Raw genomic sequence first — 144,179 nt, 5'->3', positions numbered from 1 at the left:
TCCTTTTCCCATTTTGGAATTGGGTTGTTTATCTTTTTGCTACTGAGTTGCAAATGTCCTTAATCTATTCTGGATACTAGACCCTTATTAGATACATGATTTGCAAACATTTTCTCACATTTTGTTGATTTTTTTCTCTTTCTTAATAGTGTCCTTGAATGCTCAAACATTTTTAATTTTTATGATGCCCAATTTATCTATTTTCTCTTTTGTTACTTGTACTTTGGTATCATATCTAAAACTCTATTGCCAAATCCAAGGTCATAAATCATTACTCCCATGTTCTCTTCTAAGAGTTTTATAATTTTAGCTCTTATATTTAGCTCTTATATTTGATCTGTCTCAAGTTAATATTTGTATACGGTGTGGGGTAGGGGTTCAACTTCATTCTTTTGCATATGGCCATCCAGTAGTCCCAGCACTGTTTGTTGAAAAGATTATTTGTTCCCCTTTGAATGGTTTGGCATCACTCAATTGACTATAAATTTAATGAGTTTATTTCTAGACATGCAGTTCTATTTCATTGATTATGTATATATTCATATGCCAGTATGACATTGTTTTGATTACTGTAGCTTTGTAGTAATATCATTACTGTGCTACCATATTGGAAAGCACAGGAGTAGATGATTTTTTGTTAATTTATACAGTTCTGTAACCACCAACACAATCAAAATTTAGAACACTTCCATCATAGGATTGTTTTTAATTTTTAATTTCTGTTAATTCTTCTTTGACTCTCATGATTTTTAATTTTACTGCAATTAAGTTTAACCATTATCAATAAATACATAAATAAATAAATAGATAGATAGAAAGTTTAACCATTACACAGCCTTTATGTATATGTATAATATTTGAATTATTATCAAAATTTATCACATTTTAGATTAATTTATTGTTTGCTTTTTCCTTTGTTAATTAATGAATTTCTTTGTAAATTAAGAAATATTAATTTTTGTGACTGCTAGCTGAGATCAGGGCAAAAATAAAGAGAATTTTGCTTGAGAATGGAGGTCAGGTGGAAAGAAAGGAAATTTGGAAGTATTAGTGTATATCCTGAGAAAGGTGACAGAGGGGGACATCAGGAGTCAATAGACACAACCAAGACTACATTTCCAGGGTCAGGTCGAGAAAGGTGCAGGTCCGTAAGGCCAAACCTATCCTAGCCAGAGCTTTTTTGGTAAATGTTCAGTCCTTTAGGGATGAAATCTTCAATATTTCAGAATTCTTTTCCCTTTTTCTATTCTCTTCTAAGATGATGAATGGGAATGCAGAGGAGGAGTATCACTTACATGGCCACATGGCACTGGAGGCATTACTGGAATCCATACAATGTCTTCCAGCTTCTCATTGGTCTTGGTTGTAGAGTGACTGGACCAGACATTTTCCTGGGCTGAAGGCAGCTGAGGGAAAGCTAATTCTGTCTATTATGATTGATATGCTGACATCCATAACTAGAGCCCTAGGTTCCACCTATGTGCTGTTGGTTCTAATGTTCCTCCCTATTGGGCCTCTCTTTATTCTATGCCCCATTCTTCATCAAGTCCACTGAAGCTGTCAACCTTTCCTCGTCTTCTTCACCTCCCAACATGCTGGCACTGATGTTTTCTGGGTCCCCCCCACCCCCATGGCAGCAAGTTTTGGGTAGAGGTATACTCTGTATTATGAAAAAAATAGTATGGTCTGAGTACTTCAGGCTTAGGCATTGATGTGTAAAGTAATTTAGAAAGTCTTTTCTTGCTAGAGATAAAAAAGCTGAGTAATGACTCTTTTTTTTTTTTTTTTAAAGGAAGTATCTATCCTTCTCCTGAAGCTCTGAAACCTACTGCTTCTGTGGGTGGGAAGTCCCATGGCAGCAAGCTGTAGAGAATATAGAAATACACATGACAATATTTTTAAAAATATCTACTCTGTTACACTATCTCCTCGTATGTTATGTAAAGAAAGGCCTTGCACAGCTTGTTTACTGCTGCACTCTAGCTCCTAGAATAGTGAATGGCACATGGGAAGGGCATACATGTTTTCCAAACAGGTGAATGGATAGGTTTAAACCTCATCCTGTATTAGTTCATAGTGATTTTAGGAAGATAATTATGCTACTACTAAAAAATTATAAAAGTAAGTAGGAATGAGTTTCAAACCACTTAATTCTTATTTGCTCATGCCACTATTTTTTCTGAGTCCTGAATTAACTCTTTCATCTGGTCATTAATGAATATTATGTAAGGCTCATTCCAATTCTTTAGTCTCTCCCCTCACCTAAAGGAGCTGCTGCACAAATTATTCAGAATATCAGATAAATTTGTACCTGATATGCATATTTTTTTAGATTGAGGAATTTCTGGCCCTAAGGTTAATCCTAGCCAATTAGATTTGGTCTTGCACATTACATGCTTTCATTAATGCTGCTACTGCCTACAGAAAAAGTTCCCCCTACTGAGTTGCTATGAGTATTTCATAATTTTTTGATTCTGAAAGTAAGATGAACATATTGTAAAAAAACTTGAAAATTGCATGTGATAAGAATTTCTGTTTGTTTTGAATGTATGCATATTTGCAGAAATGAATTGTTTTGCATAAGAAAGGAAGAGAGATTTAAGGCCTGGGATGGGGAAGATCTGGATTTAAGGTTACCAGAAACTAGCCTGTCCAAGTGATACCCAGAGAAAAACAACAAAGAGGAAAACTTGTTTGACTTGTAGCTGGAAAAAAATTGGGAGATGAGGTATATAGTCTCCATGGGTTCTCCAGGAAAATAGAATCAGTAGGAGATATACAACCTTGTATAACATTAATCAATAACCAGATGAAACAGTTAATTCTGGCCTCCAATATATATAAAAAGATTTATTATGAGGAATTGGCTCATACCATTATGGAGGCTGACAAGTCCTACAATCTGGCGTCTGCAAGCTGGAAACCCATGAAAGCTGGTGATGTAGTTACAGTCTGAGTCCAAAGGCCTAAGAACTAGGAGAACCGATCATGTAAGTTCTAGTCCAAAGGTCTGAGAATCAGAGAGCCAATATGGTAAGTTCCAGTCTGAAGGCAGAAGACCAATATCTCAGCTCAAATAGGCAAAGAGAAAATTCTCCCTTCCTCCACCTTTTTATTCTATTCAGGCCCTCAGTGAATTATATGATACCTACCCACATTAAGGAGGGCAATCTGCTTTATTCAGTCTGCCAATTCAAATGCTAGCCTCTTATCAAGACACCCTCACAGACACACTTAGAAATAATGTCAACTAGATATCTCGGCATCCCACAGCCCAGACAAGTTAACAAATAAATTAACCATCGTAAGTCACCTGTGAGGGGAATATATGACGTGCTGTGAACTGTACAATGTAAAATTCTCCTCTATCTTTCCTACAAAATTTTCAGTAAAAATCAACATTTGGTCCTAATAGAATCTTCCTGGGTAACAAAAGAGGTACTACGTCTTATTTTGTGATAGATTCAAGGTTATAACAAAGACTAACATGGAAAAATGTAAAAAGAAGATGTAAATATGCTAATTCTGTGTCACAGAAATGACCAGTTGGCCTTGCAGTATGTTTTCTTCCTTGATTTATGTATATATGTATGTATACATATATAGACACATATATGTATGTATGAGTGCATATATAATGAAATTGGGACTATGCTGTATAAATAATTTTCTATTTTGCATTTTTCACCCAGTATTAAATCTCAACTAATAAATCACAAATGGATATTTTCAAAGTTTTCCAAAGTAGTTATACCAATTTACATGAGAGTTACAGTTGCTTCCCCTCCTTGTCAACATTTGGTGTTGTCAGTCTGTTTAATTTTAGCCATTCTGGTGAGTGTGTGACACTATTTCATTGTGGTTTTAATTTGAATTTTCCTAATACTATTGAGCTCTTTTTTGTTTATTGACGTGTCTGTTTAGACCCTTGATTTTTTCTATCCAGTAAGTTGGATATATGTGTGCAAATATGTTTTCCTACTGTGTGTGTTTCCTTTTCACTCTCTAAATGATATAATCGGACGAACAGAAGCTTTTAATTTTAATATGATTAGTTAATCGATTATTTCTCATTAATGGTTAATGCTTTTTGTGATTATTTAAATAATCTTTGCCCACTCCAAAATCATGAAGATATTCTATGTTTTCCACTAAAATTTTGTTTTATCTTTCCTATTTAGATGTAATCCATTTGGAATTGATTTTTGTTTATGGTGTGAAATGGAGGTCCCAAGACATTTTATCCCAGCAGTCAATTCACCCAGCACCATTTAAGAGAAAGGCTAGTTTTTACCCTCTGCCTTACAATATTTATTGCCCCTCTCATTAATCAGGTGACTGTATATATGTGGTTCTTTTTCTCCAATCTGTCCCATTGATACGTTGGTTGGTTTGTTTATTCTTGCACCAATATCACAATGTCTAGTTACTATATCGAATAGTGTAACTCCTTCAGCTTTTTCTTCAAGAATGTATTTTTTGCCCTTTTTTTTTATAATGGGGTATTAGGGATTTTTTTCTTATTGCTATGTAAGAATTCCTTATCAGTAAAACATATTAATCCTTGCCTGTTACATATGTTATAGCTTCCTTTTTGTCGTTTGACTGGTGGTTTTATTTATAGTTTCTCTTGCCATAGAGGAGTATTGAATCCTTAAAAAGTGAAGTCTATTGTTATTTTGTGATTTCCCCCATGCACATTTTTATGCTTTGAAAGTTTTCCCCCAAGGCCCATTAAGTTTAAATGTAATATTTATATTCACAATATGGAGGGTGTGTGACTACAGGAAAATAAATATCTTTTTCTATTAAAATAATCAATAATTCTCCTCACTTTATACAGTAGGAAGTTGAGGTTTAAAGAGGGCAAGGGGTGAATCGGTCTTGCTTAAAATTAGGAAAATGAGAATTATGAGAAAGTGTTTGCTTACTTCTCTGAATCCCATAAGGATGGAATGTAGAAAAAAATGTCCCTCCTATTTCATATGATTTCTCTGGGCAGGTGGTTGACTCAATCAACAGAGTGGATTATTATGTTAATGTTAGAAGGAGTTAGCGAGCCTGGGTTTCAAGGACAGGCACTGAGACTGACAGCCATCTAAGGATCCCCCTGCTCCACAAGTGCTTAGCACTCAGGTAATCAACACCTGTTGGGACAAGGCAATATCCTGGGCTTCAGAAGGACTGTCTCGACCCTGTTTCACAGGAGGCTGCCTGGGAGCTACTGACCAAATCAGTGAGGTTTATAAATACGTCTGACAATAACAAAAATGGCATCTCAGCTCGCAGAATTAATTCCCTGTGTTTAATGTCTCTTCTGGAAGTACAGGGAAAAAGAAGGTAGTTCAGTTATTTGATTTCTTTTTGACAAAACCAAACCTTGTAGTGATTATTTAGAGTCAGAGTAGAAGCCCAACCGAGGCAGAAATGTGGTTTTCATTCTAACTTTATTTTGATCCTGTGCTCTTTTTCTTTGCAGGGGAAACAAGGGGAAGCCATAAAACCCCTCTTGGCACTATGTGTGTTGTGCTTAGTCCATGGCCAAAGAGAGTTTTATGGGAAAGTTTGCTCTGTGCCAGCGAAGCATTTTCTTTTTCATCATTTTAAAAACAAAAACAAAAACATTAACTAAAACTCTCATCTCCTCCTACCAAAAAAAAAAAAAAAAAAAGGAAAGAAAAGAAAAAGGAAAACCCATAGAGCCATAATACTTTTTGCCTTAATATGAAAGTTTTCATAAATTAGTCTTTCCCAAAAATTAAGGCATAGGACTGATTACAGTTATGAAACATTGAAAACTTTGGCTTTTCAGCCACTTAATGTCCTTCTGTTCAGATATCCTTGGAGGAAAGCCAAAGGAATTGAAATCTTCTTCTCAAAGACTAAAATATGATTATCTTCTTTGGCTCTACTGTTTGACTCTAAATTTCCAGCTTTTGAAAAAGGTAAAATAATCAGGTTTAGATGGCAAAAGTTTTTTTTCCTTCCTCTTAAAATTATGTTAAATAATGTTCGCATATTCACATACAATCTCATATTGGAGAGTGACTACAATTAATTATAGCCCTTGTAGGCTTATTTTAACAGTTCAGGGAATGCTCTACTGCCCTTAGATGAGTTCTCTATCTACCATCTAAAACCTGGAGTTTCACCTTTCAATGAGGTTTTCCTGTGAAAAAAAGTAAATATTCTTAAAGGTTAATACTAATCATTGTTACCTTAGCATGAATGACTTCACCTGGCCTTCTCTCCAGGGCTAGTTTTGACAAGAAGAAGTTACATGCTCTTCTGGGAGCCAGTTTCAACTGAGGAGGCTGAGAAAGAAGATAGAAGGAGCAGTGAGAAGGTCAAAAACTTGTGACACAACCACACAACAGGCATGATGCTGTCTAGTGTACACCCCTTCAAAATTACACCTTTGTTTTGTGCCTCCTTTCTCATTGCAGTAAGATAAGTAAACTTTTTCTTAGTAAAGATAAAGTTGGGAAAATAATTTAAAACCGTAGTTTAGAAAAGGAAAGATTAGGGAAATGGGAGACAAGGAGGCATCTCCTGGCAGTGACACACACACACTCTGGGTCCCTCAAGACTGCAAAGACATCTAACACTGCCTCTGCAGAGGGAGCCGAAGGCTTCCAAAGACTCACCCCCGCCCAGCCACTCAGCCGCTCAGCTCTTTCCCGGCTTTGTCAACTGTTCAGGCCTGGTTGTCCTCTAATCTAGGCAAAGGCTCAACCCATACCACTTCTACCACTGTGAGAGTTTTCATATATCTCTAACTCTCCCTCAACTTCTATGAAACAATTGATCTTTCATAAGGAACAACTAATTTCTAATCAGATCTTTCCTGGAAAACCAAGATTATAAGAATATTTATAAATGAGGATAAAGGTATTTAGTTAATCAGATCCTAAATAAGAGGACAATACATTTGGTCTTCTTCCAAAACCAAATAAATATTAATTAACTAAGAAACTTTTCAAGATTATCTTTCCAAAACACTGAAATCATGATTTTTTTAAAAGGTGAACTATGAACACACAATTAGTATAGCTTTGCATCTAGGTTCAAAATTTATTTGAGCCCATATAAAATACTTAGGTGAACACAACGCTATTTGTCCATAGTAGGTATTCAGTCACCATTGATCAATTAACCACATTTATTGACTCCATTTCCTCCTTCTCTTAAGTAATATGAGACTATTACCAAGAGTTCAGTTACACTCAGCTTTTTCAGAGACGCAAATTCCCAAAAGAGTCAAATCAAACTAAAGAATAGAAAAAGGAGTACATAAACGTCTGGTGTTTTGGTTTTTGACGTCTATTATTTTGTGACCACTGCCTTATATCCTTTGGGCTCAGCCTGATTCATTTGGGGGCTAGGAATTATGTCCATTTTTTAAAGAAATGGGGATAAAATTAATTAACTCTTTTTTAAAATACAAAAATGCCTAAAGCACTTACTGGTTCTAAAGAAGCAAAATCAAAACTAAGGCCCAAATATTTTTTGAAGCACCCAGATGCTATATAAAGTAAAGCTGACCTAAGAATCCCACTCAGGTTGGCAGAGAAAACATCTCCTCCCTCCACCTTCCCTGAAAACACTTCTCTGTCCCCTGCCTTGATCCAACATTGCGAAGTAAAGGCTGACACCAGGATAGAACACTAGAGAGCAAGGAGAAAACAGAAAGTGATCACGCTAGTGCATCTCATTATATACTCGAATGTCATGGGTCCATATGTGGCTTTTTATTTCTGAAAATTTGATTTTAAAACTCATCAAGGACCCCCATCCTCAACACCCTCATCTTGGGATTGGGAGGGAAGTTTTTTCCTTTCCAAGTAGATCCCTAGCAACTTGTGCTGAGAAGTTTGGCAAAGCACAACTCCTTTCTTGACTATAAAGAACTGGTTGAAAATGTTAATATCTTGGTACAAAGCAGAGCTGTTTAGTTTAGACCACATTTCAATAAAGCTGAAGTAGGATTCCGTCTTCGTGTAGGCCAGGAGTTACCACACTTGTTGTGGAAAGGGCCAGTCCATCTCCACTAATGAACTCTGCCTTCGTAGTGTGAAAGCAGCCATAGACAATACATAAATGAATGGGCATGGCCGTATCCCAGTAAAATTTTATTTACAAAGATTATAAAGATGGAAAGGCCTCCATTTGGCCTAAAGGCCATAGTTCATTGACCCTTGATTTAACAATAATAATAATGGTAAATATAATAGCAGTATAATAATAATGAGTACTTACCTAATTTTCTTATCACAACTCCCATAAGGTAAATAACTCTTAACAAAAGATGATATTGAAAATAACTAACAATTGATATGGCCAACCAATCATAACAGACAAAACATATGTATATACTGGTTGAAATTAGCCAGCGATCACTTCCACATTACAGATTTGGGAACTTGGGCTTGAGATAGGGTGGTAAATTGTCCTAGATTATACAAACAGTCCACACTGTAGAGCTGGAGTTTTCATACATGTGACCTAACTCCAGAGCCCACACTTGATATATGCTTCTGTAGGCCAGAAGGATTTTGTTTCCATTGCAAACTTGAATTCCCACCAGTTTCTTAGTCACAAGCATGTCTGAGCAAGAGAAATCCATTCATATCACTTCCAAAAATATTCAAAACACAGGTGAGCCATAGTTTCTTAGAAATATTTCGATATGTTAATAGTTAGATTGAAAATAACTTAAATCAAAAAAGATGTGAATTCCTTTGGCTTCCCTCTAACTTGATCCTTTACCCTTCTCTATCCCTTTGACTTATTCTCACATTTCTTTCTCTACTCAGGTCTCTCTGTTCAAATGTTGCCTTACTGTGCAACCTTCCTGACCAACAATAGATTAATATCAGCTCCTGCCCTGTATTTCCTATCTCTCTTGACTTGCTTTATTTTTCTTTGTACCACTGAACACCATCTGATATACTGTTTTGAAATTATTTGTTTTTTGTCTTTCCCAATATAAAGCCCCACAAAGTTAGGGGCTTTATATTGTTGAATATATCCTCGACACCTAGAACAACACTTCTTAAATGACTGAATGAATACTGTTTACAGTAGAGAGGCCACATGGTATAATAAACTGTGTCAGATACTACAAATGGGTCAAGTAAGATGAGGATGAAAAAAATAATCAAATATAGCAAAATATAGATCACCATTTTCCTTGACAACTCCTCTTGGGGTGGATTAAAGAGAGATTTTTATACCGATAGGCCCAATCATATTTAATTATATTAAAAATAATGCCTGGTAGTTAAAACTAGCACCTTTTGACATTAGAGCCCTTTAGAAGTTTTCAATCCTGCTAAGTCTTACTCATGCATTACCCATAACTCAATAGTCAGGACAAGGTCAGTTAGGGATTTGGTCCCAGTTTGACTCTCCTGTAGATGATACGACACTGCATATTCTTCTCTGAGTTAGAACAAAGATGGAATCTTTCAACTTGATTACCAAGGAGATGAGATAATAGCCACTCCTAGGACCCACACCATAGTAAGGCAGAAGAGGACTACATAATAATAGGACGAACCAATGCAGTTGCTAAGAAAACAGAGCTCTTCTTCCTTTTTCCATGTGAGAAAATACCCTCATCTCTTCCCTGCAACACCACCAAACAAATGCTTAATTTATACCATGCTTTATAGGTTGAGCAATTTGAGCTTTGCCAGACCTAAAACAAAGGGAATTTAAAGACTTGAGCTGCTCATTGAGAAAGATCTGCTGCTCAGGTTCAAGTTCATGTCTTCCAGATGTTTCCTCCTGTTCTCCAGAGTCACTTCCTACTTACTGACCCTGAATCTGTGCTTAATTTATTCATGAATCTTGTTGGAGGCATCCACTGTTTAACAAGAGCCTTTCTCCCATGCTAAGGGACTAATGCTTTTCCCTACCTTATTCCACTTCCAAAGAGCAGAATCCCTGATGATGAGCCAGGATGAAATCAAAGATACATGTAAGACATAATGTGGGAACCATATAAGGTGGTGATGTCAAAATTCTCATGTTTCTTATTATTCACTTTTCTTTATCTCATCTGGATGGGTATCTTGAATAGGTACCTAGGGGTACCTCTTGCCCCTAGATTAGTATTTAGAAGATATATATAGGCTTCTATAGAGGGCTAAGAGGTCTTTAAAGGCTATGTTATCCCACCCAGTTCATTGGAACAGGAAACAAGATTGGGACCTGGAGCTAAAATCCTGCTAGGGAATAAAGAGTGGAATTTTCCTAGGGCAGATGTTCTCAATGTGGAGGCTATCTCTGCAGTGCAGACTAAATACTTGTGTTCAAAATTCAATCCTTAGTGTGATAGTATTTGGAGGTGGGGCCTTTGGTAGGTAATTAGAGTTGGCTTAGGTGATGAGAATAGAGCCTTCATGAAGGGATTAGTTTCCTTGTTAGAAAAGACACAAAAGAACTCTCTCCACCCAACAAAGAAAATAGAAAGATTGTGGCCATCTGCAAACTAGGAAAAGGGCCCTCACCAGGCACCAAATCTGCTGACATCTTGATCTTAGACTTTGCAGCCTCCAGAACTGTGAGAAATAAATGTTTGCTGTTGAAGTCACCCAGTCTATGATATTTTGTGATAGCAGCCCAAGTTGACTAAGATACTGTGGATACCTTCAGAAACTATAAATAACATTTTTCAGAAAAGGGCCCATAGCTCTCAAAGAACTAGCTTCAAAGGACTAAATCTGTGACCCCCAAAAGATTAAAGACCATTGAGTTGGAGAGACTCATGTGTTCTTATGCTGTAGGAATACAAGAAACTTCAGAACTGGGGATCTCAGTCTTGGCCTTTACTCCAACTTGAAGACACGTACTCTAGGAATACTAACAAATATGATCAAATAAGAAAGATTCAAGAGGATATGCACATTCTCTTTATCCAATATTATTAGTGTCCACTCAAGAACGTTTATTTTATACAATAAAATATAAAGTCCAATCTATTTATAATCATTAGCATGCACTTGGGCTACTTTCCTTATAACCTTTTAATAATATCAACCTTAGAATCCAAAAAAACTAAGTCATTGAGTCTAACTCTATCTCTGCGTTTTCTCCTACTCCACTGCCACATTATAATGTATTCCAAAGATGAATATGATTTTTTGGTGGTTAACTGTGATTAATTTTCTATTCCACTGAGCCTATAGAACAGTTAATACAACTTTGGAACAAGAGGAAGTGTGACTTTTTTGGGTTGTATGAACTGTACAACAAAGGTCAAGGGAACAGTATATGCTTTATTGCAGCACTAAGAAGGTGAGCAAGAACAATATGACTCATCATGAATGAACCTTAAAAACATTATGATAAGTGAAAGAAACCAAATACAAAGGCCACATTTTGTATGATTCTACTTACATGAAATGTCAAGAATAGGCAAATCTATAGAAACAGAAAGTAGGTTAGTGGTTGCCAGAGACTGAGGGAAGGGCAAATGGAAGTGACTGCTAATGGATGTGGAGTTTCTTTTTGGGCTGATGAAAATGTTTTGAAATTAGTGGTGTAGTTGTACAATTTGTGAATATACTAAAAACCACTGAGTTGTATGCTTTAAAAGGGTGGATTTTATGATGTATGAATCATATCTCAATTTTAAAAAGAAGAAATAAGAAAAGATGTGACTCATAAAGGATTCATCACAGTTAAGGTTAAATCACTTATTTGGCAATTAATTTGGGGCATAGTCTTGAGACATTTTTTATACATATAGTTCCATACTGTCTAACCTCTCCCCAATAGACATCTTTGTATTGGATTTTTCACTTACAAATATAATATATATGCACTTTTTTTAAATTCCGAAAATGTAAGATGACATAAAGAATAGAAGAATAGAATAACTTTAAAAACCACCACCGAAGAGAGTCACTATTAACATTTTGGTGCATATTTTTCCAGATTATTTTTCTATACATATGCAACAGGGCAAAAATTAGAATTATATTAATGTGTTGCACCTCCTCGCACATCACCACCCCTTACTCTATACAAGGCATCCTTTTTTCCATAAATCATTAGGATACTTACGGCAGGAATACAAAGAGAGGAAAGAATCAATGTTTAGTTTTTGACTTCTAAAATAAGATTTTTTGATCAGATATTAAAATATTTGAAAGCCCAACTTTGAGAACAAAGGAAAATATTTTAAAATAGTTTTATTTCTCTTTAACATAAAGAGAGCCAAAGCCAGTCAACAAAATCGGTTTTACTAAAAACCAGGAGTAGAGAAATCTCAGGATGAGGCAAGTATACTCGAGGGTGGGGGCGAGGTATGGGGGAACTTTGGCTCAGATTATGGGGAAAAAAGGAAATAGGGAAAGAGGAAGTAGACAGTCAGACAGGTGTATTCTGAACAGCTACTTTTTGGACTTAATTCCCCAACAGGAAAGCATATTGGACAGTTTGAGGGGTAAGCCAAAGGCAAAGGAGCCTTTGCCCTACTCCTCAAAATAAACCTAGGAGGAAACTGCAGCTCAGGGAGATCCCATGCTAGTATGTGGCTGGAGGTGAGCAATAGCAGAACAACCAAGAGCCCGGACTAGATAGACTAGGCAAAATAGCAATCCCAAACTGGTCTCAGCTCCCCTGTGACACAGAAGAAAACCCTCCCAGGGAAATCCAAAAAGTACATGAGCATTAATTACTTGGAGAGCAGCTAGTGTACATAGACCAGACCAGCTGCCTTGAATGGAAACCAGCCCCTATCCAATGCCATGAAGAGGGTGAGTACGCCCGTGCCCAAAACATTGCCTGGGGAAGGAGGAGGGAGAGGAGAGGAACAGCCTTGTTAGGGAATTTAAATTTGATTTAATGAAAATGAACCTGGAGGAGACTGAAATAACTTTGGTTGGAAAGGTGGGAGTGTGGGAGAAGATTAGATCAGTTAAGAAAGTAAAGAAGACACATGCTCTTGCTTCTGAGTGCCCTGTCCTCACTCTAGACCTTATATTTTTAGCAAAATGAAATGAATGAAATTCTATAAAATGTATAAATATTTTAGCATACACACTATTGAAACCTGTTTTTCACTTTATAATATTGTTTAATTTTATTGGTTTACATTTTCTCTCCCTCGGCTAGACTAAATATCTTGAGGACAAGGACAATATTTTCTATCCCTATTCTACTTCAGAACTGAGCACAAAGCAGACGCTCCATGTCACTGCCACCTAAAACATTTCTAGTTTTCTTCATATACACTTGCAATTAAAAAAAAATCTTGAAGCAAGCAGGTAGTTTGGAAAAAGGGCCCGAGGAAACAGCATTGACTAGGTACATAAATTCTGGTCCTGATCAGTCACTGACTTTAGGTGAGTTATTTCACCCCTTAGTTTCTCCGCCAGTAAATTGTAAATCAAAGATTATGCTTTAACTACCTTACCTGCACATGTGAGACTCAAAAGGAAATTAACAGGAAAAAAACTCCAAGTTGCTCTAAATTAAATTACAATGGCAGGAGAGTAAGAAAAAGAGACAGAACAGTTACTCTGTTAGTAGCCGTGGACTAGCTCTGATAAAAGACTGCTCACATTCCTGTGTATCTGTTGAAATTTAGGATTAAATTCCAAATGTCTTTCTGTAATTATCCAAAAGAGAAAATAGCCAGGCGCCATCAAACCCCAGAAGCCCCTGCCATCCTGTCCACAGGAGCCTCCACTTCTTATTTACACATGAACTTTCCAATCTGCTGCACACAGTTCATCCACAGGAAAAGACACTTTTTCCTTGCATACTCTGCGCCTATCCCAGAGCTGGCCCTACTTTAGCTTCTCCCACCCGCTTTGTCAATAGCTAATGCAAATTCTTTCAGAATGACTTATATCACCCAATTTGATGTATAAAAATGCTCAACAACTCTAGAACTGTGGACATGTTGTCTTTTCACCTAGCCATACTGCTAGTGGTTCAGACTGCATGCCTCAGAACATGGTCTTTTCATTCTAAAAATGGCCTAATAATCCCTTTCTAGTGCTTGCCTTGGCAGTGCATATACTATACCTATTTGTTTGTTTGTTTGTTCGTTTTTCAGTTACAGTTAACATACAATATTATATTAGTTTCAGGTGTACTAGGACTACAGTAGTGAACAAAACATGAAAATCCCTGCCCTCATGAACTTACATTTTTGTATAGACTAAATAATGAAGACAAGTAAATACATAACTTATTTATCTAAATAGTGAAGAGTGCTGTGCTAAGGAAGAAAAATGAAAACACATAGCAAATTTGAAATTGTAGATAAGAAGGCAAAGAGGAAGGTCTCACTGAGAAAGTGACTCTTAATATCCAAAGAAAGTGTGAGAACTAGCCCTGGGGATACCATGGGACAATAAGGCAGAGGGCACAGCAAGCACAGAGGCCCTCAAGTAGACAAGTCCCTGGAGCATTTGAGGAAGAGTAAGGGCAATGTTCCCAAAGTATGAGTGAGGGGAAGAGTAGTGAGAAATGAGATTGGAGAGGCAACTGATGAGGAGGGCAGACTTTGGACAGGAAGTCACTGGAAATTTCTGAGCAAGGAAGGAGTGACATTATCTGAGAAGATGACACTGCATAATAATGCTCACAGGAGAATGAGCAGGCAAGACCTTTGGGAGGTCATTGCAGAAGTCCAGATGTAAGATGGTTGTTTTGGACCAAGATGGTGAGAAATGATCAAATTCTGGATATATTTTGAAGGTAGACCCAGCATAATTTGCTGACAGATTGGATGTAAAATGGGAGACAAACAAAGGAATCAGAAAAGCACCAAAGTTTTTTTGGCTTGACCAACTACAAGAGTAGAGTCGCCATTAACTGAAATGGGGCAGACTGGAAGGAATTGGTTTAGGGGGATAGAATTAGAGTTCATTGAACGTATTAGGTTTGAGATGTTGGTGATATCTAATTAGAGATATAAAACACACAGTTGTATATTTAGGTCTGGAGTTAAGGGCAGAGTTTGGATATGGAGACAGAAATTTGGGCACCATCAGCAAATAGATCGAATTTAACACCATGAGTTCGGATAAAATCACCTAGAGAGAATGAGGGTATAAAAGTAAGTAAAGAGAAATAAAGGAAGAAGAGAAAAACATTCCAGACAGAGGGGAAAATATATGCAATGACAAGAGAGTAAGGACAGAAATTACTTTAGTTAAGCTAGAACAGGAGTTGGCAAACTTTTCTGTGAAGAGCCAGATTAATGTTTGAGACTTTGTGGGTCTTACCGTCTGTGTTGCAACTACTCAACTCTGCCATCATAGCATGAAAGCAGCCATAGACAACATTTAAATGAATGAGAGTGACTGTTCGAATGAAATATTTATGGACACTGGAAGTTGGATTTATCACAGTTTTCACATATCACAAATTATCACTCATCTCTTAATCTTTTTCACCCATTTAAATATGCAAAATCATTCTTAGCTCACAGACCATACAAAAACAAGCAGGAGACCAGATTTAGTCCACAGGCTATCGTTTTCCAAATTCTGAGCTAGAATATAGGGTACAGTCAGGGAGCAGTGGAAAATCAAATTGCAGAAGTAGTCAGACTTTACATCATGGAAGAGAGAAACTAGGTTTAAAGTGACTGATACATGGTATGCACTAGGTTTAAAGTGACCGATACATGGTATGTACTCAATAAATGGTAGATATCATTATTGATTTGGTGAGTCTTTTAAAGGGAACTAGCAGACAACTTTAAGGAAGTGAGATTTATAATCAAAACTGAGACCTACAATCACAGGATTTAGGAATAGCTAAACCAAGTGAAGGAAGAGGATAAATGAGGCCTTAACTGAAATAAGATTGAGGATGACTTGAGGGGTTCCCAAGGTACTAGCAAGACATCCTTGATATTGTTGTGACAGAGGAAAAGAATACATTGTTTCTGTAGGTACTGTAGAAATGCACACATGGATGATGAGATATAATGATAATTAAATTTTACAAAACATACATAGAAATTCATTGTGGCTGCTGGCATGATTTATTTGCATTCCATGAATTAAGATCTTAAATCATTAATATGAAAGTTGCTTCAGACCAAATGAACCATATTTCTGTGATATAGGAGCTTCTTTAATTCTATGCAAGTTTATCAAACTAGAAATAAACATGGTGTACCAATGCTTGAGATTAAAGTGCTCCCATCCCTCTCAGAATCACCAGGCAGAATATAGGCTGTGGGGTAAAATGAGCTAGTAATCCTCTCCATTAAACCACCTCCCTACTAGCAGTGCAGAAGGCCGGGTTCACTTGTTTTTCTGATGCTTTATTGGGCCTCACTCTTCTCATCTATAAAATAGAACTAATAATATATTTACCCATTTGAAAGCTGGCAAACAAAACTTTTGGTTCCTTTCAGTTAATTTTAATCAAAAAGAACTGCCCAGTGACCTGGCCTACAAGATTCTCTAATTATCATTATTTTAAAATAAATGTTATTTTTGCATTATAGATGTAAGATATGCTCATTGTAGAAAATATGGAAAATACTGAAAAGGAGAAATATGGTCACATGAGATACATAAATCCCAAGAATATCACTATTAAGATTTTGAAATTATTTTGCCTTTCTATAATTATTACTATATTTTAAATTTCCAAACTTTTCGCCACCACAAAATTTCAACTCTCAGCCTGCCATAAAAATAACCTGAAAACACTAGACTACATTAATATTATGTAAGAGACATTCTTCTTCTTCTTCAGTACACAAAAGAAAACATAATCTACCAACAATATATGATTAAGATTCTTGAGGATGTGCTTCAGGACTGTTTGTTGAATACTTAAAAATAAAAATCAGCATTCCATTTTTAAAAAACAGCTGGCTGTGACTCCTCTGCAGTTTTGGATTTATGGTCCCTTCTGATTCTTAGCTGTAATTAACTTACTGGAAAGATTTTACGGGACTGAATTAACAATGCAAACATACAGTTGTATGATAAAAGTCTGTTTTGTTATTCCTCATGTCTCTATATTTTTTAAAATCATAACTATTTTTCAAAGAGGCTATTAGATACGGATGAAATTATATTACATGGCAACTATAAAGCTCGTTTTTAATCAGAGTAAAAATATTCTCAAGACTTATCTTACAGCCTACAAATGAACTTTAAGGAATATTTGACAAAATAAAAACTGCTGTCTAATAAGGTATTGTCCCTTATAAATTTTTTAGAAAGGAACTAGAGCTATGATAATAAATTAACACATAGCTATTGAGCATTTCCTGGCTGTTACTTGAGTCCTCATATTCCTGTCTTGCCCTTCACAATATTATTGTTATGTTGGGGGAAAGGTACACGTTGTTAATGATTTCTGTGCCTGTTGTCTTGCGTACATTCTCCAGATAGCCCTTCCAAGACTGTCCTCTGGAATGAGGCTTAACATGGGCATTCCAAGTGAAAGTTCGACATTTGCCAGTGAATTCAATGTCAGTATCAATTGTCAGGGTCCAGGAGCCCTTCTGTGTAAAGCAGTTTGGTATAGAAGAAAGAACACTAAGGTTCTGGGTCCTAATTCTGACCCTACCACTTAGTTTTGTGTGTCTTGACTATTTACTTCAAACAAATGAGCTTTCATTTCCTTATCTGTAAAATGAAGATAATAATAACTGCCCTGCCTATCTCTTAGGGTTGTTCTGAAGAACAAATATAATACTGCAAACAAAAGTGCTTTTAAAATAGTGCTAAGTAAATTTCAATTTTTTAAAAATTGTGGTAAAATATACATATAAAATTTACTACTTTAACCATTCCGGTGTGCCATTCAGTTGCATTAAGTACATTTACACTGTTGTGCAATCATCACTACCATCTATCACCAGAACGTCTCCATCTTCCCAAACTGAAACTCTTAACTGTTAAACAGTAACTCCCGATTCCTCCTTCTCTCCAACCTCTGGCAACAACCATTCTATTTTCTGTCTCTAAATTTGACTACTCTAAGTACCACGCATATGTAAATCATACAATATTTGTCCTTTTATGTCTGGCTCATTTCACTTCACATAACATTTTCAAGGTTCATCCATGTCGTAGTAGGTATCAGAATTTCCTTCCTTTTTAAGACAATATTCTATTGTATATATAAACCATATCTTGTTTATCTATTCATCTGTTAGTGGACATTCGGGTTGTTTTCCCCTTTTGGTTTTTGCGAAATGCTGCTATGAACATTGGTGTACAAATTTCTGTTTGAATCCATGCTTTCAATGTTTTTGTATATACACCGAGTCATGGAATTCCTGGATTGTATGGTAATTTAATGTTTAATTTTTTAGGAACTTCCATACTGTTTTTCACAAAAGCTATATCATTTTACATTCCTACCAACAGTGCGCAAGGATTCTAATTTCTCCCACATCCTCACCAACATTTGTTATTTTTATTTATTTATTTATTTACTTACTACTTATTTTATTATTTTCTTTTGCCTTTTTTTTTTATTATTTTTCACCCCTCCCTCTGGTAACCACTAATCCATTGTTTATGTTCATGAGTCTCTTTTTGTCCTGTTCATTTGTTGCTTTTAGGTTTATATCCCACATATAAGTGATATCGTGATTTTCAAACTTTTCTGTCTGGTTCGTTTTGCTTAACATGGTTATTTCAAGGTCCATCCATGTTGTAACATTTGTTATTTTTATATAAAAATATAAAGCCATTCTAATAGATATAAAATGGTATCTCATCGTAGTTTTGGTTTGCCTTTTCCTAATTATTAGTGATGCTGAGCATCTTTTCATGTGCCTATTAGCCATCTGTTTTCTTCTTTGGAGAAATGTCTGTTCAAGTCTTTGCTCATTTTTTAATTGAGTTGTTTGGTTTTTTAGTTGTTATTGAGTTGTAGGTGTTCTTTATATATCCTGAATGTGAATCCTTTGTCAGATATATGATTTGCCAATATTTTTCCTCATTCCATGAGTTACCAAATATTTTTATTTTATTCATGTACCAAATCCTATAAAAAATATGCTCAATTTTTTAACCATGGAGCTTTAGGAGCTGAGAACACTCTCCCAAACAGACTTCTTCTATATCAACATGGTACCACAGTTTAAAGACCACATTTTAACTGGCAGGTTTTTTTCTTCTGATTTAAGTAATAAGAAAAAAATATTTCAAACTCCCCCTACTCACAACCTGTCTCAGTAAGATATTTAATTTAGTAGAAGTTGAAAAGTGAATTTCTTTACTTGTGTACACAATAATCTGGTAGAATAACAGATCTGACAACAGAAAGCCTAAAGCTTTATGTGCTTGAGGGGAGAGTATAGAAACACTTTTTTAAAATAACACTTCCTGCTTATGCCTTGTCATTCACTATCCACAAATATGAACAAGCCATATTTTAGCAGAGAATAATCATCCACTCCAGAGGCAAACTGTTAAATTGTGTAAGTGGAAATAACATTAAAAAAAATTTAATACCTACAGGTCTTTCATTTGGTCACTTACTTGACAAACTTGATAGACTTGGCTTTGTGTTAGGTGCTAGAGACACAAAAATGAATGGATACTGTTCCTGCCCTCAAGGAGTTCTCCCAACTGGTGGGGGAAAAAAAAATGACCAAGTAAATGAACAATTACAATACAATACTGTGAGTACAAGGGATCTCTAAGGAGTTTCCATTGTGGATCATTCACAGCTAACTGCTGTGAAAAGTATCTCTGAAGTATCAAGCCTATTGCTAACATGCATAAATATAAAACCTTTTGAAATGTTAATTACTGTTATTACATTGTAGTTATTTTTTAAGTAATAAGAGATAGGGTGTATAACCACGTAGGATATTGTGTCAAAAAAAATTTTAAGATTTGTTTTCATTGAAAAATAATGTATTCTTATTATAGATAGTGCAAGAAATGCAGAACTCAGCAGAAGTAACTGTCATTAACAGTTCACTATGTTCTATTTCATCTAAAATGCCATGACTGTAAGATCCATCCTAAAATCAAAGGTGCTAAAAAGTGGAGAGAAAAAAAGGATTTTAGTAAGCACTTGAAGTCTTGAGTCTATGTGAGCAGAGGACAGAGGCACCAAAGCAGTCCTGAGAAAACTGTCCAGGAGAATCAGCAAAAAATTTGGCTTGCATGATTAGAAGAGGATTATATTCATTTTTATACTGATGTTTTGTACTTCTAGGTGCTATATACTGCACTAAGAAGTAAGCATTACAAAAATCCTTGATCTTAGAAGATACTCCTAAAGTTTATGTTCCCAGACTTATACTAAGTACCTCATGAATAGGTTAAGGAATATGATCCTCACCCTTCCAAAGATTTATTCTGTATTACTCAAGTGAAACTTTGCCTGGAAGGAGATAAATCTCTAGTTTCTGAAACATTGGTCAATAAATATATATTGGTCCCACACGGACTTAACAGGTATGAAAGAGCACATAACTTTTTTTATTCATTGTCCTATATTTATTTTCTCTTGTAAAATCCAAAGGGTTTTAAAGAATGAAAAATGTTGAGATTCAGCCTGTCCAACTGTCAGGTCTTTTGTTTTAGAAACATTAAGGAAGCAGCATGGTATAATTGAATGCAACAGGAAGACCTGTGTATGGAGACCTAGGTGCTACTCTTAGATCTACCACTAATTAGATGTATAATTTTAGATAAATCACTTAACCTCTCTAGACCTCTCTCATCTCTAATTGCTCTATCTAGTCTGTAGGTTATTGTGAAGATCAAAAGAAATCGTAAATGTGGAAGCACTTCAAAAAATGTAGCACATGCATATTATAAAGTATTATTAATACATACATTTATTATTGGTCTGCAATGCCATTCTTAGACTCAGGCAAGGGGAGCCAATGCCCTGAGCTCTGTACTTTAGTGGGCCCTGTGTATCACAAACACAAATGCATACGAATAATTAAATATATATTAACACATTCCTAGAAGACATTCTTTCAATTCTGACAGTAGCAATGATACTCTTTGGAATGATTCAAAGATTATATACAATATTTTCTGGATTTGACCCAGATTAAACACATCAAATGTGTTTGACCTCACAGCAACTCTGGGTGAACAATAGAGTTGCCATTTAAATAATGTTAGAGAAGTTAGATTTAATTTAGACAAGAAAGCAAACTGTACCAGGATAGTTAATTGAAGCAACAGAAGATTCTCAAATAAATAAGGAATTACAGTCTATTGTGGAAAGCATTTTTTATTTGGTGCTACAAATATTTTAGAAAAATATTGTATAATTTTTCAATACATAGCAAATAGGGCTCAGATATCTCTGAACATTTTACCCAAGGTAGGAATCACATGTTTTCATGGTTGTGTTGACACCCTGCCCTGTCCACAGACCAATGACAAAAACGACCATCATCTTTTAGCAAGAATAGATGAGATCAAGTTGCAATCCTTTCAGAGACGACTTTGGGGGTGGTTTGAGATTACTGGTCATCCATATCAAGGATGTTCTATAGAGAATTGTGTTTATAACCCTAGCCTTTTGTTTAATACAAATATTAGGCTTTAGGATAATTTGTATAGAGAGAAAGATTAAGATCCCCTATCTTTTATATGATAAAGACATTTAGCTTTATATTTCCTTTACATCCAGTCTCCAAACTAGAAAATGTAAAGGAGTGAGGGGTTTAAGATAATTATCTGGACAACAGTCCAGATAACCAACTAAAAATTTGTTTTGTCTAAACTATTCATATTTTCCTACCCCAAAGTCCTTTTTCTGTTTGAATTAACTGTGATAGCTCAAATCTCCACATGCAACATTTTCTGACTCAAAAAAACGTATCTCCAGTAAAGTACATTCAGACCACAAATCTTAAATTTTGAGACACTTTTGATTATAGGATTAACTAAAAATATAGTAACCACATTTTTAGGAGAAAAAATAAAGACCGTAAAATTAATTCTAACTTCAGCACTGAAGTGGGGGGAGGGAGTATGCCTTAGAATTAGGAAAACACTAAAATAGGATTTTTTAAAAAGTGTACTTCAGACTTAAGAACGTTATTATAATTCTTATGGACGGCCATGGGAAGTGGCGGAGTCAAAAAAAAGGAGTACATATGGGTCATTATGTAGGGACATCATGGTGGCCCTCAGCTCTGGTCATAAAAGCATAGCATGAGAGATGAGAACCTAGCAGAAAGGACACCAAGATCAAGGAGAAGGGGGCCTGAAAGCAGTCAAGGGTCTTGCAGTGGTGGGGCATAAAGACACACAACATCAGGAAACGTGCCTATAGCCAGCTCTGCCTCCAGATAATCCTAAATAACTAGAAACCTGTTAAGGTGAGCCGTCACTTGCAACTTCTTCCCTTAGCTTATTGTCAAAAACTAATGACCATGCAAAGCACAAGACCTTTCAGTTAGCCTTCATGAGAAACAGGGCTGAGTGTTGTACCTCCTGGAACATTTAAAATTATATTTAATCTCATTTTAGTGTAATGTTAAAATATTTTTAGTTTTATTGTGAAGAAATGCAAAATGTTTTAAGACTAAATACCAGAGGGTAGTGTCATTAGGTGTTACTGTGTTTATGCAATAATTGGCTCCTTTCCTATAATGGATGAATCTCTGTTTCGGAATGGAAAAATAAATTAAACAGAAAACAAATTCCCTACATAAAGGTCATATGAGCTCTTTGTAACTAAGAATGAGGTATCACAGTAACTTTAGTGAACACATGGTATTTAGTTCAGGTAATTTGCTTCACTCCGTAAATGCCAATAACTAGCATTTGTAAGTCTGAACTATTATAATGGTCACTTGCAAGTAATAATCGCATCCTGATTCTCTGACTGGAAAAAACAACATAAAAACTGTGAACACTATGTGACTAAATAGGTGAAATAAATATAAATATCCTTTAACAGTTTGGGAATAGGAACAGTGTTTGAAGATGGAGAATAGAAAAGGAAAAGAGGCATTCAGGGCCTTCTTGGCAGTTTTGATGCTGTTCGGCACTTCCAAAGTCTACATGGGTACAAACTGCTACAAAACATCTTTAATATGTCTCTGTATTCCTTATTCCCAATTCCTTTTTTCTAGGTAAGAACAGTTTGGTTTTTGTGTTGTTCCATTTCCTAAGCCTGGGTGAGAATATCAGATGGTAACCAATGAATAGGAATTAGCCAGATGAAGTGCAGCAAAGGAATTTGGACAAGCCTTTTTGGCAGAAGAGACAGAAATGAAATTGGCAGAAATTGGTGAGTCATTAGATAGGGGCTGGGTCAGAAAGAGAAAGAGGAATATCATAGATGAATAGATAGAAGCTGCAAAGGCACAGGCAGAGAAGTCAAAATCGGATTTTAATCAGATCTTTGTTCTGTCAACTCTGCTTTGGGGAATGTGTCTTCCCCTTGTTAATTGGTCCCTTTGTCCTGCCTCAGGTCATGGCTTCTAACTTGGCTCCAGTAAAAAACAGGCCAATAACTAACCTCACCCTTCTGGGTTTGGCACTTAAGCAAGTCATCATCTAGCTTCCTCTTTGCTCTCCACCTCTGACATTCATTCCTATTAAACCTCTTCATTCAGTGCATTTTGCTGCTTGTTTGACTGTTGTTCCAGATGCCTAACATGCAGTTAAATTAAACTTAGTTGTATACTTATTGATCTTTCTGTGCTAGAAAGAATACCTTTACTCAAAATAGGAACTTAGTTTTTGTTTTTTTAATGATTTCCAAATAATCAAGAGTCAAGGGCTAAGAGCCAAGAAAGCCAATGATAATGATAATAGCTACAAAAATGGACTTTTGTTGTTTGCCTCTTCATTGTCTGAGCCCTGCCTTATCTCCTCCACAGCACCTTGATTTTCCTTTGAGAAATCCACTCTGCCCCATGAAGCCCATGTGCCTGTAGAGAAACTGACCCACTGCCTGGTTAGTTAAAGCCAACCATCATATTCCATCTTCCCATACACGGTTTGATTCCAGGGCAGGCATGTGATTTAAGCAAGTAAATATCAGAATATTTGCTGGACTGCTGGGACCAAATCACTCTCTCTAGATATGGAACATGTACTTTTTTGGGAGCTGTTGATAGCCATCTTGCATTTGTGATCATTATAAAAGGCAGAGTAGAAAGATGGAAAGAAACTGAACTCTTAGTGACTGAAGACTTAGAAAGATAATCCTTAGTGACATAAACCAACCTAAACGCCTGCCGTAACTCAGGCTTGGACTTTACATTGTCATGAACCAGTGTATTCTCTTATTGTTTAAACCAGTTTTGAGTTGTGCTTTTTCATTACTTGCAACATAAAATATTTCATGCTATACAGCTACTATTTATTGAGAGCCTACTCTGTACCAGGCATTTTAATGGATATTCTACAAAGACTAATTTTCACAACCACGTTTTTCTTTTTTTAAATTGTGCTAAAATATACATAATATAAAATTTCCCATTTTAACCTTTTTTAAAGGTATAATTCAGTGACAAAATGTTATGCAACCGTTACCACTCTCTATTTCCAATCACAATGATATTTTGAAGTGGGTATTAATATCTTCATTTTAACAAAATAGAAATTGATTCTCAGAGAGGTGCATTACTCAAATCGGACCACCAGTTAATGGGATAGTCAGGATTTAAACCCAAGTATATCTGACTGCAAAGCTCATGTTTTTTCTACTTCATTATAGTGCCAAATTAAATTATCAAGCAAGAAAACAAGAAATCTTTGTCAAATTACCAACCTAGAGTCCATAAGACTCTTGGGAGGTGCAGATCCAGCAAACAGGAAACAAGACAAGGAACAAAAACTGATCAGAATCCAAGTGATCAAAGGTAGGACACTAGAGTTTTGAGTCAAGGGAGATAGGAGAAACCATTTAGGTTCAAGAAGTAGGGTTTGAAAGGGGCTCATCAGTAGAGACTTCAAGAATATCTGGTTGTGTTTGTTCACCCTACCCTGGTTTATAGGTAAATAGTCCTTGCCCTGCCCACTTAATTCCACAAAGAACTCTGACCCAAAGACTAATAACAAACTATATTTTAAAACAAAAATACTCCCAATTTTATGTTAAACATTCATTAAAATAAGTCACATAATAAAGTTGATCCATATCAAGAGGGAGACACATCCCGTGGTGGGGCCTGGTCCTTTAAATGAGGTCTGTAATGACTGGAAAGCTCTCCTACCTTCTTGTTAGGACAAGATGGATTCCACACAGTGTTCCCTAAAAAAAAAAAAAAAAAATTGCAAGCTTCTATGTTAAAAGCTATCCACCTTTGATGAGTATCTCTTAATTGTTTACTTTCTAACTAAGGGTTTTTAACTAGGGCTATTAGAACACTAGAGGGTGTTTAATCCGTTGATCTGTTTATTTTAAAAAGTCTGACTCCTTTCATTTGTGATCCTAGGTAAGTAGTAGCTTGAAGGGTTCTACTTATACAAAAAGATCAGTTCCATAATTTTCAATTTCCATTAGTGAATTTCTACAGTATCAGAGGCTGTCTTGAAGTTAGGGAAAGGACGTTACTGAGAATAGATTGGGTAAGATTGCCCAGTGTTTTCACATCCCCAAATCTGGACCTCGACATCAAAGCCCCTTTTCCAGTATTTCCAGTTAGAAAATACTAACATTTTCTCAACAATTATTTTATATATAAACCTAAGTGTTGATCTTAATGATTCATTTCACACTGAATGGAAATATGACAGACAGGAGCTCCATAGAGCCAATGTCGTTTGACACATTTGACACATATATGCAGCTTATCGCCCTTCTCCCTCTAAGGCAGTATTTGGGGAGTGAATGTCCATCATATGTGAGAATAGTCTGTTTGGCAATACAATTTTTTTGAAAAGTAAAATACATAGAAAACTGAATTTTTCTTCCTCTTTAAAAGTTTGTTCTCTGTGTGTGCATTTTAATAGACTATTTCTTCAGAGCAGTTTTAGGTTTATAGCAAAACTGAGCAGAAAGTGCAGATATTTCCTGTATAACTTCTGTGTCCACACATGCATAGCCTTCCCCGTTATCAGCATCTCTCAACAGAGTGGTACATTTGTTACAACTGATGAACCTACACTGACACATTATAAACACAGAGTCCGCAGTTTATATTAGAGTTCACTCTTGGTGTTGTATATTATATAGGTTTGAACAAATGTATAACGATATGAATCCATCATTATAGTATCATACAGAGTGGTTTCACTGCCCTAAAAATCCTCAGTGCTCTGCCTATGTATCCATGTTTCCTCCTAGCCCCTGGTAACAACTGATCCTTTTACTGTCATCACAGTTTTGCCTTTTCCAGAATGTCATGTAGTTGGAGCCTTTTCAGATTTGCTTTTTTTACTTAGTATTATGCATTTAAGGTTTCTCCATGTCTTTTCATGCATTGATAGCTCGTTTCTTTTTAGCACTGAATATTATTCCATTGATTTGATGTGCCACATTTTATTTATTCATTTACCTACTAAAAGACATCTTGGTTGCTTCCAAGTTTTGGCAATTATGAATAAATCTGCTATGAACATCTTTGTGTAGATTTTTGCATAGACATATGTTTTTGACTCTTTACCAAGGAATGTGATTGCTGGATTGTATGGTAAGAGGATGTTTAGTTTTGTAAGATACTTTGTCTTCCAAAGTGGTTGTACCATTTTGCATGCCTACAGCAATGAATGTGAGTTCCCACTGCTCCACATCCTCACCAGTATTTGGTGTTGCTGGCGTTCTAAATTTTGGCCATTCAAATGGTGTGTAGTGGGTCTCCATATCTTTTCAGTTTTTCCCTTTGTCTTCCTTTCCAACCCAACCACTCCTGGCAATAGCCTATCTTTTCAGTAAGAGCCATACAATTCGAGGGCTATGCAGGAGGTGGCACAAACTAAGCAACACTAGATAACGAGAGTGAAAGACTAAGAAAGGATTGGCTCAAGTCATGTGGGAGCCCTGGGAAAAGGAGTAATCTGGCACCCCTTCAAACCAATATTCTTTAAATAGCTGAGGGCAGAGAGAAATTCATTTTCTATTAATATAAAATGTATAGCTCTTCATGGTTAAAATAAAGAATTTATTACAAGCATTGAACATAATAATATTTCTACTTATTTGGAATTATCTTTTATTTCATGTTTTTCTCATTACTTATAACTTGAACAGCAAATAGTCAACAAGCATAGAAGTAAATTCCAGTTACAAAATCTTATTCAAAATATTTTTACAAATTCTTTTTTTTCTAGTTATATGTCACAAAAACAGTTTTAACTTTTCTTAAGTTTTTGTTCTTTCTTCATCTTTCTTTTGGGACTATCTGAGCTAGGGAACCTCTTGTGAGACATGTTCATGGCTTTAAAGTATAGAAAATAAACATCTGTCCACAAAAAAAAAAGAAAAGAAAAAAGAAAAGAAAAACAAATAAATAAAAAAACAGTGTTAGAAACCCAAATCCTACCCCAATCTCTTCTCCTGATTGGCTTACCTGGGGGAACATGCACATCTGTATCTATACTCCAATGATAACTCCAGTACTGTTTTATTAGTAAGTAGGCAAATGCCCAAAACTTGAAATGAAGCTTCAGTCACGGCTGAGTGGAGGCCAGGTCTAAGTAAGGCCTCTTGCTTTTCCAACTCCATATCTAAACCCTGTAATGCCTTCAAGCATGCCAAAAGAGAGTACAGTACAAGTGAGGGTAAGAACAAGACTCACATAGAAAGGTATTAATAACTGAGCATAAGTCCACCTACCTGACCAAATGCCAGGATGAGGTTGGCCTTCCAGACCCACGAAGTGAGGAACTGAGAGAGGAGGAAGATAAGACCTCCTGACCAGAGGTAGCCCACCCCCATTCCTACAACCACCCACATCTTGATTTGCTTACCACATGGAGAGAATATGTACAAAACAAACTGCTGCTCTTAGGGGTAGGAAATGAAAAAATAGGCATTATGGCCAGTAAGAAATGAAAGTGAGTGTCTTTCAGTGTCATGATCTCTCTCTAGTGAAGTATCCCCAGAGTCTCTGGCCAGACTATCACTTATTCCATGTGGCAGATCTAATAGGAGGGTAAATAGAGGCAGAAGCTAAAATGGATGGTTCCTTCTTCATGAGCTATGGTAGAAATGCAGAGAGAGAAGCTGAACCACTCCCCCAACACACACACACCCCTCATTATTTATTTTTTCTTTAACAACTGGGCTTAACATAAAAACTTTGTTCAGCTATGGTTGTCCAACTAGGGGAGATTAGCAGCTTCCTTAGTTAATACCCCTGCTCCTCAGTGTAACTTCCTTGGATCACTGAAATGCACAGTTGAGCTCGTCCTCCTAAGAGTTTCTGTAATTGGTTATAACAGGTAATTAATCAATTTAATTTCAAGGCCATACTGTACCCTAGGCCAAAAAGTCATTCGCTAGTTTATTTCCTATCTGAAATCATGCCTAGTCTTATTGTCCAAAATTGGTCAACAGAGGGGATTACTCTTAAAAATCCAAATAAAACAAAGAATGGCTGAAAATGAAACAAAGTGAAACTCTTCCCGTTATTAAATTATGAGAGAAATTCAAGTCTAAAATGAATTTCTCTTCCTACTGTAGATTGAACTCCAAAGACCTTAAAGTCCAATTACTCTTTCCCTACTTTCCTGACCTTTCCTGTTCCTGTCAGAGGATTCTCTCTCAATGCCTTAGGGTTTGGGTTCCTGCAGTAGCCACTACATTTTGAGCTTTCTTCCATTACAATGGGTGCAGCACCTTCAATACTTTCAAAATTGAAGCAATCCACCCAAATCTCTCATGTACCATAAATGTAGACACAAATATGACTCCTACAAAACAGTATTCAAAATGATGTTCCTAGAACCCAGTATATGGCCCCTTGTTGCTGTTTTCCATCAGAGACTGGAGTAGACTTCGTGTTTTCTGGGGGAAGAGGAATAATGCACAGGGGACAAAAGATGAAGAGAGAACATTGTTTTTGCTTCCACTTTGCCAGGATGCCTATCAGAACATGTTTTCCAACTACTACATGTGAATTTTTTATTTAGTTGGGATAAATTTCTCAACAAAGGTTAACTGTGACATAGGACATAGTAGCTTTTAATAAAGACATAGTTGACTTCCTATCCATTTTCCACCTTCTCCAACCCCAAAACTAATTTTCTCTAGAGACCTCGATTTCCTCCCCCCAGCTGACCACATCTAAAGCTATAGAGGCAAGTCTGATTGGTCTAAGAGGGATCTCTTCACTCTTGCCAGAGATTAATTCAAAAATGGGCATAAAGCCCAATTTGGTACAAAGAGAAATGAGGTTTTCAGTGGTTGTATCTCCAACATCTAGATCACACCCAGATCTTCCTTATTTCTCTTGATATTCTTCCAATGTTTTCAACACTTCTATTTCCATTTCTCTTTTAATTCCAGTGTTTCTGGCCTGTAATCTCAATGTTAAATAAGCCTGGTCTCTGTCAAGTAACATATTTTCCTTTTCCATGTCTGAACACAGCATCCCATATTTATAATAAGCAACTCTGCAGTCCATGTTTATGGCCTTGCAGCTGATCTTTTTTGGATATTTGTCCATCTCTAGCGGGATCCCACTCTGCTGCCACTCTTTCCTGCTCTAAAACTCCTTAGGTCTATTAACCTTGCATCCAAGATCCTCTTTCCTGAAATGTATCTTAGCTGGATTATATTTCTCAACAGATTCATTCAGATTCCTGAATCTGAAGCTTGTACTGTTTCCAAAGGCCATCATCTTGGGATCATGGAGGGGTTTAGCATATCCTTTGACATGTGTTCCTCCACTAAAATTCCACTTCCTTTAGCTTTCAGATTCTGGAGTCCTTGAGTAACTTGTGCTACTTTATGTATTACTTTCTGCCATTTCTTTCTCTGCTCCTGATCTACTTCCTTCTGTCATTTCTACATCTTTCAAGGAGGCCCAAGTGGGTTTTAAATTTTGACCTGCTACTTAAATGCATCTAATTCTGCAACTAACACAGATAAACCTCCAACTATGTCTTTGTCTTTGGCTCTCCCTCCCTCCCTCCCTCTGTCTCTGTCTCCGTGTCTCTCTCTTCCCCCCACCTTTCCCTTTCTTGCTCTGCCTATGCATTTGTTTCCTGACCTACTCCTTAGACTCTCCCTTGAGAGGCTCTCATAGTGAAAAATTATCAGAGTATTCTGCACCTGCCACAAGAGCCTCAGTTCAAATATTGCTTGAGTGGAGAAATCCTGCTCAGGAGACCTTCCATCAGTTTCAACCCATGCCTTATCTCTACCTATTGTTTTTCTAGTTGACTCCTTCCTTTGGTGTTGTCTTCCCTGTGCCTTTTAAAAATTTCATCTAATATTATTCATTTTCTGGGCATATTTCCTTATAAGAAGAGCCATACCTGTTTCCTACATTTAATGTCTCTATAATCTTGAAAATCACCGAATAAGGCCTGAAATAACACCAATACCCGTGACAACAACTATTGCTAACAGTATACTGAGCCCCTACTATGTAAGCATTTTATAAGTATTAAGTTACTTAATCTTCATAACAATCTCATTAAGTTAGAACTATTATTTTATAAATGCAGAAACTAAAGCACAGAGAGATTAATTTGCCCAAGGTCAGACAGTAAGTGGCAAAGCTCCCTCTTGGTTTTCCATGCTGATATCTGCCCACATTTCAGTCACTTATCAGTTTTTTTCATAATGTAATACACTGTTTTTGTTTGGCCCAGTCTTCACAAAATGCTAGGAAATTGGGTTCTGCTTTTAAAGATTTACAACTATTACAGCCTATCCTATATCTTAAACATAATTTCTTTTACTAGTGCTATGTCTCTACTATTCCACAGGAAAAGGTATTAAAGTTTGATTTTATAATTCTTTAACGATAACCTCTATTATGAGTATCATTGGATTGTGAGCTTACCAGGTTTTCCCACATATACATTAAATTTAAATCCTTAGTTCCAAGTTAATTTTCACTGCCTGATAAAATATTATCTGAGCATGTACTAAAGAATGAATTTTTGCAGCTTAGTGAGATAAGTCATTCATACTCTAACAAGGATATTTTAAACAGAGCTGGTTATTCCTTCAGGAAAACCACATTCAGATCAAACTAATTTCTTAAATGACATAAAAGGAGTGAGTAGCTTTGAGGTGTCTTATGTAACTGACTGAGTGCTGACAGCTTGAGACGAGATGACCGAATGACAGGAAAGGGAAGCTGAATCTTTGAAATAGTAAAAATTATCATCTAAAAATCACAGTGAATATCATCTGCCAGGTATTAAAATGATTAAAGGGCTTATTTTTTCCACACTCCTATTGTGATAGGTTTTATAAACAAATAATTTTAAGTATACTAACCTGTTAAGTACCAGTAATTAGTTGAGAAAAACAAACACAAATGTTCTTGAAGAGAGAGCAAACCCTGAGGGAATTTACTCCTCTGAAATTATGCTAAGTGTATACTGAAATCATTCTGTGGGACTCCTACCCCAAATAGAAATCCCCTTTAAGTTTTCTACTGTTGTCTCTCACACATAAGTGCTATGACAAATAACTGACAGGATTATTTGCTAACACAGGTGGACCTGGTGATGGATAAAACCATCTGGAATATTTTGAGTTTTCACTGGAAAATTTAAAGAGTGTATAATACTTGTGAATAGAAAGGGCACTGGACTGGAAGGCAGTAACTTTGCTACAAAGTAGCTATGGGATTTAGTTTTGTCACCTCACCTCTTTGAACTTGTTTCCCAGTCTGTTAAATACAGAAATGAAAATTAAATGATCTCCAAAGCCTGTTTTAACAACTCTCAAGTTCCAAAATTTTAAGTTAAGATGGCTTTGAACATTTTTGCACAAAGAAGACTCTAACATCTAATCCCATAAAATAAACTAAAATTATGTAGGAGCCAGTTATATGGAGATAGGGTATTATTTTTTAAGATCTCCCAATAGCTTTTCCATTATTGTTAAACTACTCTCTTGACAATTCCATCAAGCCATCACGACTCAAAGAAAGGGAGCAGAGCAGGCACCATCACAAGAATGAAGAGAACATGGCACATAAGGAAAGATCTTGACATACAAGGAAAAAAATCCATTTCTTGCAGCCCTGAGGGATGACAGAAAAAAGAAGGAAGACTTATCAGACCCAGTGTGTTTACTCTGTTCTTTCTAGAATTGGAGGTATATAGTTGAAGTTTTCACATAGATATGGGTAAATCCAAGAAAGCTAGAGATAGTGGTTTGCTTCCCAGAGTATGCCTGTGAGAGGCTGAGACCTCCAGGAACTCTGCTATCAGCTTGGTGGTATGTTCAATATGATGCAGGGAGAATAATGCAACATGCAGGAGGAAGGTGACTCAATAGAAGAGTCTAAAGCAAAGCTCATGGTTCACCAAGGCCTACACATGATGTTCAGGGAATCCAGAAGTTCCCTTACACCTCAGTAGAGAGAGTGGCACCATTACAATCAATGGACTTGTAGAGACCTGGGGTCAGTACAGAGGTTACAGTGTATAGAGCAAATGACTCAGGTATGGACTTCAGCAAAAGAACTAGTGTGACATCTGTAAAGGGCAGAAATGATCAGTTTTACCTCTGGGGCTAGCAGGCCGGCTTTTAGGCCATACCTGACACTCCATACCATTGGACAACACAGGGATTGGCGAGCATGGCTCAGGGCCCTTCCCTGAAGCCATGTAAACCATCCCATCCCTCAGAGCTGCCACCATCCCTCAGGGGTGCTACCAACCCACTAGTGGCTGGGTGAATTAGAAAAAAAGCACTCCCTTTCTCAAGAGACTTTATGTCCATCTTTCGGAAAATTGTCTTAATATGCTGTTTTTGTTAAAACAAGGCATCTTAGTACCACATGCCAGAGAGCTACCATAATAAAATAAGAATTATAAAGTGCTGAAGATGTGAAAGACACTACACCTATACCTTATATAGCAATGCTTGACCTCCATACATATCTTAGAATAAGAGGGACGTGAGGAAATAAAATCCGAAAGACTCAGCATTTGTTAAAAAAATTAGCTAATGTGGGAACTCGAGGTTAAAAATTATAGAAAATAAACAAGCTACATTTTCTTAATACACCTTAATTAACATAAGTAAATCTCCAATTCTGTCATACCAAAATACAAACTATTTATGACCAAGATTTTGCCTTTTATTTTTGGTGTTTCCCATAGCACCTTACATAGTAATGTATACACAGAAGAAACCAGTGCTTGTTGAATAAAAAAGCTCATTTTATTAATCCACTTATATGTATAATAGCATGCAATTTTCCTTTTCTCTCCTACATTTATTTGAACCAAATCTAAAATTGTACTCCTTTGCACCTAGCTAACCACCATAAAATCCAGAGTTCACTTGTTTTGTAACAGCTTCCCTCCTCAAATATTTTTTGAGAAACTTAGATCTAAGTGGTCTGAGAGATCACCTCAATATTACAGAATTTTTAAAAATTTAAAACAAGATTTTATACAGTCCAACATAGGTTCTTATTAAAAGGTGGGGGGCTGATATCTAGAAAGGTAAAGTAATTTGACTAGAGTCAGACATCAAATCAGGGACTCGAACACCCTACACAATACTGGCTCACCTCTCCTTCCTCCCTAACGACATACTTTTCTCCCTCTCAGCCTTACTTTACCATACTTTGTAACCACTTAATTATCTACATCAGACCTAGACAGCAGCTGATCCTATTCAAATAAGAGAAATCACCCAATGATCTGAAAACCAGGGAATCAAGTAAACTGGCAGTTTTACCACATCCATAAAATGGTAAACAAGAGAGAGCAGAGAGAATTGAGAAAGAGAACTTTTTCAGTCATCACAACAGCAGCTAGGGAATAATGCGTTTTCCTTGGGGAGGATTATGCTGAGGGGACCCGATACAGATACAAAAGATAATTCCTCTTGAGGTTTTTTCTTTTCCTTTGAGTTTGTGGCATCGAAAAAAAATATTTTTATCACATAAACAATCATAACCTCTCACCTTTTCTCACATATTATTTTCCAGACCATGACAGAGATCACGTCTCCAAAAAGAAAGGTGACCAAAGGTATATTGCCTATTAACCAGAACCTTTTCAAGACACAGATGAGTCCTCCACAACTACAATTAGGAACCGTCTCCAAACTTCGGTTACCAAACTCAAACTGGATCTCCAAGGTTTGCTAATACCCTCAGCTTGGCTAAAGGGCACAGAATCTCTAGCGCTCCCTACAGCTCAGACTTTGAACCTACCTACTACAGAAAATCCAAGTTACCAAAGATCTGCTCCCTCGCTCCACTTAAAAAATCGGGTGAAGGTGGGGGACTGGGGGGTGCGGGGGGTGGGGGGGTTGGGGAAAAGCTGAAACAGCGAACCAAAGGATTAATCACTTCTTCCCATTACATCAGCAGCCCCCGCCCTTTCCTCCGAGAACCTCCTCTCCTAGAATCGTCGCTACGCACTAGCGCTCTCTTCGCCCACCCCCCGCTCTATTATATGCCCCGATACCTCCCCATTATCACCCGCCCCACCACACTCCCTCTTTCCTCCTTCCCCCTCCTTGGCGGGGGAGGTAGGAAACCCGAGAGAGGAAACAGGGCGTTGAAGGGACTTCGCGATAAGAGCGGAGGTCCCATTGGTCGGATGTTTGTACCGGCACCTTCCATTGGCTACTGGGTCGGAATCCCCGCCCCTCTTCCTCCCCGCCCATTCACCCCTCCCCCTGCCGCCCCGCGGCCCTCCCCCGCGCCCCTGGCCAGCCCCGCGGCGGGGAGGGACCGACTGGGCGAGTGGAGGCTCCGGCGGTGTCAATGGCTCCTCCTGCCACGGAGCAGCAGCAGAAGCAGCGGCGACGGGGCTGAGGAGGAGGAGGAAAGGTTCCTTTAAGGAGGAGGAACGACGACGCCTCTTTTTCCCCCTATCTCCTCCTTTCACACTCATTTCCCCTTCGCTAAGGAGAGAAGGGGGGGAGGAGAGAGAAGAGGCCGAAGAAAGAAAAAATTCCTCTCAGAAATCTCTTTCAGGGGGTGTGGGGGGGAGGAAGAGGGAAAAAAAGAAGCCGGGCGCCCCCTGCTCCCTCCCTCCCTTCTCTCCCTCTCTTCTCCTCCTTCTCTCTTCCTCACCCGCCCGCCCACTACCCCCGCCGCCGGAGACGCCGCTCGGGAGTCGGCGGGACCGGGGACTATCTCCTCAGCCGCCGACGCCGCGCTTCGCCTCGGAAACCTCAGGCGGGCGGACGCCCTTTCTTTCTTTCTCTCGCTCTGCCCGTCTTTCTGTCTCCTTCCCTCGCGGCCGCCCCGCCCGGCGGCCTCGGCCTTCCCCGTGCGTCAGGCCCGCCCGCCCGGCCTCTCTCAGTCTCTGTCTGTCTGCACGGGCCTTTTTCTGGACTCGGGGGCTCGCTCGCCCCCTCAGCCCTTACCGTCTCCCTTTCCCCTCGCCCCTTTTCCTTCCTCCCCCTCTCCCCACCCCCTTCTGCCCGAGAGCTCGCTGTGCGTGTGCGTGTGTGTGTCCCTCCGCCAACGCCGCCACCTCAGCCCGGCAAATGAACTCCGTCCGAGCCGCCAACCGGAGACCCAGGCGAGTGTCGCGGCCGCGCCCGGTGCAGCAACAGCAGCAGCAGCCCCCGCAGCAGCCGCCGCCGCAGCCGCCTCAGCAGCAGCAGCAACAGCAGCAGCAGCCTCCGCCGCCGCCGCAGCAGCAGCAGCAGCCTCCGCCGCCACCACCGCCGCCTCCACCGCTGCCCCAGGAGCGGAACAACGCCGGCGAGCGGGGTAAGGCCGCGCTGCCTCCCCGCCGCCCGTCGGCTCGGGCGCTGGGCCGCTTCGGACCCGCGGGGAGGGAGGCTGGGGCGGGCGGGGGCGGCCTGGGCGCCCCGGGGGTGGGAGAAGGAGGCTGAGTGGAGGTGGGTCCCCCGGTGCCGCAGTGTCAGCCCGGCTGGCAAGAAAAGCCGCGGCTTCCCTACTCGCCTGGGCTCTCGGTCAGGCCGCGCTTTGTTTGGTTTCGGGGCTCCGCACCCTCTACCCCCACCCATCCCTCTGGCTTGTCGGCTCCCTCACGGATCCCGCAGGAATCTGTTGGTAACTGGAGGGAAGGCAAAGGGTGAGATTTCCCCCTTTTCTGCCGTCTTCCCCTGTTTAGTCGCCCCCTTTCTAATAGGAGGTGGGGGGAACGACTGGGAGTGATCGGGCGGTGGGGTTGGCTGGGGAACTTGTTTTCCCCCTTTCCTCGGTTAGCCTCCCCCTTCCTGTGGAGGAGGGGAGAGGGGGAATCGGAGTGGTCCGTGGTGTTGGCCGAGGAACTTGTTTCCCCCGCCCCCCCTCTCTAGTCACGGGGTAGGGGGAGCAGCGACTCCTCTCCCAGCCCCACAGTGTTTGCTGCGCAGTTTGGCTTTAGTTACAGAACCCCTGGACAGGACCCGTTAAATCGAGAGCTTTAAATAAATAAATGTAGAATCCATCGGCCATTTCCAGCCCCCCTCCCTTGCGTGCAGTGCAGTTACCCTTCCGCTTTATCGACACCCCTCTCGCTTGTCCTCCCGTAGCGAACCCCCACGCCGCCGTGCTACCCTCCATCTCCTAGTGCGTTTGAACGCCCCTTAGAACCGGCTGTGTGTGTGTGTGTGTGTGTGTGTGTGTGTGTGTGTGTGTGTGGTGTCCAAGGCCTAGTGAAATGTGTCATTTGGACCCAACTGTGCAGCTCTGTCTGATAACCACCATTGTCTAAGGGCTGAGGCTCCCGGGGGTTGAATTCTCGCTTTACCAGAAATAATGTTCAGTTCTACTTTGACGATATGGTTATTTTGGGAGGTTTATGAGGTGAGGTGTTGCACCTTGGTCTCCAAACGTAACTATTCTCTGTTAATTAGCTGTTCTCAGTGGGAGTGGAGGTCAGTACCATATTTATGTGTACGGTTGTTGTTTTAAGAAGGAGGGGAATTGTTAGGAGACATTTTGCGTGTTTTCGTTGTTGGATTAAGGTTAATTTTACATGCGTTGGTTGTCACACCTCCTTTGATTAAGGGAATTGAGATTAAATGCCTTTTAAAATTTATACATTCTTTAAAAACTGTTTCATTGTTACACTTGATTAAAATACTTATGAAAGGGAGATGATAATCTGAAAAATAGTTTAAAGGATTTTCACTAGTCACTGTTACAGATAGTCCTTGAGAAAGCAATTTGGTATATGTTGTTTGAAAGAATATGATGTTTCAAGCCAGTTAGGTCTTGTGCAACATTATTGGTAAATGTGTTTTAATGATTTCTTAGATACATTTTTCCTTTTTTTAAATTAAAAATATTTGTAATTCAGTCTTTTCCTTTCACATTTGTATATCAATCAGGGTTCTCCTGTGTTCCATTCAAATAATATTCAGTTTTCCTTCCATAATTGGCACTATATATAATGGAATTGACAACATTTTTTGAGAAAACAATGGCACTGGTTTGAAATCCTAGCATAATAAAGACTGTTGCTAGATGTAAAGCTTTTTCAAGATGTACCGATTTGTTAACGTTAACACAGAATCAGATTCTTCAGCCAAACTTAATTTAGTCTCATTGTCTGTTTTTACATATTCTGCATCTCCTTTTCACTATTTCGTGTGTGATTTCATTGAGGTACTTTTATTTTGGATACTCTTCTTCATTTGTGTGAAATTATTGGCTGCTGAAGTCTTTACTTTTGAAGTTGACTTGGTTGTTGGCAGTCACATGCTGGAGTGTCAATTTTCTTGTCGATGTTCATAAACTGACTAAAATGTTCATGGATCAAAATTTCAGTATGTGCCTAACCAAATGGTAAATGAGATTCACTGTAGGATTGTTGCTTTGCTACAGCTAGTAGAAATTGTTCTGGAGATTCTATGTTGGCACAGAGGGGAAAAGAACTGGCTAATTAGTCTTCAGAGGAAATATTATAGATCTTTTAGAGGGCAAATAAATGGCCTCAAAATGAATAAATCATTAAGATGAATTAAAATACTAAAAATAATATTTTGCTAGCTTTATGTAAAAATGTCATTCTTTGAAAATTGGCGATTCGATTACATTTTTTAAAGGTACAAGTCACATAATGATCAGAAGTTAGCCAAGAAGAATACTTTTTATTGCAAAAGTTTTATTGAGCATGCAAAGTCACTATTTCTGGTTTGGATAGGAGAGGTTTTGTTGTTTAAGAATATTCTGTTTCATAATTTTGACAAGATAATTAAGGAACTACAGCTAACACTGTGTGTGTGTGTGTGTGTGTGTGTGTGTTACAGAACCATTACTAACTTAATGGTTCTGTAACCCTTGCATTGGAGTCTTTGATAGAGTTACATAATAGTGGATCAGACAATTTTCCAAATAGGGAATTGAAGAAGTGAGCCTCACTGTTTTAAAACGAGTTAATTTCATTTATATATAAATTCACTTATTAAATATAAAGGATGAACTTTTGGCTTTTTAGTGGTAATAAGATAGTTATAAGATAGCATTTTTTTTCCAAGCAAAAATGGTCAGAACTGGTTATTTACTTCTTTGCCCAGGGTTAATTGGTGTAAAACTTCCTTGACATATACTTGTGCGCGCGCGCGCGCGCACACACACACACACACACACACACACACTGGATATTGTTTGAAGAAGAATGAAATAACCTTACAGAGTGAAATCTTAGGACTTTTCAAGCCTTTCTTGGGAGAGAATTTCTTACACTGATAGTCCAACTAAACATTAGTCTTTTTAGTCTTTTAATTTAAATTCCTGAGTTTAGGATTTCACATACCACTTTAAACTCCACGTAGGGACACTTTGATAATACATTCCAGATTGAGTGACACTGAAAGCAGAATGGGATTGGATTTTTTATATTTTTCTTTTAAAATGCTAAAAAGAGTTTAGCTTTTGCAACTTGTTCGGCTAAATTTATTTTGATACCTATTTGGTTGTCTTTTACTAGAACTGTGAGGAAAGTTTACAAATCTGCAGAAGTGCTGAGGATTCTGAGCACTTTTAGTTTGTTAATGGATTTGTTCTTAAAATCCATTCATTTGAATTGGTAATAAATGCATGTGATTTAAAATTCAAAAGTCCCTTCCCTATACCTGTCATCAGCTACCAAATCTTTCTGCCTGGAATCAATCACTGTGTTTTTCATTTATTATGTTTTAATAAATGATGAAAGTTGATTTCTGAAAATCTTGATATGGAAGGTAGATGTTTTGGAAAATAGGTGTAATTTTTGTTCTAATTATTGGAAAAGTCATAAGATTGTTTTGAAGTGCTGAAATTTTAAATGATCATTTTATATCAAGAAATTTAATGAGTGCAATATATTAATGGATTTTGCTATTAATTTCTAGTCTGAAATAATTATAGAGTTCAAACCTTAGTCTCTTTAATTCTGTATTTGTGGGATAAAAGTATCACTGATGACCCTAGAATTAAAGGGTATTTTCTGAAATAATTAGTGTGTCATATTACATAAAATAGTACTGATGGAGCTACATATTTATAATGAAGAGTAGCCAGGAAACTCCTTAGTGTTCTATTATTCATGTTAATTATACTTTCTGTGGGATTATTCTAGCACATGATATTTTACCTTCCAGTTCTTTCTATTACTTGGAGAATAAGAAACTTCTGCAACCTCTCTAGATAGAAGAGTTCTTGTCAAGGAAAATGATTTTTCCTGTTTAGGAATTAAGTACCATGAAGTAATTCTCTCTCATCTGGTAGCTAAACCCTCAAAGTATTTACATCCCACAGGAGGAAAGATGTTACCCAACTCTGTGTGTGTGTGTGTAGCCTATTTTCTCAAAGCTTAGAAATTACTTGAGGAATAGAAATGGGATGACAATGCTGATGTTAAAGTTCTGCTGATTAGGCCTAAGAGTTGTCCTAGTATTGCTTTTCTCTTTCTTCACTCAAAATTCTGGCAAACCCAAGGAAAGGCCAGCCAGCTTGGAGACCTACCAGGTAAGGCAAGAACCACCAAGTAGATCCTGACCTGTTAGTGAGGACCCTTGGACTTAGATTTGGCAGAATTCAAGGCTAGTGAGTATTTTCTTAGTTTTTTTTTTTCTATTTGTCTTAAATTTGAAAATAATCTTTTAAAAAAGAAAAAAATCTAAAATAACGAGTTATTTCAACTTTTGTTCTCTTATTGTCCCCCTAATGAGGTACTTTTATTTTTCATTTATCTTGTCCCACTGGTCTCTGAAGGATTATTTTGGACCTTCTCTTTCACTGATTTATCAGCCCTTCAAATTTCATTCTTCCAGAGACTTCTGGTTAATATGTGAGATTGTTAGCAAGGTGCCCCCAAATTGCATTGTTACTCTCTAAAAATAAAACTATGAGGAAGCAAAATATAATGGATGAGACAGTTAGGTTGTTTGAGTTAGAGCTAGCTAGACCTGGGTTCCAGTCTTGCTATTCCAGTAAGGAGCTGTTTGACATGGGGCAAGCCATAACCTCTTAGAGCTTTACTTCATTGTCTTTAAAATGAGTACGATATCACTTGCTTTATGGAATAATTGTAAAGATAAGAGATAGTAAGGTATCCAGCATATGGTAGATTGATTCTTTCTCTCTGTCTCTCTCTCTGTCTCTGTCTGTCTCTGTCTGTCTCTGTCTGTCTCTGTCTGTCTCTGTCTGTCTCTGTCTGTCTCTCTGTCTCCGTCCCCACTCCTTCCCTCTCCCCTCCTTTCTTCCTTCCTTCCTTTTTACTTTCTTACGTCCACAGCACCTGGTATTCCAAGGTGTTCTCCCATCCAAGAACTAACCAGGCCCTACCCTACTTAGCTACCAAGGTCAGGCACGTTCAGGGTGGCATGGCTGTAGACTCTAGATATTTTCTTAAATATTATCTCATTTCACCCTCTTAATAGTTCTGTAAGATGGACATTACATAGCAGTGAATATGCATAGTAAGTAGCAGAGAAGAATTTCAAAATTGATTTATTTTACCTAGTCTCTCCATAAACAAGGGGAGATACCAAAATACATTTAGCAGACTATCTCCATCACTTTCAGGGGAGAGAATAAGTAACCTAGCCTGTATAGCATATCTGTCCCCTGTCTTGTTCCATCTATCTTATTGGAGACTGATATAGTCTGATGCCATTGATTGTTAAATCATCTGGTTTCACATTTTCTAAGTTAACCTTCTGATCATAATATTACCTCTCATGTAGATATATCTCCAGAAGAGATTGCACTGATTGGCCAGCATGTTTTTCCAGCTTGTTGATGAGATCACTAGCACTCATTGTACAAAGGAGGGTAGATTTCCCTTGAATTACTCATAAGTTATGAATAAAGGGTATTAGGTCATTTTAGCTCATGGTTCTATACTGAACTATTTCATATTTCAGGAAGGAAAAAGATATGAGTTAAATTAGACTTAAGTAGTAATTTTGACAGGTTTGTAGACTAGTTAATCCTTTCGTCACCATAGCTTGGTGTCTTTACATGCATAGGTTAGGGTTTTTGTATACATTTGCTTAATACAAGAAATGTGCTTAATCTTAATCCTTAGAAAATAGGGAAATGAAACTAACCTCCTTTTCATAATTTATTTTAGTTGAAGGCAAATGTTGAAAATATTTACTTTGAAAATGAATGCATTGTGTATTTTTTATTTTAAACCACCAAAAATGGCATATAGATTGTGTATATTAGTTTATGCCCCCAATTTCTAAAAACCCAGTTGTCAAATGTTCTGCCTTTCTACCAAATGGAAAATTGTGTAACTGTTTAAAAAGGAGAACAAGTTATTAAATGCTATTCTCTCAACTGGTGGGTAAACCTTAAAAATCATTAAGGAATACTTTCACATTTCATGAGAGAAGAGGTGTCTTTCATTTATTTTGTGAAAAGAGCCTACTTTTCTACTTTCTCATAGCTTAGAAATTGAGTGATAGAGTAACAATCTGTACATTAAAATATTTTCTGGTTACAGTGATAATCTTATTCTCACTGTTTTCCTTTAGTGTAATACACTCATGTTTCTGATGGGTGAGTGGGTTGTGTCAAAAATCTTTGTCAAAGTTTTTCTTTAGTGTGAAGTTAACTGGCTATTCTCAACGTTCAACCTTTAGCATTGATTTCTTTAGTACCATTTATTGATTGATAACTAACTTGAACCAGTTTAACCTTTGCTGGTTTGCTGACTACTTGGGTTTAGGTATAAGAATTCTTTTTTATATTCAACTGTGAGTTTGTATCTTGCATCCATAGTATATAAAAAAACAGGTGGCTTTATGAGAATCCAACACTGCAGAGGAAGGCAGTAGGAAGAGGAAGAGCATAACTGTTCTTTATTCACCTATTATATTTTGAGATGGACAAGGTTGATATACAGTATACATTATCACTAGTAATTGTGTCTTCCCACATAATTGATTATACTTTTTTGAAAAAAAGAAGGAAAAACAAGCTTTAATGAAAATTAGAAGTGAGTAAAATCTAACAAATGAAAAGTAGGAGTCAGTCCAGGTTTGTATCATGGCAGAAAAGAAGAATGAGAAACTTATTTGAAAGAAATTGGGATGGGTGACAACAGTGTATTTTGAAATCTCTCTCTTTTTGGGGGTGGGGGGCAGCAAAGTGATTGTATGGTAAAAGAAATTGTGGAATTGTTTTTCTTTACAGGGAAGTACAGAACTAATTCACAGTTATGTGCAAATAACTAATATATTCATAATCCTTTGAAATGGATTTGCATTTTTAAGAAGGTGGTTACTTAGTCAAGTTTTGGTATTTTGGGCCCAATAAAAGAGGTAGGAAAAATAAGTGATTTGGACAAAGACTTTAGGTGGGAGTGCTTCCTGGGAGGCAAAATGAGCACATCAGGGGAAGGAGAAGGAGTGAAGGTTCTTGCAAGAATCATTGACCTTACACATTTATTGTTTTCTCTAATCTTCTGACCCTAAAATTTTTCTTAAAGTTTCACTCTTTTTTTAAAAGACCAATTTTGAGTTGAGGATTGGAATGGAAAGAAAACGAATTAGAGCAAGTAGGAATGCCAGTATGTATGGGTCACTTAAATTAGTAGTGGTCATTTGAATTAGAAACAGTCTGTATATAATTGTTTCTATATCTATGTGTATGGGTACTATATGTATAAATATATAGTGATTTTAAGTATGGAAATAAATTTATTAGTCTGTTTTAAACTAAGGTTTTAATGAAAGTACAAGTACACAAATCATAGGCTGTCATAGCTTGATGACTTCACAGGTGATCACATCTGTGTAACCATTAATACCTAGATCAAGAAATATAACACTACCAGCATCCCAGAAGTAAGTACCACCACCCCCAAGTGCCTTCCCAGTCACTACTGACAATCCTATGTTTCTAACTGCTTGAATTATTTTTCCTTGTTTTTGAATTTCATGTAAATGTTAAGTGTGCCTATGTGTCAGACTTCTTTTGCTTAATATTGGTTTGTGAGTTTCATACATGTTGTTGCTTATAGTAATAGTTTGTTCATTCTTGTTGCTGTGTAATATTACATTGTATGAATATACTACATTTATCCATTCTACAGTTGATAGACATAGAATTGTTTTCCTATTTGGCTGTCAGGAATAGTGCTGCTGTGAGTATTTTGGTGAACACATGTATGCATTCCCTATAAATTTTATACCGCAACATATATCATTGCTTATCTTTTCCCAAAGACAAAACTTTCATTTACAAGAACACACTTATTTGCAGTTAAATATGATCTTAAATGTTATTTTAATTCAATCTCTTTAACTCAAGGGTTCCCAACCCCTGGGCCTGTTTCATTTACAAAACTTTCATTTATTTATAGAAAGATGAAACAGCTGTAAGACAGATATGAAATGGCCTCATAATTATGTTGCTAAAATGCTTAATGATTTTATTTCAAATATTAGTGTTTTTCATAAGTCTTTTGGTGTGTTTGCTCTTGCATCCTTTAACAGTCCACTGATAGGAAGTTTACCCATCAACTGAGTATACTTTAATTTTCCCGAAAGATCATAGATTGGATTACTTTGAGAAGGGGAAATCTCTTTTATACTTAGGAATTATTTTTGAATACTGTGATTTTAATATGTGATTCTGAGTCTTCATTCCAAAAACTTGCTTCTTTTTGCTACTGCTATAAATATTTTTGTTTTTTCATTTTAGTTTGGAACCCTGTTTTTTTTTTTTTTTAACTACTTTTAAGCTTACCCTTTTAACTCCTGTGAAAATATTTTGCTATTTGTGGTTGGTTATTTCATTTTCTTTTTCCTACATATCTTGATTATCCTTTATTATCTTACATTCAGTTAAATCGTAAGACCTTCACAGAAAAATCAGAGCATATTTTGCTCTCAGAGTTGCTTTTGTAGTCCTTAAGCAGATCCGTCAGTTCTGATGTATAGGAAGAAGGTGTAAGAGTGCCTCTGCCAGAGTCATGTTATTCTTCAAGTGGAAGTTAGTGGTTTATAAGCTTGCACCTCCTATGATACAAGTATCCCCAAGAATCACAGATGAGGCTCTGTTCTTAAGGAACTACTTTCTAGAAACCAGTGATAAAGTAGCTATAGATACCAAAAGAGTAAGATTTCATTGTTTTATGTCTACTCTTTCAGCACTTAACAGTCCAAGAACGGTTGTTACCTCTTGTCCATAACAAGCGGCGTAGTAGAGACCACCACCTTCCTTTGCATTTTCCTTTCCTTTCCTTCCCCCCTCCTCCCCTTCTTCTGTCTATCTCCTATTCTTCCCTTTCCTCTTGACATATAACCACATTCAGGAAATGTCGCTGTTAAGTTTGGGCATAAGGAGCCTGAGCTTTTTCAAAGTGGTATTTTCTTTTTTTCTAGGGTGTTTATCTTAAGCTCATTTCTAAATTAGGGGGTTTTGAATAAAGTGACTTTTGGAATGCTCTAAAACTTTCTGTATCATCTGAGTTACCAGTATACATTAGGTCTGAATTTCTTAGGTATTACTATATATTCTTGCCTTTATGGAACTTACAGTTGAGTTAGAGCAGCCGTCCTCAACCTTTCTGGCAGCAGGGACTGGTGCGCCTATGAAAATCTAAAACCTCATGATCTGAGGTGGTGCTGAAGCTCTGCTCACTTGCCCACCACTCAGCTCTTGCTGTGCAGCCTGGTTCCTAACAGACCCAGGGGTTCAGAACCCCTGAGTTAGAGACTGAATTTAAATCACATTTAAAATCAAGATGAATTGCAAATAAATGTGTTGATATTTTCATTGTCTCCTGATACATATATTTTTAACAATGGAAATACACACACATGCACACATACATCCATGTGTGCATGCATACACACATGGTTTTATTTGTACCTTTATCCTTAAACTGTCTGCAAGACCAGGATCTGTTTTCTGTGAAATGCTATTAAGATGGTTTGCTATAACCCCCTGCTGTCTATTGTATGTTCTACCCTTTAATCAGTCATTGAATTACTTTTGTGCCACACTTAGAAAGTTGTAGCCTCAAAATTAAGCTAAATTATAGTATGTTTATGTAAGTGATTAAGAAAGAAACATGTGCCCAGCGAAGGAAAGTACCTGCAGAGTTGGGGTCATCCATCTTGTTTTTATAGTATTGTCATCCTTTGTTATAGTCATTGTTTTGTCCTTGTATCCAGAAGCTGAAGGTAAGAGAACAGATTTAAGTTAGTTACATTATATGTTGCTAGAATTTATACTCCCCAATTGCAAAGATTCTTCATAGTATCTGTAATCCTACACACCAATTAGTTGTAATTCTCAGGCTGCCTTGATGGATAGTTTTGATTCTTGGTGTATCTGTTGCTGCATCTCATAGGGAACTTGTCCTCTATTTCTGAGTCATTTGTTTTGAGAACCTCTTAGCTGAAATCTTTACAGCTGAAAAACTGAGCTGGGAAATCTGAATGTAGTGAGCTTGTACAGGGTCTGTAAAGTTAAGTATAATTTTAGAGGGCTAGAAAAATGTCACTTACTAGTCATAGACATACATTGACAACACACAGTGAAACTGGGAATATGCGCTGTTTGTTGATTTAGTGAAGTGTCTAACAAATTTTGGTGAAGTGTTAGCAGTAGTGTGTTGGGATGGTGACGGCAAGGTGATTTTTATTACTATTTCTACACTTGTTTTGCAAATACTATACAGAATCTGGAAGGAGGTAGGTTTGTATTTTTTAAAAGAATTTAATAGTTCCGATTGTGATGTGAACTCATTTTGATAATATAGTCCTCACACAAGTCATTTTAAATTCGAATAAAAACTTGAAATGTTCCATTTTTCAAAGCTGTAAAGTGTGTTTTTAAATGCTTATTAATTTATGGACATTTTTAGTTTTTATATTCACAGTAACTTTAGGATAATTGGTACCATTATTTATAGGTAATGAGGCTAATTGATGATCAGAAAGTCAATTCAGAATTAAAAACAAAATTTGATATTCGAACTTTGAGCCAGTGAAGTCTGTCTTTCTAGGATAAGTTTGTGATTATAGACTATGGTAGTAAATACATACAAATAGTATTTTAATTACATGGTTGGCTGAATGATAGAAGGTGGAAATTTAGTGTGCAAACAATTGGATAATTAGAACAGAGAAATTTCTTTATAAGGTCACAACAGGTGGGTATTTCTTTTGTACCTTGGTGTGGTATGGACTCATGTCTATTTGATAATTTTATGTAGGGATATTTTCATAAAACTGGAGTTAACTCTAAAGAAATAAATGATGGTTGATTAAGTTGAAATAAATTGCTAAGGTAAATTGTTTTATCATTATCAGTAAAGAAAACACACACTCCCCTTTTTAAGATAGTATATTCTAAGATGCTTTAGATTGTGGGACCTAATGTGTTTGAGAATAAATAAGAACCTGGCAATGATTTTTAAGCTTTTGAAGCTTAAATTTAGTTATTAGATTTGCAGTTAACTCATCTCACACTCAACTAGTCTTCTGATCATCTTACAGACTCTTTATAAACCTAAACCAAGCAAGAACATTTCTTATTAGAAAATACACTACAAATCTCCATTGAAAGAGGTGAACTGTTTGTTTTTTTTTGTTTTTAAAATAGGGACTACTGATAGGGTTTAGGGCAGTTCAGTCATTATGTGTAGATTCTAGATAGTAATCAATATCGTTTTATGAAGAGCTGATTACAAACGTATTTAAATATTTTCCCAAAACAGTGGTTTTTGGTGGCTGAAGAGGGAACAAGAGCAGCTTAGCCAGATTTAAAGTTTTTATTCTTTTATGAAAGTTAATCATGTTGTGACAGTTGGCAGAAATGTTTTTAAGTTGTATTATATGGAGAGTACAATGTATAAAAATAGTGCTAATCATTTTGTCAAGTAAACATTTAGTAAATAATTGTTTCTACTTCCCTTCCACTTCCTTCTCTGGACCCAAATCTGTTCATATAATTACTAATTTAAGTTACTAAGCATATTAACTTCATAAATAATTTTTTCAAAATGGTATAAGGTTAAGTACCAGAAAAAAAAAACAAAACCAAGCAACAAAATCAAATTACTTTGAATGGTCTGTTTAAAAAAAAAAAAAAAAAAAAGCAAATGTGCTTTAATCTATAGAAATAATAGAAAAATAGTCACAGAAATGCATGTCAGAACTAAGTATAGCAGCAAGTGATGTGGACTATAGTAGAATGAATCATCCTAAAGCATGTGCGCCCATGTAAACATGATATTGTATCATAGCAATAAGACTTGTAAAATGTTGTAATTGTTGGAAAAATATGTCTATTACAAAAAAATTTAGGTGTTATTCTAACGAGAGAAAAGCTAAAGGATGACTAAACCTTTCACTTGGTTAAAAGTAATCTTAAAAGAAAAATGTTACTCAGTTATTTTTCATCTTGCTCAGAAATTAGAGAAAATGAATTTAAATTATTGCATTGGTGATTTAGATTGTGTAAAAATAGCTGGTAAACTCAAACAGGTCACTAAGAAAGATATACTTTTTGGTGGCAGCTATTAGTAGTAGGTGTTTTAATTATCTTAGAGATGGTAATGAGAAATTATGGAATGTTAGGAATAGAAAAAAATGTAGTCCCAATTCTTGAGGTTTGTTTACTTGTTTAAGGTGACAGTTGGAATTAGAACCCAGGTCTCCTGACTCCCAGTCAGTTATCTGTTCCTGTTTCAGAATTTTATTATCATTCTGTTTGTTTTACAGTATAGTGATTTGTTGAACCTATTGATCTGGTAAAGTTTTCAGTAATTCCTTAGTTGAACAGAAATTAATTTTTTAGTGTACTTGTCTTATTGAGTAATATGAATATGCAAGTACAATTATAGTTTTTTATTGCTTGACTTAATTTTTTCATTATTTTGTTTTAGCTGTGACTGGTTGAAAATGAGCCAATGATATTATTCAGTGTAAGGTGAACCATGTTGATGATAGATTCATGTGATAATTCCCCCTGTAACTGATTCCAGGTGCTCAAAAACTGGTTAATGCTTTTTTTTTTTAAATTGTTTATTGGGGTAACATTGGTTAATACAATTATGTAATTTTCAGGTGTAAATTATAATTTAACATCTGTATATTCTGTTGTGTTTACCACCCAAAGTCCAGTTTCCTTCAGCTACCATATATTTGACTCCCTTTACCCCATCTGCCTCTCCCTCTTTCCCTACCTCCTACCCTCTGGTAATCACTAGTCTATAGTCCATGTCCATGAAGGTTAATGCTTTTGAAGAGGTAAAGCAAAGTTCTTTTCCATTATGCATTCAGGAGTCTATTTATGGTAATAAGGTATTTCAGAGCAATAAGGAAACAATTTACTATTCAAAAAATGATATTGAGACCAATGGTTATCCATTCGCAGGAGCATTCAGTTAGTTTCCTATTTTGTTCAGTACCAAAAAAATACATCCCAAGTGATTAAAGAGCTCAACATTAAAAAAAATTTTTTAACATGAGATCTACCCTTGTAACAAAGTGTGCAGTACAGTATGGTAACTATGGGTGAGATGTTGTACATCAGATCTTGAGAATTTACTTAACTGAAACTCTAAATCCATTGATAGCAACATCCCATTTTCCCTTCCTCCACAGGCCCTGGTAACCACCACTCTGCTCTTTACTTCTATAAGTTTGACTATTTTAGATACCTCAAAGAAGTGGAATCATACCATATTTGTCTTTCTGTAACTGCTTATTTTATTTAGCGTAATATCTTCCAAGTAAGAGCTCAACAGATTTTTAAAATCATAAAAGAAGTAGAAGAAAGTACCTTTTCCTAACCAAGGCCAAAAAAAAATCCAAAAATCATTAAAGATCAAGAAATTGATTGCATAAAATAAATTGAAGGTTCTGTGCAATGAAAGGTGCTATTAAACAAAGTTAAGGCAAATGACAGACTGGAAGAAAAAACTTTGCACCTTATCTAACATACAAATGATTAATAGAGTTTTTATAGAAAAAAAATGTTGAGAGAAAATATTAATTATCAAGTTAAGCCTTAGTCTTTTTAAAAAGTACCTTCAATCCCATTCGCCTCCTTACTTTCACACTTCTCAGAAGCTAACCAGTGTCATGAATTAGATATGAACCTGTTCATTCCTTTTAAAAAATACTTTTACACGTGCGTGTGCATCTTGTAAATACTTATTTCTAAGTTGTTATGGTTGTTCCTGTGGGAAAGTAAGAACTTGCCTTCAAGATATTTATGGTTCACTGGGGGTAAAGAGGACCATAAAATACTCCCTCAAAAGATATTTAATGTGTAAGTGCCAAGTGAGTAGTATAAATCATGAGTACCTAGCATTCTAGAAATTTGTAAATAAGTGAATTAATACAAAAATATATCTACAGTTAAAAGGAAGGTCAGTTATTTTTCTTATGTGTGTGTTGTCCTCTGAATTTTTTAATGCATGTGTATATAAATACACATACTTTTTTTTCATTCAAAAGAAACCACACTGTATGTATTAATTTGTAAATATAGTTTTTTTACTTAAATATATCCTGGGCATTTTTCTATATTGATATAAATAGAAAGTTATCGCATTATTTTTTACAGTTGTAGAATAGGCCATTATATGACTATACCACAATTTGTATTAAATATATCTCTTGATTAATATTCAGGTTCTTAATTTCCACTACTATAGAACTGTAGTGAATGTCTTTGTACAGATTTGTCACAATTTTAGTAAATAATTTTATAAAAGTTTTGAGTCAAAGGGATATTTGCATTTTAGTTTGATAAGTATTTTTAAATAATACCAACAGTAACGTATGAGATTAAATGTTATCGAATACATGATATACTTAAGAGCAGAGGGTAAAGTAGTCAGTCCGAAGGCTGAAATGGTTTGGAAAGATTTCCCAGAGAAAGTAGATGCTTAAACTGGATCTTGAAGTATGAGTATATCACATGAATAGAGGAAAGAGGATGGGGTGGGAGAGATATTCTTAGTTAAAAGGAAATGGGCCAGACAAAGGGCATTGCAAGAGTTACTAGGACAAAATTTTTGCTCTGTCATCATATTCTGTTCATCTCTCAGTTTACTTTATGTTAAAAAGGACATTAAAGTGGAATTTGGGCGCTCTTCTGTCTTCAAGGCTTTGTTTTACCATTTGTGGAGTAATCCAAAGTATTTAGTCCAGAATTCAGTTTTCTATACTTTGGCTGCCTGTTTTTCTTTTATAATGATTCTTTTGACAGACTCATCTACATATTGTTCCTGAATGTACCATACACATTCCTACTATATATGTATAATTTTTTTGACACTGATGTAAAATTTTGAGCTCAACTAGTTGCTTGACTTCCGTATTTGGTCACTTCCTTTTGTGCCCTCATGCCTTCTTGGTACCTACTTATATCCCAGCCTGAGGTGCTTGCTGTCATTTACAGTTGTAGGTAGGTCTGTTTATGCTTAATGTGCCAAGAATTATCAATATTTGATAATAGTTAATATAGTAAACTTATTTTGTCTGTGTCTTGAATGTTTATTTATAATACTGTTTGGCACTGTAGTTTCTGAAAACTCAGAATGTATTTTCCTTGTAAACAGATATCTATTATCCATGCATGAACTTATAATACACAATAGAAATGATGTATGACTTATATGTTAAGCATAATAAGAAAATATTTTGAAGGCACTTAAGTATCAATTAAGTTATCTAGATATCCATGGGAAAGCAGGGCAAGAAATTTTTGTAATAATAATTATAATTACTGTTCAGTAGTTGTAATATTATTAGCCATCATTTATTGATCACTCTGTTCTAGATAGACACTAAATGCTCATTTTATTCTTATAAAAGCTCCCATTAAGTAGGTAATATACCCATATTACATATGAGGAAACAAGTTTAGGGAACTTAACTCCTCTAAAGAACTACTAAATGGCAACTGTAGGGTTAGAATCCATGTCTTTTCTGATTAAAAACAGCCTGAATAAAGTTAGAATTACTATATTATGCTATGTCAGTAATCATCTCCCTTGTATAAGTTTTTGAAAATACATATTTTTAGGAAATATTCGTCACATGAAAATGATCACTAATTGCACTGCAGTTACCTGGAAGGCAGGAGTAATGAATCATCAATTATGTGTTTCCCAAGAAAATTTTGAAAATTCAGAAAAGCATAAAAAGAAATTGAAAATTAGAAACAACCAGATTAGAGAAAACATTCATTTCTTTTATTTGCTTTAAATATAATATATGGAAACATATAAAATTATATAGACTATTTTCATTGTGATCATGTAATCAATATGTATGTATAGTTTTGTATTCTCCCTTATTTAGCATATTATCATTTCCCCACTATAAATTCATATGCATATGTGTATGTATTCTTTGAAAATAGTTTTCAGTGACTACATAATATAGTTTACATATGTTCTTGAGTTCATTTCGTATTTCTTTATTAGTTGACAAGCAGGTTACCTCTAATTTTTCTGTTATACATTACATTGTAAGGAGAAATCATCAGGATGGGTGCTGTGAGTTCCAGCATTGAGCTTCCCCACTTTTCCAAAGACAACAATGATAAATTAAACATGCACACACAATTAATAACCAGATTTTGGCATGAATATAGCTACATAAATCTGCATCTTTCCCCTTTAGAAGTCATGAAAAGGAAAAGGAAGAAAGAAAAGGCTAAGAAAAATACCTCAACTTCATTTTCAGTGAACTGAAAATAGTAATAGTAGACTCCAAATTATGTTTAAGGGCTATCAAAAACACCTTATGACAGAAGCAGTGAGCTTAAATATACTTACTGAAGGTGAGGGATTCACCTTGAAGTTCAAAAGCTAATTCTCTTGTTTGTAAGGGCTGGTGACAGAAATACCTGGTTTGAAAAGGTAGACACACACACACACACACACACAGAGCACCATATGTACAGGAACCAGCTTTTTCCCTATATAGCATCAAAGGAAGAGAGTCTTTGGACTATGAAACCTGTCCTTTCTTCACTCCATACCAGTAAATAGCTGGTTCAGGATGATCCAACTTATTTTATGATGAAAAATATAAAAGAAAGTGACATGACAGCAAAACTTCCAAAGGACTAAGGACTCTCATTAGAAAAATGTTGAGCAGATAAAATTGTGACCCAACATTTTACCATACATTTATTTAGGGTTGGGAAAAACTTTAAAGTTCTACCCCCAAAAAAAGAACACAAAGCAGAAATGCAGGAACTCAGCGAGAAGAGATCACAAGGTAACAGAAGATGAAATGTGAGATGAGAGAACTTAGAAATTAAAGAGCAAAGACTAACAAATGTAGATGAAATTGGAAGGAGCACAAGGAACAGATGAGAGCCAAGGAAAGCACAATAAAGGGTATAGGGTTAAAAATAAGAAAAATGGACAACATAAAATGGAAATAAAGATTTTTTTAAGTTTTAGAAAATGATTTTTTAAAAAAGGCAATAGATCCAATACACTTAAAATTGAAAGCCCTATAGTAGAAAACAAACAATACAAAAGAACGAATTGTTATAGATACAATTAAAATTAACTTAAATTTACATATCGAAATGGCACCTGTGCCAGAGAAAACTGACCAGAATGGTTATAAAGATAAAGATTCTTTTAAGCAGCCAACCACCCTCATCCCCTGAACAAAGTCATTTATAAGGAGTTGATATCAGGCTGGCCTCAGATTTCTGTACAACATTCAATACCAGAAGACGGTGGAGCAGTGTTTACAAGATAAGGAAGTAAAGTGGGAGCCAAAGATTTCATATCCACTCAAGCCCTTCTTTAAGCATAAAAGATACAAACAAAACTCAGGGAATATTGTTTACATCAGCCCTTCTCAAGGAAACTACTAAAGTATAAACTTTAGCCCCCGAGAGACATCTGAGGAAAGGATTGGTGTGTGTGTGTGTGTGTGTGTATAAAATAATCCTAAAGACTAAAACAAATATGGAGATCATGGTGACAGAACATAATACTATATGCCCTGGTGATGTAGGAATGATAGAACTAATGAAATTTGAAAAAAGATAGGTTATAGATTACTTTATTGTAATTACTGGTAGTCAACAAGATACATAAAGATCACAAATCAACTAATAGAAGTTTAAGCATATTTAACATGATAGAGGAATCCCTAAAGATAACATTGAATAAATCAGATGGGGAAGGAAGAAGAAACGTTAATTTTAACATTGTTCATATTAAGGAACTAATAGATATCTAAAGGTAGAAATCTAGGGGAATTCTGTTAAGTTGTCATTATGAGAGTAACCACTAGAACAGAAATATTTACCTTAGTAAATGTTGAAAAAACTACAAACCTACCAAAAGAAAACATACAGTGAAAGAATACTTACATACAGCCACACACATGTAACAAAACATGACAGTACTAAGACTAAAAACATATCTTTAATATAAAAATATAAATAGGTATAACTTAACCTTGAAAAAGATCTTCAGATTAGATTCAAGGCAAAACCAATTCTGTGGCTTTTACAAGGTATACACCTACAATAAAATGAACAGTTAACATTATAAAAGATGTGCAAAATTAACAGAATTTAGGGTGTCAAGATCTTAATGTACAAGGTGCTCACACTAAAAGCAGTAGGAAAAGAAATGCCTTTCTTTAAGAGAACACCAAAAGTTTAACAGCTGTATTTGTTTATCAACTAAAATAGCAACCCAAGTTAAGATGAAATTACAGAAAATATGAGGGAAAATTGAAACAGTCGGAACTATTTAATTGAAAGATACGGAAAAAAAGCCTTGAACAAATGAAAGGACATACCGTGTTTTCAGGATATGAAGACTACATTGTAACAGTTCTCACTGAGGTAATTTACAAATTAATTTTTAAAACTAGACATACTAAGTCCAAAGTTAAGAAGGAAAAATAAGAATAGCCAGGAAAACTGAAAAATAAAAGATAACTAGCTTCGTCAGATATTAAAACATAAAGACATAAAACAGTGCAGTACCAGCCAACATACTTAACATAGGTCAGTAGAATAATAAATAGAAAGTCTAGAAATAGTTTCAGATACATATAAAAATATAATAAAGGTGACAAATCAGTGGAGAAAAGATCAGCTATTTGATTTACTCTTGGGGGTCCCTGGATAGCCATACGAAAGAAATTGGATCTGTATTTCACACATATACCAAATGGATCAGTGAAAAATCAAGCTTGAAAGTAACAGAAGAAAACATTAAAGAAATTTGAAAAATAATTTGGTGTGGAGAAGACCTTTTAAACTGACTCCAGAATTTATAAATTAATGGATAAATTTTACTACATTAAAAGAACAGTCTCCGAATGGATAAAGAAAATATGATATATACATACAATAGTACTATTCAGCCTTTGAAAACAGAATGGTGGTTGCTCATGACTAGGGGGAGAAGGAAGAAGGGAGTTGTTGTTCAGTGGGTATAAAGTTTCAGTTTTGCAAGATAAAGTTCTAGAAATCTGTTGTACAATAATATGCTTATAGTTAATACTACTAAAGTGTTACTTAAAAATTAAGATGGCAAGTTATGTGTTTTACCAGAGTTTTAAAAAGCACTCAGTATTAAAAACCATCATCAGTAAAATCAAAATACATGTTGAAAACTAGCAAAACTTATCTGCAATTCATATCACAGAGGATATCCTGGAAACACAATTAAAAGATCCTGCAGCCTATTAAAAAGTGAGCAAAAATGTGAAAAGGTAATTCATAGAAAATTAAATGCAAATGGCTTGTAAGCATAGGAGAAGTTGCTAACCTCGTTCAAAGTAATAAAAATTCAAATCAAACTCATGATATAGTTCACCTGTTAGGTAAAAATGTAAAAGTTGGATAACATACTCATGGAGTAAAGGCTGTCTGATATTGCTGAGAATGCAACTCAAGATAACCCATGTGGAAGGCAATAAGGTGCTGTCTCCCAGAATAAAAATGTATTTACTCTTAAAAACAAAACAAAGATAAACTATCTTTGGATTTAAAAGAACAAAAACAATGTGGTAAGTAGGAACTTAAATACATGGGTTTACCGAATCTGCTTTAGAAGCAGACAGGTGCCCCTAGAGTTCATTTCCTTCAGGATAGAGACCAAAACTACCTTATATTGGTAGACAGATTGGGGAAGGGAAATACAGAACTTGTTTGTTACTACTCAAGAAACTAGGGGACTGAGATAGGAAGGAGATAAAAAGGGTTGTGTGATCACTGCTTAGGGATATGGCTTATATAAATATTCACAATGGTGTAAGGAAGCAGTGAAAGCCTTCTGGACAAGATCTGGGCTAACCTACCCATGAGTTATTGACTGGATCTCTAGAAAGAGAAATCTGCAGCAATGCTAAGCTTCATTCTGGGGTATGAGGTTTGGGTGAGAGGTGTAACAAATGAAAACTGTTAAGAGTTAGGTAAGCACATAAACATACCCAGCAATCTGTACTGCACCACACGCAACGTTGACCTAGATTTACGATGAACCAGCAAATGAAAATTCAAAAACACACAAATGAAGCTAACCCTAACAAAAAAGGTCAACACCTTCATTAAAAAGAATGGTAAAGAAAATGCTCTCTGTGTACTGATAAGGAAATATCTCCAAGATTTGTTGGTTAGTGGGAAAAAAGGATATCATAGTACAGTGTTTATAGCACATTTCCTTTGTGCAGTAATAGGGAGATAGATATTCTCATTCAAGTAAATCCGTAGTCTTTGACGAACAGTCTTAAAGTGACTAAGCATATTTAAGATCCTAAAGGAGATAGGACGGAATAATAACAATGAAAGAAAAGCAAAATTAAATAGATGTCAATTAACAAATGGCTATATAAAAAGAACTCTAGAAATCATTTAACTGAACTCAGTAAATGAGTTGTACTAGGCTGAACACCGTCAATAAAAGAATTAGTGAGTTGGAACATGATGTTGAGGAATTCACCCAGAATGTAGCAAGAGAAGTGAAAAATATGAAAGTAAATATTGAGGGTAGATTGAGAGATTCAAACTTATGTCCAAAAGAAACTTTAGGACAGATTAGAGTAGTACAGAAACAATATTTAATGAGAAAATGATTAAGTTTTTCAGAATTTAAGTAAAACCTATATGCCCTTATTGAAATTGTATGCTGAACAATTGCTTAGCAAGATAAATACCAAAAAAAAAAAAAAAAATCTCCTAAATGCTCAATAATGAAATTGCAGAATGTAAAAAATAGTTCATTAAAATGATAAAAGACCAGCGTGCCTACACCAAAATATCCATTATACTAAGAGTGTATTTGCTGAAACAGTAATTTCCAGAAGATAATGGGGTATTCTTTTCTCAAAATGTACAAGAAATATAACTGTTTATGTTGAATTCTATCCCTACTTAAACTGTCAGCAAGAATGAGGCACAAAATGAGGATACATACAAAAACTAAGAGCTTATCATTTACAAAAACTGATGCAAGAACCAAAAGATATACTTGAGCTGGAAGAATAATAAACCAGAGAGAGGGAGGAATTGGATAAAATAATAATTCATCATGATAAAAGAATTGGTAAAAATTGTTACTAAATAAGGTTTACTATTGTAAATATAATAGTTTTAAAGGTAGGACTAAAGTTTTGGAGAGTAACAAGAAAATTAGAAGAAAGGAATTACATTGAATCAAGAATGTTACTATTGTTCACAAGAACTGAGTACAGAGATACTAACTTGGGGGCATCTCACAAAAATAAGTATCTGTTTTTGTGACTAGGTACTTTGCAGTCAGACTACCTGGATAAAATCCTAGTTTATCCCTTACTAGCTGTGTGATACTAAGGTTATTTCACCTTCTTGTACCTAAATTTCCTTATCTGTAAATGGGGCTGACAATAATACCTCTTCATAGTGTTATGGGAAGATCAAGTGAAATACAGATAAAGCCATTAGAATACTACTCAGTACATATAAGTACTTAATACATGTTTGCTGATGCCGCTTTTATTTCTTTTTTTAACTTAAGTGTAACCACGAAAAGAAAAGAAATAAAATCTACCAATAAAATCCACAGCTTCCATGCCAGCAGAGCTAAAATTAGAGAATGAAGAAAGCTTAACCCTCAGTATACCATCAAGATCAGTTGGACTAATTTTAGTTTTTTATTTTCTCTTTTGAGCAGTGTTAACTATGTGTAAAGGTGAGTATTTTATTCTATCTTGCAATTACCATATGGGTCCATTAGACTCTTTCTAAATCTGAGGTGTGTATAGGGTTTTAGTGATCTTATTTTTCTTGTATCTTCAAATATTTCATACTATGCTAAAAAAAAAAAGAGAGAGAGAGAGAGAGACTAAACTATAATAAAGTAATAATGAAATCTGCAAGGAAAATGCAGTACTGAAATAGTCATTTTTCAATTTTTAAATTACATTTCTCAAGTATCACATCCTCCTTTGAAAAGGTATAAAAGATAATGAGAGACATATAGATCAAAAGATTAAATGCAAAGAGAGAATTAGCACTCTAGACCAGAGCTGTCCAATGTGGTAGGCACTTGCCACCTGTGACTATTTTGTATTTAAATTAATTAAATTGATAGAATTTTAAAACTTACTCAGTCACACTAACCATGAAGTGGTTTAGCAGAGGGAATATAACTATTAGCCTCATTTCACTGTGTATACCATATTGGAGATACAGAACATTTTCAAAATTGCAGGAAGTTCTCTTGGCTATCACTGCTCTAGACTCTAGACTCTAAATATAGTGAAATTGATCATATATGTGATAGCAAAATTGATCATCTACATGAAATCTCATAGTATGAGACCTGAGAGGATCAGATCCTGTATGAATTTTCTCACACTCAAGAATTGGTGAACACGCCATATATTTCTGGTGAATGCACAGTATATTTCTAAAGACAGTGAGAAACATGGAATTCTCTAATTAGTAAACTCAACAGAAATATTTTGCATCACAACCCTGGACCATCCCTTTTTGCTGAAAAAGGCCCTGTGACATGTTCTTTCATCTTCTACAATGTTTGTAAAAATTTACTTAGAACAAAGAGGTTTACTATGTTTAAATTCTTATTAAAATTTCTAATAAAACTGTCTTTCATTAATCCTTTAATCTTCTGTAAATAATTTGTAAAGCGACCTAAAAAAAAATTTAAAATAGTCTATTGGATCCAGCGCATAAATGGTATACTGTAGGTTAAAGTATGAGATGAGGACGGGAAAGGAGAGAATGGGAAGTAAAGAAAAAACAGAATAAATATAATAATAAAACAGAAAAGAAATATAATCACAATTAATGAATAAAATAAATGTTTAACAGTTATGTTTTTGAAAACAGTCAAGTTAACTGCTAGTTACTAAAGGTATACTCAAAGCAAAGGAACACAGATAAAGGTAAAGGGATGGAAATGTGGTGACTTGAACCCATATGTTTATCTGTGTTTCTTTTGAAACACCATAATGGTACAGCAAATAATTTTAAAAAGGCATAAACTTATAAAAATAAAGGGGGGGAGAAAAGAAAACATTTTGTCAACTGAAAAATGAATGGATGGGCGGTATCCAGTTTTGTATACCCACTAAAGTTGAGAGTAAGCCTGCAGGAACGGAAGCTACAGGAAACAAGCCAAATCATGCCCTAGAATCCCAAAAGATTTGGGAATTAATGTCACAAGTACCATGAAGACTGAGTGTAGGACAGGGCTAAAAAATTGACTTAAACAGAACAATTAGATTTCAGCTCCCTTCCTGCAACTTGTGTGACTAGTATTTGTCTCTTCACCATCAAAAAGCTAAAGATTTATTATGGAAGAAATTATATTTCAGGTACAAACAGGTGAAGGTGGACCTTCAAACCTACAATGTTGGTCAAATGGAAAGTCTACGTATGAAAAGTTGAAAATGAGAGTGCCTTAACCCTCTTTGCCTCCTTAATTTATAGATTTATGTCCTCTAGGGAAGAAGTTAAAAGAGTACTTTCTGAGAAAATTAACCTGTTTAAAACCATAGACTTAACCACTACTGACACTGAAATTTTTTGTGTTCCTACTTTATTGCTCTGTAGCAATGGTTCTTCATCTTTGTGATTTGAGAACCCCCCCCCCCAAGAGCTTTTAAAAATGTGGCTTATAGCTACTTACTATATTATAATGTAAAATAAAAATTTTAGATATTTCTTTGAAAGTAATAAACCCATTACACGCTTTTATGAACAATAACTATTTCCAAAACAAAAATAATAGAGCAGCATTGTCTTATTTTTTGCAAATCTAATGTCCAGCTTAATAAAAATTAGCTGGATTGTAGTATCTTCCTCTGTGTTTGGTCAGAAGTGATATCCCACCCTAATCCCCCTATCTCCAAAAGCTATCCCTTGATGATTCCCAAGGATTCCTAGACTGCACTTTAAAAATAGCCTCTCTGAAAGGAACCCTCATACACTGTTGGTGGAACTGCAAATTGGTACAGCCATTATGAAAAACAGTATGAAGGTTACTCAAAAAACTAAGAATTGATCTACTATATGATCCAGCAATCCCTCTGCTGGGTTTTTACCCCAAAGACTTAAAAACTCATATCCATAAAAATATTTGCACACCAGTGTTCATAGCGGCATTATTCATAGTGGCCCGGACTTAGAAGCAACGAAAGTATCCTACAATAGATGTTTGGATAAAGAAGCTGTGGTACATATATACAATGGAATATTACTTGGCCATAAAAAGAGATGAAGTACAGCCATTTGTGACGACATAAATGGAACTCAAGATAATCATGCTAAGCGAAATAAGCCAGACAGAAAAAAGTTGAAAATCACATTATCACTTATATGTGGGAAATAAATCTAAAAGCAACAAAGAAACAGGACAAACAGAGACTCATGGACATGGACTATAGACTAGTGGTTACCAGAGTGTAGGAGGAGAGTGGTAGATGGGGTAAAAGGGGTCAAGTACAGGGGAGTAGGGGCAGGGTGAAGTGGGTAAAGGGGTTCAAATATATGATACCTGAAGGAAACTGGACTTTGGGTGGTAAACACAACAGGAATATGCAGATGTTAAATTATAATGTACACCTGAAAATTACATAATTGTATTAACCAATGTTACCCCAATAAACTTAATTTTTAAAAAAGAAAATAGCCTCTCTGTACTAAACCCCACCAGTCACAATCCTACACAGAACTTCTAAACAGCATTTAGTGCCTTATTCCAGTATATGATTGCACAGCTGGAACTTACCCAACAATTGAGGAAAACCTATAACATGAAAGATGAAGCCAAAGCAGAAAGATGAAAACAAGTGACTTGGATGAAGCAGAAATGACAGAGAAGAAGAAAACTTGAAAGAAACTAATAGCCTTAGAAGGCCAAAAGAAACTATTATATTGTATTTGCAAAACCAGAACTAGAGATTATAAGGAGCATCATAGAGCAAAAATGAGCCCCAAATTTAAAATATAGAGCAGATATGAAATGTGAAAGTTATAACTGTAAAGTAATAGAAGGAAATGTTGACAGATTATGTTTGTAATATAAGAGTGGGAAAGGACTTTATATACCAAACTTTAAAAGTATATTGCGTGAGTCAAAAAGTGGAATGAAAGTGTTTACATCAGAATTAAGGAGTTCTGTGCATCGAAGGGACATCATGATAGAATGGGAGAACTTATTTGTAAAATAACAAGGGATTTAACATCTAGAAAAATGAAGGAACCCCTAAAAATCAAAAGGGAAAAGACATCCACCCTAATATAAAAATATGGAAATGTTCAAAGAGGCAATTAAGAGGAGGGACCCCAAAGCTAATAAGCCTATGAAGAGATGCTCAAAATAATTAGTTGTCAGAAAAACGTAAATTGAAACAACGAGGTATCACTTTATACTTATTACTTTGGACAAAAAAAAAGAAAACTGAATGCATTAGTTATCTATTCATAACAGGTTACCCCCAAAATTTAGCGTTTTAATACAACAAACATTTATCTCACAGACTCTGAACATTAAGAATCTGGTAGCAGTTTAGCTAGGTGGTTCTACCTCAAGGTCTTTCATGATGCTACAGTCAAACTGTCAGCCAGGGCTGCAGTCATTTGAAGGTTTGGGGCTGGAATACCTGCTTTTAAGATGAATCAAAAGATAGCTGTTGGTAGGAAGACTCAGTTTCTTGCTGGTTGTTAGCAGAAGGTCTAGTTTTCCACATCCACAGGGCTACTAGAGTAGATTCATAAGGCTGCCCCTCAAGACATGGTGTTATGGACTGAGTGTTGTGACCACCCTCCTCCCCAGAGTTTATCTGTTGAAAGTATATATTGAAATATAATCCCCATTGGGATAGTGTTTGGAGGTTGGGCCTTTGGAAGGTGTTCGGATCACAAGAGGGGAGCCCTCGTGAATGGGATTAGTGCTCCTATAAGAAGAGACCAAAGAGTTAGCTCACACTTTTTTTTTCATGTAAGGCTACAAGGAAAAGTCAGCCATTTACAACCTGGAAGAGGGCCCTTACCAGAACCCAACCATGCCAACGTTATGATCTGGGCATCTATAAAACTCTGAGAAATCAGTTTTTGTTGTTGAGAAACCACTTAGTTTATATTATTTTGTTCAAACAGCCTGAGCTAAGACACATGGCATCTAGTGATCTAGGAGGCAGCAAAGAGGAAGCCGCTGTGCCTTTTATGATCTCCTCTCCCAAATTGTATAATGTCACTTTCTGTTTATTAGATACAAGTCACTAAGTCCAGCTAATACTTAGTTGAAAGGGAATAGGATTCACTTATGAAGAGAGACAGTACTTTGGTTAAGAATGTGAATGCCCTATGACAGTAATTTTGTTTCTAGACATAGATATCAAGGTATTAGAGATTCATAGGGGATATGTGCATGGTGTTCATTGCAGTATTATTTGTAGCACCAGGAAGATGAAGGCAATCTAGGTGTCCCATATACCAGTCCGAGTGTAGATAAATATAATTTGTGAATTTTTTATTTATTTGTTAATTTTATTAGTTTCTATAACCAAGTACCACAAACTGGGTGGCTTAAAACAATGGAGTTATTCTCTCACAGTTCTAGAGGATAGGAGATCAAAATTAGGATCAGAGCAGGATCACGCTCCCTCGGAGATTCTGGGTAGAATCCTTCCTTGGCTATTCCTAGATTATGGTAGTGGCTGTTAATCCTTGGTATCTCTTGGTTTGCAGCTGTACCATCCCAATCTTTGCGTCCATTGTCACATGATATTGTCCTTGTGTGTCTTCACATGGTGTTTTTCTCTTCTTATAAGGACACCCAGTCATATTGGATTAGGGTCTACCCTAATGACCTCATCTTTACTTGATTACATATACAAAGACTATTTCCAAGTATGGTCACATTTATAGGTACCAGGGATTACAATTCCAACATATCTTTGAGGGACACAGTTCAGCCTGTACACACATGACTATTACGCAGCAATCGGAAGGACCCTGTTAGGTGTACACATGCACATCACGCATAGCAGAAATGTAAGCAGCAGAATGAGGAAGTAGGAATAATAACATTTATGTAAATGAAGAGAATATATGTGTATTAGTTGGCATTCTCCAGAGAGAGGAAAAAAACAGTAGGATGGAGATTCATATTTTCTCTCCCTCCCTCTCCTTTCCTCTCCCCCTTCTTCCATCCCTTCCTCTCCCTTCCCCCTTCTTCCATCCCTCCCTCCATCTCCCCCTTACTCCTTCCTCTTTTCCTCTCTCTCCTCTCTCTCTCTCCCCCACCCCTTCCTTCCACCCTCACCCGCCTACCTAGAGAGAATTGAGAGATTATAAGGAATTGACTAACATGATTATGGAAGCTGAGAAGTGAAAATCTACAGTGTGGGCTGGCAGAATGGAGACCCAGGAGAGCCAGCAGTACAGATAAAGTCCAAAGACAGTCTGCTGGAGAATTTCCTTACTTAGAGAGGCAGTTCTTTTCTGTTCTAATCAAACCTTCAATTGATTAGATGAGGCCCTGCCACAATATGGAGGGCAATCTGATTACACAGAGTTCATGGTTTTAAAGTTAATCTTGTCCAAAACGCCCTCCAAGTTGACACACAAAATTAACCACCAAAGTCTGTCTTTGTCAAACTGACACCATAAACATCTCCTTAAACCATGCTTAGTTTCCAAATAAAGACAATAGCAAGGTTGTACTTCCACGTAACATGATACAGCTATCCTATATACAACCAAAAACACATCCTTTCCCCCAAAAGGATGCGTAGTCCTTGCATACGTTTATTCTTTTTGATATCCCATAACTTAAATACTGTGGTGTTATTTTTGTATATAGTTCAAATGCCATATATAGTACATTTTGTTAAATGATAAGATAGAAGAAAGACATTTACTTTTTACAACACACACACAAACATTCATAACAAAATAAGGAAGAAATATTCATAACAATTACAGTCCTCATTTCTGTGACTGGTCACATGGGTCATACCTGGTATTGATAACTACTTTTATCCACTACTCATTCCACATTACCTTTGCCTTCTACAAGCAACTCGGGTAGCTGTGGTTTTTTACCTGGTGTAGTGACCCAAATTTCCATTCCTTGAAGAGCCTGGGTTATTAAGTAGTCCTGCCTGAATTGGGTTGCTGTAGTTTTTGAATGACTTTAATACAAGGGCATGGTAATACTAAGAGATGCCCTCAGGGATCTTCTGTATTTTAGACATACTATTCTTTACTTCCATTGTGGAGTAATAGTCCATTTTCCACTTGGTCCAGTCATGCCAGCAGCACTGTAAATCCCTTCTCTACCTGTTGATTCAGAGGCATGACAAGTCCAGAATGTCCGAGGGACAGGTTTAACTTCCAGTTCATTGGAATCATGGTTACGCCCCCTGATGGCAGCATTCTTTCCTTTGGAACTAAGACCTCTAGGCCAGTAGAGCATAATGTCATGGGGACAAGAAGCAAAAACTTTGCTAACGGATCACTAGACTTACAGTAGTGAGTGGTGCCACGTCCATTTCTACCTCTTGATTCCTGGATTTGTGAATCCTGGCTACAGGAGAAACAATACCATATATTGGATGTTGATTCAGAGCACATACAGTCTCCTGGACAGCTTCGCCCCAGCCCTATAAGGTCTTGCCAATTAGCTGATGCTTCACCTGAGTCCTCAGAAGGCTATTCCATAATTCTGTCAAGTGAGCTGCTTTAGGATGGTAGGGCACATGGTAAAACTAGTGAATTCTGTGAGCATGGGCCATTACTGCACTTCATTTTTGTAAAGTGAATTCCTTTGATCAGAGCAATGCTGGGTGAATACCATAGATAAAGCATTCTGTAAGTCCGTGCATGGTATTTTTGGCAAAAACAGTGCAAAAAAGGCAAATTCATAACCAGAGTAGGTGTATTCCAGTAAGAACAAATGCTGCCCTTCCATGATGAAAGCAGGTCCATCAGGCTGATCACCCCAGGGAAGGATGCTATATATAAGACTCAGTATTAGTCTCTGCTGCTAGCAGATTGGGCACTTAGCAATGGCTATAGCTAGGTTGACCTTGGTGAGCATAAGTCCATGTTACTGAGACCATGCCTAAATAAATAACTTCCATCCTTGTCACCATGACCACTCTGTTTAGGAGCCCATTGGGCCATGACAGAGGTGTCTGGGAAAAGTGGATGACTGCTATCCACAGAATGGATCATCCTATCCACTTGATTTTCAAATCCTCCTCTGCTGAGCTCACTATTAATATTTTTTACCCATTTAGAAAGGTCTATGCACATAACTTGTTTCCTAGACTTCCCATGTCACCAGTTTTCCAATCACGTGCCTCCTAAGACCCTGACCATCTAGACAAACTGTTGACCATGGCCCATGCATTGGTATTTAATTGCATGTATGGCAATTTCTCCTTCCAAGCAAAAAGAACAGCCTGGTGTACTGCTTGAAATTCTGCCCACAGGGAAGATTTTTCTTCACCACTGTCCTTCAGGGCTGTCCCAGGAAGAGGCTGTAGTGTCACAACTGTCCACTTTCAAGTAATGCCCTGCATATCATGCAGAACCCTCTGTAAACCAGGCCTGAGTTTTCACTTCTTCTCTCAGCTGATTGTAGGGCACTCCTCGAGAGCTGGTAGGTGCAGGGCTCGGAGAGAAAAAGTAGTGTGGCAGGGATAAGGACCATGGATATTTGGGCCACATCTTCACATTAACTTATTTGTACCTTCAGGACTTGTTCAGGACCAGTCTCATGTATACCACTTTCATTCGTTGATGGAGTGTTTCTGTACATGCCCAACTTATGCTTTGGTGGGCCAGATAACACACAATTCTTGATGAGCAGCTCAGGTCACATGGTAACTTGAACACCTATGGTTAATCATGTTCAGTCTCTATTAAGGCCCGGTAGCAAGCTAAGAGATATTTCTTAAAAGGAGAGTAGTTACCTGCAAAGGATGGAAGGCCTTCACTCCAAATGCCTTAAGGCCTGTGCTACAGTTCTCCAGAGGCCTGCCAAAGGTTCCAAATAGCATCCCTGTCTGCTACTTCAAGCACCATTGAATCTGCTAGGTCATATGGTCCCTGTCACACACCAGCTTGAACCTATTGCAGAGCCTTCTTGCGTTCTGGGCTCCACTAGCAGCTTCTGGTTACTCAATAAATGGGCCAGAGTAACACACCCAAATGAGGAATATATTGCCTCCAAAATCCAAGAGGCCCATAAGGTGTTGTCTCTCTAGGCATTGCATGTGTGTATTTTTAATTGTAGGAGGGGCCAGATGCAAAAACTTACCTTTCACTTTAGAAGGATATCTGAATTCCCTGTACCACTCACTAGACCCATAGTAATTTTACTGAAATTAAACACCCCTGAATTTTTGTCAGATTTGTTCCTGGCACATATATATCTTACGAATAAGCCTAGAGTAGTTGTTACTGCTTGCTCACTAGATCAAATCAGTGTAATTTACCAGCGTGATATCAGGTGAAAAGGAAAAGCGATCAAGATTCCTCATCCCACCATGTATACAAACCTAATGCTTGTTTTATGACAAAGATTTGTGTTAAATGTTTTATAATATTTGCCTTTGTTTAAGAAGAATGAAAGTCGAAAATAAATACAGCAAGAATTTATACAAATAAAATTGTTAGATAAAGTCGAAGTTTCCTAGAAACTAGAATCAGAAGACCAAAAATACGGAATATGGGTAAGAAAAGTAGAGAACTGTCTGTCTGGGAGGTCCAACTCTCAAATGCAAGGCGTTTCAGAAAAAGAAAATTGAGAGGAAGTAATCCAAACTAATATTTTGAAAAATTCCTCAAAAATAAAGGACGTGAATTTGCAAATTTTAAAGGCCCACCGAGCATTCATGACAGTGAATGAGAAAAGAGTTATATTGTGCTATATCACAGTGAAATTTCAGGACATCCAGGGATAAAGAGAAAAACTCAAAAAGTTCTAGAGAGAGGAGGAAAACGTCATGCCAGTAATCTGGAGTCAGCATATCATTGAACTTCTCAAAAACAAATCTGAAAGATACTTGAACAATGTTTTCACATTTATGAGGAAAAGTTATTTTTACCTTAGAGTTCATTTCTTAGGCACACTGTGATTGTGTGAAGTAGAATAAAATACAATACCTTTGAAATGTCTGATGAAAAATTTAAAGCCAAAAAGTACAGAAAATGGACAAGTCCACAGTCATAGTCATACCATACAAACTTAGTAAGAATATAGAAAATTTAACAATACAATTGACAGGCTTGATTTAAAAGATATAGAACTATATATATATATATATATATATATATATATGTGCACACACAAGTAGAGTATATATATTATTTTCAAGCCTACAAAATTCAAGTTAAAGAAGTTAAATTTGTGTTAGGTCACAGTAGAAATTTCATTAGATTTTATGGAATCAGTGTTATTTAGAGTATATTCTTGTACCTAAATTCAATTAAATGAGAAATCATCAACAATGAGTTTTTAAAATTACATATGAAAACTGTAGATAACTTATGAGATAAGAAAATCACATTAGAAATTACAAAATATTCAGAACCTTTGACACAGAAACACTACATGTCAGAACTTGTACGTTACAACTAATGTGAACAGGTGATACCTTTAAAATACTGATTTTTAAAATATTGACTAATAGAGTGATTAAGTCTTCAACTCTTGGAGCTAGAAAAACAAAAGAATAAAGACAAAAGCAACAAAAATAAATATAAAATAGAAATTAATGAAATACAAAATAATTTGATCAGTATGTACACTAAAAGATAAACTTCTAATGCGTGATTAAGGACAAAAGGTGTACAAATAAGCAATAGTAAGGCAGAAAGGAATATAACCACAGATGAATAAAAAGTTTAAGAATCCTAAGATAATTCCATGAATGCTTCATGCCAATAAATGTGAATCTTAGATGAAGTTTTTTAGAAAAATGTAATTTGACAAATTAACCTTAGAATTATATAACACCAATAAATTAATCACCAGTAAATGCTACATAGAAGTAAAAAATAAATTTCCTTGTACCAACCCCCTCACCAGAAGTATGCCAGACCCCCAAATTTTATAGTTAGAGAGCAGAGAAAAAAGTTGCCTATTTTACAAGATTAATCATCAAGCATTTTTAGAGTATTTATACTATATATATAAGTGAAATAATACAAAAATATTTGATACCCAAAGCAACCAATGATAGTACAAGAAAAGATATAGCTTAATCTTATAAACAGGGATGCAAAAATCTTAAAACATTAGCAAATTAAACCCAGCATATATTAACAAAAGAATCCATCACAGTCAAATGGTGTAAATTCTAGAATGCAAATTCGGTTCAAGACCAGAAAATCTGAATGTAACCTGTCACTTCCAACAAATTAAAGGAGAAAAAAATATTTAACATATTAATGAAGCAGATATGAGCATCCACCATCTACTAAGAAATAGGCATTAATGGTATAGCAGTGTACAAATAAGAGTCCTGTTTTCATGGAGTTTACAGTCTATTGTAAGACAAATAATGCTATGAAGAAACATAAATCAAGGGGCAGAGTAATAATTGCCAATAATCATTCATACATTAAATATAAACCCTCAGTCTCCCATTTCTTTCCATCTGTGTTTTACCTCAATCTCTTTGACATCTATTTACATTTCCCTAAGCACAATTTGAAGATTTATAATCTAATATCAGTTCTATAATTTAGATAAATGTCTGGAATAAATATAAATGTTTGGAAGTTATGTTTCTTAGTAAAGCATAAAATTCAAAGACTACCCATGTATAATTTATTTATTTATTTTTACTTAGGGCAATTTTACTTTCCTCTCTCATAAAAGGATTAAAGGAAAAAATAAGCTGTTTCACTCACTTTTAATTACATATAGTAGCACAATTTAGTTCTAAAGTTGTGATGATCATATGTCTGAGTTTTTAATTTGAACACAGTGTTATATGAAGCAAAAGTCATGTAAATTAATTTTGTAAAGTAAGACTATTTTTAATCCCAGATAAGCAATCTCTCAAATGCATTCCTATCAGTCATTATTAGGGTGAACTGTAGAATACCTATAGCTTTATCAAAAAAAATTGTATGTACTCTCCCCAAAAAAGCCCTAAGGCATTTCTAATAGAGTTTTATAGTGTAGCATTGTATTTGAAGAACAGCACTTTTTTCAGAAGAATCTGATTCTTTAAATGGATTTTGGGAGATCTTGGATTTAAATTCCTTTTGTGTAATCCCTGCAAAAGAACTGAACTCTCATGCTTTGACTTTTAAACTACTACTGTAACTATGAGCTCCTGCTAAAATGTTTCTTATAGTACTTTTTATATTAATGTATTTTAAATAACTTTAAAAGCAGAATTGTATAAAATATTTTAAGTCTGTTCTGTCAAACTCATAGTTTATCTCAGTATTTCCCCCTCAAAATAAGGGTTTATTTTTCTAATAGGCCTCTAAGACAACAGTAAACAATTAGGCAGCTTCCTAAAAGGTGTGTACACAAGAGATCTTTACTTTGCCTAGCCCAAAGATTTCAGATTTGTTCCTAAAAAATAAATTGTTGGTTTCCATCATTTTAAATGTGAGATTTTACATAATCTTGATTTTCAGTTTCCTTTAACATTTCAGATCATCTGATATCACTGGCTTGAATTTCTAACATGGCAGCAGTTGGCCAGGGTTTAGCACTGTGTAAGGATTGCATGAGCCATAAACTCTCCAGTTCTCTGGATCCCCCACCATTTCTTAATTTTTTAACTTCTCTGACTTTCTTTAGCTATGACCTTTGTGTGCATTTAAGTATGTGACCCTTGCTAACTTGTTCAGCGCATATGCAGAGCCTTTTAAAAATGTTTGTTTCTAATTGTGTCATGAGAAGCTAACACTAATTAGGATAAATTTAATTTTTTTTTAAACCTGAATTTGTGCTAGCCATTGCCATCTCTTTCCTTATCTGCACTGTGTCTTAAGAGAATATGTTTGTGTATGTATGTATATTTGTATAGATAGAGATATATAGACATGTATATCAACTGTTCATTGACTTACTCAAAGTATTTGATATGGATTCCCCTGAAGTCTGATAGTTTCTATAAGAAGAATGTCAGTGAATTCAGTGAAGTTCGTAAAATCTTGTTTTTAAGTGATGATAGAACTATTAGAATTAATAATTTATTAATCTGTATCACTAAAAAGCATTTATTTAACATATTTCTGGTCAGTAGGCTGGACACTTGGGGTACTCCTTTATACTGCTTACCAAATATTTTTGGCTCTCCTATATCTGGTACTTCCTGACCCCTCTGTCATTGGCCCTGTGAACAGTTCTGGTGAAATAGTTGTGAATGGATATTAGTGTGTCACTTCTAGGCCAATCATTTAATTGCCATTATGGGACCTTCTTCCAGAGCTCTCTTTTTCTTCTGCCACTAGCAGTGTTTCAGAGAGTGGCTGCTCCATAAGTCTGAGTTCCAGAGGATAACAATTATACAGAGTAGAGGTTGGTTTGAAGGCTTTACCATGACATTGAGGCCTGTTCTGTTTAATTACTCCACTATCCTCAAACAGATGACTTTTATTTTATGATTTGCTTAACTTCTAAGGACTTTTACTTATCTTGATAGAAGACCCTGCTGCTTATATATAACAATTTATTAAATCTAGGCACATACTTAATATTTATCCTATTTGTCTTTAATTATGAGTTATTCAAAGGTAGTTTCTATTTTTTTCACTACTTTTATATGCTTCGTATGAAATAGTATCAGTACTTAATAAATGTTTTTTTTAATATTTAATATTCGCCTAGGAACATTTATTTAAGACAGATTCTGTTAACCTTAGTTAAGGTAATGGACTCCTAAAAACTGAAGATCAGCACAGTCATATGCCTTTGTAAACATGACCAAATAGCAACTTTTAATTTAAATAAATGTAAAATTTGTAGCAAATATGCCAGTTAGTAAAAATGGCAAAACAAAAACATAAATTCACCTTTTAAAAAGTCAGCCAGTTCTTTTGAAAATTTTTATGCACAACCCCAAAATACTAGGTGAAATGAAAAAATGTGTGAAACTTTAAAATAGCATAACAAGTAATTCATGAATTAAGAGCTGTTTATAGACTCTTAGTAGTTGTTGTTTTATTTTTTTTCAGGCAAGGCAACCCTTGGTTGACCTCATAGGTTGCAAGGACCTTGTCAGTTTACAATCCCTTATTATTTTTTTTTATTTTTTAAACCTGCAGCACCTGGTCTTCCTAGGTGGTCTCCCATCCAAGTACTAACTAGGCCCGACCCTGCTTAGCTTCCAAGATCAGACAGGATTGGGCTTGTTCAGGGTAGCATGGCCATAAACTATAGACCCTTAGTTTTGAACAATTTATTAAATTAATACCCTTATTATTTGATTATAGGTTTCGCTTACATTTTATGTTACTGGATTATTTCAGAGCAGTGTAAATGGCTATTTAAGAACACTTATGGACATTAAAGTGTATTTTCATTTAATTCTGTGTTCTATTAGCTTTAAAGCAAAATACCTTCTGTAAGATCGACTAATGATAAAATGTATATGATAGAATTATCATTTAATAATTAGCCTATTAGCTTTCCTATGGTACCAGCAGATAATGCAGCATTTTAAACTTGAGACAATTTTATATTGAGCTACTTTAACAACAGTGTTTTGGTTTTATTTTCTATACTAAAGCAGGTTTGAAGGCAGGGGTGAAAACACTGTATTTGAAGCTAATATAAGTCTTTAAACGAATAGTTTTAAATTTTTTATAGTTGATAAACAGCGTTAGTATGCCTTATACAATGTTAATCGCTGTCTAAGAAGGAGCCAAAGAAAGAATCTGCATATTTTGAGATATGTGCTTACATTTTTGTGATTAAGAGTTTTGTCCTATAGATTAGGTTTTGGTTCTTACTCTTTTCTTTTGTTTTTCACATCACTCTGCTTTAATTCCTTTAGAATTTTAGATTATTTCTTCTCTAGTTCAGTGGCTTTCAATCCTGGTTGTGTATTGTGAACAGTGTAGCTTTTTCAAAATTCAAGATACTTTTGGGTGTTGAGTGCTTCAATCTTACTCATATTTGCTTTAACAGTGGGAAAATTTATCTCATATGACAAGATATTTTGTCTCAATTCCCCTCAAGCACCTAGGATGGCTGCCTTCCATAAATAATGCAACATTTATCCTTGTTTGTATCTACTAGGATAAAAAAAATCAGAAGGACCTCCCTCTCTTACCCAGAAACCAAAAAAGCAAGCCACTTCCTGTATCGTACTGTGCCAAATTGGCTTAGGCCTCTTCATCCTTAAGGGGTATGGAATTACCATAAATAGCCCAAACTATTCACATGTGGTGGAATGGATATTATGAAGTCAATCACAATGTCTACTTCATAGGAAGTAAAGTGGAGATATATGTGTTTTTACAAAGTCTGTAGGTGATTCAGTGCACAGCTAAGTTTGAGCACTGCTGCACTTCCTAGTTGAAAAAATAATATAGAAGGAAAAATCCAATTCCTCCTCCCTTTTCCAGTGGAACAAAGGAGAGTTTGGTTTAACTTGTCATCTTGATTTCTATTGAAGAAGGTGAAGATTTTGGTTAACCCTGGTTAAGGCTCCAGGGTAAAATGTTGTTTAAGCATAAGGATTGGAAATGTATTCATAATTGTCATTTAGATTTATTAACCAATCATGTGAAATATAGCTGATTTCTAATGGAGCAGCTGCTGTTGGAGATCTTTTAGTTGTATGCTGTCTGGCAAATGAGTTAACTACTCGGAGCATAATGATAAAAAAAAAAATAATAAGGTAACTATTTGGAATAAAGCTGTCCAGTAGTCTCATTTATCTTAGCCCTAAGAAACAGAAGCAATAAAGAATTCTGAGAAGCATGACATAGTTCTAAAACTCATGTGCTTAATTCTTGGAAAAGTCTCCTAAGCTCCTATTTTTTGCCTATTTACCCTTTTAAAACAAATATATCTGGCATGCTATTTCTTGGTTTATCAGAAAAAAGAGTCTGTAGTTGGTCTCATGGACAGCTAAAAGTGACAGTGAACAACATGACAGCAAGAAGGGAGAAAAAAATTTATCAATTACAAGATCAACACAAGAAAACCAGCAGTTTGGGACAAGTTATTCTAGAAAATAGCTTTGTACTGATAAATTAATCCTCAGTCTCATCACATTACAAAACATTAGATTGATTTCATGATCCTAATGATTATCTTATAATAATCAAGAAAGTGTTACATTATTTAAGGATTTTCTTTTAAAGGCTAAGTAAGATAATTTACTTTAGAAATGTTTTCAGTTAGAATAATTAAAATTGTGTTTGGTTCTTAAGGGTATAAAATTCTCAGCTATCCTGAAAAAGTAGCTGTGAAAAATACTTTGAGGGCTACAGATAAGAAAGGCAAAGTAAAACTCTAGCTATTTGTACATAAGGAATTCTATCCGGAATCTTTCTTGAGGTCTCATTTATGAATTTATGAAAATGTACTAATTTTTCTCTATATAAACCATATTTTAAGTCTTGACAAGTTTTTCTTCCTCTCTCTGACCCAGTCAGTGCAAATTAGTTTAATCTTGACCTAACCCAGACATAAAAGTGAACAATTGATGTTAATACAAGATGCTCCCCAAACTCTCAATTTATTTTTATTTTTAATTTTAATATTTTGAACTCTGGATAATCAGCCGGGTGTATTTTATTGTGTTAGTGTTCCCCCTTCAACATCTTAGAATCAAGATGGGAAATAATATTTCTGAGAAGGGTAACTTTAAATTATCCATATTGTTAATCAATATTGTTATTGCCATTGATTGTTTATTATGTAAACACTGATATGAATCCCTTTAATTTTGTAGATATTAATACCTTTTCTAGACTAGTAACTTTTGTAGGAAGTATAAATTTTTAGTAAAACCTGAAGTATTTCCACTTTGTTCAGTTTTTTGCATTTGATGCAACCTCGTATTTTTCATTAAGTATTCATGCTCTATAACATTGTTATTGACGTCAATCTGTGGGTATAGCACATGAAAACCTGGATAATTCGTGTGGGTTTTTTTTATACTCCAGTTCTAATATGAAGAGTTTTTCCTTTTGGTTTTAGTTAATCATTTATATGACCCAAGGCAATAGTGGAAAAAAGTATTTTAGCGCCATCTGCTGTTCTTTAATATGATACTTCATTTACTTTAGTAAAACTTGTAGGTAAATTCAAATATGTGTGTATTTTTTCTTTACCCATATAAAGCCTAGAAATAATGGAGATTTTAAAAAATATCTGCTAAAGCTGTCTTATATTTCCTGTATTTCCAACTTCGAAGGCTATCTCCTTGTAATTTTGGTGATAAGAAATTGACTTGTCTAAAAATTATTTCTGGATCCTTCTGGATCCTGTCTCCGCTACTTTTGCACATTCATTCAGTGCCTCTGAGTTCTGGAAGACTTCCTTCTCTAGCTTTCTATGTCTTCCTGTGAAAGCTACTAAGACAGGTTCACTGGATTCCCTACTTACCGTTCCCTGTGTTTTTATGTCCCTTGCCCTTTCTGAAAACCTTGTTTTTCATCTTTCATAGTCTGCTCATATCTTCAGGCCCCACTTCTGTCCATTCTGTGAACTCTTCCTCTGTGATTCTGAACTACATTTACTTTTATTTTTATTCCTTTTTTATAGTTTCTTTTATATAAGAAATTTACACTATGGAGGTAGCATTTTATATTCACAGTCTCTAATTGTCTCACATGATCTGGTACTTTAGTATAGCAAGAGATGGACAGACACACAGACAGAGATATATACTGTTTTGCTCATTCATTGCCACATATGTCTTTTCTTGCCAAACAAATGGCATGTTCTTGGGGCAATTTATATACTGATTTTATAAACTTAAGATAACAAATCTGCATGTACAATTAGGTTTGAAGACTTGGAAATCTGATGCCCTAATTAAAATAATTGTGTGCAGAGTAAAGATAAGTGAATCTTGACTGGTTGAACTTTAAGTGGATGAATTTTTGTACATAAATAGCATGATGTTTATTTTGGCTACCCAAAGCTTATCCTACTGTTTCTCTGTCAGATTTAAACATTGTCTCGATTTCTGTTGTTATGGTTTACTTATGATATTCCCTTCACCCACCTCATCCCAATATATATAACTTTAAATCACATACTTAAAGCTTGATTTTATATCTTCTCAACTGTGAATAATATCTACAGACTCCCTTCTTTGTAAGATGACGATACTCATGTTCTTGCCTTTTACCACTAAGCTGTTTTAGTTCTGCATTTTCATTATCAAGGTTAATAACATTTATAGTGTTTAATAACATTTGAAGTAATTTCTAGTGATTTGTATGTAGGTTGATTCTAGAAGTTGAAAAAAATGACAAGTGTTTATCTTTTTATGAACATAAAGATACTTTCTCTGTAGAACCAAGTATGTGCTAGATTAGATTTCTTTCACCTCTACCTAATATTCCTAGGTCACTCAAAAGAGATCATTCCTAACTGTTCTGATAGATTCTTTTTACATTTCACCTATTGCCTTTATCATGTTCTCAAATTTTTCTAAGCTCCTTATTATCTAATCTGTCAGTTTCCTTTTTTTCCCCAGGAAATTTTATTCCTTTAGCTCCCCGAAACCTTGTTCCAATCTATACTAGTTTCTTTGGGCAAGCTTCATACTCTTTGTCTCGGAATTTCTCTCTCTCGTTTTCCTATGATGATTTCATTAATTACTGCATCTCAAGTCTGTGTTTACTCCCTAGTTTTATTGAAATATGTCCTTGGGTAACTTCCTAAGAAAGATTATATAGGAGATAACTTTGTAAACCTCTCTATGTCTGGAAATTTCTTCATTCTACCCTCACTCTTATTTGGTGGTTTGATGAGGAGACTTGACTTTTTATTGATTTACAACGAATAGCATTGTTTTCAGAGCCTCATATTACGCTTGTCCTTTATTATACTTAGATTTTCAGAGTTAAAAGCTTCTCCAGGGTTTTGAGGGAACTTAATCACTCCTTTTTCTGTCGTAACCTCTAATATGGGTCCCTAACCCCCAGGTGGCAGACCGGTACTGGTCCTTGGCCTATTAGGTACTAGGCCACACAGCAGGGGTGAGTGGCAGGCAAATAACCAAGCTTCATCCTTATATGCAACCCCTCCCCAGCACTAGCATCACTGCATCAGCTCTACCTCGGATCATCAGGTGTTAGATTCTCATAGGAGCACCGGTCCCTGGTGCCAAAAAGGTTGAGGACCACTGCTCTAAAATGCTTTACTAGGCAGTAGCTTCCTCTGTTTTGCTTCCTTTTGTATCCTTAATCTCTGAATATTGTTGATATTTATAATACAAAAGTGTCTAAGGAGATACGCTTTATGAAAATACAAAGGATCTGATGTATATATATGTTGTGTTTTTATATAAAATATTAACTAGTTAACACTGAGTAAAATAAGGCATGATTTGACTTTTTAAAAATTCTTTAAAACATTTTCAAAAGTTATGTATGTTCCATTTCATGATATTCTTTTATATATCAATTTGCTTATAATAAGTATATCCAGTAATATTTAACATGACTAATTTATATGTAGTTAGAACAGTGGTTAAGAGTGTGGGGCTTCAGAGCTAGACTCTCTCTGCTACTTAATACTGTGTGACCTTGAGCAAGATGCTTACCTTCTGTGCCTAGATTCTTCATCTTATAAAATAGAGTTAATACATATATAAACCATTTGAAACAGTACATTTAAGTTTTCAGTGCTAGGTTTACTACTACAGCTAGTAGTAGTACATTACTACTACTATTATTCCAATTGCTATTGTTATTATCGTTATCATTTATATTGATTATATAATAAACTTTTTGGAGACACCCAAGTTACTTCTTGTTAAAAATAAATAAAAAACATTGTACTTGGAGTCCATTGGCCTAAACATTATTTTGCTACCAACTACTAGCTTTCTAACCTTCAGCATTTCATTGAACCCTAATGGGCCTCAGGTTGCCCCATCAGTAAAACTGCCTAATATCTTTTCTGTCAGGTGATCTCTTGATCTGTAAAATGTTATTAAAAATCATGCAGTCCCAGAAATTATAGTCTAACTATGGAACTGTCAAAGAAAGAGAACTGATGATGCTCAGCCTCCTTCTCCCTCCCACTACCTTCCCTTCCCTCATCCTGTCCATTTTCCTTCCTTCAAAAATTAGTTTTTTATATGAATTTACAACAAAAGTTAAATATTTAATGCTTGTAAGAATATAACAGTTTTTTCTCATTTTGATCCTCATACTTTACTTTCCTATCCTTGGCTATTCCTTCACCTTAAAACTGAACTAATAAAAAGCATTTCTAAAAATTTCATGTAAAAATAAAATTGAGGACAGGCTAAATTGTTTTCTTTTAAGCCATGTGCATATGGTGATTTGTGTGTCCAATTTTATACTTTCCTAACACCTTGTGTGTCTTTAGTGTGGTGCTTATTACATCACTTCAATTATTTGTTTACATGTCTAGCTTCCCTACTGGATTGAGTCCCATAATGGTAGATCTTTTATATTCACAGTGACTAGCAAATAAATCTAAATTAACAGCTTTTAATTAATGACTCATATGAAACTTAGGTTAGCCTAGAATTAGGTTTGTCTTAATTGTTGATTTGGGGCCATGATTATTCTGGTCTTGAATTAACAATGCACTTCATTCTCTGGTCATATGGGCATCTATTTTGGATGTAATGCTATTTTTGAATTACGTTGTTGTTCAGTTGAACTTAAAAATGCTTAAAATTTGTGAAAGTTACTAACTTTAAAAGTAATTTTTTTGTTTGATAAAAACATGATTGTATTTGTGAATTTTTTCACTTTCGCATTTTGAAAATGCAAAATTGGAGGTAAAAATATGAGAATAGAAGAAAGAATTTGAAAATGTTCTGTGTTGGGGTGAGGTTATTCTATACTTTTTCCTTTCCCCTGAAAGCAGTGGGAGAAAATGTCTTAGAATGTGACATGTAGCAGGAAAGAATGAAAACAAAGCTAAACTACTCTCAAAGGATGTTAATCCTCGAATTAGTAGTTGTCAGTTGATTTTCTATTTCTCATAAAGCCTAGAGTTATGAATTCTTGTCAATTCTGGGACTTACAGATGTTTTTATATACGTATTGACATTACATTTTGACATCAGTAGATAATTCATTTTACATTATATGGCTATTTCTCAATAGTTGGATGGCACATCTACCATGAAACATCATTATTGTACCATATATAAATAATAATAGTAAATCTACACTTTCTGACTCTTCTCTCCCAATATGGTATATTTTCAGAGTGACAGAATTCTCCAACTTTTTATCTTCACCTCAAATCACTCACTGGAACTTGAGACCCATATATTTAGTTTTGCTGAGAATCTCTACTTCAGTATCCCACAGGTACCTCAAAACTCAAAATCCAAACCTGCAGTCATCTTTTCTTCCCTCCTCACCCTCGTGTCACTCAGAAAGGTCCCTGCCTTAGTGTGTGGCACCACCATCCATCAGAATGCCCAAATTAATATTATTCCTGGCTCCATCTCTTGTCCACTCCCGCTCATATACATTCAGTCACCAAGTTTAATGAATTTAGCTTGTGACTGTATCTTAAATCTATCGTGTGTATCTTAAATCTACCCAGTTCTCTATTTGATTTCTGTAATTTAAGCCATGTTCATCTCTGTTGTACTACTGCCATAGTCTCCTTACTTGTCCCCCACCAGCCATGCTATTCATTTCCAGTTGTTTTTACACTATTCAGTTAGTCTTTCTAAAACACAAATCAGAACATGTCAGTGTTCTGTTTAAAACTCTTCAGTGGCTATCCTTGGCCTTCAAGATAAAATCTAAATTCTTTAATGTTTAGCACCCTTCATGATCTGGCTCCTGCTACATGATTCAGCCATATGGAGCAACTTGCAGCTGCTTGAGACCTGTGCTGGAGGTGAGCACCTTCAGATCTTTTCAGCTTGGAGTTTCTTCAAGAAACCTTAAATTGACTATACCCCAACATCATTTAAGATTGGATTAGATGTTCTCATGTGTTCCTGTAGTACCTTCTGCTTATCTGTTACAACATGAGACATACTGTATTATTATTGACTGTCTGTGTCTCTCCTAAGCTCTTGGAGGACAAGTACAATATTCTGTTTGGTTGCTGTGTCACCAGTACCTCATACACTGCATGGTACATTCATTTATTTATTCTTCACTCATTGAGCAAATATTTGTTGAACATACTTTAAGGCAATTTAGAATGATTTTGTCTATATTTCTTCTTTTGAAATGAAGGCTCTTTGAGTTTTGACTAGTTCTTTGTACTATCAGAGATTTATTTAGCTTCCAAAGATTATTCAGTGGTCAATGACTTTACTTCTGGACTCCCTACCTTAAAATATTTAAGTAAATTTTTAAAGTAAAAGAGTCAAGCTTTAAGTAAAATGTTTAAATTAAAAAGCATTTTTAAAAAAACATTTAAAATAAATTTTGTCTTGATTCCAGTTTATCTGTAGATTTTTTTAGTAGTTGGAAAAAAGCTGTGGTAGTTCCCAACTGTGTTAGAAACAGTTGTCAAGTATGGTTCTTTACACTGTGAGGCTGGGAGCTGTTTCTAAACACAGTTACTAGCACAGATTTGCCTGAGTTTCCAATGATCTTTGGCTATGGGTAAGTAATGTAGATTATGTATAGTTTTTGTGGGAGGACAAAACTTCTGTAAATTAAATTCTATAAACTAGCCTCTAACTTTAGGTTAGTTTATACTCCACAGTATATATAGACTTTAAACCCTAGCCAGTCAATAGTAGTCTTTTGTAAATCTTTAAGATAGTTATAAAGGTATATAAAAATTAAGGTATTCTGCTAGCTTCAGAATATATAGACTTAATTCTTTTCTTTTGTGGAAATGAATCCTAATGTAAATTTTCAGTGATGTTTAATATCAAAGATTTCAAAGGTTATTGTTTAGTTAAGGAATCTTGGTTATTCTCCAGAAGCCTTTACTTATCCCCGTGGTTCCTATTAATAGCAAAGATTCTAGTACATTTATATAGGATTTGTAGTAAAATCTAAAGATTATACATTTAAATATTATGTATAGGTGTGTATAGCTTCCCTTTAAATTGCATGATATTAACTTTTTATCCTTTAAGAGAACCTATAAAAATTTAATCAAGGAGTATATGTGTGTATGTGTGTACACTGTCCATTTAGGGTACCCATTAGCCACATGTGGCTGTTGAGCACTTGAAATATGGCTTGTCTGAATTTGAGGCATGCTATGTTAAAAATAAGAAGTGAGTTCAAAGATTTAGTAGGGGAAAAAAATAAAATATCCCAATGTTATATTAATTACATGTTAAAATAAATTTTAGATATAGTAGGTTAAATTATATTAAAATTAATTTAGCTCCTAAAATATTAAAAATTACAAAATATGGATCACATTTTGTTCCCACTGAACATAATCTGATTGAAAATATTTTTTCTAACTGTAAATCAAATATTTCATAAGTAATAGTTGAAACTTTCATATTTTGGCATTGAGTTATTATTTAGTCTTAAATTACAGCTTGACATCAAAATATTAGCATTCTAATATTGTATGTAAAAATGAAAACTATAAAGTTAAAATTTTTTAACAAAATATTATTTTGAAGACTTATATTTGGATTTTGCTGTTAGAACAAACCATAACTAATCCTTCATGATTTCTTGGTTCTTGGATTAGAGCCAGATCAGTTACTATGGATCATTCACCTTATTCATTGTTTCACTTACTTATTTAACAAATATTTTTGTTTGCTCTATATGTGCCAAATCTATCTTGGGAATACACCATAATTTCAGAAGGGAACAAAAAATAATGGATGTGCATGTAAACGAAAATCATGGAGTTAGAGATAGGAAGGAGTGAAGCTATTGTCTTTATTTTCTATAAATTAGTATGTAAGTCATCATAACATAACACTGGTGATGGTTTCTGGGAAAAATTACTTGAATTTACTTGAGTAAAATTAAAGGGTATATATAAATGAGAACCAATATTAAACACTAAGGAAAAATATAAAAGAGGAGTCTGCGCTCAGAGCTTATAATTTTGTTAAGAAAATATGAGATATACCAAAAAATTAAATAATATAAGGCAGCTATGATATGAGAGAGAATATATGGTGTATATACAGTACTTACAGACGAGAACACTAATGACTAGAGTTTTTTTTAAAGTTCTTTGCTTATTACAGTAGTGGCCAAGTGATCTTTTCAGAATGGCCCCTTTGTAAATAAATACTTCTGGCATTGTACCCTATTTTCTGAACAATCAGTGGTAATTTACTATGAGAACTATAAAAATTTAGCAAAGTTCTTTATCTCAGCACAAGTAAGAGTTCAATACAGTTCTTTCATAACTGAGCTTTGAATGGGTCAGAACAGGACAGTGTTTATGAATGGGAAGTTAAGGTTACTATGCCATTACATGATTCAAATCAGGTAGCTTCATGTATTTATTTGATAAGAACTTCAGGTTGCAGCTGTATTAACCAACCCCTTCCCTTTTCTGTTAATGACCTCTGAATTCCTTACTTTTCATTTTTTAATATTTGCTGTTGATGAAAAGAAGGAATGAATTCCAAGGTCTCTGTAATAATAAAATATGTATAGATTTTAAATGGAGGTGGTAGTTGAGTGAAAGGGTTGTATAGGATGAAAAGTTTGAAAATGTACTTTTTGGGTGTTGTAGAAACTGACTACTAGCAGCATGATAAATCAAGCTGCTAGCTATGTCACCCCAACATGTATATGCGCTATAAACAAAAATATAACAAAACAAGAGCACACTGTAAATGCATAGCAGAACTTGGAGGAAGGAAAGAAAAGAAGGAATTCCAAGGTGCCATAGATGAGAGAAATCAAAGCAGTAAATGGGAGCTGGTGTCGCTAGATAAAATAGTGCAGAGGCTTTTTGGTCCTGGATATATGTCCTGATAGATCTGGGGTGGAATTTTAGTGCACATATGGGGATAGGGGATGTGGCCTTGGGCCTTTTCAGAATAGATCTAGAACTAAGACCCAGGCATGTGGCCTAGAAGCTGAAACAACTTCCCTAATTGTGCACAGATTTTTTTTAAGTATCCAATGATAGAGCAGTGTAAAAGAGAATATAAAATAAGTTTGTGAAATGATTAAAAGAATTTAAAAAATGAAATGTGTGATGAAGTAACAGGCCAGTATTAAAAAGAAACAATAAGACTCAAAACCAAAGCAACTTTTAGAAATTAAAAATATAATCATGGAAATTGGCTTTAGCAGATTAGACAGATATCGTTGCTTTGGCTGAAAAGGAAAGAAAATCTAGCAATAAATCGTTGAGAAGAACTAATAAATTTAAAATGTAATGACTCAAAAGTAGAAGTTGAAAATACAGTTTGAAAAAAGTACTAGTCGATATAAAACAAAACAAAAAACTGTTAGTAAAATATTGCCAAAAATAGATTTTTAAGACAAAAGCATTATTGAGTATAAAGAGAGTCATTGCATAATGAAGAAAGAAGTAATTCACCAGGAAGAAATAATCTTGAACCCATATATCCAAATAACATCTCAAAGTATATAAAGCGAAAATTTACATTCTAAAAATAAATGGACTACCTGCAGGTATAGTGAGAGGTTTTAGCACATTTCCTTCAGAAGCCAATGGACAAATGAGACCACCATTACCACCACCCCCAACAAAAGTAAAGGCATAGAATATTTGAATACAAGATTAACAGGTTTGCTATTTTAGATATGTTTAATCTTTACTCTGAAAAACAGAATGTAGATGTCCCTCTCAAGCACATGAGATATTTATAGAAATTAACCACATACTAAACTACAAAAGGATGAATTCACAAATACCCAGATATATCATACTGGCTTTATTTTCTGACTACAGTGCAGTACATAGAAAACTTAACTTGATTTTCCAAGTTTGTTTGAAAGTAATGTTAATAGAATAATATTTAAATGAAATAATAACTAAAACATTTATTGAACATTTAATGTGAGCCAGGCATACAGCTGAGTGTTTTATATGTGTAATTCTATTTAAATCCTTTTAGCACTCCTGTGAATTATAAGATACTGTTACCATCTTTAATAGTTGAGAAAATTTAGGCTTTAAACTGTTAATTTGCCCAAGGTCTGCTGTTGGAAAAACTTTCGTTTTTTAATTTTACAGTTACAAACCCCCACCTTCTAAAAACACCTCTATTATTGTAAAATATAGCCAGGTAGAGAAACTCACATAAATATATAGCTTGTTAAATTATTATTAAAGTATCGAGTTATTATTAAGGTTGATATTATAATGCTAATAGGTCAAGACATAGAACTTTGCCAGTCACTGCAGAATCCTTTTCTGTGCCCCATTTCAAACATTCTGGCTTTCTTCTTTATAATTTTAATACCAAAATATACATTCTTAAATAGAATGCTTTAGTTTTGCTTATTTTTTTTTCTCCCACTGATTTCCTGTGCAATTTATTTGCTGAAGAAATTAGTATAGTTTGACCTTGTACAGTTTCTTACAGGTTTGAACAGATTCAGATTTGATGTTTTTGTCAAAATTTTGTAGGTGGTGTATGTTCTTTCATCAGAAGATGTGTAATGTCTGGTGGTGGTTCTTTTTGTGATATTAGGAACTATTGATGGTCAGTGGTTAAATCCATTAACTCTTTTTAGAGATTGTGAATTTTTATTTCTAATTTTCTTATTCTTCATTTATTGCTAGACTGTTTCTGTAGAGAAGCTTCCCCTCATCTAATACTTGGTTACTCTGGTGATTCAGTTTATAAAAGAGAGGAAGAATAATTGTTTGATTATTTCCCGTTATTTACCAGTTTTCAAAATGATGAGTTGGTTTTCATTAGGATCTTGCAAAGTAACTCTTTTTTAAAAATATCAGTCTATTTAAATATATTTATTTTAGTTCATTCCAGTTATTCCCACTGATGCTCAAATTGTCCCATCTTTAGCCTGTGGGAGCATCTTTAAGTTGGCTTTAAGATGGCTCCCTACCATCACAGAATTTATATTAAATAAATATATTATTATATATATGTAAGATTATGTTTGTATAGTGTTAAACCACACACACACATATGAAACACATTCATCTGTACCTTTTAATTTTTAAACCTACTATATATTAGAAATAGTTCTTTATCAGTCTAGGACTGCTTTGTATTTTGTAATGACCACGTAATAGTTAATTGTATATCAATACCATAGTTTATTTAAGAAACCCTATTGATGAACATTTTAATTGTTACCTGTTATTATTACAAACAGTGCAATAAATATTGTGGTACATACTACTTTGCCCACATGTAAAGATAGCTGCAGAATCAATTCCTAGAAATGGGATCACTAAGTAGTAATAGCTATTGCTAAGTTGCTCTTCTTAGAGCAATTAAGAACTGTTTTTTTCTCTCAGATAATGCTTTGATAATACTAGTATGTGATCACACTTTTTGATCTCTGATAATATGCTGCATTAGAAAGTATCTCATTGTAGTTTCTATTAGCATTTCATTTCTGTTTCCTTAATTCTGAATTGTCTGTTTATATGTCCTTGCCTTGGCCTAAATTTCAATTTAATTATCTTTTCCCTATTGATTTGTAAGAACTCAGATATAATAAGGATATAATTACCTTTTGTGACATGTTTTGCAAATATTTTTTCCTAATTGTGTTGCTGCGTTTGACTATGTTTGTAGTGCTCATTTTTCAAGCAGAATTTTAAAATTTTATATATATTGCTCAAATGTGTTAGTTATTTTTTAAATGATCCAGCTACTTAGAGAAGAGTTGGAAGTACAGGATATAGAAGTATTTATTTCCTGAACCCTTCAAGAGTGAGTTACCAGCCTATTGTTCTGTCATCTCCTAATACTTTAGTGTGTATTTCCTACAAACATTCTTCTAAATAACCATACTACAGCTTTTAAAATCAGAAAGTTAACATTGACCCATTATACTATCTTCTAATCGTCAGACCCCCACTCAAGTTTCACTGTTCGTTTTAATAGCAGCCTTCTAGCAAAGGGATCCAGTTCAGAACCACATGTTGCATTCAGTTGCCATATCTCTTCAATATCCTTTAGTCTGGAATGGTTTCTCAGATTTTCTTTGCCTTTTACGACTTTTTGATAATTTTGAAGAAGATTCAGAACAACTTAGAACAAATTCAGCTTGTCTGACGTTTCCTCGTAATCAGATTTAGGTTATGCATCTTTGTCAGGAATATCATAGAAGTGATGCTGTGATCTTATATGCTATCAGGTGGCACACAGTTTCAATTTGATATTTACTTTGATCACTTGATTAAGGCCATGTCTGATTGGCATCTCTACTATAGAGGTACTGTTTTTCCCTTTCTACTTAATAAGTATTTTGTAGGGGAGGTACTTTAAACATCCTACTCCCTATCAAACTTTCAGTTTATTTTTTTGTATGACTTTATGGGTTGCTCTTCATTCAGCGAATTATAATCCCTTTAGTATCATTAAGAATTTTGATGCTCCAACATAATTTTGCTAGTGGGTGACCATTGAGGCTGACATCTGTGTCCTTTTGACATATCTTCATCATTCTTTCAACACTTCCTTGTTTCTGCCACAAGGTAATCCAGGCTCATCTTGTATTTCTCTCAACCTAGAATTGGCCATTTCTCCAAGGAGCTCTTATTCCTTTTATAGAAAAATGTTATTCAGAATATAAATGATATTTATGCTCATTGCTCTTGAAGTGTCACTGTTTCCAGGCTCTCTCAGTAGACAGAGCTAGGGAATATATACGTGTACACAACGTGCCTCAAAACATTTACATCTATATTGATTTCTATATTTATTTATTAAAAACCATGAGTTCATGTTGATACCTTCAATTGTAGTCATACACCATAGGATTTATTGTAGTTTTCTCTGTTTCTATTTTAACTCCTCTCTGACAGACACCTGTTTAATTATTTGATCAGTCTCTCTGTTGCATGTAACCAGTCCTCCTGTTCTGCCATCCCCCCTCTTGTGTGATGCCCTTCTCTCCCTGGTCTGTCTTGACTTTTCATTCCAGGTCATCCCCCAATTCCCCAACACACACATAGGCAGACTTCCTTTTTTCCGCTCTTCAGCTTCCACACCCTATGCCAGACCATGCCCTGTGTAGACACTCTTTTCATTCTACTTGGTATCTGATAACCATATACCATGCTGTCCCTCTTCATGGACATCCTCTTCACCCTGCTATTTGACTGATACTACTTGCCAGGCTGTCCTTTTCACCACTATTGAGCTGTAACCATATAGTACTCACTCTCCTTCTCTTTCCCCTCATCATGTGAACATCATCCTCACCTTTTTTAAAAATGCCCTCTAAGTTTCGTGTCATACTTTGAAAGAGCTTCTTCGGCATAACATAAAAAATAATTTTTTTTCTATTTTCTTCTAGTGATTTTCTTTTTTTTTTCTTTTTTGTATTTAAATATATAATCTATTTTGGAATTTATTTTGAAGTAAGAAATGAAGTAGAAAGCCAACATTTCTTTCAGATGATTATCTAATTAGCTGGAATTTTACATAAAAGTTATATTCCTCCTCAAAAGAAACTTTATGAAGTTTTTTCTTTTTAAGTTTATTGTATCCATAGAGGTTTTTCTTAATGTTTGCCATTTTTCATATTGCTTTTTATTTATAACAGATGATGATGTACCTGCAGATATGGTTGCAGAAGAATCAGGTCCTGGTGCACAGAATAGTCCATACCAACTTCGTAGAAAAACTCTTTTGCCGAAAAGAACAGCGTGTCCTACAAAAAGCAGTATGGAGGTAAATTAAGCATAACTATTTTTCTTTTTGTAATTAAAGAATTGTTAGGAAACAAAAAAGAGAATGTAATCATTTTTTAGAAGTAGTGATTGCTTAGTTTTCATTTTGTTTTTGAAGGGTGCCTCAACTTCAACTACAGAAAACTTTGGTCATCGTGCAAAACGTGCAAGAGTATCTGGAAAATCACAAGATCTGTCAGGTATTTCCTGTGGGAAAACTAAGAGATAGGGTCATATTTTTAAAAAATTTTGTGTGATACCAAACTATTAAATTAAATGTAGTTTAGTGTTACATTTGGGATTGAGAAAGTGATTATTATAGAATAAAGATGGCAACTCTTTCATCTCCCACTTTGGCTTTAATTGTTATATAAAAATACTTTTTATATATTTATTTTCACCAGTTTCTGAAATGGTACATAATAGCTAAAAGAAAGAATACGTAAGATAAAAGAAGATAAATGTGTCATCTATAAAAGCAAAAGGCTTATAAAATGATTATTACAAAATAAAAGTTATTCGTTAGATAAAAAGAAAATTATGTCCTTTAAATAATGAGGAAGTCATGGCTAACACAATAAATAAACTTTATATTTCATTTGTTAACCTCTTTATAGCAGCACCTGCTGAACAGTATCTTCAGGAGAAACTGCCAGATGAAGTGGTTCTAAAAATCTTCTCTTACTTGCTGGAACAGGATCTTTGTAGAGCAGCTTGTGTGTGTAAACGTTTCAGTGAACTTGCTAATGATCCAATTTTGTGGTAAGGGAAAATTTATTTCTTATTATCTTGAGATATATTACTTGCTGCCCAAAATGCTAAATATGGTAGAAAAGTCGAGGTGTGAGTTGGTTACAGTTAATCAGAGCAAAATTAGATTGCTTATAAATTCTAAGTTACCTGTTTATCACACATGCGAGTTGTCAGTCTAGGTAGTATTTATAAAACAATAAGTGAAGTACTTTCTCTGCTATTTATCATTTAATAGCAACTGAGCAATTGTGTGAAGTGTTTTCATTTAATTGCTTTTTAAAAAATTTTTTAATTGGTTTTTAAAACCAGAACTAGGTCTAATTTAAAACAGCTAATTAATTAAAAATGATTGTTTAGTGAGAATGTAGGTTTTATACATTGCTTTTGGAAAATACTTTGATAATCGTATTCATGGATTTAAAAGTATGCGTGACCTTTGACCAGGCAATTTCATGACTGAAATTTTTTTTTGCGTTATGTACAAACTTTTTATAATAGCAGAGTTAATCATGGAGGGGAGGGGCTGGATTAGAAATAATATCTAGCAATAAGGAAATGGACTAAGTGAACAATGTAATGTCTACTTAGAGGGTTGGGGTATAGTCATGAACAGTGATTTCTATAGAGTTCTTAATAACATGGGGAAATGCTTTGTTATAAAAAAATGAAATAAAAATAAAAAGGGAGTCTATGGCCCTGTCACCCTGAACAAGCCCAATCCCCTCTGATCTCGAAAGCTAAGCAGGGTTGGTCATGGTTTATACTTGGATGGGAGACCACTTAGGAAGACCAGGTGCTGTAGGCATAAAAATTTTAAAAATAAAAAAATTAATAAAGGATTGTAAGCTGACAAGGTTCATGCAATCTGTAAAAAATAAATAATTTTAAAAATTTAAGAAAGGAACGAGCAGAATACAAAATTTTGTGCTCTGTATAAATCACAACTGTAATAAATGAAACGATAAAAAGACTAGAAGGAAATATTGTAAACATTTAATGAATATTTCAAAAATATAGGTTATCTCTTTTCTGTATACTTTTCCGTATTTTGCAGCAGCTTCTATGATGTTAAAAATAAGGTGTAGCTTAAATTTAGGAAGGAAAATTATATTTGTGTTAGAAAGGAAAAAGAGACTAAAGAGCAGAAGAAACATTTTGCTTTGTACAGGAAGTGATAATAGTTAACTATCACTCCATTTCTAAAATTTGATGGTTCTTGATTAGATATAAATGAATTGAAGATATAATAAAAGAGTTGTTTGAAGTATCTTATTGAAAGTCATTCTTTTCAAAACTGTATGAGGCTTTTATAGTAAGGGTAGCTCCTTTTCCCCCCTGAGTAAACAATTTTAAAGAATTGACACTTTTTATCCTTTTGAGTAGACTATTTTTTATATAGTTATTTTAGCCAAAAACTATATTTTTGTATTTAAGATTCTTTTTTTTTTATAGTCTATTAAGTTTTTGAAACATCAAATAATATTTTGTAGTTGTTTAAAGGACATTTTATGAAGAACTCTTTTAATTCCTTTCCCACTTCAGGAAACGATTATACATGGAAGTATTTGAATATACCCGCCCTATGATGCATCCTGAACCTGGTAAATTCTACCAGATTAATCCAGAAGAATATGAACATCCAAATCCTTGGAAGGAGAGTTTCCAGCAGTTGGTATGAAGTATAAATAGAAAATATTGGTTTATATTATGTATTTGTAAATAAAAGTTCCTTTTTAAAAATTTAAACTCAGGGTGTTAAGCTAGTGTATATTTACATATTCAAAACAATTATTTTCACTACTGACATGTTTGCTGCCACCAGTAAACATCAGTAGCCTGAGAGCAGTTATACTTTCTGTGGGTCTATTTGAACTTTTATTTAAATTTTAGTGTTCAATAGTTGTTTTAAAGCTTCACATTTAGCTTAATTTTCACATGGTCCTTTACAAGCGATTCTTAACTGGGGCGATTTTGCTGCACAGAGGGACATTTGGCAGTTTTTGGAGATGTATTTGCTTATAACAACTATAGAAAAGAATGCTACTAGGATCTATTTGGTAGAGGCTAAGAATGCTGCTAAACATTCTACAATGCACAGGACAGCCCTCACAACAAAGAACTATCTGTTCCAAAACAGTAGTAGTGAGATTGAGAAATCTTGACCTTTTTTATTGGGTATTAATGAGTCATGAGCTGTTCCGGATTTTACATTGCACTGTGCAACAGAAAATTAGTTGGAATAATTGATCATCGTTTTTGATATTTAATTTAAAGTCTTCATACAGTACTAAATTAATGTAGAATATTTTTTTGACATTATAGTATAAAGGTGCACATGTAAAGCCAGGATTTGCTGAACACTTCTACAGTAACCCTGCGAGATATAAAGGAAGAGAAAATATGTTGGTATGTTTCATCTGTATTTTTATAAGACTTAAAATGGTAATTTTTCAGTTCTATACTGACACTTTTATTTCATTATTGTAGTATTATGATACAATTGAAGATGCCCTTGGTGGGGTACAAGAAGCTCATTTCGATGGACTTATCTTTGTTCATTCTGGAATATATACTGATGAATGGATATATATTGAATCTCCAATCACCATGATTGGTGCAGGTATTTTGAAATGCATTGTCATGAGAATTTTAACATTTGATTTACATGATCAGTGTATAAAATGCTATTGACTTAAAATTTAGATGAACCTTAATAATACCTTAATAATAGGAAAGAATAGCAATTAAATAAATATGCAGATTTTATATGATGAAAACTAAAGCATGAGTTCACAAATTATGGATGCTGGCGCACCCAGTGTATGGTCCATGGCTCCACCGGGGGCGCAAACCCAGGATCTTCTCTGTGTAAAGCAGACATGCTAACCACTACACTATGAGGCCACCCCTCTATTTCTTTTTCAGATGTATATATTTCGTGATGTCAGTACTTTGTCCAACTGCCTTTGTTATTAGGAAAGAAAAATGTTTTATCTTTTATTTGACAATAAAGATGCTACTGTTTTTATTGCTGTTTTTAAACGTGCTTTTCAAATATTTTTGTACTATTTAAAAGCTATATTTATGCTCAAGTTTCTAAGAATAAATGTATCAAAATATTCGAGCACTGATCAGTCATTTGAAGATCTGTGCTATCTCTGATTTTTTAAAGATACAGTGTATAGATCACTTTAAGATGGCTAGTAATTATTACTTGTTAATGAATTTTACTTGCATTTACTGCCACTTCTACTTTCCTCCCCCATTTTCTTCATGAAGAAAAAGGGGGGAGAGTGTAGAAAACTTTTACCTAGTGATTTTTATTACTTTTCAAATCAAGACCAGTTTTGGAAAGAAGTTTAAATAAAGAGGTTTCTTCCTCTTTTTACTCATTGTCCCCTTCTTTACTCTCCCTGACCCTCTTTTTCTGTTGCTGCTGGTGGTGGTTTTGTTTCCTCAAGAACCCATTTTTTAAGATGCCATTGCATTTGATATTATATACTATTTGTAGTTGAAACTTACTAGAAGTATTATTATACATGGATTTGAGTATGATACTCATATAATATCTACATTAAATATGACTACCAGTAGTAAAGGCTAGTGAAACATAGTTATCGATAAAAACGTCAGTGCTAATGTTTTTTTAAAAGTTCTTCCTCCAAAAAAAGGTACTCAACTTAAACAATAAAGTATTCTACTGTATTACTAGTTTATGGCAAAGTATTTTTACTGATTAAAAAAGTAATTTTTAAATTTACATTTAATCCATCTGATAAAGGTAATATGCTTTAAAATATCTTTTCCACAGCACCTGGAAAAGTAGCAGACAAAGTTATAATTGAAAACACTAGAGATTCAACTTTTGTTTTTATGGAAGGTTCCGAGGATGCTTATGTTGGATACATGACAATAAGGGTAAGAAATTTTAAGATTTAAAATATAATATGTCGAAATGATTAAGGTAGTGGTTATTTATTTCAAATAAAATTTCTACTTTTCAGTTTAACCCTGATGACAAATCTGCTCAACACCATAATGCACACCACTGCTTAGAGATTACAGTAAATTGTAGCCCTATTATTGATCACTGTATCATTCGAAGTACATGTACAGGTCAGTGTTTCCTTTTTGCTTTATTATAAAACAAGTCACTGTGTTGTTGCCCAGTAGGCTTTTAAATAAATTATTTTTCTTTCAGTTGGCTCTGCAGTATGTGTTAGTGGTCAAGGAGCATGTCCCACTATCAAGCACTGTAATATCAGCGACTGTGAAAATGTTGGACTTTATATAACAGATCATGCACAGGTATTTTTTATTTTTTATTTTTTTATTTTTAAATATTTTTTTAAAGCTCTACTAATGTTTATTTCTGATTAATTATTATAGGGGATATATGAGGATAACGAAATTTCCAATAACGCTTTAGCTGGGATTTGGGTTAAAAATCATGGAAACCCAATTATTAGACGGAATCATATTCATCATGGGCGTGACGTTGGTGTGTTCACATTTGATCATGGCATGGTAAGAACATGTATACTTAATAAAAAAAACTAACCTCATGTCAGTTAAATTTCAAATAGGTTTCAGCATTTTCTCATCACTAAACTATCTGAATTGAAGAGTACAGGTTAAAAGATTTCAGCATTGTATTATAAAATCAATATTTATTCTGTAAATTCATGGATCTAACATGTATGCATGTAAGAAAGATGGAGTCATTAAAGAATTGATGTGATATTTGAGGGGGAGTAAGGTCTAATCTAGTAGTTCTCAAATATAAATATGCATAAAAATAACTCGGAAAAAATTATTCAAAATTTTCAAGGATCAGACCCAGGATATACATTTTTAATAAGCACCACAACTGAATTTAGTAACAGGTTGTTTGTAAACTACACTTTGAGAAGTAATAGTTTCATCATTAGCTTACTTCCATTTTATTTCTCTTAAAAATTTTTAACTAGCAGAACTTTAGTAAGAGAGACAGTGATAATAAAATATCAGTTCTAAAACTATTATGCAGTTAATTAGATATCTTTATGGATGATGTTATGTTTTAAATTCTGCTGTGTCATTTTACACAGTTTTCTAGAGACATGACTTTTTGAGTTCTCTTAGGCCACTACTTCAAAATAATGTTCTTGGATGTCTGTTCAGGTACTCTTTTCATTTAATGTCTAATTTTCATTGAGGTAATTTTTAAGTCCTACTACAGCATTGGGAACCTTTTTTGATAAGGAGTAAGAAGTGGAAGAGGACTTGGTGATGTGGTAGCAAATGGTTATGGAGAAACTTTATTGCTATTATATGGTATTAATCAAGCAGTTTAGGAACACTGGATTCACATATACAAATTAACAGATAGCAAAGGAAATTTTTGTTTTTATTGTTTGTGCCTAAACCCGAATGCAGAACTCAACTGAATTAGTCCATTAGCATAGTGCCCTTTTATCAAGTTCTGAATAGAACAAAATAGTTTCAGACCATCCAGTTCATCATTATTCCTGGGATAACTATAATCTGAGAAAAACAATCAGCTTGGATTTCAAGCAGTAGCACTGGCATATAGATAAGAAAGCAGAGTGGAGATGACCACTTGCCCATCCCCAGCTGGAATAAAGAAATTGACGTTTCTTTGCAAATTGTAGTTATATTTTTCCAAGAAGGTGGGAATTGGAGAGTCTGGGCAAAGGTATGGAGGATGTCAAAACTTAAGAGTCATGAGATGCTGTCTTCCCTTAGAAGCCTATATTGGTTATAGTTCTTAAGTGGACTCTTATTTTGTAATGGGACTATACTTAACTAGTGTTTTCTTTGCCTATATTGCATTTAGACTTAGCACCAGAGGTACATACAATTCAAGTATCATATTTGTGCATATCTCTGACATCATTCACAAATGATTTGAGGTACCAAGATAATTTTAAGCAGAGTAAATGTCCTCATTTTTAAAAGACCTATGATGGTGGTCACTTACTAAAGTTCATCATAATAATCAATTCCTCATCACACATCCCTGATACAGTTTGTTTTTTATAGATTTGGGTTTATAAATTTTATAACTTTTTAAAAATAACTACAGGAAATGCTAAAAATAGATATTTCCATTAAGAATTACTGAAGAGAATTGTAAGAGATTTATAAGGTAAGGCTTGAAATAAAGCATATCTTGGGCCTAGCATCTGTTTTAGGATTGTGACACAATCCTTTAAAATCCTTTGGTAGAATATTCTCTCATTCCATGTACAGCAGGTCATTTTGGTACAGTATTGATGTGGGAAAAAATTTTTTCTGGACTGGCGCTACTGTTTGTGTAGAGTTTGCACCTTCTTCCCATGTCTGTGTGGATTTTCTCCAGGTACACATGTTAGGTTAATTAGTGAGTCTAAATTCTTCCAGTCTGAGTGAGTGTGGGGTACGTGTGAGTGTGCCTTGCAGTGAAAGAGCATCCTGTCCAGGGCTTGTGCTTCCTTGTATTCTGAGCTATAGGGTTAGGCTCTGGCCATCCAAGACCCTGAATAAGCAGGTTAGAAACTAATTACCTTGTTTTTGCTAGTCTTTCTTAAATGTATGTATAGCTCAGATCTACTTCAGTGTCTAATATTAGTATTTTGGGTCTTTATTTAGAATTTCGGTGATGTTTTTATAACCAGAAATATGCTATAGGAACTTAAAACTCTTGTTTATAGCAATTAGCCTGTTGTAAAATTGGTTTCTTTATACATCATTTTGCTTAGAGTTGCAGTTCCTAAGAACTAATCAACCACATTAAATGAGGACTTAACTGTATTCTTTTGGCTTGTCTTCTTTGTGTTGGCAGCCCATAATTGGTAGGATGACATCACTAAAGATAACCTTTTTAAATTTGGACTCTGTTTTCTATAGAACTTCAAAGAACATGAGAATAAACATTTAAATTAGTTTCTATGTTGTCCTCTATCTAAATATTTTTATTTTTATTGTTCCTCTGAAATTATCTTTCATTTTCCTGTGACATACTTAGAATTTAAATTCCTATGTTCATAAGAATAAATCATAAAATATTTTCTATGCCTTTTTAAAGAAATTAATATTTTTGTAAAAATACTATGTACCCAGTATAAAAGACACCTCTAGGATTTCAAAGGATATGACTCTAGAATTTGACATTAATTGCATGTTTAAACTTTAGAAAAAGGATGAACTTCCCCTATGTAAAATGAGTAAATAAACACATGTTTCAACCTATCTCTACCCCATTATTTATATTCTTATTTTCTTATGTAAAGATTTATAACATTGACATTTGTATAGCTATTGGTGTATATTTATTTGCCTTTAGTCCTTTTATCACAATTTCTCTGTTCCTGATTTTTTTTTCTTTTGAAATAATAGACCTAAGTCTGTGTATTCTGTTTTTTCCCTTTAAGTTTTATATGATTTCTTCAAATCTGTGCTCCTTAAAAGGTGCTGATTCTTTTTTCTCTTCTTTCACGTAATCACAGTTGCCAACCTCACTTCTTAAAAACAGTTTTCTGTCAATGTTCACAGTTCTTTAATTATCTTTGTTTAATGTTCATTCCATTGTGAGTGTTATTTTTGTAGAATAAAATTACAATGTCATAGCAGTGTCAAATTGCTACAAAATTTTTCAGTCGTATTCAAAATTTATGAATTTAATTCAACATATTGACAGATTCTCTATGTTGAAATTCGTCCTCTCTCTTCTCCTTTGACTTTGGATAGTTGTTGTTAGATAGGAGATTTAAGCTTTAGACAGTAGAAATTGCATTAGTGTAGTGTGTTTTCTTCTTCAAATTTTTTGTGCCTGAGTTATTTCTGTGAAAATATTACTCCTGTTTCTTTCTCTTATGTTCTATTTATGCCACTAGATGATTCGGTAGGCTTATGAGAATCTTCAGTTGCTTGGGGAAAACTACCTTGCTAAAGGTTTAAGAAAACATTTATGTTCTCAGCACTCTACTCTTCCTTATCCATATTTCACAGTATTTGACAAGTGTTTTATAGCAATTAAGACAGCATATTTTTTCTCCCTACTTTTTTTGTTTGTTTGTTTTTTGGAGAATTTTAAGAGAAACTCTTGAGTGCCTTTTACTATGTCATATTTAATAATTCATTTCAAAAAATCTTAAAAAGTGCTTAGTCTTGCTTTTTATTTTTATATCAGCATTAAAGTTTTTAACTTGATGGAATGGTGATTTTCAAAGACTTGTAGTAATGTGTTTGGCTTTCATTTTAAATATAGAAGAAGCTCTTAATAATCTGGTATCTTCTGGTATGGGGAATAAATCACATAATATGGGATAAAATGTCCATGCCTTTATGAGAGTTTTGTATATATATGTTGGAACTTTTTTGGTTTTGCACCTTAAAAAGCATTTCATTAAAATGTATTTTAAAGCAAAATTCCATTAACCAAACCCTTTAACCCATAATACTAGTGAGGTGTTTCCTTGTAAAATTATAAAACTCTTAAGTCAGTCATTATTTCTGAATGTAATAAAATCACAGTTTTAGCATTGTAGAGGTTTCTGGTTTTAAGACATGAAGAATATTTTTTTGCTGCTTTCTTTTCTCAAAAGTTACCTTGAAACAAAGATATAGATTACAAACTCCATTATTAATAAAATTAGGGGACATTTTTAACCCTTAATCTAAATTAAATATGGTAAGTGACCTTGTGCATATGACCAGGGTAAGCAGTCTGGATTAGAGCAGATTATAAAACCACTTATATATAGGAAGATAAATTGGTAAACCTAATGTGAATGTAAATATATTAAGAGGTGATTTAAACAACTGGTAACAAATCTAGGATAGATTATCAGATATCTAAGCAAAAGAGAACAAGATAATTACTTCAGGGAAAATAAAAAGTTGAATATGTAGTTATACTTTATGGCTCAGCTCTGAATAACACACTAATTAACCAAAATTATGATAAAACTACATTGGAAGAATACAGTGTATGAATGTGATGGGGGATAGAAAGGAAAGTTAAATTCTCATCTTCCATAATAGGAAGTCAGTAGATAATACCTAAAACAAAATTCAAAATATAGCAATACAAGTTTTTACTTAAAGGTATGAATGTTGATTAAAAGAATCAGCTAAAAGAATTGAAAATATGGGCCTCTGGGTAGGGGAAAATAAAGAGAGGGGGCTGCTCTTTGCTTAAATAAACTTGATCTAGTTGACTCTCATTTAAAAGAAAATGAGAAAAAGCATTCCTGCATTTGAATAATGTTTATTTAGTCAATATATAGCAAAGTATACGTGTTGTACTACTTTATATTTAGTATAACCAGGACATGACAGTGGCCTGTTGGAATCTTTATGGAAGCCCAATAAATAGCACATCTTTCCCTGCCACATTCTGAACTAATGGTAGCATGAGGAAGCTGAGATGTTATCTTTATTACTCTTAAATGTTAAGTTTGAAGATACAGCTTAGAATGAGAACCAAATTGAGTCTGTTTAACTGAATCTCAAAATTAAATAGGCTTACCCACTTAGTCATTGGAAGTGTTCATGGAGTAGTAGAAGGCAGCATGCTTCCTAAAGGGCAGCTCACTTTCATGAGGAAAAAGGTGAAGCTGAATTGAACATACCCAGTTTATTCGTTCCCACGTTTACCAGTCAGATATGTCATTTTACTCTAGGCAGAGAGAAACGAAGACGAACTGAGGTCCCTTCTCAGTGATGAAAATATCAGAAAAGTGTTGAGTCATCTCAATAGGACATTAAGTTCTTTCAGTTTAGCCTCTTTATAAATTCGGCTTGTTTTTTTTTTTTTTTCACCATAATATGTGTATTTACCTAGTGTACATTTTTATTTGGTATAAAATCAAAGAAAACTTTTATACTTAAAGAAGCCATTCTTTATGTAATCCCCAAACTAAAAAAAAAAAAAAAAAGGATTATAGTTCATGTAAAGAGGTAAATTATAGATAACTTGCGCTTTGTTGAAAATGAACTGAAAACTACTTTTGAATGTTATGCTCAGATGTCCATTTTCTTAAAAAGTTAACTGTATAGTGTACTAGAGTATTCAGAATTACATCCTGTTTTAAACTATTCTAAATTTGGCAAAAAGTTCATCAAATCTATGAGTGCTATATGTAAAGTCTTGTATAGATGCTTCAGAAATTAGTATAGTTCTTTTCAAGAGCTTATGATCAGGTAAAAATGGATATGACATTTAAATACAGAAGTAGTACAGGTCAGTCCATGGAAGTAGCATAAGAAAATACTTAGTACCAAAGGGATTTTATAAGAGGAGAGCATATTAATTTTTAAAGAGAGATAAACAAGGGGAATGAAATGGCTTTTAGAAGTGCCATCTTATAAATGTTTTTTTCTCTTAATATTTAATCTTGATTAAGTCTTAGAATTTAGGATATCAGTATTGCAGTATAGTAACTTCACGTAAAATTAGTAAAACATCCCTATTATAGAAAATCTAAGAAATTCAGAGAAGTGTAAAGGATACAAAAATCATAATACCACTACTCAGATGAGCATACCCTCATATTTTTGTTTCATCCTTCAGGTTGTTTTTCTTTAAATGAAATTGAGGTTATACTTAACGTGTACTATCTTGAAGCATATACTGTTCTTTTCATTTAACATGATAGTATGTATCCCATGAACATAAGCCTTCAAAAACATTTTTTTTAGCCAGTTCCTTATTATTAATTAGCCTCAGATGAAAATTATTTTGTATGCCTTTTTCTGTAGTCTGATTATGTCCTTAGGTCAACTTTTTAGAAGTTGGGTTTCTTGGGACATTTCTAAAGCTACAAAGATTCATTTTCTTAACTACTTACAAATCTTTTGTTGAAGGATATGTGTACTTACTGGATAATGGTATTTATTTACATTGAATAAATCTTTTCCTATTTTTCTTTCCTGGCTTGGAATATACTCAGACTAATTAAAGGATTTGTGGTTCCATTGTACTAAAACTTAAAGATTTCCATGTTTATCATTTGAAATTTAGTGTATATCTATGTTTTCATTCTTTTAAACATTTCTGATATTTAATTTTGAGGTGTAAATTAAAAAGTTGTTTAATGTTTCTTTTTGGAAAGTAGGCCTTACCTACAAGTTTAATTTCCGTATTTTTTTAGGGCTACTTTGAAAGTTGCAATATACACAGAAACAGGATAGCAGGCTTTGAAGTAAAAGCCTATGCTAACCCCACAGTGGTGCGATGTGAAATTCATCATGGGCAAACCGGAGGAATATATGTCCACGAAAAAGGAAGAGGACAGTTCATAGAGAATAAAATCTATGCAAACAACTTTGCAGGTGTATGGATTACCTCAAATAGTGACCCAACAATAAGGTATTTATATATTAATATGAATAGAAATTACTTTTTTACTTTGTTTTATGTTATAAGAAAAGTCAAGATACTTAGCTCTAACTCAGTGTTTTTCCTAGACACCTGACTACTATAACTTTGTAGTAAAAGTCTATGCATCTGAATGAGCATAGCTGTTGTGTTTATTTTTGTGTGTTCTGTTTACTTTTTCTTAGTGATCTAAGTCGTGCAATATATTTTATGAACAATTCCAAATGCTGTAATTTTCATTTTAAATTCATCAAACTGACGTATGGATGAGTAAAAAGGGCCGTGACCTTCTCTGGAAACTAGGATGACCTGGGCTCTCCTTTTTTTTTTTTTCTGAGAGTCAGCCAATAGAATAACTCTGGAAACTAATTACCTCAAAGTTTTTTGAACAGAGAGACCAAGAATAACAAAAAGTCACTTTTTCTTTAACAATTCCTGCCACTCCCTCTGGCCACACAGCAAGGAAACAATAGATCCAGTCTTCAGGGCATTGGTTAAGACTGTCGAACAAAGTTGTTATAATTTAATCAGAGACCATGTATTATTTTTTTGTTAAATTTTATTTCCCACTGGCTTTATGAGTGTGGAATTTCCATCTCATTAATACTCAGGAAATGCTTCTAGCTCAGCCCCAAAAAAGATTATTTTGAATGTGTTAGCTGTTTCGAGGTGCATTTTTAAGAACGATGTTTTGTCTCAAATACTAGATGGCTTTTCCAAAGCTTTAGTTCTTAGAACTAAATGGAAATTTAGAAATCATCTAGTCTGAGTCCCTTTTTTGCTGGATTAGGAAACTGAGGCCCATAGAAGTTAAATAATTTTCCAAGGATCATGAGTGACCTTATAATTAATTGTATACAACAAGTATGCTTTGCTGAATGATGCTTATTTTTTATTATGTTACAGGGGAAATTCTATATTTAATGGAAATCAAGGGGGAGTTTACATCTTTGGTGATGGACGAGGCCTTATTGAAGGAAATGACATTTATGGTAAGCATGTGGTTTTATTCTTTTTAGAGCTTGGCTTGGCTTTCTGACATTAGCAAAATGGACCAGTTTGAAATCATCCAAAGTTTAGAACTGATTCAATTTCTTTAACTTCTTAATAAAGATTATTCTGTGACATTTAGTCACTTAAAACATTTACCGAGTACCTGGAACTATGCCAGATACCAGGAATGAAAATATAAATAAGTGTTTCAAGGAGTATCAACAGTTTCCTTAGATTCATTCCACTCTTTAACAGTTAATAAATTATTTCCGTGGTAGTTTAATACACTTTGGTACTAACCAGAAAGGGAAAATATTTATTCCTCATTAAAACTTTTGAGGTATTAATTCAGCAATTACTAGATATCTGTGTGGTAGACACTGGTACGTTCCTAGACTTTCTCTTTTGCTAACATTGATATTACTCACATAAAGTATACAATGTGCCAGGCACTGTTCTGAGCACCTTAACCTGAATTAGGCCGTATAATATTCACATAAACCCTATAAGTAAATACTATTAAATATCCTCATTATTCATCTGGAAACAAAGGTATGGAGAGGTTAAATAACTTACTCAAAGTCACACAGGAAGTAGGTAGAATTCTTGGAGTCAAATTCACGCAGGGAATAGGTAGAATTCCTGGGACACAGCCTGGCCAGGAGTCTACCCTTATCTACTATACTTGTACTGACTATAATCCTCTTAGTTCCCCTGGTTTTATCTTACAATACTTACAGGCCATAGATATTTTTCTGAATATGACTTATTTCACAAAACAGTGCTTTTACTAAAATTCTAGTAAGAATTTTAACTATTATGTAATGTACACTTTTACTGTGTTCCACATGTTGACATTGTAATTTGTACTTTTAAATAGGAAATGCATTAGCAGGAATTCAGATTAGGACAAACAGTTGTCCAATTGTTCGACATAACAAAATTCATGATGGCCAGCATGGTGGGATTTATGTGGTAAGTTAACAAATACAATTATAGAATCTCTTAGAGTTTGAATTTATGACTCTCTTTAATATTTAGACAATAAAGACTCTTGTTCTCCTTAATTTAGGCATAGAAGATACACCTTTTTATTAAAGGCTTTCATTATAATTAGCAGATGGGCTAAATTCATAACTAACAGTCTGAGTTATATCTGTTATACTGGAATTTCGACAATGTAACTACTATATGAATCTGAAATTTTCCAAAAGTAAAATCATAATGTCACTGAAAATACTAATAATACTAGACCTGAATATTTTTATCTTCTGAAAAAGCCAATTTTATTTGAATTTATGTTAAAACATAATTGAGCATAATTAAAACCTATATATTGGTCTTATGTCATCTGTCATCATGGTATCTGAAACTTAACAACTACTTCAAGTAAGAAAATAAAGGATTCTAATTTCTGAATGGTCTTTGTGTAATGACAGGTGTACCTCTAATTTTTAATTACAGTTCTAGAAATATCCATGTCCTAAATCTGCTGAAAATAAAATTTTAGCAACCTTGAGACCTTATCATTTCAAAGTGATTTCACCAGTGATAAGTTTGAAATAGCTGTTAACTTAATAAATGAGAGATCTTCAGTTTGTTATATATCTTAGAATGAAGTAAATTCTTTTGCTAAAGAAAATTGCATGCTACTACTCTTATATTTAAAAGTACAAAACCACATAAAAAACATAAAAAGCTTGGGGAACTTAAACTCAAGTAGAGGCTACAAAAAAAAATGTTATCCAGATAAACAAAAATTGAGATTTTGTTAAAACTGTTTTTAAAGGGGAGAATACACTATAAACTACTTGCTTATACAAAATATATGTTGTAATCAATGTAACTTTTATTTAGCATGAGAAAGGACAAGGTGTAATAGAAGAGAATGAAGTTTATAGTAATACTCTGGCTGGGGTCTGGGTGACAACTGGCAGCACTCCAGTACTGAGAAGAAACAGGATACACAGTGGTAAGCAGGTAAGATTTTCTTAGACTCTTATATGGGAAATAATTGTTTTGTAAACTTTTTTGTCATCTGAAAAAAAAAATTTATTTTAATTTCAGGTTGGTGTTTATTTTTATGACAATGGACATGGAGTGCTAGAGGACAATGATATCTATAATCATATGTATTCAGGGGTTCAGATAAGGTAAATGTTTCACACTTGGCTTTCATTTGGGATGGAGTGGGGAATATGTGGGGAGTGTAGAAGAAATGTCCTTGTTATTTAATGCTCATCTTTATTCCTCCTTTTGTGTATATATTCACTTTATTATACTTCTAGCTTAAAGAATAACTTTTCTTGGACTAACTGAGGACAGCAGTCAGTGTACCCCATCATACTTAGAGAGTACAAGGCTAAAAATACTTGTGAGCTATACCTGTCATGTTGTAGACACTCAGTAAATAGTAGCTTCTGTTTTTATATTATTTCTGCTTGTGAGCTATACCTGTCATGTTGTAGGCACTCAGTAAATGGTAGCTTCTGTTTTTCACACCCCTCTTTCCTGTATTAACAGTTTTTGGTACTATAATAGTCCTAATCATATAATTTAACTCTTCATTTTACGTATGAGAGGAGTATATAATAATAATAGCTATTTAATCTCACCCCCTCAGTTTAGTGTACATACTAGGAGACTCTGTAGTAATAACATAATAAAGAGCTAAGTGTGTTCCATGGGAAATAGAATAAAGCAAAATTAAACCAGTTTCTTTATTGACAGACTCTCAGAGCATATTGAAGGACTCCATTGTATAGTTAATTCTTACTGTGGTTAATGTGGAATTTTCTACTGTTAGCTCATCTAACATGGAGTATGGGAGTAGAAGCAATTGAAGTGGCAATATTTTCTATTCTATCCACAGGACTGGAAGCAACCCCAAAATTAGGCGCAACAAAATCTGGGGAGGACAGAATGGTGGAATTCTAGTTTATAATTCTGGTATGTTTAATCTTTCATCTTTTTCTCAGTGCTAATAGTCTTTAGAAATATACTTTCTAAATAACATAACCTAAATTTTTGCATTTGTAGGTCTAGGCTGTATAGAAGACAATGAAATATTTGACAATGCAATGGCTGGAGTCTGGATTAAGACAGATAGTAATCCTACATTAAGAAGAAATAAAATCCATGATGGAAGAGATGGTGGCATCTGTATATTTAATGGGGGTCGAGGTATTGTTGTTAATTTTGCATTAGTAAAAAACTCAGTTTTCCATTATTCTTCTTCTATATCTTTAATGATCAATGACATTGCCAATTAACATATTATGATAAGTGAATCTCAGTCATTTTCCTTATCAAGGTTTGAGATGGTTTTAGATTAGTGCCTAGAGTTAAAGGAAACAAATGTTTACAGAATCTTTCTTTTCCTTTGTAGCCACCTTGAGTATGCCAGTTGCTATTTAGTAAGACTTTCTGAAGGTAGCGGAATTCATTTATAGCTTTGACTTTTTATTTAGAATAGTGATATAATAAACTTCAGAGTCAAGTTATAGAACTAGGTGTGAGAAATTAATGTCTGTAAACATATGATGAAAATGTCTGTAGTAAATAAGTATTGCTTTGTACCTGTTTACAACTGTGTTTGTTGGAAAATGGAATTAATGAAGCCAAGATGTGCCCAGTTTGTTATCCATAAAGGTCACTCACTTTTTGCATTGAGGCAAAAGTTCCACAGTCCCTGCCCTTTGCAAATTCATGTTTTCGAAGAGAGACTGGGGGAGAATGCCAAATGCAAATTTACCACCATTCCTGAAATGTCAGTCCCAACATTGTACTTATCTTATGTAGAAAGATAGTTATTACTGTGACATACCAAGATTTAATCAAAATTTACTACTGTAGCCCAGCAATGATGATTCTGTTAATGATATAGACTCTCCAGGATTTTATAATCTAGTAATTCAATAAAGTAACATATCTCCGATAGTCTTTACAAGATACAGTGAGGAAGCAATACAGAACGGTGGTTTAATTTATAGTGTTGAGAAGATTGATGGAGTAAAATCAGTCTTGAGCTGTGTCTTGAAAAATGAATATTCACTGGTAAATGATGGGATGGGTAGGAAGCAGGCCATTCCAAGTGTAGAAAGCATAATTGTTTCACTTTTTCATTTATTACTTATTGAACACCTCTGTATTAACCATTGTGATATAGATGCTAAAGATATAATGGTGAATAAAACAGTACTACATCCAGAAAGTTTATAGTCTAATGGAGTGGCACATTATAAACAAGTCTAAATGAAATCGAAAGTGGTTTAGTAAGGCAGTAGGTACTTACTGGAAGTTGAGGCTGGTGAGGGGACAGGGCCCAAATCATGAGGCTTTGTGTATGCAGTATGGAGTTTGGGCTAGGTTGTAACAGTAGCACTTGAGGTTAGTGGACATGTGCAAGATTAAGAGGCAGGGACTTGGAATAGTCTTTCCCAGGGGAAGAGGAATTTAGAAATGAATAATGTGAAATGTCAGATGGCTCAAATATCTATAAAAATAAAAATGGTTTGCATCTTTAGGGAACAGAGAAACACTAGTACACAATTAACTACAATTCATTATACATAAGTAGGTTTTATAGAAGTAACATTAGCTAATAATTATTTAGTACTATGTGCTTTTACATTTATTAACTAATTTAATCATAACCCTATGTGGCAGGTGATATTATGCACACTTTACAGATAAGGAACAGACAAGAAGTAATTTGCCCACTCTTAGCTATTAAATGGTGTATTCGAAGGCCTGAAGTCTGATTCCTCAGCCCTCTCTTATTGTTAAACTGCCAGAAGAGATATTAATAAAGTTGATGGAAACTGAAAACCTCTCAGAAGAAATGACATTGGGAAGAAGGAGTGCAGGATATTCCAGGAAGAGGAAATAATATAAACCAAAGGCATTAGGGAAAAAATATAAAAATATTCAGAGGCTAGGTAATGTAGTGAAACAAAGAAGCAGGTTGGGGAAATATTTCTAAAGGCTTAAAATGGCAAGTTAATTTAAAACTTTTATTTTGAAATTTTAAACAGAGAAAGGGATATGATTGGAGTTATAGGAAACTGGGATAAATACACCAGCAGAAAAGAGACTCGAGAAAAGGGAATTGACCAAGGAATGATTATTGCCAGAAATAATCAGAGCTTAAACTAAGACATTGACCTATATAATTTTATTAACCAATGTTACCCCAATAAATTTTTAAAAATTAAAACATTGAGGGTACCAAAAGTTCTAAAATGATTTCAAAGGAATTCAGTTTAATTCAGTATTCTGAGAGAATTAACTATGTACCAGGCACCAGGGTTGCAATGGTGAGTAAACTAGATATGGTCCTTGCGATAATGGAATTTACAGTTCATTCGTTAGAATTTACCTGAAATTTTTGGTTAAATCCTACCTTAAATACCTCTGAATTACTAGTAAATGTTTTTTTCGACTGAAAAATTAATCCTGTGAATTTTACAGCACAGTTAAGAAGAAACTAAAGTAAAACTTAAATACCACCAAAAAGGCTGGTAAAAATTTTATATGCATTAGCCTTAATCTGAGGAAATATTTTATTATAGGTCTTCTTGAAGAAAATGATATTTTCAGGAATGCTCAAGCAGGTGTTCTCATCAGTACTAATAGTCATCCAGTGTTAAGGAAAAACAGAATATTTGATGGATTTGCTGCAGGTTTGTATTTTCTTTTGTTACCTGTAGCTTGTTTTCTATACACTAAAGTGGTTGGTTTTTAGTCTATTCTCTTTTGTTTAATAACTAAAGGTGCACCAAGTGTGCTTTAAAAGTGTATGAATGCCTGTCCATTAACAATCACTTATGAGAGCACCTAATCCAAGTTCTGGATTCTTTCACTGTAAGGAACTTATAATTGTGTTCTTGCTGTTTAGTAGTGATTATTAAAAATTAATTGGAATGGAATGTAGGCTTTTGTTTACTACCATTAGGAATACCAATAAATTCAAGCCCATTGGCCTCACAAATACATTTTAAAGCTCTTGATAAGTGAAATCTGAGTATCATGCATGTATATTTCAATTTTTTGCTAGGGAAGACAATTACTTTTAATATTTCAAATAACCATCTAGCTCCCTTTTCAATATGTAATCCAGCTGGTACCTAAATATACTTCTGTGAACTATCTATCATATTCTTAGTTATGAAACGTTTGGACTATTAACAGTAGAAAGTGAATGTTACCTGTCAGTGATTCAAAACATCTGCATTTTATTTCCTAGATGTCACAATATATTTTATATTATAGAATTAGTTTTTACTACACTGCTATATTTCAGGTTTCTTTTAAGAAACTACATAAAGTGATGCATCTGCTGTTTAAATTTTACTTCAGGTATTGAAATTACAAATCATGCAACTGCAACACTAGAAGGCAATCAGATTTTTAACAACCGGTTTGGAGGCTTATTTTTAGCATCTGGTGTTAATGTGACAATGAAAGGTATGTTGGAGCCTATATTCTGCATATAAGCACATGAAATATGCTATGAAAAGATAATCAGAAGCCATTGCCCTTTGGTAACTTGATTCAATTCCGTGTCGCTACAAAGTGAGCAACAACTTGAGAACTGTTTTCAAAGAAAAGTTTTTGTTTTGACTTGTTCTTGTTGGAAATCTTAAGGAAAATAACATTCGTTTCTTCAGTGGTTAGCCTCTTTTAAAGCTCTTAAAAAGCAACTCTATTAGAATGATCCTATAATCTATATTTTTGTCTTTGTCCTCTAGAATTTTACTTGTTTTTTCTTTTATTCCAGATAACAAAATAATGAACAATCAAGACGCCATAGAAAAGGCCGTTAGTAGAGGCCAATGTTTATATAAAATATCAAGTTATACCAGCTATCCCATGCATGATTTCTACAGGTATATTTCTGAAATTACTTGAGTCCTGAAAAGGGGGAGATTTTTTTACACTGGCAAGACCTAGCTAGTATTTTTAGATTCTTTTCCCCTGAATTGTGTGAGCAAAGGCAGAGTAAATTGGGTGTTTGCCAGTTAAGACTAACAATTAAATTTTGATTGTCTTCATTGAGTTGTTAATCTACTTAAGATCCTGTGTTTGGAACTGTAAATATGGGAAACTGTTTATCTTATTGGAAATGTGGAATACAGTGTTTACATTGTTTTCCTAGGAGTTTGAAGTAAAGTTGTCACTAAGTGTTCCATATATCCCAGTCACTAAGTGGGGTTAGACTCTCCTCTCTCCAAAATTGATTTCAGATTTGACAGGAAAGTTTCAACAGTCTTTCTACAACTTAATTGTTTTCCTCAGAAGACACAATAGGAAATTCACTGATTCCATTTTAGTCCCTTTTCAAAAATCTGGGCTGGAGCAACCCAAATTTTGGTCTTTTGTAAATTGAAGGCCATAGGGTAACATAAACAAAATGCAGTTGTTTTGAATAAGTACTGTGTTCAAGAAAAATAATGTAAGCTTTTGCTTTTTAGATGTCATACTTGTAACACCACAGATCGAAATGCCATATGTGTGAACTGCATTAAGAAGTGCCATCAGGGACATGATGTAGAATTTATTAGACATGATAGGTATGTAGCTTACTTGCTTGCTCTATTACCCAATTATTCCCCCCTCTTTTTCCTAATTTTTGGGTTTTCATTTTGCTTTAGGTTTTTCTGTGACTGTGGTGCTGGAACACTGTCTAATCCTTGTACATTAGCTGGTGAGCCTACACATGATACAGATACACTATATGACTCTGCTCCACCTATAGAATCTAATACATTGCAGCACAACTGAATTCCTTCCCAAAAGAAAAAAAGTCCTGCCATTCTAACATCATAACTTAAAACATTTTTTTGGAAGAAGATTTAAAATATTTGCCCATGCTACAGGAAGAGACTGTATTAAAAATGGATACACGAGGTCAGTTGACACTATGAAGCTCAAGCTACCAAAAAGAAAGTGGCAATATATTGACTCAGGATCTCAAAGCTGGGTGTTTTAGCATTACTGTGTAAAGACTTTTGAAGGGACAGAAGTGAAGAAAATAAGCTGCAATTTTGTACAGATACCAACTTCTGAAAAAAAGCTGGTGTTTTTACAACTAGCATTGAATGCAGTCCAATTTGCAGTAGTACTCTTCAATAGACAAGCAGCTTTGTTGCTGCCTTTATGGACATGGGTACCAATTGCTTTTGTAATATGGTAAAAAATGTGAGCTAGCACTTCTGCATTTCTTTTGATTTTTTTTAACATGTATTCAGATTGAGAAATATGATTTTAATGCTTTAATCTCATGTAGTTTGTTTTTAATTTCAAGCAAAATCTTATTGTACTTGAATGTGCCCTGTTTTGTTAGCACACCTAGACTTGCTGTAACTGTACTCATGTCCCAGTATGTACGTTCTTTCTATGAAAGAGAAAACACTAATCTTAAATTATATCCAGCAATGTTTCTGGTATCCTTTAAGAAAAGTTAAGACTATTATTTCCTTCCTTTCCCTGTGCAGCATTCAAAATCACCCCTAGAAAAAGTGAGTGTTTTAATGAGACTTCCTAGGAAGGGATGCACTGTAAAACAAAAGTATTCTTGTAACTCAGTTTTGTGAAAGGTAAAAACTACTATGTTTTAAAGTACACTTTAGAAAGTCTCTTCAAAACAGTCCTGTATTTGAACTCTGTTCATAGTTTTTTTTTGAACAGTTTAGACAAACTGCTGGAAATTAAAACAATTTCCTGCATTAAGCTGAGACAAGTATATATACAGCCCTATACAGTTTCATAGCTTCCCTCCCCCATTTATGTGTATTGGTGACAGTGGGTATAAACAGCCTGAAAGTGTATGCATGTACCATAACATCTAGACTTAATATATTGTGGAGTATTCAATAACCATTATGTAGAAGGTAGATAAGAATTAAAAGGGTTTAATTTCCTAGAAAGAAAATGGAAAAATGGTCATTTTTAAAAAATAAAGTTTATTAGATCATAATGTTGTCTGAATTTACCAGCTTTGTCAAAAAATTCAACTCAAAGCTTCCAAGGTAGTCTATAATTCCTCAATCGAAGCCAGCAACTTATGGACAGCTTCCGCATCTATAGTCGACCTTTCACTAGCCAGACAAACTTCCCTAAAAATTAAAAAGAAAAGTTTTAGGTGATGTTTTCCACAGTGCATCATCCATCCTCCTTTACTGTTTTAATAAGGTCAGATGCATTACAAAATTATTTGCAGTTATAATTACCGAAATAATCGCAGTGAGTGAGTGGTCTTCTCAAATTCTCTTGCTTTTCTATGTCCCTTTTGAATAACCTCCTCTGGAAGATTAGCAACCCTTGCTGCATTAAAGCCATAGCTTTTAGGACAAGCTCCCTTAATAAACTTATAGAGGAAGGTAATAGTCTCCTGGCTGGGGTCTTCACATTCATTTTCTACCATGCATGCCTGAAAAAAGAGTATTTTATTAGTTATATTCATGTGCTAGCAATGGAAGTACCCAACTTGATTCTCTCAAAAACCTCAATTTTTGAATAAGCAGTTTGCACATACCATGTGTCCTAGGCGCACTGCAACATTTTGAGAATAATCTTCAACTAATGAATGATAGTGAGTAGAAAACAATGTACGACACTTTATATTCTCAGCAAGTTCTTTAACAACTGCATTTGCAATTGCTGTCCCATCGAATGTTGCAGTACCTCTTCCTGTGAAAGTAAAACATGTTACATACATACCAAAAAGAGTGTACCTCACAAAGGAATGCAAAACAAAAACAGGATACAACAGTAACATCAATCTGACATCCGACATATTCCATAAATAGGCAGTGTTTAGAGCTCAACAGATCCATTTAGTAGCCCTTGGAGTCGTGATACATTTCTCAGAGTACTACTCAAGTACCACTCACTGATTTTCAAAAACTTCTTATTCTCCTTAAAGATTCTCATTAACCAATAGTGTCATCCCTATAGCAACTAAATTTGAATAGGATTAAGAAATTTAATTAAGACCTTCCATATTATCTCCAACTATGGGTGGTATATGGCACAAAGGTGAGTGCATTCATATTCTTTTTAAAATAATTCTTTGTACTAATGTTTTTTAAAGAGCCTTCAAATGGAAATGTTAATGGCTTACCTAATTCGTCCACAAGCACCAGAGAATGTGCTGTTGCATGTGTAAGTATACTGGCAGTTTCACTCAATTCAACAAAAAATGTACTTTCACCTTTAAAAAAGAAAATCACAAAGTGGGTGATCATTAACAGATAATTCATCTCTTAGGTTCATATCATTTGAATTTATCATGAGCTACCCAGTGGTATCTAAAGGTTAAGAGATTACTTCTAGTATTTTAAGAAATCCATGTTTTTGAATGCCTGAAAGCATTCCGGTTCACATACCACCACACAAAACACACACACTATCAGACAATAAAGCATTAGGTGGGGGAAAAAACCTTACCTGACATTATTCTGTCTGAGGCACCAAGTCTAGTAAACACTCTATCAATTGGTGTGAGCCTACATACTTCAGCAGGTACATAACAACCCATCTGGGCCATGACAGCTAACAGGCCAGCCTGTGAATGAGGGAGGAAAAGATCTTTTATGACTGGTATTAAAGACAGATAAACATACAAACAGATGTAGGTAAATAGAGATATAGCTCTCTATATCCAGAAAAGAGAGACAATAAGCCAAGTTAATAAGCATTAATTTTTCTTAAAAAACATTATGTAGAAGACATCACTAAAAAGAAAATCTTCCCAATTCTAAGAAAAGTGAGGCTTAGAAGATGCCTAGGGCTTTATTGGCCTTAAAACTGCAGACCTTGTATACTAACCCAAGTACATTAGTGATTCTCAACTGTGGCTACAAAATAGAATCACTGGGGTGCTCTTTAAAATTACTGATGCATCAATAAAACCAATTCCAGGCCAAATGAATCAATTTCAGAGGATGGACTCCCCTTCCATCCCTAGGTGATTTTGATTTAGAAATGAAAAGTGCTTATTTAGGCAGCACAGAAACTAAAATTGGAACACAGAGATTAGCATGGCCCCCGCACAAGATTGACACGCAATTTCATGAAGCACTCAATTTAAAAAAAAATAAAGTTGCAAACCACCATACTACACTATACTGCTCTCTCAAGTTGGCACATTTGGTCAAGAGAAGTGCAATATAGTACAGGAGACTCAGCCCAATGTCTGTGTCACATATTTTTTTCCCTTCTACATACAACCCTTTAAAAAGGTAAAAATCATGTTTAGTTCAATGGCTGGCCAATCTCTGGTATAAAGAGAGATATAGTTCTTGTCTTCCCTAAAAAGCAGTTTCCAACCGTTAACAGATCATGAATTTTATTTGCTTTTCTATCTGAATAAGTCTCTTGTGATTCTTTTTTTGTAAAGAGTTCTTACTAATGAGTCTAAGTGAAGGACAAACCTGCAACATTTGCAAAATTTTTATACATCATGACTACATCTACTTTCAGAGGAAATGAATCAAGTCAAAAAGCTTTGACCTGAAACCTCCCTTGCCTTTTTTTATACTTCTAACATTACGCAGATACTTAATTGATGAGAAAAATAAAATTCTCAATTTTATAACAAGTTTCCCTTTGCTTCCTTTTAAATAGTGACTGAATTCTATATAATTCATGTGCTACTAAATATGTAATATATTCATACTTAAACTGTTACAAGTGACTTTGGGTAATAAAACCTTAGTGGTCAGTTTACCTGTCTCATGAGTGTAGACTTGCCCCCCATATTTGGTCCAGTAACAAGCACACAGTAAGCTCTGCCATTTTCCTTCTCTTCTTCCTCACAGCCTATTAGAATGTCATTAGGAATAAAGTCATCTCCAAAAAAGGTCTTTGTAATGCAGGGATGGCGTGATCCTTTAAGGTCTAAGAAGACAGGAGTGTCTTCTTTTGGCAACAAAAGTACCGGACGACACATAGGACCATCACCCCCTCTACTGTAGTTAGCCAGGCACAATAAGACATCTGTTAAAGAGAAAGTGAGGTTTAATCATTTTTGTGGTTTCTTGATAATAACAAAGACCCAACTTCTCTAAAATATTTTCCAAAACTACTTTTTCAGGAGATGGTGTGTTCTACTTGCTTTTTAGACAGTTATTTTGTATTTTTCAAAAGACAAGCAGTCTAGTTAGTGACACTTATCACTAACTGCACAGTTCAGTGCTTTCATTAACTGAAAATGAGTCACCAGCACAGGTGTTACGTGGCTTCATCATAGAATTTATAATCCTATAAATTCTATGGGAGAAGCGGAACATTCTGACAGTAGGCACACTGATATAAAATAATCTTAAAAATAAATTCAATTTTGAACATCTGTGCTGAGGGAGGATTTTATATTACCCACCAAACTGTTTGAAGCTGTACTGGCTTAAGGAAAAAATGTGACCTACTCATACTTAAAAAGATGCTATTCTATTCTGGACAGTTGTGTTCAAATCACAATAGTTCTGTTACAAATTTGGGTAAACTATGGTAGCTGTATTTTTAAAACACACACACAAAAAAACCCTAAACACCAACACAGCAAAGGCCATGAAATTTGAAGAAATTTCTGAAGCTCTCAAAAGGTTACAAAATTACAAATACATAAAGTGACAATTTGGGCTAAGAAAAAAAGATTAAAGTTTCTTGAATTGAAAGATATATGTAAAGAAAGATCTATCTTTCAAGAAACTTTAATCTTTTTTTCTTAGCCCCAATCTTTATTATGGTAAAGATTCACTGGAATAAAAAATGTAAAAGTTATTAAATTAATAATGGGGTAAGATTAAAAAACAGTGTTCACCAAATACTAAAAACACAATTGGAAACTGTATCATTAAAAGCACTTTTATCAATCTTTTGTTCAATTATTCAAGACTAAAGACCAGTGGGCTAATAATTAAGTTTCCAGTGAACCTAAATGACTATACTAGTCATTTTGCCTAGTGACAAGGCAAGTATATACTTGCCAAAATATACTTTATTACTAATGTGTATACATATGCATCGATGGGGGCTTCTCCTCCAGTGGACTTAAATCTTAATGCACAACTGGGACGCAGAGCATTTACTAACCAATGCTTTAGTAACAAGTTTGTTGAAGGTCTTACCCAAAACTGTGATGCACTCTACGGCAGCCTGCCAGTCCTTGTAATTTTTATCAAAATTATAGAACAGTCGCCGCATGCAGTCTTTCAATGATACATCTCTCCGTTCTTCAGCATTTATCAGATTAGCCAACTTCTTCTCAATAGTTTTGGTCCAATAGCGTTTACAGCCTTTTTTGGTAGATTTCAACTCATATTCTTCTGGCAAATTACGGGTGATGAAATTTTCTGGTATTTCCAACTGGTAACGGTTCCTTCCAATCCCCCAATAGACAATGCTCCTACAGCCAATTCTACTGCGCTGTTTCTCCAAGTATTCCAGGAGGCTCTGTTCATTTTCTCTTATGTCAGCAAGAGCTTGGTCATAATCAGAGTCAAATCCTGCTTTGGGAGTAATCAGTCCAGTCTTTCTAGCCTTCTCATGGTCAAAGGCTGTATCCCATCTGTTTAGTTCTATAGTCAAATCAGGAAAATGGCCTTCAGGATTTTTTGTCTGCAGTGTAACGATCTGCTTAAGGATTTTAGACTTAAAGTCATCGACAACTTCTTCCATAATCTCTATAATTTTACATATTACTTTGAATCCTTCCAGAGCAGAAAGAAAATCAATAATCTTTTTTTTGCTGTATGTAGTTTCTTCATACATTATAGCCCTGCTATCTGGGTGGTTCTGGCTTTTCAGAGGAGACCCAACATTATGAATTTTACTCAGTAGCCTCTCAAGGTCTGGAAGCTTCTTTAAAAGGTCTACAACCTCAGAGATTTTGTCAGGCACAACCATCAGGTCTTCTATAGCATCTAGACGATCATTGATAGCATAAGGATTACACAATGGGGCACAAAGCCATTGCTTTAGGAGCCGCTTACCAAAAGGAGTATGGCAAGTATCAATCTTTTCTAGTAAGGTGCCTTCAGTAGTACCATTTGTTCCATTTGAAAAAATCTCCAAGTTGTTTAATGTCACAGAATCTAGCACCATTCGTTGATTAACTTTAGCAAAGACAGCACCAGGTCTTATAGCACTGACCATGTCAGAATCCAAGGGAATATATTCTTCAAAATTAGCCATTGATAAAAGCTCCTGATCAATAAGGCATTTTTTGAGGTAGAAGACACAACCACCTAGCGCAGAGAGGGCCAATTCACTCTTCTCTCCTGGTGTCAATCCTAGAGCATCACACTCTGAAGTCATACTTTTAAGCACTTGGGGTAACTTCACCCCATTGTCCTCATTTAACTTTTCTGTAAAATATCCTTCTTCAAGGAGAGTTCTCAAAGTCTTGGCTGCATCCCAAAACTGGGAGCCTGGGATCAGACCTTCCTGAAGAGAAGAAGATAATGAACCCTTCAGAATGATCTTTGTTTCTGTTGAGAGATTGCCTTTCTCAAACAGGACTTGTACCGGAGGATAATGTGCCACTAGCGTCCTGAACCTTGAACAATGGCGATCATCTGAAAACTGACCTATGAAAAACTTTCCCAGTGAAGCATCAACAAAGCATACACCATATACACGAGTGTGGCCAGAAGTATCTTCCTCCTTTTCTTTGATGCTAAGAAGATACTTACTGTAGTTCTCAGAGGGGTCACCTTCCAGCACACTGTATGTCTGTGTACCCTTGGTAATGACCCTACAAATCTCCCTCCTCACCACTTTATCATGTTTAGATATATGTGCCATCTTTCGGCATCGTGCCTCCATCATTTCTGGGGTCTCAGTCTGTTCCACTCGTGCTACTTTATAGCCCTTCTGGACCAGAGAATCTGAATATCTGCCAAATGCAATTTCAGGGAAACCAGAATGGGCCCAGTTGCCTTTCATGAATACAAGCCCTAGTTCGTTAACTCCAATAAGAGCATCCATGTGGTACAGCTCATAAAACTTCCCCACCTTATAAAATATGACAAGATCAAAGTTCTGAGACTTAATCTGCCACCACTTCCTCATCCCAGGAGTACAGGAATTAAGGAAATCCTCAGGCACATACAGTGTAGATGCATCAAAATCAGGATGATCAGGTCGCCTCCTGTGCATATCTCTTCTTTTTCCGTCCTTAAGCCATTCTAAAGTTTCATGATACCACACAGTGGGGCGATTACTATCATCACATCCTCCACTAACGTGGGCCTGGGATTCAGAATTTTGAGGGGCAGAGAAAGCACTCAAAGTACTCTTGGTTTCTGATGAAATGCCACTTGCTCGTTTGGTGGCTGGGGGCATTTCTTTCCTTGAACTTTTCTTTTTGAGAGAGCCATTTCCAGTCACCATTCTCTTCCTCTTTGGAGCAACTTTGACAGAACTCTGCAGGCCTTCACTGTCACTGTCCCCCATTCCACTGCTTATTTCATCACTGCTTCCTTCCTCCTTAGCATCTGGCTTAAATTCCACATCAGAGCCACCAATGTCACTCTCGGAGTCTGAAAGGACTCTCCGTTTTTTAATCTGGCGGCTGCTTCGCCTAGATCCTTGCACTTTAGGCCGCACTTCATCTTCACTCTCAATTTCATTATCTTCTTCACTCTTATCTGATGCATAAGTTGCACCTACCTGGCAAGGAAGGAAAAAGTATTTAAAAACAAAGCAAAATTTAGAAAATTAAGTATTGCTATGGAATATATGTAGGTATGCTGCGTCTTCACATACCAAGAGAAAAACGCACATTCAAAAAAGAGAAACTATTGTACACCTGAAACTTAAATGGACTTTGTTAACCAATGTCACAATAAAAATAAATTTAAAAATAAAATATAATTAATTTTTTAAACATGAGAAACTATTTTCTTTCTCAAGGAATATCAATTTGTTTCACCTAACATTAAAAGTATCATACTTACAAGATCAAGTGATTCTGTCATGAGAGTTCTATCCTATACAGTGGTGATGAAGCCATTAACATGACCATACATCACAAATATCCATAGGTGATATTTTCATTAAGTCACAGCTGTTAACTTTCTTCCAGGGTTACCTCTCTTCTTACAGATGGACATATTATGAAGTTTACCATTTTATATATTCTTTAGTATTAAGAAAGCAAGTAATCTATTCTGATTCTAGTCACTTGTCATGGCTCTCTCTCACATGTATGAAGCTAAATGATCTCTGTAGTTAACATCCAGTTCTAACCCTAATTAAATATTATGACCCCTGGTCTCAACCTCAAAATTAAACTTAAAAACATTTTTCTTTCATTTCTCTTAAAATGCCCATCTTATTAACTTGCTTTTTCCCTTATCTATGACAATAGCATAAAACAAAATCAAGCTTATAGATGAATACCTTTTAAGCACATACTTCAATTTACTAAATTAGATGTTTATTTCAAATGAACAAATTATTTGTTCATTTCCTTAACTATTTAATTCATATACATAGTAACCATTAACATTTAAAACCAAGGTTGGACTTCAAGGAGACTCAACCTCTATTCTTAACAATCCAAAACACAAAAAGTATTAGAGCATAAAACTGGACAATTTCAAGGGTCTGACCACACCTCATATAGCAGCTTATTTTCAGACAGCACAACTAATTATATCACTTATGTCCTTACCGTCCCTAGCTCTCTACTTGTTACTTCTTAGAGCATGTGTCTTCCGGCAGCCTTGAGAATTTACATTAAGTGTGTGTGTGTGTGTGTGTGTGTGTGTGTGTGTGTGTGTACTAAAGTATATAAATAGCTAAAATGAGAATATCACTTTAATATCCCCCCCTCCCCATCACTTTGCTAACAGAAATATCTTGACTGTTTGCAATGTCCCACCTCCATTTCTTCCTCCTCTGGTTCTGAGGGCTCATCACAGACTGCCAATTCAAGCCTCTTAATCTTGTCTTTATTCAAGGCTTCATCTGCACGTTGCATTGCTCTGAGTATTTCAGGCTTTGCACTGTAAAAATGACCTCCTTTCTGGGCTTCCTTTGATTTTGAACCTAAAAATACATATTTATACATAAGAACTGTTGGCTGGGTAGTTGGTTCAATCTACAACTCTAGCCCTAATGAACAAAACATTACAACAATCGAGTATAATTTTTTATGTCCTATTATTTTTAATTGATATAGATAGAGCGATAAAGCCCATAAGGAGTCTCCAGGGTTATCAACTATCAGTGAAACTGAAATTACCTATCTTACCTCCTTGAAGTTGAATCACCCAGGACCACTTACTCTCTTCAAATAACCTGAGACTGTAGCCCTAACAACCAGGCAAGGCACACCTTTTCAGGTGAGACATGAGATGTCAAGGGGTTTTTGAGACCCTTTTTTAAAAATATTACTTTGGGAAGGCAAAGACTACATTGTCTGTTAAATGAAGCTATGATATTAAAAATAAGTTTGTCCCCAAGGCAGTTAGAAGCGATATATTAAAAAATAATAACTCTAATGTAAGAGACCCAGACCCTAATATTTTTGGAGGATAATCAAGTTCAGACTTTGAATATTTTTTTCTCCCAAAACAGTTTCTCTGCTTTAAAATAAAATTCTTCCTTTATTTCATTTTTAAAAGCTAGTATTAAATGACACTTCTATCCACTGATCAAAGGGTTAGATGCAAAAGATCACTAGTCTAATGATACAAAATTGTTTTGTTCTTTTCTAGGAATGTCTCTATTGTCATGTTCTGCTCAAATATAACCATAACTGGGAGCAGGGTAGGGGGGGAGAATCTGAATCTGTCTGAATTTAACAGATCCAGACTACATTATCTCCTTCTTTTTATATACCAAAACTAATAAAACATCCTAAATTTCCATGGAATTAGCAACTTTTATGGGCTACCTAAGTTAAAGCTACAATTTCCCATTTCTCTAAAGAACTGCACCAATCAAAATCATTTGGAGAGTGGCTCTGAACTTTTCCCAAAGTGCCTGTTGTAGCTGTAGTCACTTCCCACCACACCACTTGCCTAGTGACATTTCCAAAAACCTCTGGTGCAAACAAACTCTGCAATTCTGAAGACCTGTCCCCAAAGTCCTATTTTTGTTTCATCTATGCCTCTCTGCTGATTTATTCACATGTATTCCAACAATTTGGTAATTTAAAGGGGAAAGAGAAGTATGCACAAGGGTGACTAGAAAATAATGAGAACATAAATGTAAATTTTTTCTTTACCTCTTTTTAAAATGATTTTGACAGAGCTTTGTTTAGAATCTCAAAATTATTCCTGGAAAAAATATCTCATTCATCATCTGGTCCAAATCACTCATTTTATATGAGTAAACAGTATCAGAAATAAGTTACTTTAGTTTGCCTAAATTATACAGCAAGTTAGTGGAGCAGACAACCAAATTTCCTGATTATCTATCTTGCATGTCAGATTTCCATGTAGAATTAATTTTCTTCAGTGTGCCCTCCTCACCCTGAACACCACACTATGACCAAAAGGCATTCTTAGAGATTTCTGGGAAACAAATCCATGTTCTGATTTCAAAACACTGAGTTCAGCAATGTCCTAGCCTGAAAAGTCTGAGGATAATGGATAAGGACTTTTTCAAGCTTGAGTGTATAGATAATGTATTCTGTATTCACACTCTGCACTCACTGTATATAATTCAAGAGATTGATGAGGTACACCCAATCGAAGTGAAGCTACACACATTGCTGTAGTCTGCTGGTTATATGTGATAAATAAGGCTGGGCCTGGGAATAGAAATTTAAGGTTCCAAAAGTTTGATGTGAAACTACGGTGCTCGTAGGTGAGGATTTAAGGCCAGGTAAGCATACACCTCCAACTGTTCTAGAGAATGTCACTGATCTACACGCAATGTATCCTGACTGCTCTGCCTTTAAGATGGGCACCTACAAGTGGGCACATTGTTTAATTTACACTTTTTGTGTATGAATTTGATATTTTGATAGAAATCATGAGATCCCATTTTGAAATCATATTTCCTTTAAGGGCATGATATTGTTGTAAACCATTTCAAAGTAAACAAAAACTCCAATTCACACAAACTGGCTGAAGACCAGATGCATCTTATCCTTTTCCTACACTAGAAGCCTGCAATTTATTGAATACAATTAATTTTATTATATGAGGCAACCTGACACTTGTGCTCACATGTGCACACATGCACACACAACACACACACTCACTCTGTGAAGTGATTCTCTTACCTGTATATGGCTTTAAGAGCCTTCTGCTAACCCAGCCCCTTGTTGGGCTGTCATCAAAAAACTGTACATGAACTCGGGCACACTTCCCTTTCTCACGGATGAATGTTCCATCAAAAGGGTGGTTGTAAACCAGGCAAGGCCACCAGGGGTAACCCTCCATCTTGGCCCAAACCAAATCACCTGGTGAGAAGTCACAAGAACTGTTGCCAAAAGGAAACACATAACTTGGTTAATATTTCGTTAAGCTGCATTAAAGGTAATTACCTAAGAATAAACAATTCCATGGAAGGTATTGTTAAGACTCCTCTGAAGTCGTATGGCATTAACATTCATGTACAGAAATTCTAGAGTTAATGATTTTTTAGAGTTGATGTTTTTTAAATCAGATTTTCAAGTTATTTTTAAAAATACAAGCAAATATGACAATACTATTAAGACAAATGCATAATGGATTCTAGTACTAAGATGAGAAACTATTTCTCAGAATCAAAGTTTTAAAACTATGGCAGAATTCTGGTAGATTACTGACTGCAGGAAAAAGGTATAGACTCATTATACATGCTCGAAATTATAATAAATCACACTTACATTACAATATGATATATATCAGGAAGTGGGTCTGACCCACAGTATTAATATCAAACATAACAACTATGTTTACTAATTATAGTAAATATTAGCTCATAAGACCTTGCTTGGACTCTCCAGTTGAGCTCCTATGTATTCCAAATACTCCAAAAGTTACAGAATGAAAAACAGACCCAATCTTCACAAAAACTGATTTAGCCCTGAAGGTTTCCTGAAAAGGGGAGAAGGAAAAGAAGGAGGAATGGGAAGAGGGGAAGAGGAAGCAGAGGGGTAGGAGAATCTAGCTAACAGACTATAGAAGAGTCCCTCAGTGATGCTTCGAGAAGGATAAACCTTGCTCAAGTACTATAAACCAAGCCTGCTTAAAGATATTCACTGAATAACTACTAAAGTAAAATAAGTACATTACGAGTATGTCAGACATTTCAGGATAGTGATCATTAGTCAACTGAGGCCACCTTATTCAGACCTAATCATGAAATTAAAGTATTCCTTTCTTCAAAATGTGAGCCTAGAAACCCCTAAGCTAGACAATTACAAGAGAAACAAGAACTGGAGTATGACTTCAGCTGGTCCTTGTCTCAAGGGCCTTTACAGTACATAGTCTTCTTGCAATTTACAGAAATCTTTAGCAACCTGTACAAGTTTATAAATATTGCCATCAAGCTAAATACATAGGTCATCTTCAAACAGGAAGCTATCTGCAAAATTCAAACTTATTACCTACCATAAGTGCTTCTTTTTACTAATATATCCATTCATGAACAGAAAACAAAGACTGTTATCACTGGGAGGAATGGTTTGTTTACAGTAAGTCTCCCTATTGTCAACCAGGCTTTCCCTTAACTCAGTTTGGTAGCCACTTAACCACAAAGCCCATCACACTGGTATCAGAAAACCACAAGCTTTCTAAGTACCTAAGTACCTGAGAGTACCCTAAAGTTGCTGTTGGAGGAGGAAAGTAACTTTTGTCTATATAAAGACACTACGTGTTCTGAGCCTGAACTTGTAGAACACTAGCCAAACACCAAATATAAGTTTGAAGGAAGAATATTTCTAGCTAGTCTTGAGACATAAGGCTTCAAACTATGCGTTGGCCAAGACAGATTTTTTTGAAATGGGACCAGCAGGATACTCATCTGTCAAGCCTGGCCACCATTCTTTAAGGCAATTATATCCCTGAAGAGGTGGAGGAGACTCAGGTAAGGTTTTGGTGTATACATAGCAACCCTTAATGCCATCACTGGCCAGTTCCTCCCCTTATTAAATATCTTTACATGAGCCCTGAGGCTGACCAATATGTACAGTAAGGTTTACGAAGTGTTCTTGGTTTGTAAAACTGAAGATGACTAAACAGGATACTAGACATTTCATTACATACATGTCTATAAAGGTTACAAATGTTCAAGAATGGAGTTAGTCATCAAAGACTTTGATAAGAATGCCCATCTTGGTGGTACATACGAAGTTCAATGGAGCAAGATGTCTCAAATCCAATGAAATTCTATTTTGCCTGGTATGAGGCAGCAAAGCACTTGCAGGAATCTCAATTCTACTAGTGGACCCCAGAGAAGCTCAAGTACTGGGTCAAAATCCTTGGGCAAAAAAATGTGAGATGGTCACACCTGCCTACTTAAGTTCCTCTCTATTCTCAATAATAGTAAAGTTGCTGAGACTCAAATGACATATGGAAAAATATTTCTTATATGAGCTTTGTATTTACAACTGCACTATTTTAAGAAAATAGTACTGTTTTAACATGAGTAAGTTAATTATTCTAGTTTTATCCCAAAGGAAAAAAACTTGAGCTTTCTCAGACTACTGTTACTTTAAAATTCCGTCATTGATACTAACAGTGTAAACTGTAAAAGCAATTATAAAATGGTATTCAAAGTTCTCAAAAATTAGAAAATATTCCTTCCCAAGCAACTTAAAACTTTGTCTTTAAATTTCTTTGAAAAACCAATGTGCATCCTCGCTAGAGAAAAAAAAATGTTTTTAAAAAATTAATGGTAGTTGTTATCAGTTTTGAAATAAATTTCTCTCTGTAAAGCTAAAATATTATAAACAAAACATTTTCAACATCATCTTACCCTAAATATAACTTCTCTGCTGTTAAGACTTGGCAGTCCACTATAAAATGCTAAGACTGAAAAATTTAGTTTTATAAAATCAGACATATACAACTGTAGAATACTTAACACTTTTTCTTTTGTCATATATTTACTGTATTTTAATATCTGGCTATATTTTCTGCCAACTTAACATCTTTCTCTTTTTGTGTAACAAAGACTATATTGATATTCACAAGGGCCATCTAGCCCTCTGCAGTGTAAATCCAATTTGAAAATATCTGGACCAAAAACATCACCTTTCATATAAGTATTATATTAAATACAATGTAATACACATTGACTCTTCCTAAAGCCCAAGCTGAAATGCCAAAATACTAGAATTATCTTATGATATAATTACTTATCCAATTATGATTTTACAAGTGTTTTTAAAACTTCAATATATCTTAAATATTTGATATTATTGGGATTTTAGTGGGAAAAAATCTGACAGCTGAGAAAGAGCAAATGTAAAAGCTTTCATTTAACCAAAAAATAAGAAATGACATAGTAAAGCTAAATATGCATTGAATGTATCATTTAAATTTTATTTTAAAAATCACATAATTTTTGCTTGCTCTTTAGTCCATAACCTTGGTGTCCATTACTGGTTGTACCCAAATTTATAATCACCATTTTTGGCTATCTACTTAAAAAAAAAAATTGATACCAAAAGCACTGCTAGACGTTGCTTCTAAACAATAAACTTGGGTTTGTCTAACAAAAACTTGTGTATATAAACACTGAGTCATCACGTATGTGAAAACACAGGGCATGGGTATGTCTTGCTACTTTTCTCATGGCCCTTTACTTCAAAAACTGGTATCAACTCCTTCCTCTCATCTCCCATAATCTAAATCATCACCAATGCCTACCTGCCCACTACACCACACTTAAACCTCTTTCAACTCTTCTAAATCCTATCCCCACCCCCACTAACCTTATCCTTTCTTCATTATCAAAACAGCCTCCTAAACTGGTCTTCCCACCAAATACTACACTTCAGCCAGATGATAGTTCTAAAATATCATCCTCCTCTATGGATTTCTTTAAAAAACAAAAACAAAAACCTACAGAAGCATTAGCCATAAAGAAAAAGATTGACAAACAACATTACAATCAGTAACTTCTGTTCAAAAGATGTCATAAACTGAAGGAAAGAACAATCCAAGGTGGAAAAAGACTTCTGCATCATACATGACTAACAAAGAACTAAAAAAAAAATAAGGCAAAACACTTAACACTTGAGCACAAGAGGAAATCTAAACATTAAAAGATGCTCAACTTCTAAAAAATAAATTAAAAAAATTAACTGGGGGTAAGGAGATGGTAAATATCTTTTAAAGCTTTTAAATGACCCTCAAAGTCCAAAAGTCTCTGTGGCCCGTCGGCCTGTTTATGACTAGACCCCTACATACCATCTCTGAGGCTTCCACTTCCTCTCTTCTTTCTAGACTCAATTTGCAGGACCTTCCCCTTCCTGAATCAACTTTCTAACACCCCCTTCCACCCTCTGCATAGCCTGGCTAACTCTTATATGTCCCCCTAGGTCTCAATGTAGAGAGCTCAGTAGAGAGCTGAAAGCCTATCCTGACCCATATATACCCTCCTCTCCTCCCCTAAGCACACACAACTCATACTCTGCTTTGGCTGTAGAACTGCCTTTTTGTTTTTCTTGTTCACTCTTCTATCCAGGATCCGCAATGCCTAATACTGAGTGTGCCTGGCAGAGTAGATACACAAACAATTGTTGAATGAAGGTGAACTCTATATAATGGAGTTTCTTTTAAAGCCTAGTATCAAATGCCCATCTTTACCAAATACTCTAGAAATGGTCCCCACAGGAGGAGGTCAAGTGTAAACAATGTTATGCTTTTACAGGTCTCCTGAATTCAGATCTCAAAAAACAAATAGCTAATACTCGCTATTCAATACTTAAAGCAAAACCATACAATAAATGTGTCTGTTTAGCATGGATGCAGGAAAGAGTCAACTCATTTTCAAGTAAACATTATAATGGATCATGCATCTCATGAAAATAGTTATGGAGGATGCATCTGTAGGCTGATAACTCCCAGTAATAACATTAACAAGCAAAAAGAAGCAAACATCTATTAACATGCACGGCTCCTGCATACATAGGAAAACTGAGTAACTCTCAGAGATAGCCCCTCACCACCTTAAATACCACCTGCAACAACTGAGACAAAAGATAGAGGGGCGGTTATGGGAGCTTATCAGGAAAAAAAAAGCTAGGTTGTTATGCAAATTGTAGTGCCTTCTCCAATAAGTTTCTAGTAACTCAGTACCGGTACAGAAAGGGAGACACCCTTACAAATGGAGATTTTCTTTATAAATGTTTCCTATACAGAAGAGTAACTTTTTTTCAGCTTCTCCTTTGTCTATTTCTCAAAAATAATTACCTCAAAATGATTTCTATGCCACAGGCATAATCTAGGGAGGTATACCCTGCAGCTCTTCACACAGCTAAGCTGTCTGAAAAGGTTGCTTAAATTAAGGTAACACTAAAATTACACTTAGACTTTGAAAAATCTGTATGACAACTAAAACTCGGGACATTTCGAATGGACTACTCAGAACCACAACTCTTTGAACCTCTATTTCTTTATCCTTTCAATCGGCTACCATTAAACTTTGTGCCTATTACAACACCTGGGATAAAGTAAATGCCAGCTTTTCAAAATGTCGCCCCCTGCTCTGACAAAAGGATAACCAAGCCCTGGAATAGCACTAAACTGCGCAGAAAACGAGGACACTTCAGGGTAGGTTTCCCCACAATCGCGTTCGTACATCCCAACCCAGCGCCAGATAGGCCTTAGAGGCTCAATTCCGGAAAAAATCAAGGTGCCCCATCCTCCCGTAGAACCGTCAACAAAAGATGCACTATTCCATAAGTTAACATTTTTTTCAACTCCATACAATACGTCCATGTGTCGAAATTAATACACCACAATTTTTCACTTGTTTCGGAGCATATGCTGTCTACCTACAGGATGATCCATCCAGACGGATCCCAGCACTTTCTGCTCCCCCACCCCCGCCCCGCCCCTGGAATCCACACTAGGCCCAATCAAGCCCCTTGGTTTTGAGGTATGACACACCCCCGGCGCTATAACATTGCGATCCACTCCCCAACTTAGAACTCCAGCACAGCCCAATCCAGGTCAAAGGCCTATCGCCCCGCCCCTATAGCATTTTGGCGTCGGAGGCTTACATCCAAACATCAAGTTAGTTCCCTGAATGTCTACTGGAGCCCTGATTCACTAGCCCAGATTTGAAAGAGGAACCTTCTCGCACCCCACTCTGTCCAGACTGCTGGCGTTCATCCTCCCCGCAGGCTTACCTGTTACCGCCAGCCTTCCCCGCCCCCCCAAGTCAGGCACCACTCCCCTCCCCCGCCCACGGTGTGCACCCTACACCAAGCGTGCAAAGCTCCTTTCTCTTCCCACCCCACCCCCAGTGCTCTCATCTCCCCATTCTCCTCCCCACCCGGAGCAGCTTGCACTCCCCCTCTCCTCCACCCAGCCCGCAACCTGGTGAAACCCATCTCTTCCTCCAAACTGCGAGTCTCCCCTCTCTCCTTTCTTCTGCAGCGTTTCCTATCTTGTTTACAATCTACACCGCCCCCCAACTCTACAAACACGGCTCCGGCATTCTTTCAAACAGAGTATGCAGCCCCACCTCCTCCGAGCCTAGAGCATGGCCGCACACCTCCCCCCACTCCGATCCCCCCGAGGCGAGCCTCCCTTCCACGGCCTCCATGCGTCCCGCCACTGTGCCCCCACCCTCGACCCCCCACACCCCGCTACCTGGAGGGAACCGAAGTCGCTGCCGATCTCCGCAGCCCTCCGTTGAGGTTCCTTGCCTCGGGAGGTGGCGCGGAGCTCTCCAAGGGGCCGGGCCCAGGCCCGGCCTCGCTCCAGGCTGCATCCCCGCCAGGGGAAGGGGAGGCCCCAGTAGCAGCGGTGGCGCCGCCTTCACCTGAGGCCCTGACCGGGGCCTTGTTGGCTTTATTCAGCGCTGGAGACTTGGGGAAGAAGCTATACAGCGTGCTCTGTCGCGACATAGCGACAGTCGGCAAGGCCCAACCGTTCTATCAGACCAAGCGACAAGACATACAGCATCTACCGCGCGGCGCCTGCTGGCGGGAAATCAGGGGGGAGGTGCGCTGCGCCCAAAAAAACACTGGCCCCAGCCGCCAATCCGCAGGCGCCTCGGCGTGCGCGGGCGGCGTCTCGACGGCGCGCGTCCGGCCCCGCCCCCTCGGGGCGCCAGGCGACGTGGGGAGGAGGGGAGCGGTGGGGAGAGGGGGCCGGCCCCTCGAGCTGTGCAGCTGTCGGTACTGCCACCAGTGCGAGCCACCGAGGTGGGAACTGCTGTGGGGTTGGCGCGCCGGCGCGGGAGGCTGTTCAGGACCGGAACATCTCGGCCGGAAGCCGGGCTCAGCTGCGGAGCTACGGGCCTCGAAAAGCCGTCCCTCTCTGGAAGGGAAGCGGGCGGTTGTGGGGGCTGCGAGCACTGGGCGGGTTCCTGTCCCGACTGCACGCACTGCGTGGGCATGAGTGGCCGAGGTGCTAGGGGCCAACCGAAGGGTCTCGGAAAGAGGTGCCTTCCAGCTCCTGCTTGAAAAATCCTGCAGTAACGCGGCTTCCGTCAAGGAACCGGAAAATAATGCAGACTTTTGTGAGCAGTAGATCAAATCTCCAGTATTCTCAAAGCGTTGCACATAGTACGCACTTGATAATTACTTGCTAAATAGATGCTGAGTGGCAGGTCTTTTACATATTTATGATTAAAACCTGCCAGCTACATAGACAGCTACATAGACCTTTCCTCTGCCAGACAACAATCCAATCATTTTACATAGATCAGTTAAATCCTCTCAACCTGCGAGTTAAATACTTCAGGGCCACAGTCCTTTATCTGAACTGTTTGAGCCAGGTGTACCTCAGAATGAAGGATTTTTCAGATATTAGAAAAGTAACGGTGTGAATAAGTTCCTATTCTCCAAACTCAAAAGACTGACAATTCTTTGGCCCTAATCCCAAATTTTAAGTAATTATGGAATCTAGACTACCAGAAACCAGTCCCAGGCAGCAACAGCTGCACTTTGATAAAAAAAAAAAAAAAAAAAAAACCTATGTAAGATCAGCTCTTTGTTAGGGGAAGCTGTGTTCTGCCACACGGTTCTCCTTTGCTAAACAAGTAACAAAAATTAGCTTTGTTTTAGTTATATTTGAGAAGTACTCTCTTCCTTCCATGAGTAGAAATGTGACACCCCCAGAGAATCTGGGCAGCACTCTGAAATCAACTCTTTTTTTTGCAGCAAAACATGATTATTCACTCTGAGTTGGATAAGTATTGTTAAAAATTCAACCCAGTCAGTACATTTTAAAGGCTTAATTGGCTTTATTGAATGATTCATGAATTTGGGCATCATCCCATCTAGAAAGGAGCTCCAGAGGGTGACTGAAAGGGAAAGGTTTTTAAAGGCAGAAAGGAGGGTGGGAAAAGGAAGTCATAAATGGGGAAAAGAAAAAAAAAAAAAGATCATCCACCTTTTTTTGTGGAACAATAGAGTCTTAGGAGGATTACCTCATTCATGCTCACCAGGAAATTCCAGCCTGGCTGGTTAAGATTAAATTCCTGGGAAAAGCTGAAATTGCAATTAGGTTAAGTATTAAGCCTTGGTTTGCTGAAGTGAGGCTTAACACAGTGACTGCATTTTGGGACCTGTTATTTCTTTTTTCCAATATAGACTATAAATAGCCTGAGGTCAGCTCAGGTCAAAATTTGCTATCAAATGAGTTTGCCATAAAAGTTTTTAAGAGCTTTTTGGGTTTCAGAATTGCAGACTTCAGGGATGTTGGCCCATATTATTTCTCCATTTTATGGCTGAAGAAACAAGCACAGATAGCTCAAGATTTGCCCAAGATCAACTAGAAAGTGATGGAGTAGAGATTTAAGTCCTGGGAAGCTGTTTCTGGAGTCCTGTGTTATTAGCAGAAACTCAAACTGCCATTAATTTAACATCATTTTATTTCTCATAACCTTGAATTAAATTAAACTGTATGAATTGCCAATATGTAACCTTTTTTGAGGTACAAAATTCTGTTTCATTTGTTTCATTTAATATGATATTCTTGTTTTACAAGAAAGAAATGGAGGCTTAGACAGAATGAGCCAGTTACGGGACAGAGATTGAGAGCCAGTGCTTTGGGGTGATCGAGGCCTGGGCTCTGAGCCTAGCCCATCACCAGGTAACAGTAATTTTACTTGTCTGAACTTTTTTCTTCATCAATCATGAGAATGATAGTAACTTTGGGCCACATTTGGCTACAGTTAGATGCCTTCCATAAACTTCATTAAAGAGTTAGACAAGTAAGAAGTTACATACCTTAGAATCACCCGATAATGGAGAAAATAAAATGGAATAAATAAAACTAAGAGAGTCACTTAAAATAGTCAGGAATCTGTTAGGGAAGTGGAGCCTATGTACATCTTGTGCCTCAGTTCTCAAAACTGCTATGAATTTACTAAACCCATTGCTAAACTCAGTTCAACACTGCCAAGTGGACATATAAGGACTTTACTTTCTTCCTTGTAGTTTTAACCCCCTTTGTTTGCATACTGGCACTAGCCAATCTTTGCTAACTTAGCCAGCAATCCTTCATTTTCATAAAAGGATTACATTTTGTGGTTTTTCCCTTTATAAACCCTGCCTTTGTCCTCTCCAGAATGCATTTGAGTTGCTACCTGAATCTCTGTCTCTTGGATTGCAATCTTTTTGCTCAAGTAAATGCTTTTAGTTCTTTATAACATCCTGAACCTCTTCTTTGGTTAACACATCAAACACACAACCTCAAGGTAGGTGAATCACCTAGCCATCTCCAAAAGGCATAAATTGTGTATAGATACAACAAAGAACATGCAAATAAGAATGAATAAAACAAGCTACTTATTCAGGGCTTGCTACAGCAAGGGAGTCAGCTACTATCACTTGCATTTGGCAGAGACTCAAAGAATACAAAGAAGCTAGAAAGCTTCATAGCGAACAAAGGGAAGGCTTCAGGTGTGTTCTAGTTGGAGGTAGTTGGCACGGGGAAGCGGAGCATCCTCTATTGATACAGGACAGGGCAAGTACCCCTGAGTAGGGGGTAGCTCAAGCCCTGCAGAGAGAAAATTTTGGCTGAGCACTAGAAATAATTTAAATGCAAACCAGTATTAAAGTCAAATGGAAATTTTATTAGAGAAGGTTCCATAGGCAGAGAATGGTCTCATCTCAGAAGCAGAGTGAGAGAGACTCAAAGGGAAAGAGACAATAGAGAGAGGGACAGAAAAAGACACTAAGAGGAACTGAGACAAATAGAGGGACCCTGAGTGTTCAAAGAATTGTTTATATATCATTTGTAATTTCTTGAATTAAAGTATAAAGACTTCGTTTACCCATTTTCCTTTGAAGATATGGGCATACAGTGAGAAAAGATAAGAGTATGTAGTGTGAAAAGGTAACAGTATATAGTATGTAAAGGCTTTCTGGTAATTCTCAGCCTTTGATCCATAAGTTCCCCATGGTTTTAGCCATAGGGAATGAATGATTTTATTGTGTAGGGTGAGACTTAAAGACTGTTTTCCTGTTTTTCCTTCCCTTTCCCACATTGTGATTTGTTAGCAATCCCAGCAGAATCCTCGTTTATTCTCTAGCTTTCCTCTGTGTTCTGGCTACTAGAAGGGGAGCATATTCCATGATTGGTTTGGAAGCATATTTAGCTTTCTCTGATTGGGCCTGAGTTGGAAGTTGGGACAAAAAGTAAAGAAGCTGACCAGTCATTCTGGACTGGTTGCTGCAGAGGTTATGGTTTGGCTTCAGTCTACAGCAACCAGCTCAGGCACTCAACCATGTCTATAACAGCCAGTCCAGGAAGCCAAACAACCCCTGTAGCAACGCCTTTGAGTCACTGCCAAACACAAATGATGGTGGCTGACTCCCTTGCTGTAGCAAGGTCTGAATAAATAGCTTTTGCTTTTTCCCATTTGGGTGGTCTTAACTATTTCCACATGTTGAGGGAAGAACCTTCCAGGCAGAAGAAACAAATACTAAGTGAAGAACAAACATTTTGAGTTTGGGAACTGCAGTGAGGCCCAAATGGCTGAAAGAGAATGAGCTTGGGACAGCAGCATGACATGAGTTCAGGAAAGAAAGACAAAGGCAGGTCATCTGAGCCCTTGCGGGACTTTCGGCTTTGGCTCTGCAGGAGCTGGGGAGTGGTTAGAGCTTTTGAGCAGACAAGTGACCTGATATGACGCAGGCTGCTCTATTGAGAATAGACTGTAGTATAATAAACGGTAATCCAATTGAAATATATTGTTCTCTACTAAAGAAAGAGTGTGGAAATAGGGAGAATATGGTGTGCATAAAGTCTAGGAAAAAAGAGCCAAGAGAGCAGAAATGAGTAGTATTTATATCCAGAAGTCTGGACACATTTACCCTGGATGACTCATGAGTTGGGGAGGGTAAAGTGTCCCTCAAGAGTTAACAGTGTATGCTCTGCACCTGTGCTCCCCAGTCTCATGTGACACCTCCTTCAACTGAGTTTTAGTTGTGCCAGGCATTGATGTCGGCACAAGGGATACAGCCATGAACCAGACAGACGTGTCCAGAGGATATGGAGACTGCAGAGAAAACAAGTAGTTACAGTATACCAGTCCCAGCGAGCTCATAGATTATGTTAGATCACTTTAAAATTTTTTCAAATTTTCAATTAATATACAATATTATATATTGTAATATATTAGCATTCAATTGACATACAATATTATGTTAGTTTCAGGTATACAACAGTGATTGGACATTTATACAACTTATGAAGTGATCATCCCAATAAAGCTAGTACCCATCTGACACCATACATAATGATTACAATATTACTGATTATATTCTCTGTGCTATACTTTATAACCCCAAGACTATTTTGTAATTACCAATTTGTACCTCTTAATCCCTTCCTTCATTTCATCTATCCCTCCAAACCCCCCTCCCATCTGGCAACTATCAAAGTATTCTCTGTAAAAAAATAATAATAACAATTCTCTGAATCTATGAGTTTTGTTTTGTTTGTTCATTTATTTTGTTTTTTAGATTCCACATGTAAACGAAATCATGGCATTTGTCTGTCTTTGTCTGATTTATTTTTCTCAGCATAATACCCTCTAGGTCCATCCATGTTGTTGCAGATGGCAAGATTTCATTCTTTTTTATGGCTGAGCAATGCTGTATTGTGTATGTGGACCACTTCTTTTTTATTCATTCATCATGTTAGATCACTTTGATAGAGATTTCGGCCAATACCATGGTTTCCGTACTGAGCACCAAAGCACCCCAAGGAACAAGACTAAATTCACAGGGGCACCATAGGGCATATTTAAATTTCAAGGGAAATTTCGACATTTGTCAGACACTGTAGAAAACTAACTTCAGGTAGTTCACCGTTTTAATATTAAATCATGTTACATGGCTTTTGGTGACATTGTTGGGGAGGAAAAAACATTTCTTCTACCCTGTTAGGTTCAGTTTTGGTAGTCTACAAATTAAACCAACAAAAGAAGATTAGTAAGAAAAAAGTTTATTTTTGCATGCAGCACATACATACAGCAGTGCTCAGTGATAGGTACTCAAAGTAGTGGTTAGAATTTGGGGCTATATGTCTAACAGTGCAGGACAGAAGAGGGAAGGACAAATAGATTTCTTTAGGAAAGACACATGGGTTTCAGGAAAACAAACAGGAGACAAGAAAGTCTATGGTAATTGTTTAGGTCTGCATGAGTGGTCTGTCTTCTTGGCCATGAAAATTCCCTGGAGAGGGGATTTATGGCAGTCTCATTTCTCAAAAGTTGCTTTTTTTAGTCTGTTAAAGGGAGCTCTGAGAAGGCTTCTTTCTGCATCTGTTGAATCTCAAATGTCTTCAGATTAAAATAACCTGTATACAAACTCTAGGGTTCTGAATGGGTCAACACAACATGATATCTTTGTGAAGCTGAGCTTTTGGTGTTTCTGTGATAAAAAGCAAATACCATGAGAAAAATTAATGTTGAATGAGGGTGGTAATGTCTGAATCTGATTCCAAAGTTTGAGAAATTGTGCGGTACTCAACGAGCATACACATTCAATTACTAGTATGGACCCCAAGAAAGAAGATACTTACCAAGAAGGGCTTTTGGTGGCTAACTGGGCTAAAATTTTATTTAATGTTTTTATTTTATTTTTTAAATTAATTAGTTTTATGGTGACATTGGTTAACAAAATCCAATAAGTTTCAGTTGTACATTTTAACAGTAAGGCATATATATATTTACACTGTTCACCTCCCATAGTTAGATTTCTTTCTGTCACCACATATTTGACCCCCTTAACCCCGTCTACCTTTCCCCTCCTCCCCCACCTGCTACCCTCTGGTAACCACTAGTCCATTGTCCATGTCCTTGAGTCTCTGTTTGTCTTTGTTCATTTGTCGCTTTTAGGTTCATATCCCACATATAAGTGATATTATGTGATTTTCTACTATTTCAGCGTGGCTTATTTTTTGCTTAGCATGATTATTTCGAGGTCCATCCATGTTGTAATGAATGGCAGTATTTCACCTCTTCTTATGGCTGAGTAATATTCCATTGTATATATGTGCCACCGTTTCTTCAGCCAATTATCTATCGTAGGACACTTCGGTTGCTTCCATGTCCTGGCCACTGTGAATAATGCTGCTATGAACATCGGTGTGCAAATATCTTTTCAGATATGAGTTTTCTAGTCTTTGGGGTAAATACCCAGTAGAGGGATTGCTGGATCATATGATAGCTCAATTCTTAGTTTTTTCAAGAACCTCCATACTATTTTCCACAGTGGCTGTACCAATTTGCAGTTCTATCAGCAGTGTATGAGGGTTCCTTTTTCTCCACATCCTCTCAAGCATTTGTTATTACTTGTCGTGTTGATTATAGCTATTCTAACAGGTGTGAGATGGTATCTCATTGTGGTTTTGATTTGCATTTCCCTCATAGCTAGCGATGTTGAGCATCTTTTCATATATTTGTTGGCCATTTGTATGTCCTCTGGGGAGAAGTGTCTGTTCAGGTCCTCTGCCCACTTTTTGATTGGATAATTTGTTTTTTTGTTGTTATTGAGTCATATGAGTTCTTTGTATATTTTGGATATTAGGCCTTATTGGAGGTGTTGCTTGCAAATATATTTTCCCATTTAGATGATTGTCTCTTTACCTTGTTGATGGTTTATTTTGCTGTGCAGAAGCTTTTTAGTTTGATGTAGGCCCATTCATTTATTTTTGCTTTTACTTCCCTTGCCCTTGAAGTCAAATTCATAAAATCCTCTTTAAGTCCAAGGCCCTTGAGTTTCATTCCTATGTTTTATTCTATGCATTTTATTGTTTCAGGTCTTATATTCAGGCCTTTAATCCATTTTGAGTTGATTTTGGTATGTGGTGATAGAAAACAGTCTAGTTTCATTCTTTTGCAGGTGGCTTTCCAGTTTTCCCAGCACCATTTATTGAAGAGGTGTTCCTTTCTCTACTTTATGTTTTTGGCATTTTTGTCAAAAATATTTGCCCATATAAATATGAGTTTACTTCTGGACTCTTGATTCTTTTCCACTGGCCCGTGTGTCTGTTTTTCTGCTAATACCGTTTTGATTACTGTCTCTTTGTAGTATAATTTGAAGTCCAGCAGAGTGATGCCTTCTGCCTCGTTTTTTTTTTTCTCAGGATGGTTTTGGCAATAACTGGGTTAAAAATTTTAAAACAGAGCCTAGCGACCATTCCTCAACAGGGACCTCTCATGCAAGCCATGCTTTGGGAGAAGCCTGCACTAAACTGCCTGCCTGCACTGTGTTCCTGCCATTTGAGCCAGCCCTTTTAAAGGAGTTCATGGAATTGTATTTCGACCAATAGAACTGAGACTCTCCCAGTCCAGTCAGAGCTATATAGCTATCATCAGCATCTTCACAGACCAACGAGAGCTGCTCCATTCTGACCAGTCAGGACAGTGCATTTTCAACCAGTCAAACTGTAAGGTTTGGAGTCCTCATTTGATGAGGACAGACCAATCAGGAGCTGGGGCAGAGATTTCTGTTTATATGTCAGCTCCCCTGTGGTTTGGGGAGCACACTTTTCATTTCCACCGAAGACAAGAGACTCTTTCCCTGGCTGAAGCTGAAATACTGAAGTAGTCTCACCAGAGTGGAGCGGAGCAGACCAGACCAGTCTGGAGCAGAGAGCAGGGCAGAGTGGGGGAGCAGAGCCGCCTCACCCCAGGGCCACCGCACAGCCATGCTGTTGCCACAGCTGTGCTGTATCACAATTAAGCTGTTTGCGCTGAATAAAGTTTCCTTTTCCACCACACCTTAAATGGGGGATTCCTGTTGGCATTGAATTGGTATCAGTGATCATGGGTGTTAACACTATGTATGAAAAGAATAACATTATTTTTTCTTTTATATGTATTTTTTTCCAAACTAAATTATTAGGACGTATATACTTATTAAGTTGTATGGACTTAAAACTTAATAACTGAAACTGTTAACCATTTCTTTTGGCCTGGAGGTTTGATGAGGAAAGTACTGAGATATTAAGAGCACCAGAGAATTTCGGGTTTAGGAACTTTTGGCTTAGCGGTTTAGAGCTCTGTGCTCAAATTCTGCACTCAAGCTCTGTATCTAAACTTGATATGTTCAAATCTCAGTGGAGCTGCTTACTAACTGCATGACTGTTGGGCAAGTTATTTAGCCTCTCCCTGTGCCTCAGTTTTTTCTTCACCTAGTTGTGATGAGGATTGAGTGAAATGATATTGTAAAACCCCAGTGCCTGCTCCACCATGAACACCAGATAAATGGGCAGAATTATGTAAAGAGAACTCTGAGGCTTTCTAGAAGAGTGCCGTGCTCTGCGTCCCTCTCCACCGGTGCAAGGAACAGGCTGACTCACAACCCTTGCCCTTTTCTTAAGGCTTGGGAGATAAAGGGGAGTATTTTGGAGGCCCCTGTCCTAGCCCAATCAGCCCTTGGTCCCTGGGAAGGAGCTTACAGTCTGATAAAGTCTGGGTTTTTTTGACCATTTGCAAGAAAGGAGACTCCATAGCACAGTAAGGAGCCATGAGGCATCTAGACAAAGAAAAAACAAAGGAAAACAAAAAGTTGTTATGCGCTTTGGGGCAGGGTGGAGTAGGCTCAAAGCAAAGCTTTGGGTGTCAAATCTAGATTGCCAAGTGGACCCAAGGTCCCGTTTCCTTGTAAATTACAAAGCTAAAATCAGTGTGAAATGGAGTGCCCCCAAATCCCTTATCTAATGCTGTCCACCTGGGTGTAATTTGAGCTGCTTCTCTGTGTCAAAGTGAATTAGGGGCTCCAGGCAAGTGTGGGATGTTTCACCAACCACAATTTCAAACAGCAAAGTTTCTGTTGGTCTATGATTTTGGAGAACAAAATTTCTCGGTGAGTAAGAAAGCAGTAGCCGTCATGCCATTTTGCAGCTGTGGCTTGTCCTTGGGAGAAATAGTATTTCCTGTTTAACATTGCAGCCGGCTTTATCTTTGTTATCCCAGCCCAATGAATGGCAGGGCACATTTTTAACTTCTCAATCCTTGCTAATTTTTACTTTCTTAGTCCTAAGAGATAAGGAGGGGAGGAAGTTTGTGGCAGCCAGGTAGGAGACGCCAGCTGCATGCAGTCTGCTTTTCCGGCTGCAAGGAGACAGAAATCAAAGGTGCCCGTGTACTCCCCCAAGTGCCCAAGGTGTGGTGGAGGCTCTGAGTGATGGCTGGGGGAGGTCAGAGCCTAGGCTACCTGGAGAGAGGGAAGAGAGGCGGAAGGGCTTCCACAAGCTGGAGGCACTCCCCTCTCCCACTCCCAGCTCTCTTCTCTGACTTGTGGCTCTAGCTTTCTTGGAAACTTCCATATTATCTCAGACCACAAACAGCACCACCAGGGGGAGGGCTAAAGGCATTTCTTTGGCTCCCAGAGACATCCTGGGTGGAATTGCTAGGTACTTTTCTAATTACTAGAGCAGCCCTTTGCACGTTGAATGTGGTTTTAGCCTCTAATCTCCAAAATCTGGCCCGTTTCCCTTCCCAGCTGACTGCCTTTCTGCCCTCTGCCTTCACTGTTCTGGAATCATCCCCACCCTTAAGCCACACAGACCTGGCTTCAATCCTGGCAATCTTGCCTATAAATTGTGGCAACCTAGGTAAATTACTTGTACTTGTGCCTTCGTTGCCCAATCTGATAAACGAGGACCAACTAATATCTATCTACCTCAAAGTGTTATTGGGAGGATGGCATGATCAGCTACCAGGCACATGATGTGTGCCTGATAAATATAAATCCCTTCCCTCCCCCATGCTGTTTCTGCCCTTACAGTGCTCTTCCCCACTCCCCTTCAGCAACTCCAATTCAAAAAGCCTTCGCCAGGATAGAGTAGCAGAGCCACTCACGCTACTCCTCCTCTGAACACACAGGCTCCTCATCAGGAGAGCTTCGGTTTCAAAGAACAGCCTCTTCAGGTCGCAGATTCCCAAGCTGTGGTTGGAGAGCTATGGCCCCAACAGTTGTGGCATGCATTTGGTCCTTGTGACATATCTCAGGTGGTCATTTGCCATTTCACAGTGAACCAAAGAATGATGGAACTGATTAAGACCCGTGGGGACCTACTTGGAACCTAACATTTGACAGAAAGAATCCTTTTGGGAGCTTCTCTGATGTGGCTAAAAGCAGAATCTTCTGAGAAGTGAGGACTACCATAAATTCCTTTGTTGGGGTCTGCTCCCACGAGAAAGACCTAGAGCAAATATACTATAAATCCTCTCTCCAAAGTTATATGGCTCTGAAGACAGAAAGACCATATAAACAAACATTATCACAAATGTTCTTATTTCCGTTTTGTTCTCCTAAAAACCCATTTGTCTTTCCTAAAGAAACCTATTTGCTCTTCCTGTAGGAGCCTTTTCTCCCCCTTCTCTTTTTCCTTAGATATATATAAGCCACAAGTTCTAACTTCCCCTTGGAGTTATTCATTGAGCCACTCCCAAGGGTATGTGTGATACACCTATAAGTAAACTGTCTTTTCCCTTGTGAATCTGACTTTTGTCAGTTTGATTTGCAGGTCCCATCCTCTTAACATAAAATAGTAGAGGAAAAGTTTTTCCTCCTAACAGAGAACCTCTCCTTGACCAGACTCTGGTCAGGCTCCGCTGAAGTCTCTCCTATGACTTTTAGGCTTTCAGTTCATCTCTACATTGTCCACTTTTAGCAAGAATCCTGCTGAGGCAGTTCAGTGAAAACACCCCCAGCTGGTGTCTGACCCCCCTTGACATCTTTTCACCCTGGCCTATCTTCAACAAAAATCCTGTTAGGTCATTTTAGGGAAGAATTACCCTGCCCCTTAGTAATTTTCTATGCTCTGACCCCCACCCCTAACCCCAGTCTGCACCTTGGCTATAAATTCCCACTTTTCCTTGTGTTCACAGTTGAGCACCATCTCTCTTTCCCACTACAAAGCCCCATTGTAATTGCTCTCCTTCTACAAAGTCTGCTTTATCATCTTTAACAAGTGTCATGAATGATTCTTTCTTTAACATCCCACCAGCACCACCTCCCAGCCCTTATCATCTGGGCCAAACCCTTATTGTATATAAGAAAAAACTGAGACGTTAACAAAGGAGGGATTAAGAGTTTGGACTCCTGCAGATTTACCATTAACCAGCTGTGTGACCTCAGACAGGTTACTTAATCTGTGTTTTAAAAAGGCACATCTAAAACATAGGGCAAAAAACAGTATCCATCTCACTGGGCCATTCTGAAAATTAAATGAGCTAATACCCATAAAGCACTCAAAACTGTCCAGCAGAGTAAGCACTATATAATAGTTTTTTTTCTTTTTAAAGACACTTGTCTGAGGACACTCAGTTTGTTAATGATGAGAACTAAAGGAACACACTTTCCTGTCTCTGTGTTAAATAATACTAGGACCAAGCAAAAATAATTTAGCTACTTGCTCCAGGAAATATCTGCCCTAAAAGATAAGATTGTAAACTAAGCAGTTGACTTAACAATACTAACAGCTTGCTCATCAAGACTTTCAAGACCCTTCCCTCCAGGTCCCACTAAACCATTAAGTCAGAAATCCTGCCCCACCTAACAGGCTTTCTCCCTTGCAAGACCCAACCTCAGGGCAAGTCTTCTTTCTGCAGTTCTAGACCCATAAGTCCCATGGCTTGGTTGTCTCAGGCATCTTGCACTTAATAATACTCTCATGTGCCCCGTAACAACTGGGATATGTTCTAAGAAATGCATCATTTGGCAATTTCATGATCATGTGGATATCACAGGGTGCACTTACACAAACCTAGATGGTAGAGCCTCCTATACACCTAGGCTCTATTATTATAGTCTCTAGCTTCTTGTCTACAAGCCTATATATAGCATGTTGCTGTTCAAAACAACACAAAGTTAAATCAGACACTATAGAAAATGATGCAATCAAGAGACATGGTAAACACAAGCTATTAGAGGCTGCTGCTGGCATAACACAACATATTGTTTTATAGCAAACTTTTTTTTATAAGTAGAAAGAGTACACTCTAATGATTAATAGTAAATAACACAAATCAGTAACTGCTGTTTCTTACCATTATCAAGTATTAAGTACATAGTTGTATGTGCTATACCTTTTTTTATATGACTGACAGCACAGTAGGTTTATTTATAGAGGCATCTCCACGAACACATGATAGGAATTTTTCAGCTCCATTGTAATCTTCTGGGACGACTGTCCTATATGTGCTCTGTCGTTGACCAGAACGTCATTATGTGGAGCATGACTATGTGTTCAAAGCTGAACTCTTGATCCCTCCTCTCAACCTGTCCTCTGTCTCGTCTCCATCTTAGTAAGTGGTTCCTCTGTAGTCACGCAGTTGCTCAAACCAGAAACCTTGATATCTATGCCTCCCTCACTCTCCACTTCCAAAGCCCCAGCTCCACCTTCAAACACAGCACAAACCTGCCCCCTCCCTTCACCCCACTACTCCTAGCATCCTCTCGCTAACTTATCTCCCTGCCTTCGCTCTCATCTTCCCAACATTCAGCCATTTTCTGTAATAGCTCGGATCAGATCATATTTCACCCCAACCCCAATTAGAACTTTCCAGTGGATTCCCATCACACTTGGAATACAATCCAAATTCCACACCCCTGAATTCCTGCCACTTCTCCAATCTTATTTTATGCTGTCCTTGCTTGCTATCCTTCAGCCATGCTGAGAGCCTCTTTCCCATCTCAGAGCTTCTGCGTTGGCTGCGCCCTCTGTCTGATCTTTGCGTTGCTGGCTCCTTCTCATCCTTCAGGTCTTCGGCAATCTAAAATAGGTCCCACTTGCTATTCTCATCCAAAGCACCAATCACACTGTTTTTTGGTCATAGATCAATCACACTTTCTAATTGCATTTATTTATTTTTGATTTATTGCTTGTCTTCTCCACTGTACTTAAAGCTCTAAAATCTAGTTCACCGTAGTCCAGTGAACACCCAGAACAATGCCTGTGTATATTTGGCCCTTGTGGCAAGGCGGTTGCATCAGCGGCCACCTTTCTTCCTATAATTTTTAGGCCCCTTGCACTTTGCCTCTGGGCTTACGATGTGCTTTGCTTTGGCCAATGGGATGTTAGCAAGCACGACTGCAAGCAGAGGTTGGGAAAGCACATGTGCACTCCCACGTGCCCCCCTGCACAACTGAGCTTGTTCTTACTTGGGTCTAGCCATTGCCACGAGAATATACCCTGCTAGTCTGCTGAAGGGATGTGAGAGGAATGCAGAGAAGCCCTGAGTCAGCCTAGTGTTCAGGGTGGACAATTTTCAAATGGCCAACTTCTGCTTCCATTGTTTAACAGGGTGTAGTTCTAGGAGATACTCTGTGCAAAGATATGCTAATGTTAAGGGTGTCGTTATCCTGTGTTAAGATATGTTAATGGCCAGCCTAACCTGCTTGCTTGCTAGAGGGGGTTTTGGGGCTTTTTAAGCTACTTCTTCTGGAGGCAGGCTCGGGGCTGATTCTCTTGTGGGGAGAGTTAGTCGCCGGAGGCTAATGAAGGGTCATAATTAATTTCAATTGGCTCCGTGGGTCTTAAATTTGATCGCACCACAACACTAGCTGAGACCATCCACAGCCAGCTGACCCTTAGATATGCAAGAGAGCCAGCCAAGAGCAGCAGAGCCACTCACCTGATTCACAGCTAACTGCAGACTCCTAAGTAAGCCGCCTAAGACTAGAAAAAAATTTTAAAAAACCCTACACTCATGAATAACAATAACTAGTTATTATCTTAGCTCAGTTTTCATGTAATTTATTACACAGCATTTCTGTGACAATAGATAACTGATAAAGCACTCAACGAATATTTATTGGCCACATGAGTATTGGTGAATTTTAGACATGAGAGCAGGTTAGGCGGTATGAGAGATTTCTTTGGCCTTAGGGACTTCCCTTTCAGCACATCCCGCATTGGGGGCGGGCATGCTATCTGTGGGTTGTTAGCTCTCCTGCTCCTTTTGGCTAAGGAGGAAGCCAAAGGTTAGTGAGAGTACCACAATAGAGGTACCCAGGATGAGAGTGCGGCCTGTAGACACCGCCTGTTAGCTTTCTGTTGCCGCATAACAAATTACCGTACACTTAGCAGCTTAAAACAACACAAACTTACTACCTTACAGTTTCTATGAGGAGTCTGGGTACAAGTCAGCTGTGTCCTCTGAGCAGGGTCTCACCCATTTGAAATCAAGGTATTAGCCAGGGCTGTGATCTCACCTGTGATGCAGGGTCCTCTTCCAAGCTCAGAGTTTTGGCAAAATTCAGTTCCCTGCAGCTGTAAGATGAAAGTCCCTGCTTTCTCACTGGCTGAGAGTGGCCAAGGGTCACTCTCAGCTCCTAGGAGCTGCCCCATGTCCTGACCACATGGCCCCCTCCACTGGCCCTCTCACTACATGGCAGCTCGCTGCCTTCTTGAGGCCAACAGGAGAGGGTGTCTCTGACGCTTTGCCTTCTTTAAAAAGACTCACCTGATTAGGTCATGCCCACCATGGATCGGCTTCTTTTTGATTAATTCAGAGTCAGCTGAGTAGCAGCCTAATCACAGGAGTGACATCCCGTCATATTCGCAGATTCTGCCCACACTCAAGGGGAGGAAATAACACAGTGTGGGACATTCTGCTTACCACACTCCCTTGAGGCAGTCTGGGGTCTACCTCCAACAAGAAAGCAGAAGGGGGAACAGATCTCTCCCTGCCCTCTCCCATTCTCTCTCAGGCTCGCTTTCCCTTTCCAAGCTGCTTTCAGTGAGGCTCTGACAAGGTTTCATCAGGTTTATAGGAAAAGAGGACAGACAGCACCAGCCCTGGGGCTCCAGTAGGGTAGATGGCCTTGGTGCTCTCCCCAAACCCCCTGCAGGGAGGCAGTTGGGAGGCCAAGGGAGGGAGTATAACAGGGGTCCAGCTGGCCTGAGCCAACCCCTGGCCGTCCATGGCCTACGCCCGTTCTCCAGGAAGCCATTCTTGGAAGCAAGCAGCCAGCCTGACTCCAAACAGAAACCAGCCGCAGTCCCATGAGAGCAGCCTCTCAAGTCTGCTCTGATCCAATGACAAAAGGGACAGCTTCCTGCTGGTCCCCAGAGAACAAAGGTTGTAGAAAAAAACTCACCTCTATAGCATCCAAGGGTGGGAAGAAGGGCATGGCCGGACCCCACCCTCAAAACACACACACACACACACACACACACACACACACACACACACACACACCTCAGTACTTACTGCCTGGCCTCGTTTTGGCTCTTCAAGTTAGACTCCTTCTGTGTCACGGATGCTACTGTTCCTCAGTCAGACTGGAGGTGGCAGAGAACAGGACCTCGCACTGGGAAGAGCACACTGTCTGCTCGGGGCATGCTAAATGACCAGCCTTCATCCAGGCCGGTCCTCTCTGTGGCCATTTTGGTGCCAGATGCATGTGTGGGGTTCAGAACAATAATTTTCCTCCCACCTTTCTAAGCTGTCTGGCTGGGCTAATAATCAAATTCACATGAGATTAACAGGAGCAAATGTCCAATATGTATTACGGATGTACATGTGGGGGTGCCATAAGAATGGAAGACCTGAGGACACATTGGGAGTTGAGGTTCACATGCCATCCTGGACAAAGGAAAGGAAGGCAGGGGTCCGAGGTTTCCAGGGGAGAGCAGGCACTTCACAGGTAGACCAGAAAGAGAAAACACGTGGTAAACAAATTCCTACGGGGCCACCAAGAACAATGGGGCCCAGCGAGGAGACCGACTGCTAGACTCCTCCCTGTCCGTGCCGCACTTATACTATGATGCTCCGGTGGTACTCCTCCTTTAAGCAGGTTTTTCTATCTGAATTCCTGTAGGCAGGCAAGGGGAGGATCAGGAGTTCTTCTGAGTCTCTTAAAAATCACCAGCTTAAAATCAATATGCCAACAGGCACATTTTAGGGTGGCAAAATGGTCCATAAGCCCCTGAGTCTAACCACTTCTTAAGCTTCGCTTCTTTCCTGTGAACTCCTGTGCACATAAACATTAATGAAAAACGGTGTGGCTGTTTTCCTAGCTTTTGTTCATTTAATGTGAAGGCCCCCAGGTACTTAACCTAAGAAAGTATAAGAAAAGTTTTTCTTCAAGCCACTACCCCCTGTCAACCAAAAGAACCTGAATCTCTGAAAAAATTAGATTTTTATCTGAGCCTATTTGAGGACTATAGCCGGAGAACAGAGCTTCGAGAAACTTTGAAATAGTGGCTCCAATATCAGAAAAGTCGGAGCACTTACAGAGGCAGAGGAGTAAACATGAGGTATGTCTGGCGTGTTAGGAGTTTCAATTAGGGTTTAATGATAAGCAGTTTTACTTCAAGTGGAAGGAATGTATAGGGAAGATAAGGTTGGGTCATTGTGCCCCCTGGCGTCATGGAGTCTGGGGATAGAGTCTGGAAATAAATTACTTTGAAACTCTTTGAGGTGATTTTTATCAGGACATAGAAAGAACAGGCACCGTTTTGTATAGTCATTGATCTTCAGTGCTGAAGCTATAAAGGACAGACATGACTATCTCCTTGGTTTGTCTTAGTAAGGTGTTTTAGAAAGGCTCATTGTTCCCTCTTGATTGCTGATTAACTAAGCACCCTGTCTAGCTTTCTTCACTCCTTAGGCCTAAGAGTCCTTACCAGAACTGAGGGAGCCTGAGGCTGTAGGAGAAGGTCCTCCATAAAGCTGTGGCCTCAGGTAGAGAAACACAGCCATTGCCAACCCCCAAGCCAGCAGTAAGGAGGACGAGAGGCAACCCTCTTACCCCTCTATCTCTTTCTGGTGACCCCACCCCCCCATCCCCTTTGGTTGAATCCAGTCTGAATCCAGAGGACAAGGGAGGCCTGGTAAAGCAGTCAGTCAGCCTCCTGGCACAGAGCAGGGTAGAAGAAGGTGGAGAGAGAGTATGGAGTAAAGGAAGAGAGCACCTAGCACAGGCACTGAGTGTGGGCCCTCCAGAGTTCCGCAGAGCCTGGGCCAGTAACAGAGGGCGGCATGAGTCCTGGCCACGCTGGCACTGCTCAGGAGGCCTCCGGGGCCAAAGACGCAAAGAGTGTAAAAGGTCAGCTGGGACCAGACATAGGAGGGGCCTCTGGGGAGACACTCCCACTCCCCTTCCCAAGTGCTTCTGGTCTCCGCATTCTCAGAGGAAAGGGCCAGCAGAGAGGTCTTCTTAGGGCTTGGAGTGAGAGGCACCCTTGTGCTGTGTGACTGTGTGTCCAGGCCTGCCTCAGTGGCCAGAGAAAGCAAGGCCCCGTGTGGATCATGTTTGCAGCCTTCAGCACTTGACGTTCCTGGCACGGAGTAGGGCACAGAGAAAGTCTGAGGAAAGAATGAGACACCAAGGGGGGCATGTGGAGCCCACATGGCACTAAAGGGGCCTACTAAAAAGCGGACTTACACAAAGGTAACTAGAGGACTCTAGACATGGCACTTCTGCTGCTGGTTTTAATGAGCTCGCCTCCACTGCTGCTCTCAGTTTGGATTTGACTCCCCACATGTTGGAGTGGGCAGAGGAGCCA

General features: G+C 36.3%; 2 protein-coding genes and 3 pseudogenes across 4 annotated transcripts; 3 read left to right on the top strand and 2 right to left on the bottom strand.

Moving 5' to 3' along the window:
- Nucleotides 1-34,780: 34,780 nt before the first annotated feature.
- FBXO11 (F-box protein 11) lies at nt 34,781-109,036 on the top strand. Of its 3 annotated transcripts, none has more exons than XM_036225144.1 (23): nt 34,781-35,788; nt 86,819-86,946; nt 87,064-87,145; nt 87,566-87,707; nt 89,241-89,370; nt 90,021-90,104; nt 90,186-90,318; nt 91,510-91,616; nt 91,703-91,814; nt 91,900-92,006; nt 92,088-92,225; nt 98,837-99,054; nt 99,970-100,055; nt 100,937-101,031; nt 101,914-102,036; nt 102,124-102,209; nt 102,929-103,005; nt 103,096-103,239; nt 105,630-105,740; nt 106,417-106,524; nt 106,838-106,946; nt 107,532-107,630; nt 107,712-109,036. In XM_036225144.1, exons 1-23 carry the CDS (start codon nt 35,560-35,562, stop codon nt 107,839-107,841), a joined length of 2,778 nt encoding a protein of 925 aa, XP_036081037.1. In that variant the 5' UTR covers nt 34,781-35,559; the 3' UTR covers nt 107,842-109,036. The 3 variants fall into 3 exon arrangements, with proteins under 3 accessions (XP_036081037.1, XP_015997664.1, XP_015997665.1); XM_016142179.2 differs by having other exon boundaries at nt 34,782-35,788; nt 87,563-87,707; XM_016142178.2 differs by having other exon boundaries at nt 87,563-87,707; nt 107,532-109,036.
- On the bottom strand, nt 71,246-71,364 carry LOC118606015 (annotated as a pseudogene).
- LOC118605740 lies at nt 88,385-88,503 on the top strand (annotated as a pseudogene).
- MSH6 (mutS homolog 6) lies at nt 109,003-126,201 on the bottom strand. Its single transcript, XM_016142177.2, has 10 exons — nt 125,838-126,201; nt 119,306-119,505; nt 116,951-117,117; nt 113,190-115,734; nt 111,791-112,059; nt 110,509-110,626; nt 110,183-110,272; nt 109,595-109,749; nt 109,290-109,489; nt 109,003-109,175 (listed from the first exon to the last, which is right to left on the bottom strand). The coding sequence occupies exons 1-10, from the start codon at nt 126,092-126,094 to the stop codon at nt 109,094-109,096; spliced, it is 4,083 nt and encodes a 1,360-aa protein (XP_015997663.1). The 5' UTR covers nt 126,095-126,201; the 3' UTR covers nt 109,003-109,093.
- Nucleotides 111,053-111,153, top strand: LOC118605852 (annotated as a pseudogene).
- Nucleotides 126,202-144,179: the final 17,978 nt, after the last annotated feature.

This window comes from Rousettus aegyptiacus, unplaced genomic scaffold (genome assembly GCF_014176215.1).
Source record: "Rousettus aegyptiacus isolate mRouAeg1 unplaced genomic scaffold, mRouAeg1.p scaffold_m13_p_7, whole genome shotgun sequence".
Lineage (NCBI taxonomy): Eukaryota > Metazoa > Chordata > Mammalia > Chiroptera > Pteropodidae > Rousettus > Rousettus aegyptiacus.
The sequence above is the reverse complement of the archived record's forward strand: the minus strand, read 5'-3'. Positions and strand labels throughout refer to the sequence as shown.

What these genes read in the sequence shown, in the direction of transcription:
- FBXO11 (XM_016142178.2), top strand. Translation starts at nt 35,560, where the DNA reads ATGAACTCCGTCCGAGCCGCCAACCGGAGACCCAGGCGAGTGTCGCGG. An exon ending in TGAAGGAAATGACATTTATG is followed by an intron (nt 100,056 to 100,936) that starts GTAAGCATGTGG and finishes ACTTTTAAATAG; the next exon opens with GAAATGCATTAGCAGGAATT. An exon ending in ATTTGATGGATTTGCTGCAG is followed by an intron (nt 105,741 to 106,416) that starts GTTTGTATTTTC and finishes ATTTTACTTCAG; the next exon opens with GTATTGAAATTACAAATCAT.
- MSH6 (XM_016142177.2), bottom strand. Translation starts at nt 126,094, where the DNA reads ATGTCGCGACAGAGCACGCTGTATAGCTTCTTCCCCAAGTCTCCAGCG. An exon ending in GCTCTTAAAGCCATATACAG is followed by an intron (nt 117,118 to 119,305) that starts GTAAGAGAATCA and finishes ATGTATTTTTAG; the next exon opens with GTTCAAAATCAAAGGAAGCC. An exon ending in GGTGCTTGTGGACGAATTAG is followed by an intron (nt 109,750 to 110,182) that starts GTAAGCCATTAA and finishes TTACTTTCACAG; the next exon opens with GAAGAGGTACTGCAACATTC.